The 108,672-nt window shown below is 30.2% G+C and overlaps 12 protein-coding genes across 25 annotated transcripts; 5 read left to right on the top strand and 7 right to left on the bottom strand.

Annotated features, from left to right (window-relative positions):
• The first annotated feature begins 17,002 nt into the window (after positions 1-17,002).
• LOC137827518 (RNA-binding (RRM/RBD/RNP motifs) family protein) lies at positions 17,003-31,018 on the top strand. Of its 10 annotated transcripts, none has more exons than XM_068633686.2 (10): positions 17,003-17,137; positions 19,780-21,479; positions 21,571-21,708; positions 26,767-26,841; positions 27,322-27,363; positions 27,510-27,596; positions 28,636-28,746; positions 28,853-28,942; positions 29,686-29,765; positions 29,869-31,018. In XM_068633686.2, exons 2-10 carry the CDS (start codon positions 19,908-19,910, stop codon positions 30,590-30,592), a joined length of 2,919 nt encoding a protein of 972 aa, XP_068489787.1. In that variant the 5' UTR covers positions 17,003-17,137; positions 19,780-19,907; the 3' UTR covers positions 30,593-31,018. The 10 variants fall into 10 exon arrangements, 9 of the variants coding, with proteins under 9 accessions (XP_068489787.1, XP_090161024.1, XP_090161025.1 ...); XM_090304902.1 differs by having other exon boundaries at positions 17,029-17,137; positions 26,735-26,841; XM_090304903.1 differs by having other exon boundaries at positions 17,032-17,137; positions 26,738-26,841.
• A 1,300-nt stretch (positions 31,019-32,318) lies between these two features.
• LOC137827517 (imidazoleglycerol-phosphate dehydratase, chloroplastic) lies at positions 32,319-35,656 on the bottom strand. The gene is made up of 8 exons (XM_068633685.2): positions 35,351-35,656; positions 35,140-35,264; positions 34,530-34,634; positions 34,108-34,200; positions 33,814-33,888; positions 33,599-33,661; positions 32,910-33,019; positions 32,319-32,451 (listed from the first exon to the last, which is right to left on the bottom strand). Exons 1-8 carry the CDS (start codon positions 35,580-35,582, stop codon positions 32,424-32,426), a joined length of 831 nt encoding a protein of 276 aa, XP_068489786.1. The 5' UTR covers positions 35,583-35,656; the 3' UTR covers positions 32,319-32,423.
• A 789-nt stretch (positions 35,657-36,445) lies between these two features.
• CYN (cyanase) lies at positions 36,446-39,512 on the bottom strand. Its single transcript, XM_068633684.2, has 4 exons — positions 39,058-39,512; positions 37,908-37,979; positions 37,601-37,709; positions 36,446-36,772 (listed from the first exon to the last, which is right to left on the bottom strand). Exons 1-4 carry the CDS (start codon positions 39,324-39,326, stop codon positions 36,725-36,727), a joined length of 498 nt encoding a protein of 165 aa, XP_068489785.1. The 5' UTR covers positions 39,327-39,512; the 3' UTR covers positions 36,446-36,724.
• A 4,097-nt stretch (positions 39,513-43,609) lies between these two features.
• LOC137827515 (protein NRT1/ PTR FAMILY 5.2) lies at positions 43,610-48,735 on the top strand. 2 transcript variants are annotated; one of them, XM_068633682.1, is made up of 4 exons: positions 43,610-43,871; positions 46,078-46,295; positions 46,464-47,029; positions 47,670-48,735. In XM_068633682.1, the coding sequence occupies exons 1-4, from the start codon at positions 43,754-43,756 to the stop codon at positions 48,541-48,543; spliced, it is 1,776 nt and encodes a 591-aa protein (XP_068489783.1). In that variant the 5' UTR covers positions 43,610-43,753; the 3' UTR covers positions 48,544-48,735. The 2 variants fall into 2 exon arrangements, with proteins under 2 accessions (XP_068489783.1, XP_068489784.1); XM_068633683.2 differs by lacking the exon at positions 46,078-46,295 and having other exon boundaries at positions 43,651-43,871.
• Positions 48,736-53,127: 4,392 nt separating this feature from the next.
• On the top strand, positions 53,128-58,352 carry LOC137827512 (protein NRT1/ PTR FAMILY 5.2). 2 transcript variants are annotated; one of them, XM_068633676.2, is made up of 5 exons: positions 53,128-53,432; positions 55,074-55,291; positions 55,840-56,405; positions 57,120-58,023; positions 58,111-58,352. In XM_068633676.2, the coding sequence occupies exons 1-4, from the start codon at positions 53,318-53,320 to the stop codon at positions 58,003-58,005; spliced, it is 1,785 nt and encodes a 594-aa protein (XP_068489777.1). In that variant the 5' UTR covers positions 53,128-53,317; the 3' UTR covers positions 58,006-58,023; positions 58,111-58,352. The 2 variants fall into 2 exon arrangements, with proteins under 2 accessions (XP_068489777.1, XP_068489778.1); XM_068633677.2 differs by lacking the exon at positions 58,111-58,352 and having other exon boundaries at positions 57,120-58,094.
• A 2,212-nt stretch (positions 58,353-60,564) lies between these two features.
• On the bottom strand, positions 60,565-64,232 carry CI51 (51 kDa subunit of complex I). The gene is made up of 3 exons (XM_068633681.2): positions 64,058-64,232; positions 61,858-63,329; positions 60,565-60,928 (listed from the first exon to the last, which is right to left on the bottom strand). The coding sequence occupies exon 2, from the start codon at positions 63,316-63,318 to the stop codon at positions 61,870-61,872; it is 1,449 nt and encodes a 482-aa protein (XP_068489782.1). The 5' UTR covers positions 63,319-63,329; positions 64,058-64,232; the 3' UTR covers positions 60,565-60,928; positions 61,858-61,869.
• A 1,699-nt stretch (positions 64,233-65,931) lies between these two features.
• LOC137827513 (AGC (cAMP-dependent, cGMP-dependent and protein kinase C) kinase family protein) lies at positions 65,932-74,863 on the bottom strand. 2 transcript variants are annotated; one of them, XM_068633678.2, is made up of 14 exons: positions 74,508-74,863; positions 73,124-73,460; positions 72,635-72,809; positions 71,244-71,327; positions 70,936-71,177; positions 70,575-70,794; positions 70,115-70,194; positions 69,917-70,001; positions 69,078-69,209; positions 68,873-68,986; positions 68,729-68,776; positions 67,863-67,947; positions 67,308-67,364; positions 65,932-66,457 (listed from the first exon to the last, which is right to left on the bottom strand). In XM_068633678.2, exons 2-14 carry the CDS (start codon positions 73,336-73,338, stop codon positions 66,357-66,359), a joined length of 1,638 nt encoding a protein of 545 aa, XP_068489779.1. In that variant the 5' UTR covers positions 73,339-73,460; positions 74,508-74,863; the 3' UTR covers positions 65,932-66,356. The 2 variants fall into 2 exon arrangements, with proteins under 2 accessions (XP_068489779.1, XP_068489781.1); XM_068633680.2 differs by having other exon boundaries at positions 74,225-74,525.
• Positions 74,864-78,504: 3,641 nt separating this feature from the next.
• On the top strand, positions 78,505-86,555 carry LOC137827502 (nucleolar-like protein). Its single transcript, XM_068633663.2, has 13 exons — positions 78,505-79,017; positions 79,955-80,093; positions 80,260-80,327; positions 80,554-80,613; positions 80,708-80,911; positions 80,980-81,108; positions 81,507-82,205; positions 83,548-83,740; positions 83,849-84,042; positions 84,318-84,422; positions 85,059-85,198; positions 85,491-85,769; positions 85,881-86,555. Exons 1-13 carry the CDS (start codon positions 78,625-78,627, stop codon positions 86,143-86,145), a joined length of 2,868 nt encoding a protein of 955 aa, XP_068489764.1. The 5' UTR covers positions 78,505-78,624; the 3' UTR covers positions 86,146-86,555.
• Positions 86,556-87,112: 557 nt separating this feature from the next.
• Positions 87,113-89,242, bottom strand: LOC137827511 (uncharacterized). The gene is made up of 3 exons (XM_068633675.1): positions 88,915-89,242; positions 88,453-88,506; positions 87,113-87,712 (listed from the first exon to the last, which is right to left on the bottom strand). The coding sequence occupies exons 1-3, from the start codon at positions 89,004-89,006 to the stop codon at positions 87,355-87,357; spliced, it is 504 nt and encodes a 167-aa protein (XP_068489776.1). The 5' UTR covers positions 89,007-89,242; the 3' UTR covers positions 87,113-87,354.
• A 1,220-nt stretch (positions 89,243-90,462) lies between these two features.
• On the top strand, positions 90,463-97,118 carry LOC137827507 (putative methyltransferase PMT3). 2 transcript variants are annotated; one of them, XM_068633671.1, is made up of 8 exons: positions 90,463-90,816; positions 91,729-92,230; positions 92,763-92,927; positions 93,037-93,219; positions 93,438-94,032; positions 95,224-95,336; positions 95,472-95,692; positions 96,393-97,118. In XM_068633671.1, the coding sequence occupies exons 2-8, from the start codon at positions 91,952-91,954 to the stop codon at positions 96,712-96,714; spliced, it is 1,878 nt and encodes a 625-aa protein (XP_068489772.1). In that variant the 5' UTR covers positions 90,463-90,816; positions 91,729-91,951; the 3' UTR covers positions 96,715-97,118. The 2 variants fall into 2 exon arrangements, with proteins under 2 accessions (XP_068489772.1, XP_068489773.1); XM_068633672.1 differs by having other exon boundaries at positions 90,678-90,906.
• A 1,139-nt stretch (positions 97,119-98,257) lies between these two features.
• Positions 98,258-100,864, bottom strand: LOC137827508 (large ribosomal subunit protein eL8y). The gene is made up of 7 exons (XM_068633673.2): positions 100,736-100,864; positions 100,591-100,641; positions 100,246-100,447; positions 99,693-99,862; positions 98,925-99,053; positions 98,675-98,767; positions 98,258-98,572 (listed from the first exon to the last, which is right to left on the bottom strand). The coding sequence occupies exons 1-7, from the start codon at positions 100,856-100,858 to the stop codon at positions 98,441-98,443; spliced, it is 900 nt and encodes a 299-aa protein (XP_068489774.1). The 5' UTR covers positions 100,859-100,864; the 3' UTR covers positions 98,258-98,440.
• A 4,384-nt stretch (positions 100,865-105,248) lies between these two features.
• On the bottom strand, positions 105,249-107,868 carry LOC137827509 (protein LIGHT-DEPENDENT SHORT HYPOCOTYLS 4). The gene is made up of 3 exons (XM_068633674.2): positions 107,426-107,868; positions 106,513-106,848; positions 105,249-105,564 (listed from the first exon to the last, which is right to left on the bottom strand). The coding sequence occupies exons 1-2, from the start codon at positions 107,722-107,724 to the stop codon at positions 106,533-106,535; spliced, it is 615 nt and encodes a 204-aa protein (XP_068489775.1). The 5' UTR covers positions 107,725-107,868; the 3' UTR covers positions 105,249-105,564; positions 106,513-106,532.
• Positions 107,869-108,672: the final 804 nt, after the last annotated feature.

Here is a 108,672-nt window from a genome sequence, read left to right as displayed (position 1 = left end):
CTAGAAAATGTATTGATATCTAAAGTAATTTCTATTATTAATAAAAATTTTATAAATATATAAATTGGTATTTATAAATCATTACTTACCAAGGTATTAGCTACTTACTACTTTATATTCTAAATTAGTTTCTATTAGTCTTGTAGAGACTAATTTAAAATTTAAAATATTAGTAGCTAAAACCATAGTAGTTAATTTAGATACCAATTTTATAAATTTTTATTAATAATAGAAATAACTTTAAATATCTTTAATATCTAATTTAGTCAATATAGTGACTAATTATTTTTTATCTCCAACCTTAATTGCTATTTAATAATTTTCTTGTAATCGATTAATGTACAAAGCCAAAAAAAACCTCACAAACCAAATATAACCCTTCACAATCCTCTAAACCATGATAGCATGATATTTTCTCCTTCTGTTTTAATATATAGTCTTGCACTTAAAACATCTTCCAAAATTACACCCTTAAAATTCAAAACACTAAATTGAGTAAATACAAAATATCAAAAGCTCCAAATAGAAGACCAATAACCTTTTCAGATACAGTTTTGCCTCGTTAACATATAAATAAACAGATACACTTATGAAAATGGTTTTCTATACTAATTTGATGTAGTTATCGTGTGGTGAAATATTTCTAGTTTGAGATGCAGCTATAAAGTGTTACAAACTATTTGTTTAAAACTAATAGAAAAACGATTTGAAAACAAAATAGGAAAATAAATGTAGCTGTCAAAATCAACAACCTTTTCAACACAAATCATTATCCAAAATACAAAATCAAACAAAAAAAAAACACAAAACTCATGAACCAAAACCTCAACAAAACCAGTCTAATTGTTAATATAATTAACTTGACAAATTTTGTTGAACAAACTAAAAATGTTGAAGAATAAAAACTTTCTCATCTTCTATATTTTTTTTTATCAGCAATAAAAAATAAATAAATGGGAACCACTTCAACCCTTTTACAAGAACACATAGAATCCAACTCCTAACTTGGCACGCAAAAACGTCGGATAAAGAACCAACCAAACCAAGCGCTACCTAGAATCCAACTCCTCATCTTGTATATAAACATTTTGTGAAGAAGATACAAATGTGGAAGTTTTTGTGTAACTTTTTGTGAAGATCCAAGTGCAGACTAAAAAGTTTGTAGCTGGAATCCCTCACCATTTCATACTTGCATTCTTTTCCTTAGTAGTGGAGAGTGAAAAGGGTGTATACTTTTTAATGTGAAGAGGTATCTACTCAGAATATTCCCAATTAAAAAATGAATGAATTGAAGTTAATTGAGGTAGGGAAAAGCTCTTGCATCATAATCTGCAAGATTAGAAGTTGTGGAACTGAATGAAGGACCCCCAATTATTGCTTCTATTCTGCATATGCTACCTCATCTTCCACAATCCATAATTAACACTTCTCCAACTTGTGATCTCCTCCATATTGTAGGGATTCGTAGGTTTACAAAATGCTTTTGATTTCCTATTTCATTGTTGGCGACTTAGATACGTACCTAACATTTAAATGCCAACACACATATATTTACGGTGGTACAAAGAAAAGTTTGGACTGTAAATAAAAAAGATGCAGAGTTCACTTATTTTGATTGGTATTTGGAACCCATGGTATGTATGAAATTTGTTAAATAGTTTTGTTTTCTTTACTTTGGTATGTGATGTTAAATAATTGTTTTAGAAAGGAAGAAGTTGTGTGTTTTGCATATTGGTTGCAAGCAATTTAAGTATCTGGATGGAGTAAATGGATATATTGCAATAGGAGCATTTGCATCTTACATTAGAATAATATGATTCTTTGGAGGAGTAATTATATCGCGCAAAGGTTATGTATTTTTTTGTATTTGTTGTGTTCGTGGTATGTTAAGGTGTTATGGTTTTTGTAAAGAGGATTAAAAACAAGAAAGGTCTTTTACTTCTGGAGGTTAATGTTTGGTGAGTTGATTGTGTTTATATGTATTTTTGGAGTTTGATGTGATGATATATCCTGGATGCTACCAATGGCGAGTCTCTTTGGTTGTTTTTAGGGTAAGGATTTGTAGGTAGTTTTTGTTGGGAATTTGAGATAAATATTGAGGAGAGAGGTCTTATATTATTCTTCTTATTTTTTGAATAAGAGTTGAGTTAGCCCTTAAGTGATTCATATTTATTTATTATTTTTTGTTGATTATATATATATATATATATATACACTTTAAGAAAGATGAAAATAAGGTTTTATATTTATTATTTTGATGATTTTATTGTAGTAATATATATACACACTCCTTCCTTATAACTCTTTGATATGCCTTCTAATGACAAAATCGTTATGAAACTCGAATTCTAAAATGAACAATACTTCAAATGCGTGATTAATCTTAGTGATATTATCTTTTAAATTACAAAGTTACCATTGTATAAATATATTATTTCTTTGAATCATAGATAAGCATCCATCATATATATCTGCCAATTTATTCAAGCTTCTTGAAAAGTGCTTTCAAATTATTGGCTACTTAATGAACAAGAATAACACTTATTTCCTCCCATATTGGCTAGCAAAAGCAAAGGCTCTAGCACAACCCACATCTATATATAATATATAATACCAACGAAAAAGATAAATTTATAATAATAATAATATATCTGTACATATGAATCTGTAAAGTTTGAAATCTGAAGCTAACACAACAGGGATTGGCTTTCATAAAAGAAAAATATATAAATAAACTTTCTCCTCTATACAACAATTATCCTTCCTATTTAGGTCAATAAACTTTTAGTGTTAGTTTTTTATACGTGATTTATCACCACCACTTTATCTTAGCTCTTAGTCATCATTATATTAATTGAGTGTAGATTCAACTTTTAAAAATATCTCAAGCATTTTGAATAATAAATTAGTTAAAATATATTACTTGTGTAAAAATTTACATCATCATCGTCATCAAATTATGAATTATTAATATGAACAAAAATTAATTTTGAAATTAGATGCTTTCAAAAGTCATATTGTTCGAGATTAGCATATATAAGTAGTGGGTAAAATTAGATTGTGTAATACTTTATTAGTATTGTAAATATTTTATCTCTTTGTTCAGATTCTTATCTATTGTGCTGAAGAAGATAGTGAGTAGAGAAATTTTTTGTGGAGATGGAATCTGAAGAGAGGAAAATTGCATGGGTTGCTTGGGATAAGATTTGCTTCTCTTGGACAAGCGGTCTCGGCATTATAAATGTTAGGCAGTTCAGTAAGGCTTTGTTGAGAAAATAGATTTGACATCTGAATTCGAACAAGGATAAGGCTTTGTTGAGAAAATAGATTTGACATCTGAATTCGAACAAGGATGGGTTGTGGAAAGAGATTATTGAATCTAAGGGGATTTGAGAAGTCTAAAAAATTACAGGGTCAAGAATCTGGAGAGATTTAGAAAAGAATTAAAAATCAGATAAATGAATTAGATTACTCCTAAAGTGATCATTATTTATTTATTTTTTTTACTGATAAGAAAAATATAGTATTTATCTATAAATGATAATAAGTATTGATAACCCTAACAACAACAATTAAAGTAGTTTTTACAAAATGTCATCGAAGTTAACTATACCTAAATCTTATAAATCCAAATTAAGACAAAAAAGTGGTCTATTTATAATGTTTGAAGTGGATGGTATGAGTTGTGAGTGAGATTTCCAACACTTGTGTGTGTAAACAATGGTACATTGAAAATTGTTTAACAAATCACTGTCTGGTGACAGAGAAAAGGCACCATTAGTAATGGGGAGGTTTTGTTACCTAAAGCCAAGTGTTGAGATTCCCTTCCACTATAGAATCTACAAACATGACCTACTTGTAAATGCAAATAGAAACTCGATCAATTTAGACCCCAAAGAGGATCTTGCTTGGACTGTTGCATAGTTGTTATGAACAGTGTTTCTGACAAAGAACTTGGTTTTGTTTATGGCACCAAACCCAATGTACACAATAATGCTCTTTTTAGTGTGGAAGATGACGTTGGTTCATGGGGTGCCCATAATTATTATTATTATGTTGCTCCCACTAATACACAACACAATATCCCTTATATAAAATATACATTGCTTTAAAGTTAATGGGATTGCATAGGAATGGCCTTTGGTGAATGCCAAGTTTTGATTAATTGAGTTGAAGAAGACCAAAAATTCCATCCCTAAAAGAAAACTTATGAGTGTTTTTTTTTATCAACAAAGAATAAATAAAATTCCATCCCTAAAAAAAACTTACTTTAGTGAGTGTTTTTTTTTTATCAGCAAAGAATAAATAAAATAAAAAGAGACACTTTAGGTGTGTCTCAATCCTTATACAAAACCCAAATTACAAGATCCTAGAACCCTACCAACTAAGGATCCAACAAACATTGTATTACATATACTTTAGTGAGTGTGAGCACCATTACAAGAAAATCATGAAATAGAAATCAATTTTAAAGACAAAAAGTAACTAATTAGTTGCTATAGTGACTAAATTAGAAATCATTTTAGAGACTAAATTTTTTTGTTTCTAAATTAGTTTTTATTATTGTTAAATGGTTTCTAAATTTGTTTCTAATTAGCAAAATTTTTGCTACCAAATTTAGAAACTAAATAATTGGTAGTTAAAATCTTGGTAGTTAATTAGATATCAATTTATAAACTATTTAACAATAATATAAACTAATTTAGAAACCAATTTTCTTTTTTAGTTTCTAAAATGGTCTCTAATTTAGTTACTATTACAACTAATTATTTTTGTTTCTAAAAATTGGTTTTTACTTAATGATTTTCTTGTAATGGACACTGCAAAATTTAACTCCTTCTATTCTATTATTAGAAATATGATAAATTATAATTAGATTATAATACAAAATTTATGTTATCAAACATAATTTTAAGTTTAGTTAAATTTAAAATTCTTTGATAAGAGCTTTATATTGAGAACATGTTAGAGTGTGTCCTAAGGGTCATCTTCATAAGATAATATTAAGAATATTAAGAACATTTTGAGTGTCCTTTAAGGCTCTCATCTTCATATATAAGATCAATATTAAGAACATTTGAGTGTGTCTTAAGGTTCACTTTGATAAGATCAATTTTTAATGTCTGTTTTATGGATAACTTGATGAGAATGTTATGATGCTGCAGTGTTGGAAATTATATCTGATTTATTAAGGGTGTTTTGATATCAATAACTGGTGTAGATAATTTACTTTTTATTGTTCACAAGCTTAAGTCTGTTCTTCTAATTGATTTTTTTTTTATCTAGAAACATTAAATCTAAAATCTTAATTAAAAAACTAAATCCAATACTAACTATAATTTTTGTGTCATTTTCTATAATTTAATAAAGTATATGAATAGTGGGGAGGAATATTATAATCTTAATTAATTTTTACATAGATATAATTCATTGTTTTTTTATAAATTGAAAAGTAAACTAGGTGTTATATAAAAGTTGATTAAGATAGTCCAGACGTGTGGTGATGATATAATAAATATGATATACAAGGTTCATGAACCATGCTAATAATTTCCTTTTCCATTAAAAATGTTTTTTGGTAGAAAGGAAAAACATGTTTAATATCTCTTTACTTTACACTTAATCCATTTTATCCCTATTATTTATAAATCAAATGTCTATTTTCTTAATCATATGAAAATCTTTCTTCCTTTATGATTAGATTTTTAAAATGAACATGTTGATTAAGAGAAATAAATGTATTAAACAAACTAACCATCATAGACTATAATTATAATTAAAATTGTAGTCTATTAACTATTATAAGCGACCATTATGAATAAAATCGTCTATCTATAGTAGATCACAGATTACTATTTTAATTATAATCATAATCTATTATAATTTCATGTACTTAAACATAAAAAAATCCAAAAAAAGGCATATATGACAATTTTAATTATAACCGTCGCTTATACCATTCTCTAGCTTTTCTATATTTTAATTTCACGTCTTCTATATTTTAATTTCACTTACAATTTATTACAATTGTTGTGAATAATTCAAAACTATAAACACAGTGTTCAGGTTCTAACATCGTCATATAAAGAACTTTAAAAAACATTGTTTAAAAGCACTTTTAGAGTAATAACAAAGTGCATCATCACAGTTTAATATGTAGCAAAATGTATATTAAGTTTTGAAACGCAGTATTATTATAATTGAGTCGGAGTTTTTTTTTATAATATAATATTTTGTCATTATTTTTACTTATACTTGATGTTAAGAGTACTAATTTCTCCCTGTAAGTTTTTGGTAGAGTCTATGAAGAACAATCTGATGATTTTGACACATAGCTGGTGCTCACATATCTTGATGATAAAGCTTTGGAATTTTGAATGTGCTCTTTTTTTTATTAAAAATATATTTTCAATGTTAGGTTAAGTTGTAAGTTAAAATTGTCACTGTTCAAAAATTAACTCAATTATCACATTATAATGTTAACATCATTTGCAATCAGGCAGGAAAACCATTTTATTTATAAAATATAATCAGGTAGCACAAAGGTAAATTTGGAGAGAAGAGGGATTTAGAATGAGAATAATATTTACAACTTATGCAGGTTATCAGAGGAGTCAACAAATCATCTTTTCTTCAGGTGCAAGGTTGTTTGGAGAGTTTGGAACCTATGTTATCACTGGTTATGATTGAATTCAGTTGATCTTATTGTTCCCGGGTCACATTTTGAACATTTCAAGTTGTTGGATGCATCTAATTCAGTTAATTTTATTATGGGTAATATTTTGATAGATTTGGTCAGCGAGATTTGGAAACACAAAAATAATTGTTTGTTTAAATGAGGAGTGGTTGATCATACCGAAGTATTTTCTATGACACAGGTCAAGGTTTGGTCCTGGATCAACTCTAAGATACCATCAGTGAGTGTTTCTCGTTCTCTGAATGGTGTCTAGAACCCTTGGTATGTATGTACTCGATTTAATAATGGTGCAGTATTTTGTCTTTTGTTCAGTTTTAGTATTGGGAAAGGAAGTAGAGGATTAATCTGTGGATTTTAGATAAGAAGGGCAAAAGGAATTTTTATTTGTGTTCTCTGTATGAGGGTTGAATCAACCCTTAAGTGGACCGTTTTATCTTAATTGCTTATTGCCGATAAAAAAAACTAATCAAGTTTATTACCGCTAAATGTATTTTTTTTATCAACAAAAAATAATAAATAAATATAGATCAAACGATGATCAACTCTTATTACAAAAATAAACAGAAAAATTTTACACAAAAAAAAAAACAATCTTCCCAAAAATTATGGACTAACCAAAACCTAATAAATGATTTACTAAAAATAGCATACATTAATTACTATTAATACTTAATTTATGTTTTATACTAACACAGCTTAAGGATAGATTGGCCCAATAATCTTGAGGATGGTACACATGCAGAATCTTAATATCTCATTCACACACTGTATAAATATTACCTAATATTTGTAATATCTTAAAATATCTTGATAAGGAATGTTACTTACTTTCCCTCCTTACACCTTATCACCATTAATGGAAATTCCTAAGTCAATGTTGTAATGAACAATAGGGTTTGGAAATCAAAAAGAGAAGAATCCTTTTGCACAGCTTTTTGGGAAATCTGATTTGTCCTTTTGATCGATCTAAAAAAAGTGCTTTCCGTATGGGAAAAGGATAAGAGGCACTAAGTTCATGAAATAGGTATTTATATTATAAATTTATTTTCGTTTTTAACTTATTTATTTGCTTAATTGGATCTTAATTTGAATCTATTGTGTTTAACCTCTTATCTAATAGGGAAGTGGCAGATGCGGTAGAAGTGTTTGCTTTGACGCAAGTAAAGGTTTGGTCTTGAATTTACGCAAAGTCTAGTTGTGATCATTTTTCGTACTCAAATTGGGTTATGAATCCTTTGGACTGTATAAGGATGATCCGTTAATGTTTTTTTTGGATTCTAGTAGGCAGCTTTAGCTAGGAGAATGGTTATGTTAATTATGTATAAGGGTTGGACCACCCCTGAAATGGTTCCCATTTATTGATTATTTATTGCTGAAAAAAAAATCTAATAGACCAAAAAGGTAGAACAATGCACAAGGATTTTTGTATTACATCTTATCGATGAAGTTATATTGTAGTTCAAGCAGTTTACTACAATATGATATAAATTTGGTTGGTTTGGTGGACGTTAATGATACTAATTTTAAAAAAATATCGTAAAATATTTAATTTTTAATAAAATAAAATATAAATGAAAAAATAGAAGAAAAAAGTTGTAATAGATAATGTAGACGAGTTCGAGTGTTGATGAACAAGATTAATGTTAATAAAGTAGATGAGTGTGAATGAAAAAATTAGAAGAAGATTATTACAGTAAATGAAGATGAATATTCCTTGTCTGATATGATGTTTTAATGTAGCTTACGTAATCGCACGTAATCGTAATGAAGAAAGAGAGGTTTTGATGAACCCTAATTGTAGAGAAAAATAAATATAAAAGAAACTTTTATAGAGAGTAAAATACATGATGTATATATAAGAAAAAGATACCTAGCTGAAACAGAAAAGGAAAGTTGGGCCAAACAAACAAAGCCCAATAGTTTAAAATAGAAAATTAAATATATTAACAAAGATTGTGGATGAAAAAGATGTGTGTAGAGGAAGGAAATATGTGTGGATGAAGAAGATGAGTGTGACGAAGGAGATGATTTTGAATTTTGAATGAAGGAAATGAACGTGGATAGAGGAGATAAGTGTGAGGAAATTTGTGAATGTGAATGAAAAAGATAAGTATGAGGAGATTTAATTATATAGAAATTGAGAGATGAGTGAGGAGAATTATTATCCTTTAGATATTAAAAATAATCTATATGATTCTTATTCGTTATCATGAAAGTATACAAATTCATAAATTTATACTATATAAATTAGCATCAACTAAATTATGCTAATTTAAATATATAAAATTAGTGTATGCTAGATCGATGCCAAGCTTATTTATTTTCAATATTTTTTTTAATTAGCTAGGCTTAGTCGGCACTAATATGACATTATTAGCATCCAACATTCTAACCTTATTTATTTTTAATATTTTTTTAGTTAGCATATGTTTAGTCAACACTAATATGAGACTATTAACGTCTAACATTCTAACCTTATGGATTTTTAATATTTTTTTTTAGCTAACATAGACTTAACCGACTTTAATACCACATTCTTAATGTCAAACATTAAATGAAGTCTATCAATGTTGATTAAGCCAACACTAACACAAATATTTATTTTATTAAAAAAATTACAATATTTAATTCTTTTAAAAAAATAATTTTTTGCGTCACGTTGAGTCGACTTAGTCGATGCTAATAGTATCACAATTTGGTCAACACTAATATTTGAAAGCTAATTTAATATTTTATTACGTTCAGTACTTTAGGTGGATGTTGTTTGAGTAAAAGAGATTATAATTTATCTAGTTGCAATACTTTTTGGTTTACCTAGTTCCAATACTTTTTGTTTACGAATTGAAACACTCCTAAAGTGTTTTATTTTATTTTTTTACAGATAAAAATTATGTTGTATTTAACCCTCACACAAAGATCCTTTTAGTTTGTTTCTACTTTAATTTAGAATATACATGATAACCCTAGTTACTAGAATCAAAAGGACCATTTGACCTTGTTTTATAGCCTCATCTATGATAAGATGGCTCTATCCTTTCACAAGAGTCATGGAAAGACTCTAATGCATGTCTTGCTTAATTTACTATTTTTAAGATAAGATCGATCATGTGTTTGCTTTAAATCCTTAATAGGTATATACATACAATATATATATATATATATATAACTACTAATTTCTTAGTGCTCACTTTCAACAGTGGTGCTATATAGCAGATCACTGTCAATCTGTAAACCAATAACAGGTCCTCTCTATAGGTTACCACATACATAAAATATTGTATAATTAATCAAAACAACATGATGAAATATCCACTAAGCAATTCTTTTCTTCAAAATTCTATTTGCTGTTTCTCTTATATATTCTCTTTTATCATGAAAACTTTACAACTTATAATTTAGAATATATACTCTCTATACACCATTTGATTGGTAGCAAATCTAAATGTTGGCAAGCAATACCATAATTTCCGATTGCACAGCAAAGACACCATAGAAGTGGTTTAGATAAAATAACATACTTATCAATTCATAATATATAATATACTTCTTCTTTTTGGATCATAAAATCACGATAGAAAATTCATATTCAATCTCTGTCTGAGTAAGAAAACTCATCATATCAGTATAATATTACATGTAGAATAGTTTTTGACAATTTTTTTATCAACTATTAATAAATTGTGTGGGTCGAGTTCTATAAAACTCAATACCTAATTTTATCAACCGACATGTTTAATATGTATTAAAGATAGTAGATAATTAATAAGGTTGAGCCGCATAGAGAATTAGACAGTACACTCTTAATCATGATTCATACGTAGGTTAATCTTAGCCCAACAGTATCTCCTTGACTCAAGTTAAGGTTTGGTCTTGAATCTCGTCAAAGGTACCTTCAACGAGTTTCTAATCATTCTCTGATTGGTTGGTGTCTTGAACCCCTGGTATGTATGTACTCAATTAATAGTTGTTAATAAGGTGATAAAGTTGGTTAGTGAATTATAGAAGCACAGGAATAAACATATTTTTCAAGGAGGGGTAATCGACCTTTCGGAAGTGTTCACTTTGACACAATTAAAGGTTTGGTCTTGGATAACATCTAAAATTGTTTCTGCTAGTTTTACTTACTCTGAGTGGTGCATTGATCATGTGACTTGTATGTTTTCAATTAAGTGAGTTTTTATAAGAGTTACTTCTTCGGTTGGATTGTTTGTTGTTCTAAGTTTTAGAATGTTAGGTTGTTTAGAATGGATGATAGGACTTTTTGTACTCTATATAAGGGTTGTACCACCCCTAAAGTGATTCATATTTATTTATTTTTTTCTTGCTGATAAAATAAAAAAGTGATAAAGTTAGTTTTCGTTTTTTAGCTAGTTATGACCGGAGGAAGATGAACCTGTTAAGTGTCCATAACAAAATTTGTAAACCTTGCAGTATGTTGACCTTACAGAAAACTATAACTATCGTGTCTAATTAGTCTTTGACATAGTGAAATAAGAAAAAGTGGTGGTAGGAGAAAAAGAATATTAAAATCAGGTTTTCTGTAAACTTGCACGCATGCAATATATTAATGCAGATAACGTATATTTGTGTGAAACGTTTCTGCTAAAGTTTGAAGAAAGTGTCTTGGAATTAGACACGAATGCAGAAACATATATACATGAGATGAGATGAGATTAGGCTTAATCAGAGTGAAGTTTGACCCGTATTATTTCATTTGCATGCGTGAAAATAGAGCCATCGATGAACCACTTATTCAATCTATATAAAAAAAACTAAGATAATCATACAACACAACATTTTCGAGACAACCACTTAACTAATTCTGTCAAAAACCACAATCGCAAACAAACTAAAGTGAAAAAAAACAAATCAGAGGATCAAGACATCAATCAGAATAAGACTTTATAAGAGAGTTGAACCACTTTTAAAGTGTGTCACATTTCTTATATCTCTTCTTACTCATAAAAAAAAAAAAGATAAGACTTAGTTGTTAAAGTGTGGCTGCTTTATTCTTCTCAAATTCTTCCATTACATTAGAGAGTGTTATACGTAAATGACACAATATCACCTACTTCTTAGTGTAATATGAGTATGATCCCTCTTATTTATATATGAGTATGTTACGCGACTATAATATTATCATCGAGCATATATGAATGTGAACGTACTATAGTACGAAGATGTTTCATTTTAACAAAAAAGTGATTTCAAGTTTTAGATATGAAAGTTATATTAAGTATTCTTAAGAGTTTTTACCACTAAAAATTCTATCCCACTCGATCATATCATCATCACTTTGGATGATTCTTGTAGTTATAAAATAAAATCCAAATCAATTTTTCTAAGAAAAATAGTTAACGCGAGCACAGGCAACATATATTATTTCTTTCATCATTTTTCTATCTGTAAATATTCTTTTATCAACAAAGAATAAATTAAATTAAATAGAGACTTCAAGAGATGGTCGGATTAGGAAATATTTTGTACGTATTACTTTTACTAAATACTGGTTATAAGGGTCCTGATAAGGTAGATGTTGATTTCTTTTGATGTGATTTACCGTTATTTTCATTTGAGAATTGGTTTGGTGATTTGTTGAGTCTAAAGAATGTTTGTAGATCAGGTGTTGAGTAGGTTGATCTTGATTACTTTCTGTATATGAGTTGGAACACCCTGAAATATCTGTATAAAGACTGAAACACCCTAAAATGTCTCATTTTATTTTTTTATTTAATTCTTTGTTGATAAAAAAATATGATCAAATTCATTTAAATAAAAGAGGAGAGACTAGACTCTTCTTATCCAAAAAAAATACATGCTTAAAGGTCATCAACGGCAGAATCCAATTTCAAAAAGGTGGTCCATGAATGGTTGATAAAGTTATGCAGCAAGAACCCATGAAGTATGCTTCTAAACTGAATATAGAGCAGCAACTGGGATGACATGTTGCAATGTGATCATGTTAATATTATTAGTATTAGTATTATTGGTATTATTATTTATTTTATTAATATTATTATTAATATTATTAATTAGTATTACTACTAATATTATGAATATTGTTATTATTAATATTATTTTTAATTTTAATAATATTATTAATATTATTTTTAATTTTAATAATATTATTAATATTATTATTAACATTCTTAACTTATCTATTATATAAGTATATTTTATTTCATGATCTCTATCATCACTTATGTTGTGTTTGGATTGAGGAGTAGAAGTGCGAGGATTTAAGAGAATGAAAGTATGAAGATTTGAGAAGAAAGTGTGAAGGGAATTTGTATGTTTAGATTGAAATATGCTAGAGTGGATGAGTGAAGAAAGTTTATTAAAACGTGTGTGAGTGATGTGATGGTTGTGAGAGTATTTTGAATTATTTTTAATGTTGTAAAATGTAAGATTATAAATTTATCCTTATGTATAAAAAAAATTGAAAATGAAATTTGAGTTATTTTTATGTAGATTTTAGTTAATTAAAATAATAATAATAATAATAATAATAAAATATAACAATAGAATATAATAAAAAATATATATATTCTTATGTTTATAAGAGTTTTCATGCAGATGCAGAGTTATTATTTTCTTTTGGGTTTAAAAGATTGAAACTAAAAATATGGTGCATAAGATGTCTTTTTCTTTGGCTACAGAAGCATAAATATATGTTGTCACTAAAGGCATCATCATTGAGAAGGTTCTCAGGATTCAAAGTGGAATGAATCAAGTTGCAGAATGCATAATTTATTCAAGGGATCTAATTTGAGTGGGAAACTTTGAAATTCATTTTAATGTTTTCCTCACTAATAACCAAATCTCATGCTTATTCTATCTTTTAGTGGAATTTGTATCACATAAAAAAAATAGTGATAGAGACATTACCATTTGGCCAAACCAAAATGGCCAAAAAATGCCATAATAAGTAATAAAATAAAATAAAAGGAGGATGCTAAAAAATAGTAAGAAAATGTACCATAGATCTTTGGACCATTCTTATTTGTTGAATTATTAAAATCTAACCTTTTCTCAACCTAACTCCAACTTCGCTAAATACATAACTAACCATGAAAAATAAATATTTTAATATATATATATATATATTCTTTTTTATTATTGAGGATTTGTTTAGTGGTTTGTAGAAACTAAAAATTATATTTTTTTTATCAGCAAAGAATAAATAAAATAAAATGAGACACTTCAAGGGTGTCTCAACCCTTATACAAAACCCTAAAAACAAGTTTTCTAGTACCCTACCAACTAGGGATCCGACAAACATTGCACTACAGATCAAAGATAAAATTCCAAACAAGATATAGAAACCCAACAAATACAGTTACCTTACCTCACCCAAGAGGTTGCACCCTCAATCAAAGACATAAATAGATCATGTGTTGAGCAGGTTGGTCATAATTATTTTTGTATAAGAATTGAAACAATGTTAAAGTACCTGTATAAAGGTTGAGACACCTGAAATATTTTATTTTATTTATTTATTATTTATATATATATATATATATATATGGTTGAGAGAGATAAAACACCTCAAGTGGAAAGTTCGTCCAATAATTTGATGTGAGATTGGCTTAAGTCATGAAAAACTATGAATATTCTTATGATTTGGTTGACAAATTGATGGAAAGCATGTGATACACTAATTACCACTATGTCAACAATTTATGCCACTGTTTTTGCTTTTTGTGTTATATGCTTAGGATTTCAATCCTTGGAGCTATAATGGCCTTTTTTAGGCACAAACAATTTGTCTACTTTTATAAATGGGTTAGAAAATTTACTAAATATTCAATTTATTTAATTTATATTTTTTTTTATAAAAAAACACTAATTAGTACTAAAAGATTCCCAGTGAGAACATTCAAAATTATGACATCAAATAAAGAGGTGGACAAATAATACATTACAAGAAAATCATGAAATAAAAATCAATTTTTAGAGACCAAAATAATTAGTTGTAATAGTAACTAAATTAGAGACCATTTTAGAAACTAAAATAAATTTTGGTTCTAAAAATTAGTTTCTATTTCATAATTTTCTTGTAATGATATGATTGAAAGATAATTTTATTGTTTTTGCTATAAAGGTTTGGCATTATGCAACTTGACATTTTAGCTAGACTGACACTCCAAGTAATAACAATCATCTGTCATTACATGAAAAAAATATTATTAAAATAAAAGAAAAAATATGGAAGATTAAATCAAAATTCATATGTTAACAAAAACAATACATAGGTAATCTATGTCTATTCATAAAAAATTCTAAGAATATACTAGATAGAAGTTGAAATAAGTGTTTCTGATATTATCGTTTAAAGATGTAAGATATTATATATTAGCTTTATGCATAAAATAATTATATATTAAAAGGTATTAATATTTTGAATAAGTATCACTATTTTGAAAGATTGATATTCTTACAATTTTTTCATAAGATATCCAAGTTAAAAAAATACTAATGTAAAAATATTATTTAATAGCATTGTACAACAATAATTATAAGGAAAGTATAATCATTGGTAACATGTTTTAATTAATGTTAAATAAGTAATGATGATTATATTTTAATTATTATTATGTATATTATAATAATTTTTTAAATCATTACAATGTAATCTTTATATTACACAAAATATAATAGTAGGAAACACTTCGTCTTCATGTTTATTCTTATTTTCACTCTTTTCTCTTTATTATTATTCAGTCGTCATCCATCTTTCTATCTACCACGACGAAAAACTATCATCGTAGACGTCAATTGTTCTTATCATGACTTGATTTGACTTGTATTGTTGTCATCAATGCTTTTATTTTTGCTTTGATAACTTTTAAGTTTAATTTGCTTAGTGAAAAAATATTATATGTTAAAACATATTTTATATAATTTTAAAATATATTTTCTGTTCTTACAAAAGGTTGAAAAAGTATTGGTGCTTCTTTTGTCTTGTTGTGTTCCCACCAATCCTAGTTAGTAAGGGTGCAAGATCTTTAGTCTTCGATTGATAGGGTATAGTATTTGCAAAAGGTACTTCAATGTCTAAGTTAGAGCTCGATATGAGGTAGGTAAGAATAATAAACATGGTTCACGTACATTTATCTTAATTAATGTGTACATTTATAGGGTCATAGACCTTTGATACTGAGCTTAGATTAGGGCACATAATTAGATTAATCTTAAAGTTAATGTAGCATTTTGTATCATGATTATGTTAATAATATTATATTTAAAAAATATTTATTGAATTTATAATGACACTAGAAAAGTATTCCATTAATGATGTGCACAAAAGACTTCTCCATCCCGTATTTATTATATAAATTTTTTATAATTTTTTTTCCTACGACATTATATTACAACACCCTCAATTTGTCACCTAGAACATATTTTGTTCAGTACAGTATTAGTTAATTAAGGTTATATAATATAATGTATAATTTTGAATTTTAAATGAAAATAAAAATAAAGGAATTAAAATAAAAATGTACTAATTTATAACAATTAAATGTGCATATAGTCTAGTCAATTATATAATTGTTTTTTTTTATATTAAGTTACTAAAAGTTTAACAAATGATAAAAGATACAATAATATAACTCTTCATATATTATATATGTATCTATCTATACGAGGAGAGTTTAAATTACTCTTATATAAGTTTCATTAAATATATTTCTCTCAATAATTGTATATAATTATAGTTTTGTCAATTCAATTATTAATTATAGTTTTATATATCATTATTCACATTACATTTTATTAAAATTAAATTATAATAACAAATTGATTAAATTATTTATATTTTAATATACTTTTGAACATGTATATTACATCAATTTTGATCTACAAGAAGTATTAAAAAAAATATAGTTTGTATTAATATAAAACTTCATAAATATAGTTTTATGATAAAAACTTTTAATCAAGATGAATTTTAAAAAAAATATTATATAAAATTTAAAATTTCTTTATGCACTCTATGTCTTTAGGACTCAAACACTTCTATTAAATTATGTGTCTGTATTGGATATTGAATTTCTAATACAATTTAAAAAAAAATTATTAATTTTTTAAAAACTTAAATTTATTATATCAATTTTTAATATAATTATAAAAATAAAAAACAAATTCTTTTAAATCAACATGCAAAATATATTTCTACCTAACATACTCATATTTTCAGTGTTTTATATTTTAAAAATTATACAAATATTTTAAAAATATGATTATTGCCTATGTTACATATATTAGTGTATATTTATTTATTTTTGTTTTACTTTCCAAAATAAAAGGAGAACATGAGACGAAGAAATACTATCGCGTAGATTTCAGATAACCCACTGCTCTTACATTTCGTTTTCACTCTCTTCGCCGCCGCTATTCTCGTCGCAGACCACCGCATCTTCACTCTCCTATATTGAGGTTCTCTTTCTTCTTCCTCTATTTGCGCAATAGCATTTTGCGAAATTTCAATATTAGGTTTTGGTTATACCTATATACGTTGCTGGTGAAGTTTAGCACCTTTGATTTAGGTTAGGTACCGCGTGTTTTAGAGGGAAGCACAAACTCTAGTTTAGGGGATTTAGGAGGAGTTCAATTGCAATTTAGCATATTAAGATCTTAAATTAGGTTATTGAAAGAAAAAACGAGAATGCTTTTGTAAGTTTAACTTCAATTTCCAAGTGGGAAAATAAATTCTAGCAGTTGTGTGATTTCTGAGTATGTATTAAAAAAAAGCTAGGCTATGGGTAATCGGAAGCGTTGCATGTGCAAAGAGATTATTTTCAAGGTGTTGCAGAGGAGGAACTTGAGGTAGCTGAAAATGTGAGAGATTGATTTTAAAAGCTTAAATGAAAGAGAAAGTAGTACTAATGCAATGTCAATCAAACATACATCGATTTTGTTAATTGTTACAGTTCGAAAGAAATGTATTAATTTTTATTTGTTAGAATGCTAAGCTATTTTGTTGAGTCCAATGATGTACATTTCATGTATCGGATCTTTTTTAATAGGATAAGATAAGACTTTTGGGGTTGTTTATTATAATGATAATCACATCCATACTGTATGAATAAAATTTTGAAGGGAAAGAAAGAGAGTGGATGACTATTTTTTTAAAATTAATAGTTATGCAATATTTATAAAAATAAACATAATTTAAGGACATACACTTTATGCTAATCTATTATTTTATTTCTTTCATTTAAAAAGTTATCAAACCCGTGAATATTTATTAAAATAAATAATATCCCCTCCAAAACACATTGTGATTACATGGAAATTGTAAAGGAAACCTGGATATTTTAGCTTGTTGGGCTGTGTGGGTGTTTTGTCGGTCAACCTTTGGTCTTTATCTTTTTACCTTGATTTTGGACATTCTTTACCTACCCAGGAAGCAATCATGCTTTTTACGTATGATATTTTTTCTTGTGGAAGGGTTGAAATAGAGGGAATAAATGTTAAACTAGGGGTATGGAGTGAATCCCTGAGAATGACATTACTTCTGTTTGTGTAGAAATAAAGTAGAGTATATGAAATTCAAGTTCAACAAGAAATGTATATATGTACTAGCAGTTGTTTGGAGGTGAAAATTGGTGATCATCCACTCGTCACACAATTTAGGTATCTTGGATCTTCTATATGAAGTGGAGATATAAGGGTTATATAAATAATAGGTTTCAAGCTGGGTGGATGAAAAGAAGGAATGATTTAGGTGTCATTTCTGAAAGATGTCTTTTAAGCTAAAAGAATTTGCATTGCAATACTAACTACAGTGTATGGAGGATATCTTAATGGTTAGAGATAGAGGAACATCAAGACAATTCTTAGTGACACCATTAAGAGGATTTAAAATGATATCATCTTGTGTGGGGAACAGCTTTGGTCTATGTTGTTGTATCTTCTTTGTGCTTATGTGGGTAGCACTCAAAATTAACTAAGACACACATGGCTTTTTTAAACATAAGAATCTTTGTGATTTTGTTTATTGGTCTCTTTCTTCTTTTATTCTATTCATTTTTTACTTTTTACTGATTGACTTGGGTTTCTTTACTTCTAAAATAAGCCCCACGTTAGCCTTTTTATTTCCGGGCCATGCAAACTTTTGAGTATCATTCTCACTTAAATTTCTATCCTGTCCTCAAACTCTAAACACTTCAAATTCTCCTCCAGTCCAAAAACGACTCTGTTTTTATTCCTGTTTTTACAGGTAACAGTACTTGATTTGTGATTTCTGCTCTCTTTCTCCTTTAATCTTTTCGTCTTTTCCCCTTTCTCATTTCTTTAACCCAACTTCTTCAAAATTTGAATAATTTTTTTTTTCATTTTTATATTTCTCATTCTCGCTTATACAAAAGGAATTTTCCTTCTATGTGGTTTCTGCTATGTGCTCATGTTGCTATCTGCCATATGATACAGTGGATTTAAGCTTTTATGCAGTTCTGTAATGCGCTACGGACATTCAATTTGGGCACACATCCCAATTACATTCAATGGTTCAAAATTAATTTTATTGAAAACAATTCTATTAAACTTTAAATCTAACAGGCTTTTATGCTATTACACAATTAAGTTTTATCCGGCCCAGGACCTTCAAAAGTTTGCACTCAGGTGCAAAGCCCTTTTTTTTATATGGTTTTATTATCAATTTAAGGAATATATATATATATATATATATATATATATATATATAGACTATAGTGACTTGGCTCCTCTAAAATTAGTAAGGGTAAAGTGAGGAGTTTCAGTAGTTGATGAAAAAATCAATGGTTGCTATGACAAGACATGTTTGGTTTATATGTAATGCATGTATGTGTAACATCGTTTTTCTTATCAACAACTGAGATAACCCATTTTGCTCTCAAATGTGACTTGCTCACTTTAGAGGAGCTTGATCTATAATATATTCATTTTGCAGTCAATAATTCCTTCATAATATTATTGGACGAAATTGATGAACATATTAGTGCTTGAAATGGACTTTGTGTTTTTCATCTAGTTGAATGAATTATTACATATAGTTACATGTTTGTAATCTCATTGTCTTTCCTTTTTGGCTTCTTCAGGAACAATATAATCTATCTTTTGATAGTTTTAATTCCAAGTTTTCAATACTCTCTTTCACCGATGCTCTCCTTAATAATTTCCTGGTGAGATTAATTTCTTTTGTAATAATTGGTTTGCATCATACAATATGAGCAAATCTAATCTTTCAAAGGATAAGCATGGAAAAAGTGATTGGCTTTCTGGGGATAAGTGTGATGAAGGAAGTGCAGCCCGTACAAGGCCATTTAGTTTTGAAGAGATCATGCTTAGAAGAAGAAAAAAAGAACTGGTTGAAAATGTTAAAGACCCTGCACTTGGATGTTCTTTGGAGAAAATTGATGATCATTTTGAGTCTGCCAGGATCTATAAACATGACAAAAGCTCAGCCTTTGGCAGTGAGAAACATGCTTCTGAGGAATATGTGAAAGTAAGTTCTAGAAAGAAGGTTCAAAGCACCTATGCAAAGGAAGATGATTTAATTGAAGGGAAAGGTAGGGCTAACGATAATTTGGAAACTAAATCAAGCTCTGGATTAAATAATAAAGGCAGGATAACCAAAGAAAAGACTGAGAAAGAGATGGTTGGTCATAGAAAAAATGAGCAAATTCATTACAGTTCTGAGTATAAAGCTGGAAATAAGCATTCAAGAGGTAGGGATAGTTATGTGGAAGCAAGTAGACCAAAATCTGAAAGGAAAATAAAGAAAAAACACCGTGTTGCAGAGAATGAGAATCCTGATGAGTATGTTACCAAAAAGAGGCATGACAATGATAGAGATAATAGCTGGAGATTGAAAAGGCGGTTAAGCAATAACTCTGAAGAAGTGCCTGAAAAGAAGCATTATAGAGAATCAGATAAGGATAAGCATGCAGGTGGTAGGGAAAAATATGCTAGGGAAACCAAGAGAAAATACCAAAATGGAGATGATGAAACTCAAGACAGGAGTACACCGAGGAAACAAGATGCTCTGAAACATCATAACGTGCACAGTTATGAGAGGAAGGAGAGGCGGCCTAAGCTCAAGTCACATTATGAAGAATTAACAATAAAGAGGAGACGTTCAAGAAGTCGAGAACATGAGGATAGAAGGTCCCCTTCTTTTCCTCGAAGGGAGCAAAAACGTACTTATCAAGATGGAGAGCGTAAAGAGTCATCTATGCATTCCTTGAAAGATAGTTCTAGAAAAAGGCACCCTGATACAGATAAAAGTAGAGTATCAACCAATGGTTCAAGTAGTCACCATCATCGCCATGGTGGTTCTACAAGTGGACTTGGTGGCTATTCTCCGAGGAAGAGGAAAAGTGAAGCTGCTGTTAAGACTCCTTCCCCATCTAAGCACTCTCTTGAGAAGAAACGGGCTGGATGGGATCTTCCCCCTGTAGGGACAAATAATCCTTCTCCTGTTGTTGTTTCTTCTAGTTTTCTATTATCAAATTGTGCTGTGTTGTCCAACATGCATGGAGTGGTGTCAACGAGTTCTCTTGATCTAGCCCTTGTGAAGCGTCGACCAATGTCTTTTCTAAATGAAGTATCAACAGGGAAGAATTCCAACATTGATTCTGTCCAATTGACACAAGCTACCCGGCCTATTAGAAGGCTTTATCTTGAGAATCTCCCTGCTTCTGCCTCTGAGAAAGCTGTGATGGATTGCTTCAATAACCTCATACTCTCGGGTCGGGTAAATCATATCCAGCAAGCTCAACCATGCATCAGCTGCGTTGTGAGTCTGTAGTGCAAAATATGAAAATTTAATTTTCCCTTTTCTTATGAAGAAATAGGTTTGAATTTGTTCTTGTATATCTTTTGTGCAGTTGCATAAAGATAAGGGCCAAGCTCTTGTAGAATTCCTTACTGCTGAGGATGCATCATCTGCTCTTTCTTTTGATGGCAGTACACTATTTGGCTCCATTGTGAAAATTAGACGCCCCAAAGACTATGTTGAAGTTGCAGTAAGATTGAAAACCTTGTCTATTCATTCATTCTTTCATTTGTATAATATAACTAAAGTGTTTGGCATTTTTCTCTTGGATTGAATTTTTTTATTATGCTTCATTTTAGATTGTAGATATTACATTTCAATGTTTACTCTACCAAAATGTTGTTAATTTACTCAAAAAATTATGCAACCATTTATAGGTAACTATTGGATGAAACTGTGGAATTTGTCTTACCACCACTTACTTTGCTTACCTGTACCTGCATTTAATATATTTTTTTTCCTTTGATTTTGGTTTGCTTATTGATGCTGTGATGATAGTGATGTTTCAATTTGAAAAGATTCAATTTATTATGCTTGTGCATTCTTCCATACTTTTGTTTACATCTCTAGGTTTCTTGAATTTTATGACATGACCAATTTACGATGCTTTTGATTAAAATGGACAATTTATCCTTTAATGAATGAACTTGTGGAATTTTATTAAGAAGCTATTGCCAATAGAAGGGAAATGAAATATATGCAGCCCTAACTCTATGCCTTATTTCAAATTAATGTTACATTAATTTGACTTGCTTTTGTAGACAACTGGTTATGCTTGGTAATTTGTCTGTAGGATGTGGATGATGGAAAATTAAAATAAAGGTGTTGGGGTTCCTATTATATGTGCATTTATGAAAGAAATATAAGTTTTTAATTGAGTTTTCTGTAATGTTATGGTAGTTAATTTTGTAAATTTCCAGTAGTTACCAAATTGCATTTTTCACTCAATGAATCTTCAAAGGACCCATATTTGCAGCGTGGATTTCTTGCAAAGGCTCTACCTTTCTATTTCAAACTGTGAAGAATCCACTGTAGAAATTGATATTGATAGGACCTGATTTTTTAATGAGAAACAATGGAGTGTAGCCCCTTACAATAGGGAAAACTGACTTAGTTAGACTAAAGAAAGAAAATATAGAAGCAATACTGATTTTTGAGGGTTTAAGTACCTCCCTACCTAAACTATTACAAAATTTCTTGCCTAACTGCTTCCTGTGTTTGCTCTCATTTATTTCAACCTTCCAAGCCAAATTCTCTCTTCTCTCCTCATTTGTCACTGCTAGATAGACATCATGTTATGCTACAATTGAATATTCACTATTCTGTCTTCCTTTCTCCATATGAGCTGATTCTCTACTTCCCATCCCTTACAAACTGTTTTATATGCCTTAGTGCTGAAGGGTCTATTTGATATTGCTGGTCTTAATCAATGAATCATTGGATTGTGTGTTGTGATACTGACAGAGAACTATGCAGGCTTTAGAATTTGATAGTCAGTTTTCATCATTGGTTACCAAAAGTAGTTTAAAGGACCCAGATCAGTTTGGTTTTCTTAGAAAAGGATTACTTTTGTGATTTGTGATCATGTAAAATTTTCTTGTTTAAAAAAGTTTAGATGTAGCTCCTTTATGAAGATTATGTGCTACGTGTAATATGTAATTGATCTTTTCCACTTTCAACTTAAAATCAATTCCTAGGTAACATCATTTGTATTCCCAGTACTGACCTTCCCATCATAAGTAAATGTAGGGATGATTCAAGTTATTGTGCATCTGCTAAGGCTGTATCCGCTCATTTAATATGCACATAGTTACTGAACTTTTTAATGTTTTGTAATTGCAACGCTGTTAGACTAGACAGACACTCCTGTTTTTATATTCTTGTTTCTATCCACAGAGCAACAGATACCTGGGCTGGGCATGTATAAAATTTCATTGCATCTTATTGTTTATGTGCTCTAAATTTAAGTCGACTGTTTTGTATGAGTATCTTAAAGTAATGAGTTGATCATTTTAGTGTATGTTGTCCCAAGATTCTGTGATGAAAATGCAACTAATTTTAGTTATTAAGTTATTTCTATTTTATTTAGGTTAAAATGTGGACCCAAATAGTTTTTCCTTTCAGCTGTGTGGTTTTGTTTGTCTTGGATATGAAGATCTTTTAAGATACTTTGAAACATGAGAGTTTTACGTTTTAGTTTATCTGCAAAATATGTCAAATTGACTTGCCTTTCTAAAGATGAGTTCTGTTACATTCTTTCTCTGAGCTAAGTCATTCTTCCATATATTCCATCTCAAGCTATATTATTTTTGGAGGTAATGTTTTTTTGTTATAGCTATTCTGTAGTAGAAAAAATAGTCCATGGGGAGAATTAATTGTGACTGAAGAAACTTAGAAATAAACTAGTAAATCTACCCAATCTATCTCTATGCTAGAAAGATTAATTTCCTTGGAATAGCTCTGTTCTGAACACAGATTTCTAATCCAATTCCAAGGCAAGTTTTGAGGAAAAACATTCTCAGTAATTTGAGAATTCTACTCCAACTAAATGCTCCAAATGACTGCATAAACAGCACTCTGGCAGAAAATCTTGACCACCCAAGTTTGCTAATTTTTATAGCAGACCATAAAAATGTGCTCAAAAGTTTAAGGACACATCCAGGGCTTGCCAGGAATTCAAAGAATATTATTCTGATTAGAGGTGGTTGCTTTGCAATGCAAGAAAAGACTGTTTAATATTTCTGAGCTGGTTGCTGCAGAGATGTTTACTGTTACTTAATTTTTTTTTTGAATTTACAACCATTTATTAGTGTTAATCATGTTAAGTGCAAATGTCAAATACATAATTACAGACAATTGAAGCTATTGTAACTGGCCTATGTATACTTAAGTTTGGAATATTGTATCTTTAAATATTTGTTTAGTTCTGGAGTTATTTTTAAAACAAACCTTTCTTTCATGCTTATGTTTTATCCAAAATAAAGATTTCATTACATGTGGTCAATGGTGGCGGCACCGTAAATTAGTTTGTGATAATTTGTGGTCGGAAGAAAAATAACGACCCTAATTGGAAACTAGTGTGTTGTTGAAGTATTATTTGTCATTATGCAGTTTAGTTGACAGGATAACTGTGATCCTTGTGCATATTTAACCCGCTGGATTCTTTACCACTTATGTACAAATAAACGTGAAGGTGGGCAATATTGTACTGGTTGCAAATAAATTTTCTTGTGTGTTAACTTATGTATGAAGAATATAACAAGAGTACTGGATCCTAATTTTGTATCATATATAAAAAAGTTCTAAAAATTATAATCGTAGGAAAAAAACTTCTAGTTTAATTTTGTTATCACTGAAGAATCTTGTGTCAGTAAGTCCTAACTTTTAGAGGCTATCTTGTCCTCAATCTTGAAGGCTTAAATCTCAACTTTGCCTGAGACACAATTCCAGTCCTCTGGTTAGTGCTGGGAGGGTGTACTTTATTAATCTGGAATTTTGTTTCATGACATTTTTAGTGATAGGTTTCTTGGACATTTGGACAATAAATTCATATTGTTCATAACCAAATGCTAGAAACTGCTTCTGTAGCTTCAAGAGCTTTATAATTCACATGGAGTGATCTGCTTGTTCCATTTTATGAGATATCTTCTGACCCTAGTATTGGAATCTTTTAAATAGGATGTTTATATGGGGTATTTCATAATACACATTCTGGATGGTGATGAAGCTGACTCCTAATTAAGAAGACTTCCAGGTGTATTGGCAAGTTTGATGCGTTACCAGGATTTAGCTGGCCAATGTTTCAGGGTTATTGTTCTAGGCTGCTCTGACAATGCTATTTATGATCTCATGCTTTGTTTGTTCTATCGTGTTCAGCATGTAAGTGCTATGGGTTACAAGTTATTTCTGAGTTTCTTATGTCACTCTCGGTTCCAGTGCCTGCTTTGTTCTTGTCCTTGGGATCCTGATTTATCTTCATATTCAATATCCCAAGGCTTGAAAAATTGGGTTATGTTGCTTTCTGAAAACATCATCCTTGATTGATTTAGATGAGGTGCATTTACCTTAAAAAGCTCAAGGTTTATTAACCATTCTTTACTCAGTATCTTTTCCCCTTTCACATAATATTTTATGTGCATTGGTTTTATCACCTGACACAGCACAGACATCCCTTAAAGAAGAATCTTTATTAATCTGGCGTGTCTACATATTAATCTAAATGGTTCTTTTCTCACTGTAGTCAATTTTAATACATTAATGTTATGTATCTATTACTTAAGCTTAAAGGAATGAAGAATGTTCTAAGTTTTAAGCAGTCCTCTGGTATTCCATCCTTTCATGGCATCCTTTGGGAGGTTGAATATACTTGTGTAACTTTATTGCTGATAGTAATTTTATTCATTTTGTTATGATCCCAAAGATCATTTGATTTTATGGCAAATCAAGTATGTTGTTTTGCAGGGTGTTTCCCCATGCCACATAAATGCATGACAAAAATGATAATGTTTTGGTTCTGGTAGATTGAGCCCTCAATTTTGTCTTAATTTCTTTTATAGATGACCCTTTGATACTGTGAAGGTGGTCTTTGCTTCTGAACTGCATTGAAAGGATGAAATATTCATTTGCTTGGAATATGTTTTTTTCTTCTTGCTATGCTTTTTGATGTGACTTTGCATGGTATTAATGATCTGAAATGTGGAAATACCGATTAATTGATATGTCTTAAGGCAGTATTTGTAAGGAAAAAACATATTGATTTTTATTAGCTTTTTTCCCTCAATCACCTGGAAAAAACAAAAGAAATATCTTGTTATTTGACAATTTTTTATCTATGGGGATTCTAACCACTGAAAGAAGAATCATTTTATGTGTTGCATTGGATATTTATTGTATGTATATATGGAACTGCTTCTCTAACGAATAATATAAATTAAAATGTACAATGTTTTGCTTGCTTAGGTTTCCAGTACTAGTTTATTTGGCTCATTTCTGATCTGAGAAGTTCTTGGCAGTATCTTGTATGGGTGGATGATCTTTTATGTTTTTATATTTTTGGTTAAGTTACTTATGTTGCTTGCATTCTTTATCTTAAAAGTACAGTTAATGTCAACTGATCTTAATTTTGTTTTACTCTATCACTCAAGATATTATTACAAGCTAATGCATTTTTGTAAGCTTTACAATTCTAAGGTATATTGTGGTTATCATCCATGTAGCAGGTTTTCAGACAATTGCTATTTTCATGCAGACTGGTGAACCAGAGAGATCAATGGATGATACTGTCACAATAATAAGTGATGTTGTAATTGATTCACCTCACAAGGTATGCATGTAAAACAATAATTTTTACTTTCATGTCTAAATGTCGATCTGGATGCTTAGCACCCTATAAAATCCATCTTGCTTAATCTGACTGTTTTGGTATAAATTAATTTGTTCTTGCATTTTAGTGATAATGAGCTTATTTATCTTTCTTTTCCTTTTTGGTCTAACCTTTTTTGATGTAACTAGTACCGTTATCAAAATTGTAACTGTCATGTGGACAAAATAACTTGGTACTTTTTCTTGAGGGCCTTTGTTTTTTTATTTCAAGGATCTTCTTAGCCTGTTATGTTGTCTGTTCAGTTCTTGTAAGGGCTTGCATTGTCTCATCCATGTTTTTAATTTTTCGACTCTGGTACTATGTGATTCAACTATCTTTGCTAATTATTCATTTATTATATCATGTGTGCTTTCCTTTTTTTTCTAGTTTATAGCTCAATTAATTGTTTGTCTAATGATTGCATCTTTTATGTTGTGGCAGATCTTCATTGGTGGAATTTCAAATCTTCTTTCTTCTGAGATGGTAATAATTAAGAAATGAAATAAAAATCCCTCTTTCAAATTTAACTTTGCGACCTGAGCTTTTTGCTCCATCTAATAACTAAATGTTCTTACTTTGGCTTTCATATGATGACTAAGGCCTATTTATTTCTTATATTTTCTTTTCAGCTTATGGAGATTGCTAGTGCGTTTGGATCTTTGAAGGCCTACCACTTTGAAACCAATGCCAGCGATGCATCATGTGCTTTTCTGGAGGTAATTCTGCGTTTCTCCCTTATTGATCTTTTAATAGTTTTCTTATCTTGTGTAACAATAGAAGTATTATAATTTACACTTACCTACCTGATAATGAGCTAAGCCCAGGTGGCTCAAGGGTCCATTTATAAATACTTATCTGTTAGAAATTAGAATGATGAATTTGTAATAGGCATTTGGGTTTTTCATTTGTAATATTTTCTAAAATTCTATATCTGGTGTGTACTTTCGTCAATGTATTTACAATCTCAACCCAAGTGCAAAGAGAAGAAGAAATACTTTTTTCTCTGCAAGAGTGGGATGTTGACATGGAGAAGAAACTTCAACCATTGAGACAGCCATATTTCTCTCTGCCTTTTGAAGCTTCTTTTGTTTCCCTTAAGTGTCACTAATATATCATTTAAAGATCATTCAGACATTCCTTTTCTGAGCCTATTGAACGGTTTTGAAAACCTCAAATCAATAAGTGCATCTTTCCTAGTAATTCAGACAAATTAAGTCATCAAATTAATCTAATTAAACTGCTCGCTTTGGGTTGGTTTATTATAGGTGCACACAGTTTTATACATACAGCTTCTTTCCCTCATCCTGGAAAGACTACTTACTGAGCCATCTGTTTAGGGCTTTTGGCAGTATAAAAACCCATTATGTGGTTCTAGGGTTTTTACTCCATCAAAGAGGGGTGTGTTATATTGGAAAATGTGCTTAGTTATAACCTTTACTCAGAAAATCAAGTTTGAAGAGTTTAATAATATCTTGGCACCTATTTATTTAAAGTGCATCCTTAGTTTAGAAGAGTCAAATTTAAGTGAAAAATTAAACAACTTGATGGGTTGGTTTTTTTATTTAGTTTTTATGATTTTGGGCATATATGGCTCTTTCTTTTCTGAGTTCTTGCGAAAGGTGTTGTTTTTTTTTCTTCTTTTCCGTATCTTTTTCAATTCTAAGATGAAACAAAATCTGAAGGCTAATGTGTACTGTGTTCTCTTTCCTTTTGTATTTGTTCTATTGAACACTGATTTGAGCAAACTGTGTTCAGTATTCGGATCACTCTGTTTCCATCAAAGCTTGTGCTGGTATGAATGGTTTGAAGCTGGGAGGGGAAGTACTTACAGTTGTTCAGGCAATGCCTGATGCATCATCACCTTCGGTAACTTCATCATCATCTACTGATCCTTATAGTCTTACTCTAATTCTTGGGTACGATTCCTTGGTTTCTTTGAAGTATATCCATAATTTTTTACGTAATACTTCAGGAAAATGCTGGTGAATCGTCTTATGGGATTCCAGAACATGCAAAACCACTGCTTAGAAAGCCTACACAAGTACTAGAGATTAAAAATGTGGTACGAAATCTTTTACTTAGCTTTTATGAGGTTATTATATTTTTCGTTCAATTTCAGTGGGTTTTTTCCCTTCCTTTTTTTTCAAGTGTATCTCTTAGCTGTAAAAGATAAAGTAATTGTCGTCAGAAGGGATTATTTTGAATGATGTGAATTTAATTTTTAAAGCGCTTGTAGTGGTAAAATTTAAACTGCACTATGTAATGTTTTTGTTTAGCCGTCTATCAGAAGGACTATGTTATTGGGCGGGGGAGGAGGTTAAGGATTTATACTAGGGAACAGTTGTTACTGTTGACCAAACTTACAGAATTGACGATTAGTCAGTTGAGAGAATGATAATTGAATACGGGGGAAATAAATAGCAGAAGAGGGGTTTAGGGCCCATTTCGGAATTGTCTTAGAAGATTGGGTAGGAGACAGAAGGCTCTTGGATTTCCCAGATTCAATGCAAACACTGTATAATAAAGCTCTTTTCATATCTGAATCTAAATCATCTTGATTCAAAGCCAAGTTGAGAGAGCAATTCACCAAAAAGATTCCTAATTGTGTCTATAGCATGTGGTCTGTGGCTGATCCAATTTCTACCAATCTTTTTTCATATTCTGGATTTTGTACAAATATTTGTTTGGGTCTGGCTCAACACGTGTTTTGGGTCAAATATATGTTTCTCCTTTTAAATTATATTGCTAGTTACATTACACATCTTGATGATTACTTTTTGGATTCTGTTTGTGTAATATGTATAGTTTGCAGTGGAGTCTATTTCATCACTATCTGACATGACAGTTGAAGAAATTTTGGATGATGTACGATTTGAATGTGCAAGGTTATAAATCAAGCTTGTATTTGCTTTTCATCTGGAATTATTCATATTTTTAAAGTTTATAAATTATAAACACTTATTGTACGAAGTCCCTTTTATCTTGCAGATTTGGGACTATTAAATCAATTAATGTAGTCAGGCATAGCAGTGAAAAGAATTTAGCAACCAAATTAGAAGAATGTGAAGTCATAAATGAAGTGGAATCTGAAGTTTTTCAAGACACCAACTGTATTACTAATAGTATAAAATCTAGTTTTTCAGACAAGGCTACTGACCTCAAATCTGAAGCAACAAATGGGGTTAACTTTCATGATGACAAAGAGTTGGAAGAATATAAAGTTGATGATGGTACCGGTATTAACACTGACAAAAAGGCTGAACTTTTTGACATTAAATCATGTCTAGAACACCCTGTGAATGATACAGCTGTTGAAGATGTGGGTGGTAAGAGCATACCTTGCAGTATCATTCAAGCATCCCCTGTTCAACAGGAAACACCCGATGACGTGCCCACATTGCATGATAAAGTGGTTGCTAACGATATAGATGTGGATATTGAAAATAAGATTGTGGGGGACAACATGGATTCAAAGGGCACGGTTTCTGCATTTCAGGAAGGGTGTTCTGAATTAGTTGATCCCCAAAAGGGTAATGATGCGAAAGATGATAATGGTCATGTATTTGAACCAGGTTCTGTTCTTGTTGAGTATGGAAGAGCCGAAGCATGTTGTTCAGCAGCACATTCTTTGCATGGACGATTGTTTGATGGCAGAATGGTGACGGTGGAGTATGTTTCTCAGAGTCTATACAGGGCAAGATTTACAAAATGATGAAACATAATAAGTTTGCATGATTGTGGAAGAAGGGATTCATCAATCTGGTCGGTTATGGCAGCCTGCTCCCTGCTGTTAAATGTGGAAACAGTTTTTAACTTTTTGGTTTAGCCTGCTGATGCTTAACTGAGCAATGTGGATTTGAGGAAAATGCATTTTAGTATACATCTAGCTGCAGACCATCATCTGACAAAAATTTCTTTTTCAAACGAGACATGAAAAATTATCTTTCGTGCCAAATGTTTTCAATGGTGTTAGCCTTGGAGATGGTGATGTCATGGTATTTCCCAATATTCTGTGTACATGTTTATGTTGCATTACAAACTGATTGTTGTATCGTAGTTATTTTAGATCCTTTTCAGCACATTAACTTTCTGTTACCGTAACAAAAATACAAACTTTTTTTAACTATTTACTTTACAATTACAATCTTGGATGATAAACGATGATACGTATAATTTTTAAAATGTAATATAATAAAACACAGATTTATATATTATGTAATTATGTAATTATGAATTATATAAATTAGCAATAAAAATTTATGTAATATGTTTCAATTTTTTTAGCAGGTTATAATGATTTGTTATTTATTTTTGTAATTATAATAAAAATTTAGATATTAAATTTAAATTTTATTCAACTTTTAAGAAATTAATGTACTTTTATTAAATTATACTAAAATCGTATTAGAATTGTTAAAAATTCAAAAATTTGATACATCCGATACTCATAAGGTATTCGATAGTGTGTCTGACTGAATACATCGAGACACCATATTTAAGAAGAAGTCTCAGACTTGTGTTTGGGAGTAAATAACCGCTTATATTTTAAAAGGATTTTTACGAAGTAGATAAAAATGAGTGATTAATTTTCTTAAAGAGTATAGTGTTTGGGCGTTTATTGGAGAGTTTTATCAATAGAATGGTATGAGATCATATTTTATATCTTTTATTTTCTATACCAACTCTATTATAATAGATACTACTTTATCTTTTTTTGAACTATCTTATCACTTATCAACTATATGAAAATAAAAACATAGGTATGCATTTTATGAGTCCCATTCGTCGATGGCAACAATGGCAAGAAGTTGGAGTTAGGTTCAGAAAAGGATAGGTTTTAATAATTCAACAAATAAGAATTGGGCAAAGATCTGTATGATATTTTTAGTTTCAATTTTTTAAACCCAAAATAAAATAATAACTCTGCATCTGCTTATGTACATAGAAAGGCCAGAATTTGATACATTATGGAACTAGCAATATAGAGATAAATATATTATTTAGGGTAAAAATGTTTATGAAAAATGTAAAGTAAAAACAAAATAAGAGTGTTTCTGGGGTAGAGTAAAACAAAGTTGTTAAAATAACATAGTGACATGACATCTCTTTTAAAACGATATTTTTTTTACATTCTGTTCATTTAAATAATAATTTTCTTAAACAATGAAGAGGGCATCAAATAAAATACATGTATATATATATACAAGAGAAATTGAAAAATATGAGAAAAAGTAATACAAAGAAATCCAGAAGTATGATAAATTATGGTGACTTCAAAACGTCCGAAGAAAAGAAGGATGAAGTTATGAGAAAAAACACTAAATGAATTTTATATTGTTATTCGGTCACATTATCAAAATATATTTCTTTTTTGTATAACAATATTGATTTGTGATTAAAAATTATGTTAAAATGTTATTTAAAAATGTACAACAAAATGCACTTCAAAAATTATTTTCATTACTAAAATATACACACAATATTGTCTTGTATGACAAATATATACCAAAAGAAGCAGCAAGTTCCACCAGCAGAAGACGATATCAGCTACGAGACAGAACTCCTTTTGAACTGCACAAAGAAATCGATGGATACATTCAAGGAAATTCCCTTAGTTTTCATTGACACATTGTAAATGTAAATACAACACTAATAGAAAATCATTAAATAAAAACCAATTTTAAAAATTAAAAATAATTAATTATTATATTAATTAAATTAGATACTATTTTAGAAATTAAAAAATTATTAGTTTCTAAATTATTTTTTATTATTGATAAATAGTTTTTAAATTGGTATCAAGATTTTAACTACCAATTATTTAGATTTTAAATTTAGTTTACAAACACCTTAGTAACTAATTAGATATCAATTTAAAAATTATTTATTAATAATAGAAATTGATTTATAAATTAATAATTTTTTTAGTTTTTAAAATAATATATAATTTAGTCAAAAGTTAAAATTAGTTTTTATTTAATAATTTTCTTGTTGGGAAAAAAAAGTTTCAAAGATAACATAATACATACCTTGGTACGGTTCCATGGCGACGTGGATCATACTCTGTAGCTTGTCGAAGAGCCCTAGCAAATGCTTTAAAGGTTGCCTCGATAATATGATGGGAATTTTTTCCAGCAAGCTGTGTTAGAGGAATGCATATACATGTTCATTCTGTTACAAGGTTTTCACACTTGGAATAAAAAAACATGAACTAGAAAAAAGCATAAGCACCAAGTTGGATTATGTAGTGAATCTGTCATTGCATATAGAAACAATATCTCAGTTTTCTAACCCATCAAAGAGCCCTGCTAAAACATCAACAACATTCAGTATATTTCCTTCATAATGATATATTTGCTTCCAAGTCATGGATTACTTCCAAGTCACACTCTTTTTTTTCTCTTCCAAGTCATGGATTACTTCCAAGTCACACTCTTTTTTTTCTCTTGTTATGATTGGTATCTTGACCCTTTGGTATACAGGATGGTTATTTGATATATTGCTTTGTTAGGAGTTCTCGAGATGTTAGTTGGAGGTATTTTTTGGGGTCCTGTTTTATGGGAGTTCAAGGATTATTTTTTGTATTAAGGGTTGAACCACTTCACCACTCCTGGTTCGTATTTACTTATTCTTTCTTGTTGATAAAAAAAATAATGATATATTTGCTAATTTAATGACGACAATTGATTATAATCTATGTTCTATTATGTATTAATACCTGTTGAATGTGAAGTGTCATACCAGACGTGTTCACCAATGATTGGAAGAAATGCTCCACCAACTATAAATAAGGACACCCAATGGATTCATTAGTATATAATAAGAATAAAAGGGGAAAGAAAAAAAGGAACAAGAAGCATGATAGATGATTCATATAGAAAGCTCACTAGAAAATAATCTACACTTGAATGAAGCTCGAAAAAGATACACTACCTGAGTATCGTATGTTCCAACCCTTTGAGTAGGTATGTCCAAATTATAACCTAGATGTGGTCGACCAGACAAATCCTGGAAAAGTGAACAAGGAATACATGATGGGAGCAGAGAAGAAATGAGAGAAGTTTTATTGGTTGATTAAAGAGTGAACATAAAAAAGAAAGATATCACTATATCGACAACAAATATAGTCAAATTAAAAGTAAGTGCAAACATCACACTTTCCCGCAACACACATGTTAATATTTTCTAAGAATTAATGATTATTTCTAAAAACAGTATCCAAATTACCAGTGAAACATGTATCAGTGCTTCATCAAGTGGAGCAGAGAAGTTGCCAAACCGGTTAATACCCTTTCTATCACCAAGAGCCTGCAGCAAAGCCTGAAGATGTAGTAATAGAAACCACTTAGTTTTAACATGATACATAAATTCATTTTTCTAAAATAAAATAAGACTACTGTAATTACAAATCCCTGTTGCTATAAGATTACAATTTCCATTAGAATTGTTAAAATCATCAGCAATTACTTAGATGCCATTGTGCATAGATAGGAAATGGTGAAATACAAAATTATACAAAGATATAACTTGCACACAAATCTTTAATGCAGAATAGTGAAACACGTTTTAGTTTCTAGGAAAATTTGTAATTTGTATTATAGAAAACCAAAAAGAAATGAAAGAGTCAGCTCATGCAATGGTTTGCATACTGTTCCAATAGCAAGGGCAATGTCTTCATTTGTGTGATGATCATCAATGTGTATGTCCCCTGTGGCCTTTACGTGTACATCAAACAGCCCGTGTGAAGCAAGTTGCTGAAAAATCACAACCAAGTTTAGTTTCCATAACTATTATCTCAATTGAATAATTTTAACATCCTTCTTCAAAGTACAAGACCAGATTCTAACAGTGCAAGTATAAGTTCTTTTCTAAACAAGTTCAAAGTTCATTTCACATACACCAAACCTTTCACCTCTTTCATTCCACATTGTTATGCTCATTCTTCTACTATAGCCACAAATTTGATAGAAAAATATGCATTCTCATTTGGGATGTCTTTGACTATGCTAATATCAAGTATACAGAAGATTATTCACGGATTTTTTTTTTAATTTTTAATTAATTATTTTAGCTCCCACAACATTTATTTTCTGGACCATTCACTGATATATACACCTATATGAACAATGATTGAAATCTAACATTACATTTTAAGGGAGATAGCAATAATGGAATATAAAAGTAAATGAAAAAAAAATGAAAAACAAAACAAAGGCATCAGCAACACAAAGGCACCAAAATTGAGTTGAAATTACTGACATCAAGCATGTGATCGAGGAAGGGAATTCCAGTACTGCTATCAGCAACGCCGGAACCATCCAAGTTTATTTTGACTGATACATTGGTTTCCTTGGTGACCCTTTTCACCTCTCCAACTCTAGCATCTGAAAATGATCCAAAAAGCATTCAAACGCGTTGGAAAATCCAAAATCTCAGAAAATGAAGAACAGAAATTGAGCTTTGTATTGACCAGAGTCGATTGGCAAAGTCGTCGTAGCGGAAGGATTGTCTCCGACCACGGCAGCGGAAGAGACGTTTCTGGGAAGATGGATTGGAGTGAGAATGCGTTGATTGGGTGAAAAGATTGAAGCTGGGAAAGGAGGGCGCGTGGGGTTGGGAATTGCGTGGAAAACCCTAACCCTAGATTTGAGAAAAAGGGATGAAGGAGATGTTGGAAGAGAGGGAGGTGCAGAGAGCTCCATTGGCAGCACCACCAAGATCTTCTCCCAGGGCGATTTTCGTCCACAAAAATACAAAGAAAGTGACAATTGCTTTTTACACCCACGTTTTCTTCCTACACTTTTATAGAGGTGTTCATAGAGTTTAAATACGAAAATGTAAAATTAAATTTTTTTCAGATTTGTTAATTATGTAATCTGAAATAATCTGAAAAATTATATAATTTGAAATATATTTCTTTTCAAATTGTATAATCTATGATGTATGTTTGGATTACACAATTAAAAATTAAAAATGTATTCTAAATTATATAATTCAGGAATCTAAAAACATATTTTGAATGATATAATTTCGAAAAATTCTTAAATTTGAAAATATATTATAAATTTATTGTACAATTCATTATAAGTTTTAAATTTTATAATTTAAAATATATTTTTGAATTTTGAATTCCACAATATTTAATATTTATATTATACAATCTAAAATATTTTTTACCTTGAACTTTTCCCATTGAAGATGGTGTTGAGGTGCTAAAAGAAATTACGAAAGAAAGTGAAACATGAATAAATTTGAAGCTAATTTTGGGGTTACCCAACACATGTTTAGGGGTGGACAATCTTCTTGCACTCCCATAGTTTCTTCTTGCACCCCATATTCTTTGTCCATTGACTAAAGAACTGGGTACTTGAAATTCAATAATTATCACTATTATTTATGCAATGTTATTTAACTGTTTCATAAATATAGACTATTATTCATATTTTAATATTATTCTAAATAATTTATTATATTGAAATTTAAAATAAAACTTGTTTATTTATGATTATTATTACTACTTTTTATTAAACAAATTCAAGAAAATTGTTTATGCACATTTGACCTCAGGGACATGATAAAGATGGATAAAATGAACATTATTATGTTTGTTTCACTTACTCAAACCACACACAATACAAACTTCTACACTCTATGGTCCAAGTGTCATGAAACCTCCTTGCTACAAACCATAGTACAAATGATTTTGGTTTCAAACACTTTTTATTTTTCTATTCCATTGTCTCTCTATTGGCAACACAAAATAGCAGAGACCAAATACAACTTGTGGTTGTTACATATCACACATGTCTTGAAGATTTCCAAGTTGGTCCTCCCATGAAGATACTCATTGTTTCTCAGATGGCCTTGTTCTTGAAACCATGTGCTCAGATTTCTGTTTTTCACATTGGAAAAAAAGTGTTGAAATACACCAGAAGGAATGTTTGAAAGCAATTTTGTTAGCATAACTATTTATTTCATTTGATTAACATTGACAAAAACAACAACTGACTTATAGAGTAGATCAGTGCAGTGTAGATATTTATTATGCTTAATACTCCTGCTTCACAAATATATCTCAATCATTGAATAATGGGTGGATATTTGTGTTTTATACACCTGCTTCACAATTGAATAGTGTGAGTCTTAACTGCAATCTGATACAAAATTGTAACTGATACAATTTCAAACCTAATATGCCAGGACTTCTTATGTGTTTCAAAGCAAATACAAAGGAAAAAGTATAGATAATTGATGTAATTTCTGGAGTAAAATGTCTGTAAATATTTTTTTTATAGTTTAACTTTTTAATTGTATAATATAAAATCATATCATATAATAACTTCTAAAAAAGGTCCAAAAACTAGTTATTGTAAAAGCAGAGTGGATATGGTGACAACTTTTCCTTATCAACAATTCATTAGCAGTGATATACTCTTAATCAACACTGCTGCATAACTGCACCAATTTTCTGCTACCTACTATCATCAAGCTTTTTTTTTATCGGAAATGTTAGTTATTAATATCGTAATTTTTTTGTTAGCAGATGATTCAAACTCAATACCTATCTCACCCTCTCATCTACTCTTGTCACCAAGCCAAACTTAAAGTCATAAAGTGTTAGCATGTTTTTCCTTGGTCACTTTTTCCATTTCCATTCCTTCTATTGATTATTGTTCTGTGCAACAAAATCTTCGGATAAAAGGAATAAGAAGCAACTGACCTGTTCCGAATGAGGCAAATATTTCCCATCAAATGTCACTACCGCACGATCCTTCCCATCTACTCCTTTAATTTTGTCAACTGAGCAGTAGAAATCTATTGCTGACATGCTAAGTATGAAATGAACAAAAAATAATGAGAAAGAAAATTTTCATATTTAACATTCATCAGTGAGCTTTAAAGCAGAATGATCCAGAAAACATGATTCAATCAACAGCATCATCAACTCAAGTGATGTAAAGTAAAACACCAAACAAATACATCTTCAGCATGTGGGAGAAATTTATCATTGTGTAATTGAAACTTACATTCCATCACCAAACTCCTCATTGATTATCTCTTTGATACTCTCCCCAAAATGCATTACAGCTTCATTCAACCTATGAAATAGAACATCAACATAACCCAACAAATTAAGTATATACAGAAAGCTGTTGATATAATACACTATGCATAACATGTTCCCAGCATTAGAATCCTCAAAACACATTACAACAGAACTGCTGTGTACATTCATGTCAATCACTTCAAGACATCCATGACAGTATAAAATGACATTTCACATCTCTCATTGACAAATTCCCATCTAAATAATAATTCATGATGTCCTGTTAACAGGACTAACTCCCACACCCATTTGGCTTTTTCACCACAGACAAGACAACAGATGCATGTTTACATCACACCAGCTTGATCATCAACACAGGCACATATGGTATGAGGGCCAAAACTTACAATTTTCCATCTAAGAATCATTTTTTACTTTCACACTAGCTGCATTCATATAAATTAAACTTTTGTATAGCATGCACTTCCAACACACCATCACCAGTATAAATTTTTTTTCACTATAATTCAATCAATTATGTTTTGACACATTATTAACAACTTGAAATGATTGAGTGAATATTAAAACAAGCCTTAATTACATAATTTAGTCCGTCAAATTTCACAATCATTCGATTTTGATCCACAGGTTCTAATTGCACCATTTTGCTGTCCTTCAAGTCTTATCCAATCAATGCCCTCCATCCTAATTACATCCAATATTTAAGTATTTGGTAGAACAGAACCCAATTGGCGCAATTGGAATATGAGGAACCAAAATTGCATAAAGGCGATAACCTCAGACTTAACATGCAATTAAGCCTAAAAAAAAGAAGTAATCAATGAATTGGTTCATGATTATACTCCAAAAAACTCATTTCACCTCACACAACAGATAAAGTTATCCACTACAAATTCAAGTAAAATTCCAACATTTTACACAAAAAATAGCTACACAGCTCTAGTAATCACACAAATGAGAAGTGGGGTGGGGTCTTGGATTGAGTCATGATTATACTCCAAATAACCCATTCCACCTCACGCAACAGATACACTTTTCCACCGCAAATTCAAGTAAAAATCCAACCTTTTTTACACAGAGAATACCCACATAGAACTATCAAGCAATACCTATAAACAGTGGGGTCTTGGATGAGATTGGGGTCATAAGATCTCAAAGGGGCTCTCATCATCTCACGCACAAGGTCTTCGGGCAGGTCGGGCAGCGCCGCCAGCAGAAGAGGGGCAGTGTCGGGTTTGAGCTGAGCCTGTCTCCGGAGAAGCTGAGCAACATAGACATTGGTGAGGCCTGTCTCCTCCGCTAACTGATTGTAGGACTTCCCACTCTTATGCTTCACATCTTGCAGCCTTGCCACTGTGCTTTCTTTGTTCTGCTCCATCTCCCACACCAATCTTCGATTCAACTATGTTAAGGTCGGTGTAAATTATGTGGTTTTACAAAACCAAATCATCTATATAATATTTAAATTTATTAATGTACAAAATTTATAATATTAACATACAATATTCATACTAGCATATAATTATACAAGAAAATATGTAGTTATTAGTAATAATGTTCCTACAAAGTCACTAATTATGCATAAATCTATTTAAATATCAAACTGAACCCTAAATACATTAGTTTAAGAATTTCAATAAATATACAAGTTAAGTTAACTATGAAAAGAAAGGATTCGTACAATATGAACAATGTGAAGCACAAAAGGAGTTACACTCACTTCAGTGTAAATGTATAATTTGTAGGTTTGTTTAGATCTTGTGTATGTTTCCTCTTTTCTCTCCTTCTTTCTCTTCTACTAATTTTCACCATAAGATTACTTATTGGGTCTCATTATTTGTTCTTATTTTGCTTCTCATATTTCAATATTTTTATCTCTTTAAATCTAATTTTATGTCTTTATGTTTTTATCTCTTTGTACTTAATTTATCTCATATTCTAATCCTCCCATTTATCTTATGTTTTAATCTACTGGGGTCTGATTGTTTATACTATTTAATTAAGTATTTTCCTAATAATATAAACATTTATAATATTTATTAATAATTTATTTTTTATTAATTTTAGTGGGATGTTACATTTTTTCCCTTAATTAAATTTTGTCATCAAAATATAGAAAACATAACTTCTAATAACTCTTAGGTGCCAACCTCTACCAAACAAATTTCATTACATAAATAATCTTATTTTTTAGGATGTGTTTGGATCTAGTTAGGACTTGTGCGATCGGATTGACAGTGACTGGTGTGTTTGGATCAACTAAATCGAAGGTGGGTGTGCAGATGGGGAAGGAACTGGAGTGAAATTTTTATTTTTCTCTCATATGCAGAGATTTAAGGCGTGTCCACGTAGATCAAAATAGTGACACTGGGACATTGAGGAAGATAAGGAAAAAAAACATTACAAAAGCATTAAAGATGAGTGAAATCGATTTGACACATTTATATAGAAAACTAAAATCGATTTTTATTCATGTGTTTGTGTTTGAATTATCATTGACAATATGTATAAGTTTGGACTCAAAATTAAGATTGAATTTTAATTATATTATTTTTTATTTTATTTACATAAGAAGAATTTTAAACATATTTCATTAGTAAAAAGACATGAAAAAAGCGATTTGATAACGATTGAATTGGTCAACTTTTTTTTTATCCTTTAATACTTTAGCATGAGTCACTCTTAAGAAATATAAATGCTCACTTTCCTAAAAAAAATAAAATCTACTTTAATCAATTATTGCAACTTTATCTCTAATATAATTTTGTCAATGTTTCCTAGACCAACTTTGGTCACAAAAGGGTTCATTAGGCTACCCTAATCCAAAATAAAGAGTCCTACCCTTGTAATAAATAAGAACTCATAATATGGCATACCTATCTTAAAGTGAGAAAACTATTAGTCTAAATAGACATATGTTTCTTCTAACTTTCTTTTTTCTTCCTTATTTAGATTCATTTTCTATTTTAATAATTTTAGTATATTCACTAAAGTGTGGATTTTCAAATTGAAACTGAGAATTTATTCACCATGGTTGGAAAGAAGGTTTGTGAGAGGTAGCTATTTACTTTTAGTGGTTCGATTGGTGGTCCATAATTTTAAGAAGGAAAAAGTTGTTGTTTAATTTACTTTTCATATTCTTTCTTTTGTATAATATTTTTAATATATTTCAGTTTACTGTATGCATTAAAATTTGGATAAATTTGACTAGAAAAATTACAATGATATAAAATTATAATTCAACATTTGAATCAATAAAATAAATTATTAATAATTTCATATAAAAGGTATTCTTTTCATCCAACTATTAATTTTATATCTTAACGATTATTTTTATCACATTTTATTCATTTTTTAAAATATATACATTATGTGAATTTTAATTTATATAAACAAAATGATTCTAAATTAATATAAATTTGATATATAATGTATGTAAAAAATAATATAATTTTGAAAAGAAAAAAAAACTATCCAACAAACCTTGGACTTCTTCCTTATTCAATGTGAATGTCTGTGTTCAACTGAAAATTAAGACATTCTGACTTATTTATTTCTGTTATTCAACGGCGTCACCGAAAGTTAGTTAACAAATAAATAGAGAAGGATAGTTAGCAATGAAGAGCAACCAAAAATTTATATTTTTTTTTTCAGAATATTCCTATTAGTTGTGAAATTCTAAAAAATAATTTTATGTTGTAAAATATCATCCTAATCTAAATATAAAATATAAAATGAAATACCAATGTTAGCATTTGAGAAAATATCATATTTATAGGTTTAACATGGAAGTAAAACGCATAACAAAAAGTCGAAAATGTTTATGTTATATGCAAATAAATTTATATAATGAAACTAATAATTATAACATAAATAACATAATGAAATATTATATCTACTAAATGTGAATATATAAGATAAATATTCTAAATAAAACTCACAATATATATATATATATAGGTTGAAAGAGCTAAGACATAAGTGCATGAAACCATATTTTGATGGAGAATAGACATGGAACTGTTTTTTGTACTCTCCACCAGCTGTTGCCTCCAAAAGTCAAAAAACTTTTTGCAACATTTAACATAAATGGATTGCATTGACTTAAATCCATTAAATTAAATGAATTTTTGTGCCTCAAGTTTGTGGTTTCATTGCTTTAGTACACTCTAATCTTTTTAAAAAAAATAATAATTAGAAGCCTTGAAAATCGTACAAATTAAAAGATTTAATTATGCTATGGTTTTTCAAAGGTAGTAGTTGTGCGCTTTAAATATGTTAGGCTTCAATTCTGTGAATTGCAATTTTCGGCTATCACAAATATAAAATTTAATGTATCAATAACATAGCTAAAAATATTCTAAAAATTTAAGTCGTTAAATAAAATAAATAAAACTTTATAGCCATAAAGAATAGCAACTGAACACTTTTCTTAATTAATGTGGAAAAATAAGATTTAAAGTTACTCATATTTTTTGCCGTGAAAGAAATGCATGAATGTGCGAATAAATTAGTTAATTTAAGATTTATTCATAAAAAATCATTTAATTAGTATAATAGGTTTTCATCTCGTCTATTATTTGACGGTCAGTTTAGCTGAAATGTCAAGTTATATAATTATATCTAACATAAAAGTTTTATATAAAAAAAAAATTAGATTTTGCACCTAATTAATTTGACAATACAAATAATGAATTACTAAAATAATGTCAACCTATATTACTAATATAATTTATCTAATCAATAATTACCTTCCAATTTTGTGAGAAAAAATAATTAATAATAATTTTAAGGTGTAAAACAACTTGTTTTGTAAACAAGAAAAAATAACATGCCAAAAACTAAATATTAAAAGTTATTAAAACTGAAAAGTTGTTACGCGGAATTTAATGCAAAAAAACTCAAACAATGTGTAATGGGCCTTATCCTAATTTAATGCCACAATTTAATGATACCACACTCTTTCTTTCTTTTTTTTTTAAAAATAAAAATTTCATTAAATATAATTGTGCATTACCTAAATTAAAATTTGGTTTTGATTAAATAACAATATAATAAAATACTTATATAATTAATATTGTATATAACTTTCATCTCTTAAACTAACCCACTCTGGAAATTTTCAGATTAGATACATATTATTTCGTTTTTTTCCTACATTAACTTTCTTAATTATTTAAAAAATATTACAGGAATATAATTTGATAATATAAAACCATATATACGTGGTACAAATCACTTAAAATTCAAGGTAAATGATAATTTAAATATACACTATTCTCTTAATCTATTTTGAAATTTTTTTTTATAACAAAACAGTAATGAAACTTTAAACTCGGACAATATATCAGATGTGATGATTGATTCTAACGATGTTATCTCAACGGACTTGAGGTCGAAATTCTCTCGCCTCGAAACAAGGTTCCAAAGACAAATCTTTGACTGAAGAGATTTGTTCCAGTACGTCCAATAGTCTCACATCACTTAGGTTCAATTATCGCATCCAAAATATTGTTCATTTTAGAACCGAGAGTCCATTTGAGTATATATATATACTTTTAAATATTATTTTTTATATTTTTGTTAATAAATAAATAATTTTGCCAAAAATGACGGCTAAGGAAGTGGTGATAAATAATGGTCCCATTAGGACAAGAAAATGCATGGAGAAGGTGAGGCACTCTATAAATGAAAGCAACTCTCACTTAGAAAAAAAGCATTGGTTGAATTCTACCTCTTTTCTTTTTCTCCCAAAAGTTTAAGAACACACTTTCTTCCTTCTTCTATTTAATACTAAACTTACCTATGGAAGAGGGAAGAGTGGTGAGTGATGAGTACACACAAGATGGCACTGTGGATCTTAAAGGAAAACTCATTCTCAAATCCAAAAGTGGTGGTTGGAAAGCTTGTTCCTTTCTTGTTGGTATCTCTCTCTATCTATCTTACTTTTTTTTTTTCAATTTCTTCTAAATATCACTTTATATTTTTTAGATTCTCCCATTTGCTCTAAACATACACCAAGTTGATGCTTTGAGTTCTATCAAACTTAATCTCTTTTAGTGAGATTTTTAATTTGAGTGTTGTGTATTAAAAATGTAATTAGGGAAGAAATTTGAGCTAGTTCAAAAGTTAATGTTTAACAAAAAAAAGCTTGTTAATGCTTTATAATATAACATGGTAATCATAAAAAAGAAACAATTTTCATATTTGAAATTCTCCTAATGTTTTAACATAAGCTTTCCCCTTTGAGCATTGTTCTTTGTGTTTTCTCCTTGCCACAACAACATGGGAGAGAATAACCTTGGTCTTGTTTGCTTCTTGTAAATGTAAGATTATAAAATCTCTAATATAAATTTTATATTTTAATATGTAATAATTATTTTAATTTAAGCTTGTTGTTTGACTTCTATTTTGATTATTAATTAAAAAGAAAATTTATTATAATGAATTTTTTGATTTTATTTAGGAGTTAACATTTGAAAATTGATATTGACATTGTTAATGTTTTAGAAATAGAAGGAAGAGGAGTGACATAAGTGAAAAATCAAAGTGTTTTTTTTTTATAAAAAAAATGAAAGAGGAGATAAATTAAAAATTATGAAACCCACTAATTATTTCACTGTATTCTTTATTCCATTTTCTTTACTAATTTATTTATTTTTCTTAAACAAATATTTTATTATTGTTCACTTTTTTTATTCACTGTAATTTTGTACGTATTTCTTTATTTACTACAATAGGACCGTAGTTGAGAAGTAGGTTATATTTCATAATCTAATTTATGACATTATGGGAGAGTTTAATTGATTGTGGCAGAAGGTAGGTGGAGGTGTATATATAATACTTTTACAGATATTTTAAATTAAAATTTTAAAATATTTAATAAAAAAAATCATTCAATTAAAATGATGTGTTCTTTCTCATGTATATATATGTATAGTATAAATAAATATAATTAATAGTATCCTTTTTCAGTTTACATTAGATATTTTAAATTAAAATTTTAAAATATTTAATAAAAAAATCATTCAATTAAAATGATGTGTTCTTTCTCATGTATATGTATAGTATAAATAAATATAATTAATAGTATCCTTTTTCAGTTTACATTAGATATTTTAAATTAAAATTTTAAAATATTTAATAAAAAAAATCATTCAATTAAAATGATGTGTTCTTTCTCATGTATATGTATAGTATAAATAAATATAATTAATAGTATCCTTTTTCAGTTTACATTAGATATTTTAAATTACAATTTTAAAATATTTAATAAAAAAAATCATTCAATTAAAATGATGTGTTCTTTCTCATGTATATGTATAGTATAAATAAATATAATTAATAGTATCCTTTTTCAGTTTACATTAGATATTTTAAATTACAATTTTAAAATATTTAATAAAAAAAATCATTCAATTAAAATGATGTGTTCTTTCTCATGTATATGTATAGTATAAATAAATATAATTAATAGTATCCTTTTTCAGTTTACATTAGATATTTTTAATTACAATTTTAAAATATTTAATAAAAAAAATCATTCAATTAAAATGATGTGTTCTTTCTCATGTATATGTATAGTATAAATAAATATAATTAATAGTATCCTTTTTCAGTTTACATTAGGTATTCATAGCTGGAATAGAGTACCCTTCTTATGGTTGGAGAAGTTTCTATAGTAATAAGTAGGTTTGAGAGAAATAAATAAATAATAATTTTTTTTACTGGTTCAAATAATTTACGTAAAATTTAAAAATATAAACTTAGAGAAGCTCGTTAAGAGAATTTTATAAATTAGTTTAGACATAAAATAATTTTAATTTATAAATAAACTTATTTATTTTTATTCTTTTAATAATATTTATAATTTTTTTGTTCAAATATACTCTAATGCTTAGTTTAATATACATCATTTTAAGTGTACAAAGATAGAAAAAAAAAGACACATTGGTTTAGTGCAAAGGAAAAAGAAATAGAAAGCAGGAATATTGACATTCTTTAACATAATTTTTCTTTCAGACTAAAATGTGAACTTAAACATAATATTATGGAAAGAAAAAAGGTAATTAGAGTTTAATAAGATAAGATAATTATTGATGTGTGTGATTGATTGAAATGGATTGTAGTGTATGAAGTGTTTGAGAGAATGGCATACTATGGAATATCATCAAACTTGATTCTGTATCTGACAAAGAAGCTTCACCAAGGAACTGTCACCTCTTCAAACAATGTTACCAATTGGGTTGGCACTATTTGGATCACTCCCATCTTAGGAGCATATCTTGCTGATGCTCATCTTGGTCGCTATTGGACCTTTCTTCTCTCCTCAATCATCTATTTATTGGTACCACTTTATATTATGAAATGTATCTATATAGGCGATGTTCGATGTATATTATGAAATGTCTTTATCTGTAATCGATAATCGATGTAATAGAAACTAAAATTGTGTTTAGCAAAACATGTAATACTAATATTGAATGATAGATTGGTGTGTATTTTGGAATTGCAGGGAATGGCTTTACTCACACTATCAGTGTCCCTCCCTAGCCTAAAGCCACCAGAGTGCCATGAATTGGATGTGACAAAATGTGAAAAGGCCTCCACACTGCATCTAGCTGTGTTCTATGGTGCACTCTACACTCTAGCACTGGGAACAGGTGGAACCAAGCCCAACATTTCCACCATTGGTGCTGATCAATTTGATGACTTTGACTCCAAAGAGAAGAAGCACAAACTCTCCTTCTTCAATTGGTGGATGTTCAGCATCTTCATTGGAACCCTCTTTGCAAATTCTGTGTTAGTCTATATACAGGATAATGTGGGGTGGACTCTTGGCTATGCTCTTCCCACTCTTGGACTTGCAATTTCCATAGTCATATTTTTGGCAGGCACACCCTTTTATAGACACAAATTGCCCTCTGGGAGTCCATTCACTAAGATGGCTAAGGTCATTATGGCTGCTATTAGGAAATGGAAAAGTCCTATTCCTAGGGACACTCAAGAACTGTATGAGCTTGATTCGGAAGAGTATGCCAAGAAAGGGAAAGTCAGAATTGATCCCACTCCAACCTTGAGGTCTAACTTCTACCTTAATTTCTCATCTACTTCATACTGTTAACTTGTCTTGTGGGTGTGTGTTTAAACACACTGTTGGGGTTTTAAATACATATTATGAAACAACTAAATCTCATCTTATATTTCTCTCTTTATTTTGGCTTTCTGTCTCTTGTTATTGTAAAATTTATTGTACATAATATTATTCAGATATTATAGGTTAGGATAGTTAAGCTTTATGCTGATATCTTGCTTATAATAATACCACACAGATACTGTAATATCTGCATATCTTGCAGCAAGTTATGAATCATGTTTATAGAGAAGCATATACTTAGTTTTTCTCACTTAGGCTATTTAAACTTAACCATGTACTATACTTTCTTAAACACAAGCTATGCAAAACTTACATAAACAGGCATGAGAATACTAGTCTAAAATTAAGATTTTCCAAAACTTTTGGCATAGACAAGAAGAAAACAGGCTTCTTTTCTAAAACAAAGTGTACCAGTTACTCCAAAGTTATTATGCATGTAAAACAGACACAAATCAAGATTTTTTTGTTAAATATTGTTATGTGATTATTGTTATGGATGCTTATTGTATATTTTGGCTATCCTAATAAATATTTTCTGGCTCTATCTCATATATATATATGCAGGTTCCTGAACAAGGCATGTGTCAAGACTGATTCAAGCGCAAGTGGATGGAAACTAAGCCCTGTTACCCATGTAGAAGAGACTAAACAAATGCTGAGAATGATCCCCATCTGGATGGTCACGTTTATTCCTAGTGCAATGATTGCACAAATAGGTACCCTTTTTGTGAAGCAAGGTATTACACTTGATAGAGGCATTGGTAGCTTCACTATCCCCCCAGCAAGTTTAAGCACATTTGTGACTCTATCCATGCTTATTTGTGTGGTGCTCTATGACCAACTCTTTGTCAAGATTATGCAGAGGTTCACCAAGAACCCCAGAGGAATAACCCTTCTGCAGAGAATTGGAATTGGCCTCATAATCCACATAGTGATCATGGTGATTGCATCTCTAACCGAAAGGTATAGACTTAGAGTGGCAAAGGAACATGGGTTGGTGGAAAATGGAGGAGAAGTTCCTTTGAGCATTTTCATCTTGCTTCCTCAGTACATTCTTATGGGAACTGCTGATGCATTTTTAGAAGTTGCCAAAATTGAGTTCTTCTATGACCAAGCACCAGAAAGCATGAAGAGTCTTGGCACTTCCTACTCAATGACTGCATTAGGAATTGGGAATTTCCTAAGCACCTTTATTCTGTCAACTGTTTCACATGTCACAGAGAAACATGGTCACAAAGGGTGGGTTTTGAACAACTTGAATGCTTCTCATCTTGACTACTACTATGCCCTTTTGGCCATACTAAACTTGGTGAACCTCATATTCTTCATGGTTGTGGCAAAGTTGTATGTGTATAGAGCTGAAATTTCAGATTCCATAAAAGTGCTTGGAGAAGAGCTGAAAGAAAAGACATCAAACCAAGTGATTCCAAGAGATTGATTAGATGGTGGACGTATAACATGGGATGGTTGGGATAATTGGAAGCCAATGTAGCAGAAATGGTGTGTATCTCATGGCGGATAATGTTTTTAGTGTGTCATGATTTGGACTTAATTCATGTTCATTATGGAAACAACAATGTGGATGAAAATATTTGAATTTATTTATTGTAGGTTAAATACTTTGTGATAACTAGTTGTGCATATTTAGTGTTTTTAATATATTATTACTACTATAAAATTACTAAATAGAAATCAGTTTTAAATAAAAATAATTAGTCAATATATTAATTAAATTAGATGTTATTTTAAAGATTAAAAAAATTATTGGAATCTAAATTACTTTCTATTATCCATAAAATTTGGAAAAGGAGATTTTAGTTATTAACTTTAGATTCGAAAGTAATTAGTAACTAATTAGATACCAATTTAGAAATTAATTTAGAATTTTTATTAATAATAAAAACTAATTTAGATATCAATAATTTTTGTAGTGTCTAAAATAGTATTTAATTTAGGTAATATAGTGGCAAATTTTTTTATTTTTAAAATTGGGTTCTATTTAGTGATTTAGTGATTTCTTGTAGTATATATATATATATATATATATATATATATATATATATATATATATATATATATATATATATTTTATTTTTATTTTTATTTTTTTTATTTTTTTTTATTTTTTATTTTTTTATAAAAAAGCTTTATTTTGAAACTTGTGAAAGATTTTTTTTTTTTTTCTATTCATTAGCTAATACATCTCTCTTTTTCTCTGTTAAATATTTAGTTGTACAAAATAAATGTAGGAGTATAATATAGAATTATAGTTGTATAATATCTAGGATGAATTGGTTTGTGTTTATTTTTAAAAAGTATTTTTTAATAAAATAAGAAAATTTTGACCAATTTATTTATTTTAAAAATAAACAGTTTTCTATTTTTTTTAATAAACTAATTCTGCATACTTCTTAAATAAATTATTCATTTTAAAAGTTAATTACTTCAAATTTCCTATTTTAAGTTTAATCAAGTTAGTCCGCAATCTCACTTGTTTGAAAATAATCTCATATTAAAAACTAGTTTCGACAAATATAGGATCATGTAACTCCAATAACATGATTTTTATTAATTTATTACATTCTATATAGTTGTAACATCCTTAAAATAAACATGCTAAAAGATATATAAGCATGTAAATTATTGTTTATAATATTTAAAAAATTCTTTATATATATTTTATGTGTGTATTACATTTAAAATAGAAGAAACTTTTTCAAAAATATATGAAGATATAAATATTTGGATATATTTCTCGATGATAGGGATGATAAATAAATTTACAGTTGTGGATATTATCTGAACTCACCTAAATATTGAGACAAAATACTAAGATTCATCACATAGGTATGGATTTACATTTAAAATAAAAAGATTTTTTTTCAGAGAGATAAAATATTCAAAGTAAATTTATTTTTTTATTATTTATATAACCTTTATAACTTTTCAATAATTAAAATTTACTCTCCATTTAACTTAATTAAAAAAGGTCATGTGAATTGAGGTCCGAATTCATACTGCTACATTAATTAATTATGGTCATTTATGGAAAATAAACGGGGACCATTGGGATATTTAGTTTTTTTTTTCTTGTTATTTAAGAAATAAATTCTTAAGCCAACATTGAAAAAGAAATCACTAAGAAATATTTTTTCAATAGAGCCAAACTTCTTTTATTGGTGGTAACATAACAAATTCTGATAAATAAGAAGTTATTGTTCATTAATTAGTAATTTAGAATTTTGTAAACGTATATTGAACTTGAAGTTGTATTAATGAATATTTTATTGAAGAAAGAGAAATTTTGGGTGCATGAATGTTGAAATTAGCATAGTTGTATAGGAAGAGAAAAGAAAGTGATTTGAGTTTATTGTTAGAAAGTGAAAGGAGGTGCATAAAACGCGAAACATGTGTAATTCTTTTGTACATAATTTCACTATTTTGATGTAAATTTATGACCAAACGTGGAAGCTGAACGCAAATCCAAACACATACTTTGCTTCTTCAAAACTGAATAATTTGGCTATGGAAAGTGGAATTGAGTATGCAGAAGATGGAACTGTGGCTTTTAATGGAAATCACGTTCTCAAAGCTAAGAGTGGTGGTTGGAAAGCTTCTTCTTTTCTTGTTGGTAACCTTCTTCTTATTCCTTTTATCATCATTTCACAACTTTAACACTTTTAACATTATATTATTAAATATTTTTACAATTTATCTCAGATCAAATAGCTCTTATCGAATTATTTCTGTTTTTTCTTTAATCCCGATCGATTGTTCTTCTTGGATGTTCGAGAGAATGGAGTACCTGAAAAAATACTTTGACGCTCAAGTTAGATGAGGTCAATTTAGATGATCTAGTTTAGGATTCAAAATAATGTTACCTTTTATCATGAGGGTCTCCTCCTATTTATACTGTTTTAATATGTCTTATTCTATCATAATGATTAAGATATGTTCAGTTTAACTCCCCCTGACCTTTGGTATAACATTAAGCTTTTCTTCTGTAAATCTTTACAATCCATATAGAAAAAAATTATTATCTCATAAACTGATGTTTGCATCTACTTATGTACTATAAGATCTCATTATCTCTGGTTGATGTGAGATCTTCAACACACTTATTACATCAATATCTGTCAACTTGTTAGTGAGAGTATATATTATGAGAGATCTAATAACGACTTGATAGCAGATAATCTGATAAGTCCAACAAAATCTCACTGTGATAGACTTTAAATGACTCTGATATCATTTTAAGAAATGAACTTTAAGTCCAACTCAATCTTATAAAATTGATTCATAAGGTGAGATTTGAACATATTTATATATTATAAAATATTCTTATCTCTAGTTGATGCGAACACAATAACAAAAAAATATGTATGTTAGTTCATTTGTTAAAAAAAATATCAATCTAATAAACATCCATTAACAAAAATTAAAAACCAATGCTTAGTATTGATTTTATGCACCAATTCCATATCAATAATCAAGTTAACGCATGATATAATGTATGTGTATTATATGAAAATATGGTGAGAGAATATATTTATATTTATATTATATTAATAAAATGGTATATGATTAATAAATAATTATATTTGTAATTATGTAGTAAAGGACTTAATTTCTAAGTATTTGTAGATTTTAACCCTTCCATATGAATTTTAAATAAAAAATTGAAGATTTTATTCACTCAATACGTTAATTTTTTTACTCAAACATTAAAGTAATTTTATAGTTGCATAAAAGAAGATTTATAAGTGCATTTTTATTTTAATATATGTTTATTATATCTTTGGAATAACTCCATAAGTTTTCTCCTTCTCGAGACTGATTTTTTGACATCCTTCACAATTTATACTATCCTTCTACAACCATTTTTATTAATATTTTAATTAATAATTTAATTTATATTTTAATTTAATAATTTAATAATAATTTAATTTAATATTTTATTAATGTATAGAGTTGTTGAAAGGAAGTAATAGAAAATGTGGTTGTGAAAAATGAGAATAAAACTACTCTTAGAAATCTTAACGGTCACTATTATAGTTTGTAAGACTTTTAATAACTTATTAATATCAATTATTTATTTATTTATTTGAATTACTTTTCTATTTTTCGTGAAATTTATATTAATTTAAAATTAATATTATATTAACATTTATTTATTTAATATTTACAACTTTAATAATAAATTATTAAATATTTATTAATTAAATAATTAATGAAATTAATATTCTTCCTTAAATTTAATAATTATTTGTCAAAATTAAATAATAACAACTTAATAGTTTATTAATTAAAAATTTAAGCACAAGAAATGTATTACATCAATAAAAGGTAATCTCATGTTATATCACTAAAAAAATTATTAAATATATATAATTTTACCAATAAAAAATAATTAATTATTATATTAACTAGATTATATACTGTTATAGACACTAAAAAAATAATTAATATCTAAAATAATTTTTATTATTAATAAATAATTTTTAAATTAGTATTTAATTAGTTAACAAAATTTTATCACTTCTACTAAAATTTTAGTTACTAATTATATATCAATTTAAAAACTATTTATTAATAATAAAATTTAATTTAAATATCAAATTTTTTTATAGATAAAATAGTATAATGATTAATTATTTTTTATTTTATAAAATGAGTGTATATTTAATAGCATTCATACCGTGACATAGTTAATTGTGATCATTTATGAAAATAAATGGGGACCATTGGGATATTTAGTTTTTTTTCTCTCTTGTTATTTAAGAAATAAATTCTTAAGCCAACATTGAAAAAGAAATCACTAAGAAATATTTTTTTAATAGAGTCAAACTTCTTTTATTGATGGTAACATAAAAAAACTCTGATAAATAAGAAGTTATTGTTCATTAATGAGTAATTTAGAATTTTGTAAACGTTTATTGAAGTTGAACTTGCATTAATGAATATTTTATTGCAGAAAGAGAAATTTTGGGTGCATGAATGTTGAAATTAGCATAGTTCTATAGGAAGAGAAAGAAAGTGATTTGAGCAGATTCTTAGAAAGTGAAAGGACGTGAATAAAACGCGAAACATGTGTAATTCCTTCGTGCATGATTTCACAATTTTGATGTAAATTTATAACCAAACGTGGAAGCTGAACGCGATTTTCCAAACACATAGTTTTTGGTTCTTGAAAACTGAAGAAGAATTTGGCTATGGAAAGAGGAAGAAGAGTGAGTGAGTATGCAGAAGATGGCACTGTGGATCTTAAAGGGAATCGCGTTCTAAAAGCTAAAACTGGTGCTTGGAAAGCTTCTTCTTTTCTTCTTGGTAACTTTCTTCTTCTTCTTCCTTTTTTCATCATTTCACAGCTTTAACACTTTCAGCATTATGTTCTTGAGCTTTTCTTCTGCAAATCCTCACAACCCATATAGAAAAAAAATATTTTTTTATCATAATTGTTTATCTAGAAAACGTTTATGTCTATCTAGAATTTAGATTCGATACAGAAAATTAATTTAACCATCATAAAATATCTATATGATGATTATTTTCTTTATATTTTTTTGCACATTTTTTGTTTGGTTTCGTAAACTAGTTTTGAAGACATGGTTATGTATTTAAAAGATTAATTCCTTGGTAAGAAGAGAGAGAAAAAAATGAAAGTGAAGATGAAGAAGAAGAAGAAGAAATGAGATTGAAAACAGAGGAGAAGAGTGTAAAAAGAGAGAAATGACGTTATTTGTTGGATTTTTTTTTTAAGTTGAACGTGGAATTTAGTTTTTCAACATAACTATGTTATTAATTGGTTCCTTCTGAAATTTAAATTTGCTTAATATATGTATATATATAAAATATATGTATATATGTCGTATTCACGTAGATTGCATACAGTTTGATTATTAATTTTTAAGTTAATTTAATTTTTTATCTTTAAAATTTAAGGGTTTGTTTGGATCGAGGGAATGAAAAAAAAAGGGTAAGAGAGTTTCTAGGTTTGATTGATGTAATAGAATAAATTTAATTTATTTCAATATATTTAGAAAATAAATTTTTAAAAATAATTTAATATAGAAAGATTTTGAAAATGTAAATTAAAGTTAAATGAATTTTAAATTAAAATTAAAATTATTATAAAGCCTTAATAAATAAATATTTTATTTTATTTAACGTAAAATATATATTAAAAAATATTAAATTTATTTTATTAATTATTTTAATATTTTTATTTTATTATAAATTTAATTATTGTGTATATTTTAATTATTTATTATTTTAAACTAATATTTTGTTCCATTTTATTTAACTGTAGTCTATTAAAATTATATCATATTTATTTCCATAAATTTAATATTAAAATATCAATTATATATTTATATATATATATATATTGTGTGTACTAAAATTTAAATTATCCTATCCAAATTAATAATTTAAAATTTTAAGAATTTAAATTGATTTATTCAAATAAATCATTAAAAATATATATAAAAAATGAATACTATTTCATACATTTTAAATTTCTTGAAATTTTAAAATTTTCAATAAAGCATTAGCCTTGCTAATTAAATTAATCTTGTGACACTAATACGTACAATATATTAATCTTGTAACGGATGAAATTGAAATGATATTGAACTCAAAATTTTGTGCAAAAAGATTAGTCCAAAAGATACCAAAACATAGTGTTGGTTAAAACCCTTTTTATACCACTTTCTCTACTTGATGGATAACCTCTTTTAAAGAGATAATCAAACATCTAGGAACTAGGTAGCTGCAATTGAATAGAACTGTTTGTTGTTTTGGTTTATGCACTGATTTTCAACATGTTATTAGCATCAACCAGAGAGTACTGTTATAGGTACATTCGTTCATTCATAAATCAAACATTGTCTTATGTTTCTCATAAGGTTGTGAATATGTAAAACAAAATTGATTTGGTTGAATAAAACAATGAGATGTGTGATGCAGTCTATGAGGTGTTCGAAAGAATGACATACTATGGGATATCATCAAACTTGGTTCTGTATCTGACAAGGAAGCTTCACCAAGGCACTGTCACTGCTTCTGATAATGTCAACAACTGGGTTGGCACTACCTATATAACTCCTATATTAGGTGCCTATGTTGCTGATGCTCACCTTGGCCGCTACTGGACTTTTGTCATTGCCTCTGTTATCTATCTAGTGGTATGTCTTTCTACACATTTTCATTCACTCATAACATTGCTTAGGAATAAGCCAATCCTGCCATGATCTTTGTGAAATGAAGTTGTTGTATGTCCAAATCTTTGTGCATGTTACACCAACATATCTTGTTGTTAGAGATCTCACATCAACTAGAGATTAGAACATTTCATAGTATATAAGTGGATGTAGACATCACCTTATAAGTTAGACTTAAAAGTCTATTTATCAACTTAAAGTCTATTTCTTCATATGGTATGAAAGCCAACTTAAGCCAACTTGTTGAGTGCATGCGATAGCAACTTGGATAAAACAGAGTCATTATTCTATAGTTGGCATCTTTTAGGTTATAAAAGTGTATTTCTTTGTAACATTATCCATCCATCAACAATGAATAAGAAATATCAATGTTAGGTGTATCTTCCTTATAGCTTTTAGTGGTCGTGTTTAGGTATTTTACATTAGCTTAGCTTTTGCTACCTATCAATTGTTATGCCAAATTGTTAAATCTTTTGGCTGGGTTGAAAAATGAATGTGTATTGCATTGGCAGGGTATGTGTCTGCTTACACTATCAGTTTCCCTGCCAAGCTTGAAGCCTCCTGAGTGCCATGAAATGGATGTGACAAAATGCAAGAAGGCCACCACACTACAGTTAGCTGTGTTCTATGGTGCACTATACATCTTAGCAGTGGGAGGTGGTGGAACCAAGCCCAATATTTCCACTATTGGTGCAGACCAATTTGATGATTTTGACCCCAAAGAGAAGGCACATAAGCTCTCATTCTTTAACTGGTGGTTTTCCAGCATCTTCATTGGGACCCTTTTTTCATTCACAGTTCTAGTGTACATACAAGACAATGTGGGGTGGGCTCTTGGTTATGGTATTCCAACTATTGGACTTCTCATAGCATTCATCACATTCTTGGCAGGAACACCCCTCTATAGACACAGATTGGCCTCAGGTAGTTCCTTCACTAGAATTGCAAGGGTTATAGTGGCTGCTTTCAGGAAAAGGAATGTAAATGTTCCTATTGACTCTAGAGAACTACATGAGCTTGATGTGGAAGAGTATATAAATAAAGGGAAATTCAGGATTAATTCCACTCATACATTGAGGTACTAAGATCTGTCTGATTCTCTGCTAATATTTTTTTTGTTTTAAAAACTTTCCTTTCAAATTACTTGAGAATCGATGGAACACTTGTCTTAATTATCGTGGAAAAAACATATTTAGGATTATTTATATTTTTCGTGAAGGGAATGCGTGTGCTGATAAGTTGATTAATTTATGATTTATTCATATAGAATAATTTCATTGATATAATAGGCTTCCATCTAGTCTGTTATTAGAATTCTTTATGAATAGGTATAGTCTATCAATGTATCATTTTTTTTAATATATGAGTTTTGGTCTAGTCCCTCCATATTTTTTATTTATTTTCTTTTTAATAATATTTTTTTCATGTGATGAAAAATGATTATTGTTACTTGATATGTCAGCCTAGCTGAAATGTCAAGTTGCATAGTGATACAATAATTTCACATCCAAAATCTATTAAAATTTGCAAATAGTTTCTAAAACAAGTGTTTTAAAAACCAAAGAACAAGAAGAGTTAGGAGATGTTTTCTCATCCTGTTCTCTTTCAAGGGACAAACTTGAAAACAAAAAATGTGCTTAGAGAACAACAAAACACTTTCAAATGTACTTAGGGTCCAACAGTTTAGAAAACATAAAATTGTTTTTGAAAACTGTAAACAAACAAGGTGTAATTCTAACCTATTTTCTCCTCCATTTGATCTGTGATCTTTTTACTATGAAATGTTATGCAGGTTCCTCAACAAGGCTTGTGTCAGAACTAGTTCAAGTACAAGTGAATGGATGCTATGCACAGTTACTCAAGTAGAGGAAACTAAACAAATCCTTAGGATGATCCCCATCTGGGTTGCTACATTCATTCCAAGCACAATGCTTGCTCAGACAAACACCCTTTTTGTAAAGCAAGGAGTTACTCTTGATAGACACATTGGCAGATTCAACATTCCCCCTGCAAGTTTGATTGCATTCACATCTTTCACCATGCTTGTCTGCGTTGTACTCTATGACCGTGTCTTTGTTAAGATCATGAAGAGATTGACCAAGAACCCCAGAGGGATCACACTTCTTCAAAGAATGGGCATAGGAATCATGATCCACATAGTGACTATGGCAGTAGCATCTTTGACTGAAAGATATAGACTTAAAGTGGCCAAAGAACATGGCTTGGTTCAAAATGGAGGACAAGTTCCTTTGAGCATACTCATTTTGGCTCCTCAATTCGTGCTGATGGGATTAGGTGAAGCCTTCTTAGAGGTTTCAAAGATAGAGTTCTTCTATGACCAAGCCCCAGAAAGCATGAAGAGCCTTGGCACTTCTTTTTCTATTACTACTGTAGGCATTGGGAGTTTCATCAGCACTTTTCTCCTCTCCACAGTTTCACACATCACTCAGAAAAATGGCCACAAAGGATGGGTTTTGAACAACCTGAATGCTTCTCATCTTGATTACTACTATGCATTTTTTGTTGTTCTGAACATTCTGAATTTCATCTTCTTCATGTTTGTTGCAAAGTACTTTGTTTATAGAGCTGAAATTTCAGATTCTATTGATGTGCTTGCACAAGAACTGAAGGAGAAGAAATGGAATGTGTCAAACCAAGCATTCCAAGTGATTAGTTGATATGGACTGCTTAATATTGTAAACACCTATTTAACACTTTCAATATCTCTTTATCTCTATTTTTTTTCTACCATCAGTTACATTTATCACTTATCTCTTTTGTAGATGAGATTTGAAGTGTTCACAGAATATTTCTCCACTTGATTAGAGATTGGAAAGTGGAAGAAAGGGCATAGTAACAGCTCAAGTGTCAGAATAAAGAACTTAGGAATGGTTTAGTATTTGTAAGCTCATTAATGTGTTTTAGCATGTCACCATTTTACTTTTTCCTCTTTTCACAGTTGGAAAGATATCACATTGCATATTTTGACAGAAAACAAGATTGAAGAAAGGAATGTGATTTAATATATCTGAGCAAACACAAGGTAACATGTGTGCTTTTTAAAGGAAATGAAAGATGGATTTGGTAAAAAAGTTTGGAAATGAATTTCTTTATCTTTAACTACTGTGTAAGAGTTTAGTACTCTCCATCTGCTCCATCTAAGAAAAACAAAAAAACAATTAAATCAATGGTGCAAGTTGCTTTAGGACTAAATTATAGTAGGCACTAGATTGTAATAAAATCTGGTTTATATAATGAAACAATTGTGGTTAAGAGAGAATGAGAAAAGTTAACTAGGGAATATTAGAAGATGAAAGGAAAAAACTACAAAGAAAACTTAAAAGTATGAGTAATTACCAATGTTTTGGCGGTTTGTTCCTGCACCTTCAAAGCTTCTATTGCACCTCCATAGGTAAGTCGAAAAGATCATTTTTTTCCTTAAAAAATACATTTTGGATTTTATAATTTAAAAATATTTTTTTCTATTTACACCTCCTGGATTGTAGAATCTAGAAGGTATTTCCAAATCCATAAATATCTTTTGGATTCTATAATTCAAATTTAAAAAAAAAATCATTATGTATTTAGAATCTGAAAGATAATCCCTGATCCAGAAATATATATACAATCCACAACACCTCCTTACTATAATATGTATTTTAAATTGTACAATTTGAAAAGTAAACGCAGATCCAGAATTGTCTTCCAGATTATACAATCCAGATTATAAGTTCAAAATGTATTACGAATTGGACATCTTAGAAGATACTTCAAGATCTGGGTTTACCTTCCAAGCCAAAATACATATTACACTAAGGGTGTTATGGATTGTACAACCCGATATACACAAAAAAAAAAATGAAAAAAAAAACGAATAAAAAACAAACTCTAAAAAGACTGTAAAACTTATTATAACCACAGTTCACCACCAATCACCATCAGCCACCACAACCAACCACCATAAACAACTAAAGCTCACTTGAAAATGAAAAATAAGTCGTCATACTCTCCACCAATATAAAAACCCTACTGAGAATGGTAGAATTTTCCCAATGTTTTTCAGTACTTCTACTTTACTTTCCTATGAATTGTCTAACCATTTAGTATAGCTCCAAGTATGCCTAAACTGGATCTACAAATCACTAAGAAATTCAAAGATCTTTCAAATAAAACTATTATTCTCAATATAATGTTAGAATTTTAAAAATGTTTGAAGAAAAATTTACACTATTAGGGAAGTTAGATCATAACGTTAACCTTTTTCCCCCACAAGTTACCTTCTTTTCTATACTCTTGGATATATGTGATTGGCTGCAAATTCGAGCTTTGCATGGTTTATCAACTTTTAACATAAATGTATATATTAGCATGCACATTAATAGTTCATTTCATTATTTTCACTCACAGTTCTTCCAATTTCTTTTGTCCTCTTTCATTTCTTGTCTCAAGGAACAAAATCAAAGTTAATTCAATATGAATCATTCTTTTAACTGTTTACATCATTTAAATAAAACTTGATATAGTTACAATAAATTTTATTAATTTTTATACTTTACTTATTCTATAAATAAATAAAATGGTCATAACAAGTAAATTATCAATGAAGTGTAAAGATATGAAATTATTTTCCTAATACACAATTTGTTTCATCATAGTTTGTCAAAAGTTGTGCTTGTTTGACAATCTAAACGTTTAAAGTAACGTGGTGCAATTGTTTTGGCTTAATGGCATGTATTGCCAAGACGTACAAAATGACGGCCACAAAGTATAATGGGGAAAAATTTATCAACAGACATGATGAAGAATAGTTAACAATATCTATGAGAACAAAGAACACCAAGTATAGGTAGAATTTTTTTGGCTGCTGTTAGAATAAAGAGTAGCAAAATCAAAACACCGTAAAGTGGAAGAAGTGAAGGCAAATATGCCTCTTGCATGTAAAAGAAATAAGAAAAGATAAGTGATATATTGACAATTGCAACAGTCTACAACCTCATTTCTTTATCTAAAATTTCAATTTTTTACATGAAATGATGAAAATACTTCATGAATCATAGGTTATATACTGGAGCAGGTTGTCAATGTATCATTACTGATAAGAAAATGATGACCTTGGTGCCGAGATTATTATTCTAGCCGAAAATTATCAAAGTATATATGAACATGCTTTAGTCCATGCATATGGATCAACAGACTTCATACAAGCAAGTTGGGAATGGTTGTTGAACAATGACATGTTCTTCAAAAAAAGTTAATCCAAATGAATAATTCAATCAAAGATCAAAGTTATGGTTATCCATTGGACATGATACCTCATGATTCACTGGTAACATGCGTAACCATGAACTGTTTCTCAAAAATAATACAGTATACAGATATTATTATTAACATATTACAGGAAAATGTGTCAAATGACAAACAGGTACCCAGTTTAAACTCTCCCAAATGGTTTCCCAGGTATGGTCCAGCCAATAATTGCTACAGCATAAAAAAAGTAAATAGAAGTAGCCATAAAGCTATAGTAACCTGAGCCACCTATCTTTCCGAAATGACTGGTACTGTCTTATTCTGATTCTTGATATCCACCAGACAGTCATACCCCTACATATAATACAGTTCATATGTAAAGAGTGGTCAAATATCATATCATCAAAATCCTCCCATTGCAAAGCATAGTTAATACTGATATTTAAGTATAAATTTTCTTTTTATATTTTTTATATTAAGAGATTTATCAAAATCTCCCATAAGCCTGCTTACACTAGTAAAATGGATCAAATACCCAACAGATTTATCTCTCAAGGAAGGGGAGTGCAAGTGCAATTTACTCAGAATAAGAAGTTTGGGTCACTACTTTCTACCTGTAAAAAATCTGCTTTTATCAAAATATTTGAACAAAAAAATCTGCTTTTATTAGCCGGACAGACACTAGAACTTTCTCTAAGCTAGTTAATTTAACAAGCAACATCCTTAAAATAGATTTCAACAATACCTAGCATTTATCACTTTGTAGGAATAACATACTACTAAAGTTCAACTCTCGGACACCTTATAATGCATTTAAGTTCATTCTAGCTCTGAATAGTTATGTGAGGCGTCTTTAGGTAGTTGTTTAGGATGTTATGTATCTGAATTATTTGTTGGTGTACTATTTGTCTTTAGGCAGTTATGGATTTGTGTGGTGCTACTATATATATACATGGCATAACAGTTTCTGCATTCAGAAGGTAATTGGTAGGGAGTGTGTTTGAAAGTGAAAAGGCCTGTGTTGGGGGTTAGACCAGTGTATTGTTTATTGAGAGAGGTTATTCTCTGTGAGGGACTTTGTCCTGTGTTCCTCCTTGTTGTCTGAAACATCTAGTTGTTCACTATATAAATTTGAGAGTAAATATAATTTTTCATCTATTTACCCTTATGTTTATCTAGCATTTTCAAGCTTGATCAAACATAAAATATGGAAAAGTCTGATAAGAGATAGTTCTTAAATGATTAAAAGGGTAAAATAAGGGTAAACTACATTAAGAAACAACCTTAGTAATAGCCTATCCAGTGGCCTGCAGCAGCTCCCTTTCAGCATTCTCTCTAATCCTTCTCTCAAGCTCAGGCCTGAAATGCTTGATAAGACCCTGCACTGGCCATGCAGCAGCATCACCCAAGGCACAAATTGTATGACCTTCAATTTGTTTAGTTAACTCCTGAAGCATATCAATTTCTTCTAGCTTTGCATTCCCAACTTTCATTCTTTCCATGATGGTCCAAAGCCAGCCAGTTCCCTCCCTGCATGGTGTGCACTGCCCACAGCTTTCATGCTTGTAGAAGTAAGAAAGCCTTGCAATAGCATCCACGACATCAGTAGATTTATCCATCACAATTACAGCTGCAGTTCCCAACCCAGACTGGACAGCCTTTAATGCATCATAATCCATCAAGACATCATCACATATACTCTTTGGAAGCAGAGGAACAGACGACCCTCCTGGAATCACTGCAAGTAAATTATCCCATCCTCCTCTAACACCTCCACAGTGCCTCTCTATCAACTCCTTCAGCGGCATACTCATTTCCTCTTCAACGGTGCAAGGCTTGTTCACATGCCCTGACACACAATACAGCTTTGTCCCAGCGTTGTTCTTCCTACCAAAACTGGCAAACCATTCAGGCCCACGCCTTAGAATAGTTGGAGAAACAGCCACAGTCTCCACATTTGTAACAGTGGTAGGACAACCATACAACCCAGCATTGGCTGGGAAAGGTGGCTTCAATCTTGGTTTACCTTGCTTCCCTTCAAGACTCTCCAAGAGGGCTGTTTCCTCACCACAAATATAAGCTCCGGCACCATAGTGAATATGAACATCAAAATCATAGCCTGAGCCACAAGCATTCTTACCCAATAAACCAGCTGCATAAGCCTCTAGCCTAGCCGTTTCAAGATTCTTACGTTCATTCACATATTCACCCCTGATATAGATGTAAGCAGCAGTAGCCCTCATTCCCACTCCAGCAATCAAGCAACCTTCTAACAGCTTATGTGGGTCATGCCGCATGATTTCCCTGTCTTTGCAAGTTCCAGGTTCACTTTCATCTGCATTGACAACAAGATAGGAAGGGCGGCCATCAGATACTTTGGGCATGAATGACCATTTCAGGCCTGAAGGGAAACCAGCACCACCACGCCCACGGAGGCCAGACTTCTTCATTTCATTTACAATCCAATCAGTACCCTTGATTACCAGATCTTTCGTTCGATACCAATCACCACGTTTCATTGCACCTTTCAGAAAAGGGTCATGTAGCCCATATAAGTTGGTAAATATCCTGTCCTCATCCTTAAGGCCACCAAAATGGGTTTTTTCTGGCGGTGGAGGTGGTGGTGGCGGCTGTGGTGAAGTAGCAGTAGAAGCACCCTGTGTGCTAAATAGTCTCAAACCAAGACCCAATTTCTCACTACGATGTTGAACCAAGGCTGTCCTTTGAGAAAAAATTCTCTTCATGGTTGTCTTACCTGACATTAATTCCAAGGTTTCGAACAAAAGATTTTGGGTTAATCATATCATCCACAACTAGACATCATAAAATAAAATTGACTATAGACTACGGGACTAGCCAAATAACATGAACATGAACACATGAATTAAAACTCAAGAGCAGGATTTCAAATTGCTAATTACAATTATTCATAATCAAACCCTATACAGCGCAATCAAAATAAATAATACAAACAAGGACAAAACTTAGATGCAGTTTCATAAGTACTTATCAGAATTGGAGTTTTGTCTCGGGAATCTATGCTAACCTTTAACTCAAACCTTAATTACTAACATTTTCAGGATAAAACTATAATTATCTTTTCATTGAAGAGAATAATGCCAAATACACCTAATGAACTGTATCAAAGTGTTTTCCTAAACAAAACAAGTCTTAAAGAAATTAAAAACAACCCAACAAGAAAAATTCAATTTTTCTCTCAACATAAAATCCGCACAATAATTTCACACAAAAAAAAACATCGTTTTTTGGGAAATTGTGGAAACCCAAAAAAGAAAAACTATGCATCTCCAATGTCTGGGAAGAATAAAGAAAAGGGTCAGATTGCATTTCACGCAAATCGTAACAACGAATATGTTTTGAAGGTGAAATCTGACGCAAAGAAAACTAGGGCACAGATTTGAGAAACTTCGACCTTATTGGATTTTGGAAGAAGAGAAATGAGAAACACATGTGAAAACGTACCAGTGGCGATGCAATAGATTGATCACTGGGATCTGATGAGTGTTGAAATTGGAACACTTTCTTCTGCTGCTCTGTGTTGTGATTTGGGATTGATTTTCTGAGCTTTGTTTGTTTGTTCTGTTTTTTTTTTTTTTTTTGTGTGTTGGGTTAGATTTTGGGCTTTTTTTAGCCACGTTGCATTTTTGGAAAAGGGGTTTAATGGTAAAAAAATCTTGGGTTAGATTTTGGGCTTTTATTTAGCCACGTTGCGTTTTTGGAAAAGGGGTTTTATTTAATGGTAAGAAAAATCTTGAAAGAGACGTAAGTTTTATGAGGAAAATGAAATTCTACCAAACTCTTTGATTTTTTTGTTGCTTTTAATTCTTCTTTGTGAGAAAATTAATTTATTAAAACTTAATCACTAAAATTATTTTTTTATTATTTTTTTCATATTACATAGTTGTTAATTTATATTGATCAACATAATGTTAGAAGAGTTAAAAAGACTTCAAAATCAGTTATAAGATAGATGCAGCAACATATTAAATTATAATAAAAAAAGGAACTTAATTAAAATGTATCAATATCAATATAAATCTTTAGATATATGTAAATTGTAACTTTTTATGTTATTTTTTAATCATAATTTAAAAAAAATTAATTAGTTAGATAAATATTATTTTTTAATAAAAAGAATTCTTATTTGATTAAATTATAAAAAATAATTTTTTAACTATATTTGATTCCATCTTTAATTAGACAATTTTATAAAATTCTTCTTATAGGTAAATAATTGAAAATTTTCTCTCTACTAGAAAATAACTGCCTAATTCCTCTACTTAAAAATAATTACTACTTGCGTTTTGTATATATTTTTACAAAATTATATGTACTTTTTAAAATTACATTATTTTAATATTTTTAGTATCGATTTTACAAAATTATATGTTTGTTAAATGATATCATTTAAATAAAATACAAATACACATTTGTATACAATTTCACTAGTTAATATAATAATATAGCAAAAGAAATTTATAATTTCTTAAAAATCTTATTTGAGGAACCATAATTATAAGAAAATTATATAAGATGCTTCCAGAATATAAAAATAAACTAGTTCAAACTAAACTGATTTCAGGTTATACAATTATTAATTTAAAAAGCACTTTTGAACTGTTCAATCTAAACATATTTTCATAATATATTTTTAGGTTATATAATCTTCCATGTTACATAATTCAAGAAGTTTCTTTATGAAAAAATAATTCAGATTGTACAATTTAAAAAAAATCATGTAAAAATGACTTCCAAAATCTAAAAAAAAAAACTCTTAAATATGCAAGTTAAAAAATATTTCTAAATTGTAAAGTTATTTTTTTTATAAACCAAAGGATAAAATTATTTAAAGAAAGAAAAAATATGAAATTCCTTAATTGGTTTCGGTCTATCTGAGATGTCAAGTTGCATTAGTAATACGTTACATGAAAACTTTTTATAAAAAATAAGAAATCCCTTAATTTCATCCACTAAACTATTTCAATGAAATATTATAATTTTTTTTTTAACATTCAAATTGTTTTAATGTGATAACTATTAATAAATCGTACTGTAGTAATGAACTTTACCTAAGAATATCATAAGTCATAACATATTACAAAATTAAATTATAAATGAAAACAAACAAATTTAATATGTTATATTTAAGTTAAGCAACAAATAAACTGTATTAGCAAAAATACTAATCTCTTTGAAAAAATCAAAGACAACAAAAAAACATGTTTTTCATATTAAGAACCTGTTTCCAACCAATTTTCAGTGATCTTACTAATCCATGACCAGTTCAACAAAATTTAGACTCATTCTCTTAACATGTAAACATGGTGCAACAAAAATGATAAACAACATGATTTCAGCAATAAAGTTTGGACCCTAATGTCAGGTAACAGAAGATCTTAACCTACAAACCAATCAATATCTATAAATTGTACAAAAATGTGTGAATTGCACATCTTTGTCAGCACTTCAACTTCAACAGTAACTTAATTACAAGAAAAAGAAACTATGATATTTAACATATTGAAGTTTGATAGAAGGTGAATTGAGGAATATACACCTTAAAACATTTTTCTAAGCATAAAATATCCCAGTCAGCCAAAAAACCAGCCATCCAAAACCAGAGATTTCAGGATCTGCTGGCTTCCAAATCTATCAACTCCAATCTAACAAAAGAATGTGAGAAAATGAACAATCATAGACATCCACATTTGTCTGTCCATGGTCTTCAAGAAGTCCTGTAAAAAATATTGGTATATATAGATCATTGTGATTCACTTTTTTCAGGAACTTCCATTTGAGGAGGTAAGAGGTTTAAGAAGCTCCCTCTCACAGGTTGATTTGCAGCCACAGATGATTCATCATCTGTATCACACAATAAAACCAATTCATTCAAGAATATGTCAACCAAACCAGAACGTATAGAGACAAAAAGTAACAGCAGTATCTCAGATAATCCCATTTAACATGAATATTAAATGTTATACAAGGAAATTTTGCCTAATGCAGACTAATTTACAGCTATTCAAATCTGTTAATTAATGAAACTAAACAGCAAGTAAATCAGCTGTTCAAATCAGTTAAAGTGAATATTGTAGATAATTAGATTAGAGACTTAGATAATCCCATCATTTATCTATCACACACTAGGCCAGACATAGCCTATGAAATGTCCTAATCTCTAGTCGACATCGAATCTTCAACAGACACCAACTAGCTTTTAGGGGAGGGTTCCTAAAGTGATTGAGTGCTCATATAATTTTCTTATCATTTAGAACCTTAGTAATTTGTAATGGGTCTTTCTTTTCTCTAGAAACATCCTAATTACAAACTTTAAAGTAAAGGGGTCTAAGATAGGTACTGTCACAGCAAAAAGAAACTACAAAGGGCCATAATGAGCTTTTTCTATGCATATATCTTAGAAACTGTGGAATTGGGATTTGGGAGAAAAAAGGGAAGAAGAAGTTTTGTTAAAAATCATATGGTTTACCTTCCCCTATTTTTCTTGATCTTTATCTATTTCCTTTTAAGACAACATAAAATATAATCTTGTAATGTGTCAGAAGGAACTGCCTGTGATACAAAGTAGAAGGAAGAAGTATATGCAATTCTAGAATGAAATCATTCAGGATCATCACCTATAGTCTTATTGGATATATATATATATAGAAAGACAAATATCTCAAAAAGAATAGGAAGAATAACATATTCTTACCAAATAGGGCCTTAATAGATGGTCTTTTAGGTTTTGTGTTCTTCTTCTTCAATTCAGCTGATAATGTACACAAAAAAATACTTGTGAAGAGAAATGCAGTGATGAATAAAAAGCAATGGCTATAAAGTGACAAAATTAAAAAAGAAACTTATGGTATACCAAAATTAAAATTACTCAATGCATCAAGATCCAAAATGAGTTATAAATATTTGTTTCTCATATAGGAAACCATAAATAACATGGGAATAAGACAACCTTCAGAAAGAAATCTGCATCATTTTAATTGCATGGCAATAAAACAAAGAGTTAACCAAATCTCAATTAAACGACTTTGGAATCAAATTAAAGTAACAAAAGAATCACATATTCAATTAGATCAAATGGTCAAAAGAATCATTAAATACACAATAAAGAAAATACTAAACAGGAATGTTTTTGTTCTGGAAAGAAAATGATTAAAATGAAATGAAAAAATTACATAATAGAACAATTATAACACAAAAAGACATACATATATATATATATAGAGAGAGAGAGAGAGGGATTTGTAAATACCAATTCCTGGTATTTCATGATCATTTACGATTTCAAAATTCTTGTATGTGTAGCCAACGAAGTTAACATCTTTAGATGGCAGCATCTGCAGCAAAAATGACACAACTAAGTAACATCCTAGGCTTCAACAATGGTTCTTGTAAAGTTAATGGTACATGATTTTCAAATCAGGAGGAAATTGTGCTAGGGGTTACCAATAACAATTTTTGTTAAATTCCAGAGTCATCCAAAGTATATTCATTGGCAAACCAAATGTTTTTTAATGGCAATCTGCTACAAGCATGATAGCAGATTCCAAAGATAATGAATCGACCTTCTGGAAATTACTAAAACCAATTCAAAGCACCTTATTTTCTCAATTACATACAAGTTAAATTGTCAAGATTTTAAGTGTTTCATCAATAAAAAATTATAATACAAGATTTATCGATGGGTAGATACAGAAAATAACTCATTCTAGCAGCTTTACTTGTGATGAATAACCCAAAATAATCTGATTATGTATAATTTGAACTTGGCAGAGTACACTCTTTATAAACCTAGACTCCAATATGTGCACAGTGAATGAAGGAAATTCTGAAATTCGATATAGTATATTAATCAAAGGACTATTTACAACCCAATATCCAGAAACCTAATAAACTATTTCTATTATAAGTTGGAACAAGATATCAAAAACAGCATAAGATCCCATAATCAAAGTAACAATAAATAATCCCAGATGAAAGACACTAGTTGCAGATTAAAAATCCTAAATAAATAACAAATCTAATGGCCAAATCCACATCAATGACACTAACAAATGGTACAATTATAGCAGCTCTTGTACACCAACTATATACAAAATGAAAATAACAAGAACAAACCTTTCTCCAGGGCCCTGCCTTTGAGGAAGCTACAGTTTCCTTGTCTACCTACACATCATTAGTAGAACAAAAAGAGTATGACACTGGTGGCAACAAAAAATAAAGGAACTCTTCTATATCCATGAACATACAGACATAGTATACCTCTTCAAACTTCTCAAAGTTTTGAGTATCTAATTCATCATTGACCTCTGGTATGAAAGCAGCTTTCATTTTGTACAGTTTGTCCCATTCGATGCCTTTGAACCATGGATGGGCCTGGACACGAAATGATAAACCACTTATTTGTTAATGTACAACTGTATCCCAAAGTAAATTGTAAAATTTAGCACAGAGCACACCACAACACCTTTATTTCATCAGCTCCTTTGGTTCCAAGCCTCTGCTCCACATTACATAGGAGTCTACAAATAAGATCTTTTGCCTCTGCTGAAAGTTTAACTTCTTCTGGAAATTTCAAAGTAGTTCTCCAATTTACTATCTGCATGTTGAAGGTGAAGTACGATATCATTATAATACATGAAGACAAACAAAAGTTACAATAAAAGGAAGCCATTAAGCAATCAACTTAACTCATTATAAATAGTGGATAAATGTGAAATGTCATCTTTTACTATAAATAATAAAATGGCATAACTAGTAACAGAAGCATGATACAAATAATTTACTGCAACAAGAAACTATAAAAAGGGAGAAAGTGAATAATATCATGAAAAAGAAACAATTGTCCAAATCAGGAAATCTTTTTTTTTTCTGAAACTTGTTCATACTCAATAATTGCAGCCTCCTGACAAATTCAATATTTCAAAGCTTTTGTGAACTGTATTCCCTCTGTTGGATTACATTTATCTAAAAATGAAGCAGTCACATTTTCCTACTTAACCGAGTTGCATTCTTAGCTACAGGTATTGTTTTTCAAGACTCTTGACATTTCTTGTACAACTTTAACCAGATAATTTTTCAAATAATAGTTAAATTGTATGATTTAAACACTAACGCATTTACAAAGCACAGGTACATACATACATCTATTATATTGAAAAGTATAACATTTGACGCTAATTGCCATAAGAAACAGTTAAACCTTGCAGAACCCAATGGACTCAGAGTCCTACATGGCGTAATTCAGTTCATACAAATACATGATGAATTGGAATGGAATCCATTAAGAGGGGGGCCTTATATTACCTTTCTACAAGTCAACATTGGTTCATCTGAGTAAAAGGGTGGATACCCCACAAGCATTTCATACATTATAGCTCCTAGAGACCACCTGGAAGAATTAACATAACATCAGAATGAACTGAAACAATAAAAGGTTCACAAGAAATGGGGGGCCTTGGGGAGACTTTTGAATGAAAAAGTAGAAGACATATTATGTAATACCAATCACATTCCACGCCATATCCTTTCTTCAGCAGAACTTCTGGAGCAATATAATCAGGTGTTCCAACTGTCGAATAGGCCTGCGTTGTTGCAAAGAAAGAAAAGCTTAAAACCTACGTAAAATCTAGCGTTCAACAATTTATGTGTTAAATTATAGGATTTAAGGTAGGGAAGGAAGAAATGAAACTCCAAATAACAAAAAAGTATATTGATATATGGTGTGAATGATATTTTCCAAAAGGCAGGGCACTAGCCCCTATTTATACTAAGACTTAGATATAGACTTCTAATCCTAATAAAATTTTATAAATGATCCAAACAAATCCACAGTCTCTTCCCAAAAGGTCCATAAAGATATTTTATAGATATTCTAATAGCCCTGACAAGCCATAGCTAACTAAGCCTTAAGCATATTAAAATAATCATAAATGTTTATGGACACTAATATTGGGGGTCTTACAAGCATTCGTCGATTTTTCTGCCAATGCTGTAGTTGTTCTTGTTGAGTTCGTTTGGGAGCCGCTGGTCGTCCATCACTTTGGAGGGCTCCACTTCGGTTATTTCCAACAGAAAAGTCTTTTTCTTGAAGATTTCTGCAGTCTAGCGGTTTACATAATCCAAAATCTGATAATTTCATGTGACCATGTCTATCTAGGAGCAAGTTGTCAGGCTTGATATCTCTGGAATGCATTTAAAATTCAGATTATTAAAAGTATTCATAGATCCAAAAGAAGGCCACTGTAAGTATAGGCAATCAATATCATAAAAGAATACTACAATTTTTCATCATTAGATGTTATTGTTTACTACTTTCAGTTTACCTATGAATATAATTATGTTTATGAATTGACTCTATGGCTAGGACAGTCTCCCCAACATAGAATCTGGCTTCATCTTCTGTCAGTATATCCTTCCGCATCAGCAATGTCATCATATCTCCACCAGGTAGATACTCCATTATGAGATATAAATATTCCTCATCTTGAAAGGAACAATAAAGTTTAACAATGCAATTGCTGTCAACTTCAGCAAGTAGGTTTCTCTCAGCTTTGACATGTTCAACCTGAAAAAAGTATCCAATAAGTTTAAGAAAGCACTATTTATTCAAACAATGTGATAATTTCAATACCTGGCCTCGACGAAGCATCTCTGATTTCTTAAGCTTCTTCATGGCATATACATGACCAGTGCCCTTCTCCCGGCAGACTCTAACCTATGAACAGATGGAATTGCAACATTGTAACAAATCATTAGATAAATATCTACAAAAATCAGAGTTTAAAAAAAATACTCATTACTTGCCAAAGAGGCTATGCAATAACTACTGTCTACAAGCCAAATCCTTCATAAAACTTCACAGGCTACTCAATAGTGGAAACAGCTAATATGCATAACACAAACTGGAGTTTTCTTTGCAACTGGAGTAATTCATATAATTCAGCAATCCAATGGAGAATTTAAACAAGCGCAATGTTAAAATACAAAGGTTCTCTAAATTGTTAAGGTTCTTGATGGTGAAACTTCATCATCACTACTAATTTTGAAATACCAAGATCCCCCTATGAAAGACTACTTTGTCCTAACATACCTAAGTTGTACCCTTGATAATGATGGGTCTATGGGGGTGGGGCGCAAGAAGTGAGGAGTGAGTGGGGCGATTTTTTGTGACTGGGCAGAGAGCATTCTCTGAGTAGATTTTCCTTTTGCAGCTTCTATTTGTTTCTTTCTTATACTAATTTTACTACAATCAAGGCTAGTTCCTTAAATTCCCATCAAATATTAATAGTAAAATTCAGTTCCTATCAATATACCATAGTTAAATAACTAATATGGATGCCATTACTCAATATGATTAGCAATTCCACCTCTAAATATCAGGAACAGACATGGAAATTAGAGAAGAACAATAGTGATCTGAATGTTAAAGACAGCTATAAACTTGTAATCAGAGTTTATGGTTTCAAATTGCAATCAACATCACCAGCCTCCACACATACATATCAGTCAAGTCCTTTTAGTCACTGGAGGTAACAGTAGCCAATGCAATCTACTCATGATTCTACCAAGGATCAGGAAGGGAGAGAAGGATTGTAAGAGTAGTACACTTATAATGAAAAACTATACTGAAATACACATGTATATGCATACAAAATAATATAGATACGGAAAACAACCTCTAAATCACAACATTAAACCATCTTAAATTGGAAAATCATAATACTAAATATTAATAAGTAGTTGATTTATGTGAAAACAATTAACCTTCTTTCCTTTCAGTTGATAAAAACAGCACTTTAAATTTGAAGAGAAAGAAAATAAATAATGACAATTATGATACATTATACATAAATCAGAAAACCAAAATTCATTCAATTATGAAACATAAATAAGAAAACAAACATGCATATGGTATGTAGCCGTGTCAGGCTAACTATTGCCCTTTTCAGTTCATTACAATTTTTTACCCTAAGAAAAAGACCTCTATCCACCATCTTGGATGCATATAAAGATAGTGTATACCTCTCCAAATGCACCCTTCCCAATCATAGTCAGCGGCTCAAAGTCATCGGCCCCCATCTTATGTCTCTGAAGCCGCATGTACTCCCTCTCCTTTTTCTCCAAATACTGAAGCAAGTTGTGTTGTTCTTCCTCAGACACTTCAGCATCTGCCAACTTCTTTTCTAGCATATTACGTCTGCAAAAAAACAATCAATTTAGGTCTTATTAAAGACTTAAACAATTCTCATTTCAATTAGTTATTTGAACATAATAACATGTCACTTCAGAGGTCATTAAAGACGATATCACACAAAACTATATTGCACAATCAGTTGGAAGAGAGCTTACTTGGTAACAAAAAAAGCAGGAGCATTAAGGAAAACACATTTCAATCAGCTCAAAGATGACAATAAGCATACTAGAAAATTACTTCGCATGTACAAAACTCATCAAGAACATTAGATTGAATTGTCATCATGGCCTAAAATATATAAATTGAAGTAAAGATACCTTTCCTTCCTCTCCTGCAGGCTTTGCATCTGCTTCTTGTAATGATTTTCAATATACTGCTTTGCAGCTTCGACCTTCTGTTTGGTTACATTTGAAGGCGCTTCTTCACTCGTTGGGGGCTTTGGCCCTTCTTTGGTCACGCCTGTAGTTTCTTTTGCAGTCTTCAATTTATCATTTCCCTTGAACTTACTAAACCACCGCCTTGTAGTTTCCATTTTTTTGTTTCACTTTTTTGTATTTCTACTTCACTAAACACTAAAGATCAAAAGTTTTGCCAAACAAGGATCTTGTTTTACTAGACATGAAAATCAAGGCACTATTACATTAACAGCTACTTCTGTCCAAAGAAGAAAATAAACATTAACACTCAGCTAACTAACACCACATAGTAATAGCTGATCGGAATTAAAACTTTAACACACATTCATGTAAAGAAGCAGCATTCAATAATCGGAAGCACTGATAAAAGAAAAGAATAACTCAAGGATTTATTTGTAAAGCAAGTAAAGGAAAAATCAGATGAAAAGGTGGAACACTTAAAGTAAAGAAGAAACTTCGGTACTACTGAAAGTAAAAATTAAACCTAAACACAGCATTGTCAAACTCGTGAGTCTAAGTAAATTATGGACTCCAAACATATACTTGGAAACAGTAATAAAGTTGGATAGTAGTATAAAATAAGCTCAAACTGCATAAATGACCAAATCATATATAAATTCATCAAAACATAAGTCCCAAAAGTGAAAATATTTCAAGAGTTAAAATATTCAAATCATTTACCCTATTATTTAAGTTCGTCTAGAAATAGTTTCATTTGCAACTTAACCCATTTTCTCTACTTAGAATCATAAGCTCTTAGAAGAGTCCACAAGTTAAGGACTCAGAATTTGACAAACTAGCCTGAAATGTTTCAAAAGTGGAACCACCAGTCACAAATTTCAGAAAAACTAAAGCATTGCCAACAATTTCCCATTTCACAACAAACCTTCCAAAACCATCTGATTTTCCACACCATCAAAATTCTAGGTTTCTCCAAAAGCGCACATAAAATACACACAAGTATACCAAATGAAAAACCAACGAAATCAAAAGCCATAATACCTATCCAACTCATTATAATCAAACAATTCACCCTGCATGTCAAAATTACTCTTCTGGGCAGCAAGGAACATGGTCAAAACATAATTTTTTCAACAATCACAAAAAAAACGATTTTTTCCCTTTTCCCACATGTTCCACTGACCAGTGACAGAAATAGGATAAGACGTCCACCAAACACACCCACAGGAATAAATAAACAAAAACCAAGAACCAAAGTCAAAAGTGATTAAACAAGACCAGCACAAGTACAGAATTTGATTTAAAGAGGAGGAAAAAAGGGAACCTTGAATCTGGAAGTTGCGAGAGAAAGAAGTGAAGAAAGGGTGGTGGAAGAGCGTAGAGAAGCAGTTTGTGTTGTTGTCGTTGTGGTTGATGATGATGATGACGATGATGGTAGTGACAGTGATGTGAATGCGATTCAATTTGCTGGTTTTAGCTTTTTGTTTTGTTGTGAGTTGAAAGTTCGCAGTTGAAAGTTGGAAGGCACTTTTAGAATAATATTAAAGTTGGATGGATATTGTAACATAGTGGAAACCGAGTTCTCTCTTCTTTCCTTTCCTTCTATTCCACCCAACACAACACATACACATACACAAACACAAGACAACACAAACAAAACACAACACACTACGTTTCTTTGTCTTTTTTTTCCTTTTCTTCTTCCTTTTGTTGTTACCCTAATGACACGGATTCATTAATTCTTTCGATTTTCAAACACCCATCACCAAACACGCTCTAAATTTACTTCTAATCCTCTAAATTTAATTTTATTCTCTTCAAAGTTACTTTCTTTTTTATCACACTCATGCCACAAGTGTAAAGTGTTTAACTTTTGTTAATGGTCATGAGTTTAAGCTTTAAGTGGAATTTTTAAAACTTACAAGCCTTGAACTCATAACATTATTTAAAAAATCTAAACTCAATTGTACTAGAAACAATGTTGGCTTCTTTTAACATGTATTTGGTTAAGATTTGCATTATTTATGAGAAAAATTGCAACATGAAAGTTGAGAAAGAGAAGAAGAGAGAAGCATTTTTCTCCACTTTTTCAGCTGTAGTAAAAAAAAGTAATTACTAAAATATACAAAATTATTATGATTATAAAAAATATATTAAAAAAAGTATTTTTTTTTCATTTTATTGTATTTTTAAAACTTTTTCTCTTAATTTTATTTAAAAAAAAAATTCTCTGACTTGTTTCTAAGAGTTTGAAGGAACTGTTTTCCTCTTTCTTCCTTTGTACTTTCCAAAGATAGTGAGATATAAGCTTAAGACATGTATTAGAACATAATTCATCCATTTGTTCAAATATTTATAACATTGACTTTTCAAAACCAGAAAAACAAAGAATGTCCTTTGACATAAATATGATTCATACCATGCATTTAACCAATCTTTAAATATTATAATTAATATTGAATGTTATAATTAATAATATAATTAATATTTAAACTGGATCTTATAATTGTAATTAATATTTATGATTAACATAAATATTATAATTAATATTTATAAAAAGATATTCACAATTGTATTAATTATAAATATTAATTATAATATTTATTATATTTATAAGATTCAATTTTAATATAAACACAAATATTAATTATAATATATTTCTTAAATATTTTGTATATAAATATTTTTTTATGTAAAAAAATTAAAGTTAGAATTTGATTTAATTCCTGAATTTTCATACCGACTAGAAAATGACTCATCGTGTGAATGTTATAATATTATAATACAGTTCATGTTAAAATTCCGTTTGTCACATTAAAAACAAAATTAATGTTGTGTGATGTCAATTACTCACTCCAATCATTTTCATATTACAAACAAATATAATGAATTACTAAAGTTTGAATTAGGAAAAAAAAAATTGTGCGATAATATGAGAAAGAAAAAAACATATATTTAACCTTGTTTTCTTTGTTTACATTGGATATTAGAGACTAGTGTATATGAAAAAAATTCAATTTCAGTTTGAAAATATTATAATATAATTATTTGTTAGGTATTATCTAATACTTAGCCACATTGATTTATTATCCTCTTTACCTAAAACAACTTAAGATAAAGAAAACCAACTATTTTCAAATTCATAATGTATATTTTATGGGCAAATTTACCAAACTTTGAAAATTGGAGTAGTGCATTTGGTTGTCAGATTCTTACAAATGGACTTATTATATTGATTAAATAGGTGACATATTACAATAAAAAATTCTTAGTAAAAATTGATGTAATTTTAAAAATCTCATTATTAATAGAAATGTCAACTTGTAACTTTGAAATTATTCAATTTCAGTTAAACTGTGTGAGAGTCTATGGAGTGAATTGAACGTAATTTAAGAAACATTGAAATAAATGTATTGGTACGTATATATCATTTTAAGATAAATTAATGAAATTTTGTGCATATGATTTTGTTGAACATGTATAAGAAATTACCATAACTACATGTAAGAATTTGTATAAATCCGAAATTAATCATGAATTAGGTGAATTTAGTCAATAACCGTATAAAAGTTATAGAATCTTAAATGTTTGTATTTAAATGTATGGTACAATACATTTATAATGATGACGTTTTAGAGATTTTGAGTATTTGGTGAGATATGAACTTTATATTTAAGTTTTTGGTGAGATAATGTTTGAAGTTTAGTGTTTTTTTTTTCAAAGTACGTTTAACCTACTTAGTTTAATATTATGGTTTTTTTCCACCCACCCAATATGTTACGTGTGTTTTAAATGTTATGAAAACTATGTTCTGACACATAAAATATGACAAGGATAGTTCAAGACATCAAAGAAGATTTATATATTAGAATATATTTATTTTGTATTTTAAAGTTTTAGTTATTAGTTTTTTTAAAATATTATATATTGTACCGGTCGAACCCCAAACGATCGAAGTTGTGAAATAATAATATAACGTAATAAATACGTGACAAAAAAACAATTACAGCTAACGCATCCGTGATATCAGGAAGCCACTACACACGACCTGGTGACCACTACACACGTCTTAGTGAACTGATTATCTGGTCCACGCGAGAAGAGACCAAAGTCAACTTATAAACGAAACTTCTGAAGGGGAAAAATGTACGTTTTTATATCTTAAGAAAACAAATTAATCACTAGCATTGACTTGAGCATCGGAGTGCAGTCGCGGGTACCCTGCCGATTGACAGAACACACGCGAAGGAGAGGAAAAACTTCGAAGAATTCAGAGGCTACCAACACGACAACAAATTGTGTATCAAGAACGTTACTTAAGCCCGATAAATATCCACACAAGTAAATATACGATAAATAGTGTGAAACCCATATTTTGGGTATTGTATGTTTTGTTTTTAATATATATATATATAATCTTTGATCAATATGTTTACAGTTTTTTTATCTCTTAAAGAAATTTTATTTTATTTTAAAAAACCACAGGAAAAGAAATATTTGAAAAAATATGCCAGATAAAGATTTTAGATTAGTTGGTGTTGTTTGAAACTTACAAATCCCACTATATTTTAATCCACATAACGAGTATTTTTAGCATATACTTTTAGCAAAAATAATTCAATTATTTTATGTACATATAATCTTTCAATCGTATAATATGAAATAAATAATTTAAATTAGCAAGAAGATCAATCCCAAGAAAATTATATAATTATTATCTTCTGAAAGATATTAATAATATTTCTGTTCTCTTTGAAAGATATAATCTCTCAAGGAAATAAATTATAAAATGTAATTTAAAAAATTAATAATATTATTATTTATATTCATACTACTGAAATGTTTTGTTCAGGTACTAGTTGTTTCTAAAGTACAAAAAAATGGGATAAAAACGTAAATTATGAAATAATTTAATATATGAATTTGAGTAAAAGTGGTACATAATTATTAATATACAAGTGATTGTAAAAGTAAATTTTATAATTACAATTTATAATAAGAAACAGAATTTAAGATAGAATGATATATACTTTCAAATTGAGGAATTAATTTTTTTCTTCTAAATTTGAGAATCAAAATCATATTTATTTCAAATTTGACGGACTACAAATAAAATTAAATTAGTAATATTCTACTTTTTTCATATATTTTTGTATTACATTCACTTTTTTTTTATGAGTAAATAATCAATTTAATTTATAAATTATATTTTACTATTTTTTTTAATTTTTGAAATATTTAAGAATTAAAACAAATATAATAGATTTTAGAAAAACAAATAGAATAGGTTTTAGAAAAACAAATGAAACCTTAGAATATTTGAAGACCATATTTATTGAAGTTTTTCTTGGTTTCAGATAGTAACATCAACAAAACGCATAACACAACAAACACAGAAGAAAAACCCTAAACTAAACCCTCTGCAACTGCGTGCAAAATCCATGGCGAAATCATCAAAACGCAGCAGCAATGGCAACAGCACCGATTCGAATAAGAAGAAGAAGAAGAGCAAGAAATCTGGTCCCGAAGGCGTAGCCATGAAAGTAAAGGCCAAAAGCAACAAAAGCAATGGCGGCGGCGGCGGCGGCAGCAATCCCTTCGAGTCGATTTGGTCGCGACGGAAATTCGAGGTGCTGGGCCAGAAGAGGAAGGGCGAGGCCCGGCGCATGGGCCTGGCCCGAACCCTGGCTATCCAGAAGCGGAACAACACGCTCCTGAAGGAGTACCAGCAGAGTGCAAAATCCTCCCTCTTCGTTGACAGGCGAATCGGAGAGAACGACCATGCACTCGACGAGTTCGGGAAAGCCATCTTGCGATCCCAACGCGAACGCCAGGTTCTCGATGATTTTTGTTTGCAAATTTAATTTATGATATTTGTTTAGTTTTAGTTTTTAGTTCTCCTGTTTTTTAAGCAGTTATGGTAAAAGTGAAGAACTTTAGCGTTGGAGGGGTGTTAGCCACACTATGATTAATATTCATTCGAACAAGACTCAATAGAAAAGAAGTTAAAAATTGATTTAGTTTAGTTTTCGCAGTGTAGACTATATCAACCCATTGAAGTTACTGGTTTTTAATGTAGTTATGGTACAAGTCGATAACCTTAGCATTGGAGGAGTGCTGGCTACACATTTTGGTTAAAAGACATTCAAGAGTTTTTAAATGAGGGAGAAACTCAGAAACGACTGTGATTTTCAATGGATTTTGACTGATGAGAGAATGCGTGTTTACGTCAGTGTTGATTGCGAGCATTTTTTTTTCTTTTGCATACATAATTGGATGGTAGTGTAATTTTTTTTTAGGAGTTCTATTAATTTACTCTGGTTTAAATTCATTCAAGTAAGACTTTTTATATAAGAAGTTAGAAACACAAAAGTTTGTTATTTTCAAGAAATTTTTACTAATGACGAAAATATGTTGAAGTGAATACGTTAGAGGTTGTGTTGCAAGCATTTTTCTGTAGCATTCATGACTGGATGACAGTGTAAAAAAGTTTTGGGAAGTTCTAGTAACATACTGTATGTTAGAGTTTGTGTTAGCATTTGTCAAATGTTTTATACTTTTCAGTGTATTTAATTTAATATTTTGTAATTTTTGTTAGAGTAAATAGTGTATGCAGTGTCGATGGATTACAGTGTTTTCCAATCACAAAAAACCTATATGTTGTAGTGTGTTGGGGTTTATGATTAGTTGACAGTGAAAAAAACTATATTTTTATTTTAACTCTTTGTTGCTGATGTGCTGTTACTTATTTCTTTGTTTGGGTGTTTTTAGTTGAACATGAAGCTGAGTAAGAAAAGCAAGTATCACTTGTCCGATGGAGAGGAAGATGATTTTGAGGGAATTGATTCTCTTGGAAGAGATGATTTTGAGGAAGAGATGCTTCCTGACGATGTTGATGCTGAGACTCATGGTATGTTAACTATGTGGTAGTTAGGTGATTTTATGCAATGTTTTTTTCATGACTGCTAAATTGATGGCTTATTTGTGAACATTATGCTTCAATTGTAATGAATGGCTTAGTAAGCTGCTGATTTTTTTTTTGTATCTTGGGTTCATTTTGAGTGCTGGTTTTGCAGAGGAAATAGATTTGGTTCAGCGTAGAATGCAGATACCAGGGGAAAATGTGGTCGATGGGGAGGAACATGTAAGGCCTGTTATGCTATCACTGTTGGCACACTTACCTTTTTTCCTGTTATGATGGCATTGTGCCTACGTGATGTGTTCCATAATTTATGGATTTCCTAATCTGCTAGTGATTTCTCATTTGGTGATTATCAGAAATATTAGCATCCTGTCCTTGCTAAATTTTTGCAATATTTGCTTGATAGTTCAAATACTACGTTGGTTCCTAAATTTGACATTTTCTGCAGAGACACAAAAGCAAGAAGGAAGTGATGGAGGAAATCATCTTAAAAAGCAAATTTTACAAGGTGGGAAATGTTTCTCTTTAATTAGGGTAGAGTGGTTTATTTGTCTTCTCTTCTATATTTGTTGACAATTTTTCTTCTCTCCAATGCTTTCCAGGCTCAAAAGGCTAGAGATAAGGAAGAAAATGAACACTTGGTGGAAGAATTGGACAAGGACTTCACTTCCTTGGTTCACTCTGAGGCCTTGTTATCTTTGACTGAACCCAACAAGATGAAAGCTTTGAAGGCTCTAGTAAACTCAAATGAACAAAGTAACAAGGACCACATACCTACCAGTCGTAAAATGGAAAATTCTGTGCAGGTACCATTTATCCATGAACTTCCTCTTATTATAAGAATATCTACCTTCTAACTTTGTCTTTATGGCAGGAAAAACCTGATGACTATGACAAACTTGTCAAACAAATGGGATTGGAAATGCGTGCTCGCCCTTCAGACAGGACAAAGACACCAGAAGAGATTGCTCAGGAGGAGAAAGAACGTCTAGAGCAATTGGAGGTATGCTTACACGAGTTTTAACCCCAAGTTTGTTATTATACAATTAATAAATCACCCTTTTATGTAAAGCAGCATTTTCCCACATTTTGGTAATAAAGCTTTGATCTTAGCTATATAGCTTAGCTACATTTTAAAGTAGTTTAGACTATTGTTATGGTTGAAGTGGAGGGATGGGAATGAACCCTGGGCTGGTAAACTAAATTCATGAATCATGAGTGATGTTTGTATTAGTGTAATATTTTGTTTTTGGGGATGAGTGAACTTGGCAGCTCAGTAAGGTTGCTGCCTTTGTAATCCTGTGGTTGTGGATTCCAATCATGGGCTATGTGCATAAGGTAAAGTTGTATATATATTTATTTATAGAGTAAACTAATGAATCCTGTTATTCATTATTTAAGGAAGAGCGGCAGAAGAGGATGGTTGCTGCTGAAGATTCTAGTGACGAAGACAATAGTGATTCAGAAAAGGCATCTGAACAGAAACCAAGATCTCTCTCTGGGGATGATCTAGGTGATTCCTTCTCTGTCAATGAACAGATTATGACTAAGAAGGGGTGGGTTGATGAGATTCTCGAAAGAAAAGATGAAGATTCTGCCAGTGAAGATGATGATGGTGAAGATTCTGATGATTTGGAAAGCTCTGAAGATGCTGATGAAGAATCAGACGAGGGACTTGAAAAACACGAGAAGGATCTTTCTTTAAAAGATTGGGAACAAAGTGATGACGACGATGATATTGGTGCAGATTCAGAAGATGGAGACGAAGATGATAGTGATGAGGACAAACAAACAGATTCAGAAGACCTTGATGGGGTAGAAGAAAGACTAGATGCTGCGGTTCATATAAAGGCAAAGAGAGATGATTCTGTTAAAAATGTGAAAAGAGATAAGGATTCTTCAAATGAAAAGAAGATAAATGTTGGAGTAAAACAGTCAAAAGAGTCAGACATTCCTTATATAATTGAAGCTCCCAAGACCTTTGAAGAATTATGTTCACTGGTTGATGAATGTTCGAACTCCAACATTATTTTGATTGTCAATCGGATTCGGAAAAGTAATCCAATCACACTTGCTGCAGAAAATCGAAAGAAAATGCAAGTATGAAACTCATTCCTCTTTTTAATTTTTTGTCTAGAGTCTGATATTCTCTTCACGCTTCTTGTACATATCTACTGAATCCGTAATTGTTTTATTTGAAAAGTGCAATCTCTTTGACATTTTCAACTTGGCAATACTTTTTCCTTTGGTATGAACTTCAAAGTTGCATTGACAATTAATGGATAACCTATATCAATTACTGAAATATTTCCCTCATCTGTGTAAATATATTGGTTTTACAGCTTTCATACTCTTCATAATTTAATGAAACTTAGCTTAGGGAACAAAGTACTGTTGCTGTACTTACTGCCTATAAGATTTGATTACTGTCTATAGTGTAGTGAATGAAAACTTTTCCCAACTCGATTTTATTCAGATGTCATTCTTTATTAAAATAATCCTGCATTGTTGATTTGGTCAAACTAATGGATTAATAATACAAGCTAGATGATGGCTTTTGATATATATATATATATATATATATATATATATATATATTTTGTATGCAAGTGCCTGTGTGTCTATATTCTGTTGTAACTTTTTAATTGTTCCTTCATTTAAATTTAATTATTTTGCTGTTGAAAGCCATTCATGAAGATGTACACTCTTTTATTATCCTCTTTTGGTAAAACATTCTGGAATTAAGCATTGGTAGTCAATTAAGCATTGGTAGTTAAACATGAAGGTCCAGTTTGTATTTCCATTCACGGGGATGAAATGGATAGGTATTATGAATAGCTCATTATGCATTTTGAAATTTGTTTCGAGTCAGGAACTTAGGGTGAAATCTTTAGTACTTAATAGAATTTGAGAGAAGAATTGACGTATAGGTAGCCAACAGAGGGCCAATTTGCTGGTTAACAGTCAAGAAAATAATTTAAGGACATCTGAACAATTCCCTTTTTATAGGTTTGAAATCTCATTTAAAAACAAATCCTAACCTTTCAAATTGATTTGATCCGAGTTTTCTTTATTAACTTGGATAAAATGTAAGTGGAAGGTTAAAATAAAATCAACTTAGAATGTTACAATGGAGTGGACTGTAGGCATGATTATTGTTGAACTGTAACTCCTCCTTATCCTGTCTTTTGGCTGCTACTTGCTACTGCACCACAGGTAGTTAACCAAGTTAGTTTATGTTGCCATCGATGTATATATGGCTAGGTAGTTTACCTGATTGTTGTTTTTGTTCTTTTTGTAGACCAGATTGTCCCAGCACTATTTTTGATGTATCATTTGACACTTTTACATTCTGTTTCTAAATATGTCAGGATATTGTGGTTTGTGATTGTTATATGTCTAACTATATGGGAGGTGTTTATAATATATCTTCTCTTTTCAGGTATTCTATGGAATATTGTTGCAATATTTTGCTGTTTTGGCAAATAAGAAACCACTGAATATTGAGTTACTCAATCTGTTGGTGAAACCATTGATAGAGATGAGTACGGAAATCCCATACTTTGCTGCAATATGTGCTCGCCGCAGAATTGAAAGTACTAGAAAGCAATTCATCGAGAGTATCAAGAAATCTGGTCAGACTTAAATATAGTTGAATAGTTGCATTCACTATGTTAACTTTTGTTGAGAACTATTTGTTAGATGTTTTGGTAACACTGTCTGTAATTATTCTCTTGCCACAGAAAGTAGCTCTTGGCCTTCTTCAAAAACATTGTGCCTCTTGCGTTTGTGGTCCATGATATTTCCATGCTCTGACTTTAGGCATCCAGTTATGACCCCTGTGATATTGTTGATGTGTGAATATCTGATGCGTTGCCCAATTGTATCTGGTCGGGATATTGCCATTGGCTCTTTCTTATGCTCTATGCTTCTCTCAGTAAGTACTTCTTGCAACATACTTCATTGAGCTTATTCTGTCTAACTTGTACGCTTTTCATCTGGTATCACCAATAATGAACTCTGAAGGACTATCATTGAATGATGGCTATTTATGCAGTCGAAATGGAAAATTTCATTAGTAGTGTATGTTTCCACAAATGAGTTTTGTTTTTGATGATTACTTACTAAGATATTAATTACATTGCAGAACTTAAATTTTCACATTTCTTGTTAAATTTTCTGCTTGCTTATGTACTGAGTATAAAATGGCAGGTATTTAGACATTCTAGAAAATTCTGTCCCGAAGCAATAATGTTTCTTCAAACTTCACTGTTGGCAACGACTGAAAGTAAACATATTTCAGATGAAGATTCCCAGGTATGGCTTTTTTCATTGATCATCTGTTGTTTGAGTCATATTATGTGATGGGTGTGTATGTATATATTTTTGTTATATGCGGACCATTTACCTCATCACGTGTTATTGGCCTCCTCCTTTATTCTTTGCACAAGAAAACAATTGTAGATATTTTAGTCCTTTGGTAGAAAACTGCAGTCCTCACAAGTATTGTGAATATTGCTGTCTACTCTTTTCATTTAAACCGTACCCTCCTTTACTTGTAAACAGTTTCTTTTGCTACTGCAAATTTAATTGAGAAAACGACCATCCGGACAGTTGCTGTACATTTTTTTGGCTTTTGATCTGATGCCCTATACCATAACATTGTCTTTTTCCATGTTTACAATTCCAAATTACTCTTGACAATAAGTAATAAATATGGGAAAGGGCCATTTTACCCTTTCTTTATTAGTTAATTACTGTATGTTTAATGTAATAGAGAGTAGAAGAACATTTGATGGAGGATTAGTATGATATCCTAGCACTTGGGTAAATCCATAATCTTGTTAGACCCTGCATTTGGGTACAATATCGAGATGTAGTGCTGTTCATCTTGGTTGTACTACAGCTTCATGTTTGGACACTGAAATGACCATATAATTTGTTTTATCCCAGTTATATCATCTTATGGAACTGAAAGCTCTCAAGCCTATCTTGCGCATACATGAGACAGTGAATGCGATTAGCCCTCTGAATTTCTTCAAGATTATAGACTTGCCAGAAGACTCCTCTTTCTTCACTGAAGTTGGTTTCAGGTAACCAATAATTTGTTAGAACCATTTATCTTATTATGTTGACTGTCTTTGTTTTAAATGGGGTCTCAATGCATTTTAAATCAAAAAATGTTGGGATGAATACTGTATAATAATATGTGCTTGAGTTGCATTATCAAGAACTGGTCATTTAGATTGTGTTATAGCTATAGTCTTGATAATTAATACTGGATGCTGCTAATATTGAAGATTGTTCAGGGTATTGATTGTTGATTTCTTTTTGAAGGCTTATGGTTTTCATTTATCTTGGCTAATTATGATTCATTCATTACAGGGCTAGTGTGTTAGTTACAGTTGTTGAAACTTTACAAGGATATGTTGACGTCTATAAAGGCCTAAGTTCATTTCCTGAAATATTCTTACCAATTTTAAGAATATTAAATGAGATAGAAGAACAGAAAAATATGCCAAATTCATTACGAGATAAAATTAAAGATGTGGCTGAGATTATTAAGTTGAAAGTGGATGAACTTCACACTTTGAGACGACCACTTCAAATGCGGAAACAAAAGCCAGTACCGATCAAAATGCTGAATCCTAAATTTGAGGAAAAGTAAGTCTCTCCTTTCCCTTGCTTGCATTTGATAACATGTTTCCCGAGTCACGTGAATCAGAAAATTAACATAAATCAAGCACTTAAATGTCATATTCGTTTGTTCTGCAGCTATGTCAAGGGTAGAGATTATGATCCTGACCGGGAACGGGCTGAGTTGAAAAAATTGAAGAAGCAGTTGAAGCGTGAAGCTAAGGGGGCTGCACGAGAATTGCGTAAAGACAACTACTTTTTGCTTGATGTGAAGGACAAAGAGAAGTCTTTACTGGAAAAAGATAGAGCAGAGAAGTATGGAAGAGCTAAAGCTTTCCTTCAAGACCAAGAACATGCCTTCAAATCTGGACAACTTGGAAAAGGGAAGAAAAGAAGAAGATAAAAGCTTCGTATTTTTCCACATTCAGTGTTAAAACACAGTACCTTCATATTAATCAGCTCAAGGAGTGGTTTTCTGCTGCCTAGCTTACAGAGTGGATAAATCATGAACAGCTTGGAAGAAGAATATTTATGGTGTGGTTAGAGAATAAGGTAGGCCTTATTTTCCCCACTCAATATTAAAAGTTGAAACAAATGGTAGTGATTAGAGAGGGTATGAAGAGCTGAGATCTTTAATCTGAGAATACCCTTGCCTTCCCAACTTCATCTTCTGGGAAGGAAAGTTTTGGGATTAGGAGATGCAACTTCATCTAATTTTGTACTCTATTTTTTTTTCTACAATCACTCATGATGTAAGGATTTTTGTTAGTAAGCAATTTTTAAGGACTTCCACAAGTGTGGAGTTTTGAGGCATGTCTTGATCATGATCAACTTTGTAACCTGTCTAAACTTTTGAATGTGACAAACAGAAAATTGCTTCAAAAATGTTCTTTCCCAGTATTTTTTTCTTGAAAAATACTTTTGGTAATGTAACATTTCTTAGTTTATTTTTAAACGTATTTAAGGTAGTAATATAAATTAAGATTTATAGTTAGTATTTTTATTCATAATAGGAAAAGGCTAATTATCATCCTTGAAGCATTAGTTGCCAAAATAAAAATAACATTAAAAATCAATAATTACTTATATTTGCTTTTTTAAACATTGGAATGTATTAATTATATTCTTTAGTTTATATTTCTATTTTAATTTCAGTGTAGATTTTTTTGTGAGTAAGTTCACCTTTATTCATTTTTTTTTGCAAGAGATATATTCTCATAGAGCATAATTAATTTAAGAAAAAGCACATGAAAATCAGAAAAAGAGTTTATTTTTTTTAATTTAAACTACTTTAGTCCTTTATACATTTATTTCCCTGGAATTTAATTTAATAAAATGTTCTGTAAAACATTAAAACAATACAATAAATGTTTAGCCAACAGAAACTTCAAATATCATCAAATTTATAATCAAAATCAACATGTTTGTAACAAATCAACACAAATTACAACATGTTTGTAACAACATCAAATCACATCTTCTACCCAAATCATGCCAAGAAACACCATCCAAACACAAACAAAGCCTTGATACAATAACCAACACCACTTAATAAGTTCTTTATTTTTCACGTCAAAGAAGTAAAAAACTACTAATTTACTCATTCAAAATTTCAAACCAAACAACCATTTCGTTGATCACTACGCAGATTACGAAAATAAGCTGTAGGATTGCGTTCAAAGCTGTTTCTTGAAATGCGACAGTTCCTCCCTGGAGCCTTCATTGTCCTCCCTACTCCTCTGCAACAACAACAACAACATCCGAATACCACCTGAATCATCTTCCAAAGAAACCAAACAAGAACAATGGCTGCCAAAGCCACCCCTACAGCACCAGCAACATGCAACAACATTTCTCCATCAATTCCAACTTCATCACAAGAGTTATCCTTAACGTTAAATGTCTGTCCTGTGAATTTTTCAAGTGTTGGATTAATCGTTGCCCCCAAACAACTTATCAGGGACACCAACCTAAAACATAGAATTTCTGTTTGTTTCAGTCAACCATATAAAATTGGATTAATGGATCACATATATAAGGAATTCTATTCTATGTAGCATGGACACAAATACAGATACGATACAGATACAAACTCAAAAAGTACGTATAATCTCTAAAATGTAAGACACATATCTATATATTATATAATTATGAATTATATAAATTGACAATAAAGATTTATGTGCACGAGCAGGTTACAGTTTTTTTTAGTAGATGTTTCTCATCACTAATTCAAAAGAAGTTGTTCCTTATTTCTATGATCATAATAAGAATTTATTCATTAAGTTTGAATTTTTAGAAAATAAACGTATTTCTCATTTTTAAAATTGTGTTACAACTATACTAAAATGATTAGAAATTTAACAAATATTTTTTAAATTAGACACTTCATCGTGTCGATGTCCGATACGTCATTTAAGAGACATGTTCGAACCCATAGATTCTATTTATAAATAGATAGTATTACAAGAAAGAATGTATCACTTAATTTTCCAATCAATGATGAACTCTCTTTTTCTCTGAAAAACATAGCAGTATATAAAATCTTAGATTGCATAATAGTCTCAATAAACTTCACTGATACATTCTTAACAACTCTTATACCATCTTATTCAAATTAATCTCACAAAACCAATCATATATATATGTAAATAGATAGATAAATAAAAGAAATACATTATCTAAAATCAGCAAGGGTATAATCTCTCACCAGTTGATGACACAATCCATGGTAGTTTGAAGACTGTGGAGAAAGCTGGAACCCCTGAATAGGAAGAAAACAAGTTCTCAATAGTTTGAAAAAACCTCAAATGAATATTACTTTTATGAACATAATTAGCTGCGTTTAAAATTGGGATGAATTTCTCTTTGTCCTTCAAATTAAAAAGAAAATGTTCTAATTTCTCTAATTTGAAAAAAGATCTGTTTTAGTGCCAACAGAGATAATCACATGGTGTGTTTTTAAGGATTAAAAACGAAATTGTTCTAAAAAGTAACTAATGTTCTTGAACTTAAGAGAGAGAGAGAGAGAAAAAAATAAAGACCTAAAACATGATTAAACTGAAAATAAAAATCTGCATAGTGCATGGAAAATTAACTCAAAAAACCAAGTAAATAATGAAAAAAAAAATATGTATATTATCTGGAATCATCAACAATGGCATAATCTAACCAATTGGTGAAACTGTCCATGGTGGACTGAGACTCCAAAAGTGTAGAGGCCCTCAGAAGAAAGTGTGAACCCCTATTGATGAGACGATCCATGGTGAAGAAAGGATGAACCTTTGAAGAAGAAGAAGAAGAATTTGGATGGATAGTGTTGAGTAGACTAAGGGTCAATTTGTTTATTTATTGATTTGAAAATGAAGGGAAAAGAGAAGGGCACAAAGATTGGTGGAGATAAAGTGAAAGAAAGTAAAATGGGTGAATAGTTTTTAGTAGCTTGGTGGAGAAGTAGTAAAATGATGAGCACTACTAGGCTAAGCAATAATTGTGGATTCAAAAGTATGCTACCACAAAGTACCTTAATAAATAAGACATGACAAAACAATCTTATAAAATTATTAAGATGTTTTAAAGGTACAAAATTTGATATAGTAACAAACCTAAAAGATATGAGTTTTAGTTTGAACTTTTATTTGTATGTGATGATTTTACCTCTTGATGAAATTTAAGTTCTTGAAAACAAAAATTCACACATTTTCATAACAACTTTTATAATGGAATAGTAATGGATGATTTGATGCAAGTATGATATTTGGGATATATATATATATATATATATATATATATAAAGAATTTAGTAACCCTAGATCCTAAATATTTAGGATTTCACAGTATGTAATATATGAATGATATGAATGGAAAGCAAACTTTATCTTATATAAATGAATTTGATAAAATTGAATTGAATTTGAAGTTATTTTTTAATATTTTTTTATTGAAATTGTACTTTAATTATATTTTGTATTTTTATTCATTTTTTATTTATTTTGTAATTATTTATTTGATTACGAAATAAAAAACACATCAACCACCTCGTTCTTTTAGTTATTGATGTCAACTAGTTTCTCTTGAGTTTCTTCATTATGATTGGAGGTTTTTGTTGAAAATCTTTTCTTAATTTAATGAGGACCATAACCAATAAATCTTAATAATTAACCCATTCAATGATGATCATTCCAAAGTTTTTGAAATTATATCTTTTTTGAAGATTATGAAGTCCAACTGAAGATAATAATTTCTAGGTATCTTAAAAATATGATAAGAATTAATTATTTCTTTATGAAGAAGTCATTCTCTCATTCTCTATATAAAGAAAATTTGTGAGGAGGAGAAATACAAGCAAGGAAAAAACATAGAGATAATAAATATTCATTATAGTGTGACATTAGAAATTTTAGTTAGAGGTGGTTAGAGAGACATTGTAATCACACTAGTAGAGACATTTTCTGGGACGTGAATTTTTATTTCTCAACTCACATTAAGAAGGTTTTCCCATCTTAAAAAATTATCGGTTGCATGGATTGAATTAGTAATAAAACATAAATATTTATTTAATTACAAAATTAAAAAACATGTTAAGAACTAGAGTTAAAAAAGTTAAAATAAATTTTAAAATATGCTAACGAACATTATAAATTTAAAAAATACAAAAATAAATTATAAAATGTGTTAAAGAAACAAGACTTAAAAAAATTTAAAATATTCAAGCAAGCACAATGTAGAACTTCAAATATGCTAAAACTTTTTTTTTTTACAATCACAATATATTTTCTTCCAATACTTCAAATAAGATAATTTATTTTTATTATCCAACTGAAATTGCACTTGAAAACCCAACATATATAATTATATATTTATTTAAAAATTTGACAATTTATGTAATTTTGAAGAAAAATTGCAGAAATGTGACACATATTCCCTGATTCCTCTGTGACACTTCCCTAAATAGAAAATCTAAAGCAAACACTCAAATCTGATACCTCTCTCATCCATATCACATACCTTCTCTCTAAATCTGAGTTCTTAACTTCCTCTTATCACACCCCAACACACATTTGATCCCAACCCAGTAAGCTTTTTCTTCTTTTTCTTCACTTTCCCTGCTGATTTTGTCACAAGTTTGCATTTTTTGCTGGATCTGGATCGTTTTTCCTTCTGGGTTCGTTTGATTTCGCCGTTCCAGTGCTCATGGAAATGTTTTTTGTAGCTTTATATATATAATGCACACCAGATTGCAGGTTTTTTTGATATTTTTTTGTTGTTGCATTGAATGGTGGTTGAATTATCAACTAGTTCTACTCTAGTTGATGTTGATGTTGTTTCCCATTGTGCCAGATCTGGGAGTTCCATTGAATTCTATGACTGATAATTGATTTAGATCCAATGATGTTTCAGAATCGGGTTTTCATTTATTCATGATGCATTCAATTATCAGAGTCATGGGATCTTTATGGATCCATCATTTTCATTGGTTAGGTATCAATGGATTTGAGGTCATCATCGCTTTCTTTCACCTCATTCTTTTAATGTTTTATTATTTTTTGCTAGTGCACACTATATGCTGAAAAAAACTAGGAGTGAATATTATAGAATGAGTTTTAACTTTCTGGTGGATTTAATTAAAATAGCTTAAGTTATACTCATTTATTGCATGTTAGAACTTTAGTTAGATAAGGCCAAACATCTTTGATTCCTATTGATGTTAATTATCCTTGGCCATTTAGTAGGATTACTTTAGTTGACAGGGTATACCAGTACTTTTTATCATGTTACCAGATATTGCTATCATCATCTCCTATTTCTTTCTGCTTACCCGTTTACATCTCATCAAACTCCGATTACACTAAAAAAGAAATAAGTTTTAAATTGGATTTTGTATTTGGACCTTTTATTTGTTTTAATTATTTTAGCTCTATGATTTAGTTAAAAAGACGAATTAGTAATGTAATTTGCTGACTGCAGTCCCTTTCCTTGTTTGCAGGCTAATCTTTTGAATCAGTTATCAGTGTGTCAATTTCTGACAAACTTTATGAGGAAGCTGGATCATGCTATCTAGTTTGGACTATTGGGGTTGCTAGTTTAAGTGTTATTTTGGGTGGTAAATTTGGTGCTTCATGTCTGGTGAAACAAGATCTGTGCTGTGATCAGTTTCAGTCCATAATTTAGCATTGAAAAATATATTTGTATTTGCATTACTTTCATAAATGTCGAGGGGAAGATCTGATGGACCGCCAAAGCAGCGTGTAGTTGCGTACATATGTGGCGTGGCAATCTTTCTCGGTTTTCTATATGTGTACCGAGGATCCATCTTTGGTTCTCAGAATGGTAGTTCATCTGCACTTGAATATGGCAGCAAGTCATTGAAAAGACTTGGGGCATCATATTTGGGTGCAGATGATGATTCTGATAACAAGCAAGTTGATTCTTCATCAAGGATTGGGCAGGGAGATGGTGAGGATGATATTGTACCAAAGAGTTTCCCTGTAAGTTTTTTTGCTAGCTTATACTCATGGCATATTTCACTATGTTTCTTCATTTTTAGGTTCTAAGCTTGCACTCTGCTATTATATATCATGAAGAGTTATTTTGGGTCTATACTAGTTGCTTTCGGTTTATAAAACAATATTAATAGTTCATAAATATGTATGTAACTAAACATTTTATCAATTGATATGAGAAAACTTGAACAAAACTAATAGCATATTTATAATTAATAGCAAACTAAAGCAGCAAGGGTCATAATTGCATAAATAAATAAAATTTTGTAGTTTCATAATATAATCAAGATTGCACAGCCTCACCATCACGAAAGAGGAAAAGCTAAGCATGATAATTAAATTTTTCATTGTTATCCTCGCCATATTCAGGTTCTATTTCTAGGTCTCTAATGAGGTACATTCGCCTCCTGTACTGTAAAGGTTATCTAAGTCATATACTTTTAACCTCCATTTAGTTCAAGGTTGTGCATATCATGTCATCAAGATAGTGGAATTCATAACATTTCTGTTTTTGAAGGTTTGTGATGATAGTCATTCAGAGTTGATTCCCTGCTTAGACAGACATCTTATCTATCAAATGAGGTTGAAGCTGGATCTTTCTTTGATGGAGCATTACGAGAGACACTGTCCTCCTCCAGAAAGGAGATTCAATTGTTTGATTCCTCCTCCCGCAGGATACAAGGTAAAGAACATGCCGAGACTAGATGTGATTTGCAACTTCAACATTTCCATGCCGATACATGTATCATGTTTGTCAGTGCCAAACAATTGTTGTTTCTGTGGTGTTGCAGGTCCCTATAAAGTGGCCACAGAGCAGAGATGAGGTATGGAAAGTAAACATACCTCACACCCACCTTGCACATGAGAAGTCTGACCAGAACTGGATGATTGTAAAAGGTGAAAAGATTGTGTTTCCTGGAGGAGGGACACATTTTCACTATGGAGCTGACAAGTACATTGCATCAATTGCAAATGTAAGGCTTACTGGTGTATATGTATTATTTTCTTCAATTGCTAGTATCATTGGCCTTTATGCATGTTTTTCCGTTTGCATTCATTTTATTGACAGAAATGTGATGTATAATATCAGCTAACGGGATTTTCAGTACCATGTTTGACAGTGTTGATTGTTTGGTGCCTTCTGATTATTAAAATTCACTTTATGGATCTGACAGTGAGTTTGTATTGACAGATGCTCAATTTTTCACAACACAATCTTAATAATGAAGGAAGACTGCGGACAGTTCTTGATGTTGGGTGTGGTGTTGCGAGTTTTGGAGCTTATCTTCTTTCATCTGATATCATTGCAATGTCCTTGGCACCCAATGATGTGCATCAAAATCAAATTCAATTTGCTCTGGAGAGAGGAATTCCTGCATATCTTGGTGTCTTGGGAACTAAGAGACTCCCTTACCCTAGCAGATCTTTTGAACTTGCACACTGTTCTCGTTGCCGGATCGATTGGCTTCAAAGGGATGGAATACTACTCCTTGAGCTAGACCGGTTGCTTAGGCCGGGAGGTTACTTTGCATACTCATCTCCAGAAGCATATGCTCAGGATGAAGAGGATAGAAGGATATGGAGAGAAATGAGTGCCCTTGTGGGACGTATGTGTTGGAGAATTGCTGCAAAGAAAGACCAAACTGTCATCTGGCAAAAACCTCTTACAAATGAATGTTATATGGAGAGAGAACCCGGCACTCGCCCTCCTCTTTGCCAGTCTGATGAAGACCCAGATGCAGTTTGGGGAGTGAATATGGAAGCTTGCATCACACCTTACTCTGACCGTGAGTACCTTCTTATCTTATATTTCGAATATATGATGTTTTTTGCACTTTATATCTATGCCTTGTATACAAATTATAGTCATTTGTATTTTACTAGAAATATATTATAAGTTTGCTTTCTTTTGGTGTATCAACAAATTGTATATTTATTTCTATGGTACAATGACTCATGAGCCTTATCACATGTGTTTGCTTTCTTTTATTCTAGTTTATCTCCTAAATGAATGTAATGCCCCGGATAATGAGCTTCCACTTGGTTAGGTAATATTAAATTAAGGAAACTTATAATAAATTGTAGACACTTGATGACCATTTTGATTAGTTGCGTCATCTTCATCTCCTCTAATTAGATTGAGGAGTATTTTGTGTTCAAGATCCAAAAGGTGATTTGATTGGCATGCGATTGTTATGAAATCAGAGGGAAGGAAACATGATAAGTGTTCATCGTCAAAATAATACACATTTTCTTTTCTCCAATGTCAAATATAAAGAAAGAAATTATAATGGTATAAATATAAGAAGAGAGTATCAAATAATAATTGGATAAAGGTCAAATAATTATAGAAAAAGTAAAAATGATCAAATGTATGACAAAAAAATAAGTTATGAAACTAAGGATAAAAAACTCATACCTGTACCCATTCAATGCAGGGATTCTTTGTCAAAATCGGGATGGGTTCAAACAATACTTGCAAGTATGGGTTCATTTGTCATCCCTAGGGAAGAGTGAAAACGTTGAATTACAGGACTGATTATTGTTAGAGAATGACCAAATAAGAAACTATGATATTATGGCAGTGTAATAGATATTTACTGAATTAAAGTAAATTAGACTAAGCAGTGCCAGTTCCCCCTTCTGAATTGAAAAGGAATATGTTTACTCAGGCCAACATATTCATCTTGGCTTCACTCTCACAGTACTCATTACTAGTCAATCTTGTTATTTTGTATTGTCCGTGAACTGCTTGTTTTGAGCTGATACTGAATGTTCCTAGCTAAAGCGTTATTGCCATTATTTGAAATACTTTAGTTTTTACCATCATCTTAGCTGCTGTTACTGAACTTGTGCAGTTGCTTTGAGTGCATGCAACCTATGATAAATTATGATAACAATTTTTGTTGAGGTTTAACCATTTACAAGAGATGAGGTAGAAAGACTTCATCTGATGAAACTTTTGTTGATTTTATCAGATGACAACAGAGTCAAGGGTAGCGGATTAGCTCCATGGCCTATGAGACTGACCACTCCTCCTCCTAGATTAGCTGACTTTGGCTATTCAAATGAAATATTTGAAAAGGATACGGTAATTGGAATTTGCAATTTTTCTCTGGCTTGTTATAATTTGGTTCTTGTTCTTGTAAACAGCTCATAAACTTTTGAACTAACAAGATACAATTAGATAAATGGGCTACAGGCTTAACTTTTTGTTGTGGTACAGGAACTATGGCAAGGAAGAGTTGAGAATTACTGGAATCTGGTGGGTCCTAAAATGTCGCCAAACGCGGTGAGGAATGTGATGGACATGAAAGCAAACATGGGTTCGTTTGCAGCAGCTCTTAGAGGCAAGGATGTTTGGGTGATGAATGTTGTACCTCGTGATGGACCAAACACACTAAAGCTTGTATATGACAGGGGCCTCATAGGGTCTATCCATGACTGGTATTACAACTGTTTCTACTGAAGCATAATTTATTATTGCATCTTTGATATCTTTCAATGACTGTCTTCCCCTTTTAAGTCTTATTTGAGGATATTTGATTTCAAGACCCTTCTAAACTTATTTGACTTATTAGCTGATTGTGACAGAACTTTTTACTTGACTAATTTAGCCAATGATGATTATTTGTTACTTCATTGCTTTAACCTGTTGTGTACTATGCAGCTTGGACACTCTTCTTAAATGGTGTGTCTGTGTCGAGACACATATTGGACACTGACACTCGTAGAACACATCAGTGGAGTGTCCAATTCAAAAAATATTAGTTGATTTCTATAATACAGTTCTAACACAATTTTAAAAAAGAAAAATACATTAATTTTCTAAAAATTAAAACTTATTGTATAATTTTTTATTATGATTATAAAGTTAAGGAATAAATTCTTTTGAACCAGTCATGAAAAACATTTTTCTGCTCCAAAAAAAATCTAAAACATAATTGTGCACATCTTTATTGTCAATTTATATAATTCATAATTATATAATATATAGATTCATGTCCATGTATTCTACATTTTAAAAGTGATACGTATCTCTGTGTCAGTGTTTGTGCTACATAGGTTGTGTATCCTTGATTCAATCTGAGTATGAATGTGATTGACAAAAGTGATATACTGAAGAGTGATGAATATCTTATGACAGGTGCGAAGCATATTCAACATACCCCCGGACTTATGATTTACTCCATGCATGGAGTGTGATTTCTGACATTGAAAAGAGAGGGTGCAGTCCAGTGGATCTACTGATTGAGATGGACCGTCTGTTGAGGCCTACTGGTTTCATCTTCATAAGGGATAAGCAACATGTGATTGATTTGGTGAAGAAGTACCTAACAGCATTGCACTGGGAAGCAGTTGCAACTGCAGATGCAGGTTCTGACTCTGACCAAGATGCCAATGAAGTAGTTTTTGTTGTCCAGAAGAAATTGTGGCTCACCACTGAAAGTTTTAGGAATACAGAATAGGACAACACAACCACAACAACAATATATGGCTTTTTCATTTCCACTTTCTTATATATTATTCTCTGCTGCTACAAGGAATCCAAAGCATGCATGCCCTCAGTGTTGGAAGCAGTGAACTACAACTGCATTTTGTAGCATTATTACATAATATTTATCAATTTCCTTATTTAACTCATTTTTGTGATAATGATGCAAGTTATTATTAAGCCATAGGCATTGTTATGCTTCTATAGGCTATTCATTATTTTGCCCTTCATTAGGGTATAATGTAAGCTACTTAATAATCAACACATAGTAAACTTTGTCTTGGTGATGGAAGGTTAGGACTTGTCACACTATTGTGTAATATTTATACAGACCTTTTTCTGCTTGGAATGGAATATTATATAAGTTTCTTGCTTTCACTTTACTACCACTTATTTCAATGTATATCATTCAAAGATTACAAAAGTTAACAAATTAAATTAACACTAATTATAGCCTCTAATATTTAATCTATCTTTAAATATTCTAGCCAATAATATACATTAGTAAAAAAATGCGCATATAATTTAATAAGAACATTTAATTTGGTTTATGGTGTGAATCATAGCAAGAGTGTGATGTAACACTTTTTAATGTATAATGAATTTTATATTAGAATGTTTGGTATTAGCAGAGATATATAATGAATCACTTCTGATGAACACATGTATTATGTATATGGATAATATAAATTCATCTTAGGTGTCAAAATGTTATTCTTGCATCAGTTACTATATATTTTTTACTAATATATGTTTTATATCATTAAACTTGTTCTTGTGTTAGAATTTAATTTAGTAGATCTCCAATAGTCTTGGGTCAAGATTCCTTGAACAAAAATTTGCAGAATAATCACAAATTCCGTAGATTCTAAAGTAACAAAATAACCATTCTATCATCCAATTATACTTATTCTAAGCATTCAACTAAGTAAAAGAAGTATTAATTCACACATACAAAGCATAGATTTCATACAATAGCTAGTACTACTTAAATTGGACATAACAACCTTAATTCAAGTGAAAAGTCGACAATATCTCAAAGCACAATTCAATCGAAGTATTCGGCCATTAAAATTTTAACTATTCCAGTCCCAACAATTACACAATTAAATAGGATCAACAATTTAATAAAATTATTGTTGTATTTAAATATTAATATTTTCGCTCAATAATTCGAAAGTTCAAAAGCCTAAAACAATTATTGAATAACATAATTACTAATCGTTGGATCAAAATAAAAGTTTTTAATGATTTTTACTTGAATGGTGAAAGGCTAGCATAGTTATAAAAATCAGAAACTGAGACTACAAAGAATCAGATTCCCAAGTTACAAAAAACAACTCAAAGATCATATTCCCGCCACAGACGAATCATCTTCCGTAATTTTTAATCTCTTATTTTGTTTTAGAAATACTTTTAAAATCATAATCATAATTATTTAACAATTATAAGAAAACAAACCATTTAGAACCACTAAATTGCTGCAAAATCTTAATGGTAATAGTAACTCCCGAACAGAAAAAAGATGACGTTTCATTAAGTCTAGAATAACTACTGAAAATCAAATATCAACGATCAAAATCGGGTCTTACTGGATTACGAGCTACCAAAATGAAGTTAAACCTCACATATTAACTTGCATATGCTCCCATATAATAACATATAGAAAAATGAACTCAAACTTATAAAAACAAGTAAATCTAGGACATTCTTTGGGCTGCTTCTTTGGCAAGGAGTCTCTCCTTTGCCCTCGTCTTGGCTTGGGATTTGGAACCCATGATTCCACCACCCCATTTCTTTCTGTACTCATCATACTTGTCATTGAAGTTAGCCTGAAAAGAGAAATAAAGAACAGAAACAAAGTAAACTCAGTCAACTTCATCAATTAAAAACAGTACTTAACTACAAACAAATAAAACTCAAAACTATATGACCTTAATAGCTTCTAGGATTCTACTGAACTCCATTTTATCTTCATTCTTAACAGTAGTCAAGCACAAAACTGAAGCAGTTTTCTTGTGGACAACCTGAAAAAAGAGCACATCAACTGAATAAGTAATAAATCATAGATTCATACAAATAAACGTTCTAAAAGCATCAGCGGCAATGTTTCAAAAAAACAAACACCATCATCCAGTGTTCAGGTTTGATGAAAACATTGTCTTGGTCAATAAATATAATTACCGTTCCCAAGCGTGCTTTGCCCTTGACAATGCAGTATGGAATTTCCATCTTCCTGCAAAGTGCTGGAAGCCAGACGACAAGCTCAATTGGGTCCACATCATGAGCAATCACAACAAGTTGCGCTTTATTCTGATAAAAATAAACAAAAGAAACTGTTACTCCAACATCACCTGGAAATAATTATGCATGTTAAATATTTCGCTTGAATATTAACAACAATAACAGAACATCATGATATTGGGTTCAGTTGTTTGAATTGTCTAAAACAAGATGAAATTGAAAGGAACAGGAAGAAAAACAAAATGCATCATTTCTACTCCACCAAAGCGTATGCTACTGTAAACCACTTTCTTTTCAATTCCATCAAACAAATATCTAAACTACCTCATTTTATATCAAATATACAAACATAGGAAACTTCACAATTACAGCAACAATGACACCCCTAATCACCAAAGCATTGGAGCCCATTTAAAACTAAATTCTCGAAAGTATAATTCACGAAGGCTAGGAAGTCAACAATTCGTAAGACTATTTCGTATAATAGAGAAACTTCAAAAACACAAACACAAATTGCATTATTCACTTTTTTTCAAATAAGATGATCTACAACACTATCTTTGGCAGTTCTTCTCCACAACCACAACTTCAGTCAAACATCGGCAATTTCACACAATGTGGAGGATTGTGGTTCCAACTATAAAATCTAGGCACTACAATTAATAACAATGACAATAAAAACGACAACAATAGAGATAAAAAAAATACCTGCTCAATAAGGTAGGTAACGTGATTGAGACCGTATTTGACAACAATAGGCTTCTTGGCTTCAACACTTTTCCCATCAGCCTCAGCCTGAGCCCTCTTCAACAAACGCTCCTTCTTCTCAGCTTTGTCTTCTGGCCTGTACTTCAGCAACATCTTGAATAGGTTCGTTGCTGCTTCCACAAAACCAGATAGTTAATATTAATAACTGTTTTCACTTTTGGTTGAGTTTGATTAAAGATGATTTCGCTATAATTAATTTCCATTAAGGAGCAACGATTTTGCTGAAAAGCTATTGGGAACAAGACAATTGGCTACAAATTACCACATTCATAAAATTACTTATTACTTATTTTTATCAAAACAAAACTTCTTTACAAATTACACAAAGGTCCAAGCATACGGCTTTTAATCCCAACAAAATCTGAAAAAAAATATCCTTATCCCCAAGCATGCCCTGATGTTTTAGGTCAAACTCCGACAATATTCGAAAAAATCTCAATTCAATTCATTTATCTTTTTAAATCTGCAGTGTCTATGGAGAAGCTTATTGTACCGAGATTTTTGTCAAGGGTTTTGGTGAACTGATTGAGTGCTGGAGGGACCTTGAGTCTCTGCTTGAGGATACGTTTCTTGCGTTGGATTTGAACGGTCTTCGGCCACTTCACGAACCGAGTCAGGTCCCGCTTCGGAGGCAACGCCCCTCCGATCCCGAACTGCTTCGGACGCTTCTCAAACAACGGGTTCGTCACTTTCTCCTACACCGATCAACAAAAGCAAAAACAAAACAAAATCACGTTTATATCACTCACTCATTGATTCCCCCCAAAACCCTGAAATAAACCCTAATTTTCCTCATTGTTATTACTAATGCTATTGAATTTGAAAAGGTGGTACTCACGGGCTTCTTCTTCGCAGCTACTGCTGCAGCTTTCACACCTCTTTTCGGAGCCTGCGAGGTCAAATAAAATTGAGTACAAAAAATCAAAATTGAATGTAGATGATGATGATGATAATGAATGAAGAAGGCGCGAAATGAGACTCACCATTGCTTTGCGCTTCGCGTCGCGACGGAGAACGAAGGAAGTGGGTGCAGTGGCGACGGAGAAAGAACGATGGAACCCTAATGAAGAAGTTTTGGAATTTAAAACATTGGGTTGCAGGGTCATGTTTGGGCCAAGCCCATCTTTTATGAAACCGGACCGGAATCTTCTAAGCTCCACAATTGCTAAATACACGTATGCTTTTTACTTGTATACCTTCTTTCTAACTTTTATTTTATTTTATTTTCCTAAAATACCCATCTTCTTTTTATTCGAGAAACTACACTGCTACGTTGGGGGTATTACAATAACCTAAATATAGATTAATAATATATTTAAATAAAAAAAAATTAATAGGATAATTCATTTCTAGATTGAATTTGAAATGTGTAATGGTAGATTATATTGTTTTAATAAGAAATCTAAAAAAAAAATGAAATTCTAAAACTTTACAACACCAATTAAATTATTTAAAATTAAAAAAAATTTCAAATTCTACCTAATAAAATAAAATATTTAAATTTTTGAATGTATATCTCTTATCTTCATATTTTTCATCTAAAAATAATAATTTGAAATTTTGTATATTCTTAAATTTATGTTTCTTCTCTACCATATTTTTTTTTCTTCAACTCAATTTGTTAATGTCACTGATTGTCTGGACTAATAACTAGGTTTTATGACGTTGATATATTATAATTGTGACGTAGGAGAAGATGTTACGCAAACACTGACATGTAGTATAATGGACTACTCTTTTGTTTCAACTACATGAAATTAGAAGGGTAAATATTTTGATAAGCATGATCATTTTATACCAAGTGTTAATTTTATACCATAAATCTTAAACAATGTCGAAAGTAGATATATTGAGAGGCTAAGAGATCAAAAAGAAGATAAAAAGGTACACAATTATCCGTGTTAGCAAAGAATATCCATAAAATAAAAATAAAATTAATTAAGTACACAAATTAATTAATAAAAAAAAACAGATGGATTAAAGCGATGTGATAAACCCAATACGCCAATTAATAAGTAATATAAATAGATAGAATATTTAGTTCAATTTTTGAACTTTTTATGTGAGTTAATTAACACAGATGATGATTTAATATCAGAGTTCTTCTCCGAGTACCACTTCACATACCGAAAAACCAAAAAAGTAATTCCAAAACACGAGTGATAAAAAAAAATGGATGAACGAATAAAAAAAAATATCAGAAAAATGAAGTAAAGAGAGATTCTAAAAACACTATCTCTCACATAATTAGTAAAAATACATATTGTAATATAAATATGCTTTAGATTACATAGGAATTTGGTTATTCATAGTCAAAGAGTTTACAGAGTATCTACCTATTTTGTATATAGTATTTCAATACAAAATTATACTTAAAGAAATTGGAAACACGTGCTTGTAATATATTATAATTAGAAAAAAACAATTACTTTTTAGAAATAAAATAAAATTTGCATAAATTCATCTACTTTTTTAAATTTTATTTTTACGATAAGTTAATTTTAGTTTAGAAATTTCTATTCAATTTTTTAAAATATTTTTATAAAAACTTGTTAAAACATATAATACCTTTCTATAATAAAAATTCCGACAATACCAAAATAGAATGAAATTAATTATACTGTCCAAGAGTTTTAGATGAGACAATTTTGATAAAATAGGACCTTCTCTCAATTTTTCTTTTTACTTAATTGAGGAACTAAAAATTAGTTTGTTTAACTGTTTTTATTTGCTCAAATTCAATGTTCATATTTTACTAAATTTGAAGGATTAAAACGAACTTTTCTCTTACTTTATAAGAACCATTTGTCACAAATTTCAGAAATTAAAAACATAATTAAACCTTAGTTTTTTTTCTCTTATTTCGTCATCTAAAATATATGCATGGATCTAAGGTAGCACACACATATATAGAGATAACAATTAACTACATAAATTATTAATAAAATAATTTTATTGGACTGAAATATCCTAAATAAGTTGTAAATTAAATAAATGCTTAGGTGAAACACTAACTATATATATTTTGAATTATAATTTTAAAATAGCAATTATTTTAAAATAAATTAAAATTCTTAAAGGACAGATAATTTGAAACTAGTAGAACATTAATTCCTCCAATACTTAATATATACATATATTAATGAAAGTATATTAATTAAATTATTTTAAACAAATATTAATGTATCAAATCAATCTTCGTTACTGATAACTTTTAAAAGTTTATTTTCTCTATTCTTCAATAGAAATACAAAACTTACCAATAAAGATAAAATATATATAAAAATTATAAAAATTACAAACAATTTCTATAAAAATATATGAGAAGTAAAATTACTTGATATTGAGTTTTACCGATCAAACTTACTCAATTGTAACAAAAAATATTTCTTATATATCTTTGAATATAAAAATTTAAATATATTTTTCTTTCTTAATCAAAACTATGACAAATCTCAAACATTCTAAAATAAACCATATTTTATTATGATGATTGATTAATCTATCAAATTTAAAATCGATATATATATATATACATATTAATTAATGTAGAATGATAGTATATTTGAGAAGTAAGCAATGTGTATGATTTGTGACATAAACCCACTAGAAAGCAAACTTAATTAAAGACAATATTGCTTTAATAAATTCTTACATACTTTTTCTTTTTCTTAATCAAACATCAAACAACTCGACAATTTAACATTGGGAATCTGTACGAAAAGATTTGTATTTAGTGCTCATTCCAAATCCCAATTCAAATCAATCTCTTAAATTATCTCTCATCTTTAAGGTATCTCCCTTAATCATTTTCAATCTTCATTTTTATCCTTATCTTCTAAAAAGTAATGTGAACATATATTATTAAAGATTCATTAAAAATTATAATGGTTTTTTTTTTGGAATATTGTATTTAATAACAATGATTGACTTTAATATAAAAAAAATGTCTAGCACGAGTTATTATTAATTTTTGAAACATTTCTCTTTTATTTCCACTCCATAAAGGCTAATTTGACAAATTAAAGTAGAAGGATATAAACTTAAAAGGAATATATGATCCAAAATTATTAGTGATTTCTTGTAATTTGAACCCTAGAGAATATAACTATGTTTACAATTTTAATGAATGAATAATATGGTGAGAAAAAGTATGGAAGAGTATATTGAAGACATTTTTCTTCATTAAAATTTAATATATTAACACCGTAAAAAGTATACACATACTTCACACTCTAATATATTAATATTTTATTTTATTTTTTAATTTAAATTATTATTATAAATAGTGTTAAATGTATGTATTTTCCATGGTGTAAAAGAAATTTTTTGTTTAGTAAAAATACTAGAAGGGTGATACTGTCCTTTACTGCATGCATGTGAATTATGTATTTTGCTTTAGCTTCCTATCTTTCACATCTTCTGCTCTGCTGAGAAAACATTTAATTTTTTTTCTTTGTTTATTAAAAAAATATTAAAAATGCTAAGCTTTAACACCTTTGCAAGTATAGATAATAAGAAAATTCGACCAAAATACAAAATGAGATTTTAAAAAACTGAATTTCTGTTTCCTTTTTCTCATTCTTTTGCATCACATTATATAATTTTTTTTGCTCTCTTTTTTCTATTTATCCCTTTCCAGAGATGGTTATGATTAGTTCATTGCTCTAACTCAAAGTTTAAGAACATGTTTCAAGCACTGTTTGGCCTTCAAAAAGTACATTATATGAGTAAAGTACATAGATTAAGAATATTGTACTAATTTTATAAAATCAGTTTATAAAAGATTAGATTTATACTCTATACTATAAAATACTATAATCTCTAACCTTAACATATAAATTTGAAATACTAATTGGGGTGGATATATAAATACCCTAATGAGAGAAGACTCTTCACTGGTTTATTATTCACTCCCACTGAAGTAGGAGAAGTGATCAGAAACCCCAGAAAGAAAGAGAGAGTGAAAGAGGTTCATTAGATGCACAAACTCCAAAGAACCAAACACTGCATGTCCAATTTTATGAGTTCTTTCAAAAGTAAAAGGTTTCAAATTTTATAATTTTATCATACACATATGTTTCTAAATTTTTTAAACAAGAGGGTTGAGACTCATGAGTTTAAGGTCTGAGATTGGAGTTGCAGTCATAACTCACATTCAAAATTTGCATTTTAATATGAATTTCTTATCATCTTAGGAATCAACTGAGATGATAACACATTGATGACATTAACATAGTGTTTGCATCATATTCAGAGGAAAAGTGTCTCTAGAGGGGGCCCTAGCATCAGAAAACTCAAAAGCACGAAAACATAGGAAAAATAGAAATAAATGTACATTCATAGGTACATAATACTATGTAGTAAATAGTATAATGCAAGAAATTAACCAGTGGATGGTGAAGTGTGTGTGTGATACTATAGCAAAAGAGTCACTATTAATTCATATGGAAGGGTAAAAAGAAAACAGAAGCAATAGCATTTTACCACATCCAATAAAGAAGACATGGAACATGATCTGCAAATCCATTACTCCTCATAAATGATCCACCTTCAAGTACATAAACATATTTATTACAAATTTGACAGTGAATAGCTCACACAATAACCCCTCTCACTTCTTCACAGCTTCCCCTTCTACCAGTAACACTGCAGTTTCCATCTCACAGATTCTTTCTCTCTTTTTTTTTTCTAAGTCCATTCCAGTTTCCCAGGGCAAGTCTTACATTGCAGGTTTTATATCAAGCATCACAGCTGCATCACTTATTATTGCAATATCAAAGTTCTGAACACTTCCCCACGTAAATTATACCTGCCAGTATTTTTTTTCCCAGTTGAAAACTTTCAATAATCCCATATCAAATCACAACTTCTATATCTTTTAAGGCAAAGAAAAACAAATGGAAACAACAAGTATGCATATATTATTTAGGGCAGGCAATGCAATTTTTTTATCAGTAAAAAACGGATGAATAAATAAGATGTATTTCTGGAATTCTTCAACCTTTATATAAAATATTTATCTGAGACTCTTCCCTCTACCTCCTTGCAATGCAATGCATAACAAGATAAATCAAGCATTGAACTATATGACAGTGAAACTCAAATACAAAGGGGATCCTTATAACTATATGTTATAAGCACAGATTTAACTTGCCTTATAGGTTTTGAATTTCTTTGCAATTTCTGATATTTTAAGAAACAGACAAATACAATCATGGTTAATGCAGTTACATAGACCAAACTCTGCCAAGATTAACAAAAATCTAAAACTTTGCAGATACAATTGCAAATTGCACACAGTTATAACCTCAATCATATAAACAACAATAATATAACATGTGTCTTAATTCATCTGTCTACGTAAAAAATGTAAAAATATACATGATATATCATGGACTTTGTGAAGAAATTTGTTAAATGGTTTAAGACTATCACTACAAGAAATATTTGCTGATGTTAGCCTCCCAAAATACTCACACCACACTAAACTCACTCTAATTATCATTTAGTGTTTTTTTTTAGTAATTGTAGTGATTAGAGTTTTCATCAATCTATAACATAAAGTAAGGTTTTATTAATTATTTGTAGATAGATGGTAGAACACATCCATTTTTGTTAACTGTTTTCAATATTCAACCTCGTATGCAGAAATTAGCTGGGACCATGAACATGTGATGTACCTGAAATTGTAGACTATAATATATAACAATAATGATATGATAATAATTTGTGGAGTTTGTTATGGTTGAGTCCTTACTATATATATGCATATATACACTACTGAGTGGTGGCATTTGATGAAGGTGGTTGAGGAGGACGCTTGCGCTTCTTTTTCTCATAGCTGATGCCTCTTGCTTTGGCCTGAGAGTCACGAACTTCACGAAGGTAGAGCCTCACAGCACGAGCACCAAAAGGGTTGGCCTCCGGCTTTCCACCGTTCTCTTCAAACGCAGCTCTCAGACGCCCTATGAGGGCGTCAAGGCTCCCCCACGCTTGCCGGAGAGGACAGGGACAAGGTGCAGGAGGGTTTGGATGCCCGAAGAAGGGACACAGGTGAGTGTGAACCTTGGTTTTTCCGAACTGGTCCAGATACCTGATATGGAAAATCATACTTTAATAACTCTTTAAGTTGTATACAATTTTTCAACTCGTCGAGATGCTATATACTGAGAAGGAAAATCATACTTTAATAACTGTTGAAGTTGTATACAATTTTTGAACTGGTCAAGATACTATATACCGAGAAGGAAAATCATACTTTAATAACTGTTGAAGTTGTATAGAATTTTTGATGAGATAGATTTAGAAGTAGAAGGAAAATCATACTTTGATAACTGTGGAAGTTGTATATAAATTTTTGATGTAATAGATTTAAAAATAAATACATCAGAATAATACATTGATAACATTTTCCATTATATAACCTCTTTTGATTCATGATATTAAAAATAAAGGATATTTTTGTCATGTAAAAAAATAGAAATTTTAGATGAAAAAAATGAAATTATAGACTAATACAAGTTATTAATATATCACTTCTCATAAAAAATATATATATATATATATAATAAATGGTAAATTTGTAATTAAATTATATAAAAATAGGAAAATAATAATATTAAAAGTTGTAAAGAATAAAAAATGTGGATTTTGAGTGTATCATCACCCACCTGAGAAACTCAAGAACATGGGCACCACTGCAGCGAGAGAGGGAAAGTGGGGGCCTGTGGTTTCTGAGGTACTGTCCGAAAGTGTTCCAGTCTCTTCGCTTTTGGTTCTCGTAGCGGCTTGGAGTGGAAGGTGGTGATGAAGATGTTGTTGTTGTTGCTGGTGCTGATATTGTTGTGGATGCTGATGAGGATGCTGAGGAGAAGTTTAAGGAGGGGGTTAGGTTTGTGATAGAGTTGTTGAGGCCTGTGTTAATCATGTCTTTACTTGGAGAGGATTCAAAGTCCTGAAATGAGCTCATGGTTGGTTTATGAATTCTGATCTAGATTAGACCATTTTCACTGGCTGACATGGTCGAAGAGAAGAGAAAGAAAAAAGATGAAAAATGAAAACCTGATGAGATCAAAGTTGAAGAAGAAGAAGAGGGTAGTGTGTGAGAAAGAAGGGAAGGGTTGGAATAATGTTATAGGTGAGAGAATGAGTAGAAGAGAGGGTAAAAGAATAGTGATTAGACTATAACATGTTTTGGTATGAGGCTAGGTTGAATTTCCTTTGGTTTTTGTGACTTCCTATAATACTTTTGTAATGTCTTAACTTTATTAGCTTCTCACTTTCTTGAAAAAAAAAAGTATTTCACAGCAAAAGTTTTCATAATATATATAATCTTATTCTATATATTATTAGAATATCAAGTTCATGTTAACATACTCAAAAAATACATACTCTAGTGAGTGTGTGTGGGTTGAAACTGCATGATGCTAGGTTTTTGAGAAAAAAATTGTGGAAAACTAAGATTTTTTTTTCTGTAAAAAGGGAAGGAAGGGGTTGCTGATGGAAATCCCACGTTGACTAGAGATGAGGACAATTCATTGTATATAAGTGGGTGCAATCTTCAATCCCATGACAATATAGTTTGACTAACTTAGAGTTTAGAATTATATAATGTAATAAGTTTAAAAATAAATATATATAATTAAGAGTTGTAATGTGATTGTTTAAAAGATTTATGTGGTCAATATTACAAGGTGCAATGATAGATTGACAACTTCAATCTTTTATACAATCACATTACAACTTCCAATATCATTATTTTAATATCTTTTCGTATCATTTAATTATAAATTTATCTTTTATTATATATATTTATTTTTGAATTTATGACATGAAATATTCTATAGCATGAAGAATTGTGAAAATATTATTTTTGTAATGGGTAAGTGAGGCAAATGGAGAAAAGGGAGGGTGTAAA

This window comes from Phaseolus vulgaris, chromosome 7, assembly GCF_051622355.1.
Source record: "Phaseolus vulgaris cultivar YP4 chromosome 7, ASM5162235v1, whole genome shotgun sequence".
NCBI lineage: Eukaryota > Viridiplantae > Streptophyta > Magnoliopsida > Fabales > Fabaceae > Phaseolus > Phaseolus vulgaris.
This window is presented reverse-complemented; position numbering and strand designations above follow the sequence as displayed.

Coding starts and splice junctions, on each gene's coding strand:
- LOC137827515 (XM_068633682.1), top strand. CDS start 43,754: ATGGAAGAGGGAAGAGTGGTGAGTGATGAGTACACACAAGATGGCACT. Junction 46,296..46,463: donor CCTCAATCATCTATTTATTG/GTACCACTTTAT, acceptor TTGGAATTGCAG/GGAATGGCTTTACTCACACT. Junction 47,030..47,669: donor GATCCCACTCCAACCTTGAG/GTCTAACTTCTA, acceptor ATATATATGCAG/GTTCCTGAACAAGGCATGTG.
- CI51 (XM_068633681.2), bottom strand. CDS start 63,318: ATGAAGAGAATTTTTTCTCAAAGGACAGCCTTGGTTCAACATCGTAGT.
- LOC137827511 (XM_068633675.1), bottom strand. CDS start 89,006: ATGGATCGTCTCATCAATAGGGGTTCACACTTTCTTCTGAGGGCCTCT. Junction 88,507..88,914: donor ATGGACAGTTTCACCAATTG/GTTAGATTATGC, acceptor CTTCCTATTCAG/GGGTTCCAGCTTTCTCCACA. Junction 87,713..88,452: donor ATGGATTGTGTCATCAACTG/GTGAGAGATTAT, acceptor TCTATGTTTTAG/GTTGGTGTCCCTGATAAGTT.
- LOC137827507 (XM_068633671.1), top strand. CDS start 91,952: ATGTCGAGGGGAAGATCTGATGGACCGCCAAAGCAGCGTGTAGTTGCG. Junction 92,231..92,762: donor TTGTACCAAAGAGTTTCCCT/GTAAGTTTTTTT, acceptor CTGTTTTTGAAG/GTTTGTGATGATAGTCATTC. Junction 95,693..96,392: donor ATAGGGTCTATCCATGACTG/GTATTACAACTG, acceptor ATCTTATGACAG/GTGCGAAGCATATTCAACAT.
- CYN (XM_068633684.2), bottom strand. CDS start 39,326: ATGGAGCAGAACAAAGAAAGCACAGTGGCAAGGCTGCAAGATGTGAAG. Junction 37,980..39,057: donor CAAGACCCCACTGTTTATAG/GTATTGCTTGAT, acceptor TCTATTTCATAG/GTTGAATGAAGCTGTAATGC. Junction 37,710..37,907: donor GAGGAGTTTGGTGATGGAAT/GTAAGTTTCAAT, acceptor TTTCATACTTAG/CATGTCAGCAATAGATTTCT.
- LOC137827518 (XM_068633686.2), top strand. CDS start 19,908: ATGAGCAAATCTAATCTTTCAAAGGATAAGCATGGAAAAAGTGATTGG. Junction 27,597..28,635: donor CATCATGTGCTTTTCTGGAG/GTAATTCTGCGT, acceptor AACTGTGTTCAG/TATTCGGATCACTCTGTTTC. Junction 28,943..29,685: donor TACTAGAGATTAAAAATGTG/GTACGAAATCTT, acceptor TAATATGTATAG/TTTGCAGTGGAGTCTATTTC.
- LOC137827513 (XM_068633678.2), bottom strand. CDS start 73,338: ATGGAAACTACAAGGCGGTGGTTTAGTAAGTTCAAGGGAAATGATAAA. Junction 71,328..72,634: donor GGAAGGGTGCATTTGGAGAG/GTATACACTATC, acceptor ATCTGTTCATAG/GTTAGAGTCTGCCGGGAGAA. Junction 70,795..70,935: donor AAACATAATTATATTCATAG/GTAAACTGAAAG, acceptor AATGCATTCCAG/AGATATCAAGCCTGACAACT.
- LOC137827508 (XM_068633673.2), bottom strand. CDS start 100,858: ATGACCCTGCAACCCAATGTTTTAAATTCCAAAACTTCTTCATTAGGG. Junction 100,642..100,735: donor ACGCGAAGCGCAAAGCAATG/GTGAGTCTCATT, acceptor TTGACCTCGCAG/GCTCCGAAAAGAGGTGTGAA. Junction 99,863..100,245: donor AACCCTTGACAAAAATCTCG/GTACAATAAGCT, acceptor TTGTGGAAGCAG/CAACGAACCTATTCAAGATG.
- LOC137827502 (XM_068633663.2), top strand. CDS start 78,625: ATGGCGAAATCATCAAAACGCAGCAGCAATGGCAACAGCACCGATTCG. Junction 80,094..80,259: donor TGTTGATGCTGAGACTCATG/GTATGTTAACTA, acceptor CTGGTTTTGCAG/AGGAAATAGATTTGGTTCAG. Junction 84,043..84,317: donor TATGCTCTATGCTTCTCTCA/GTAAGTACTTCT, acceptor ATAAAATGGCAG/GTATTTAGACATTCTAGAAA.
- LOC137827512 (XM_068633676.2), top strand. CDS start 53,318: ATGGAAAGAGGAAGAAGAGTGAGTGAGTATGCAGAAGATGGCACTGTG. Junction 53,433..55,073: donor AGCTTCTTCTTTTCTTCTTG/GTAACTTTCTTC, acceptor TGTGTGATGCAG/TCTATGAGGTGTTCGAAAGA. Junction 56,406..57,119: donor AATTCCACTCATACATTGAG/GTACTAAGATCT, acceptor AATGTTATGCAG/GTTCCTCAACAAGGCTTGTG.
- LOC137827509 (XM_068633674.2), bottom strand. CDS start 107,724: ATGAGCTCATTTCAGGACTTTGAATCCTCTCCAAGTAAAGACATGATT. Junction 106,849..107,425: donor CATGTTCTTGAGTTTCTCAG/GTGGGTGATGAT, acceptor TTTCCATATCAG/GTATCTGGACCAGTTCGGAA.
- LOC137827517 (XM_068633685.2), bottom strand. CDS start 35,582: ATGGAGCTCTCTGCACCTCCCTCTCTTCCAACATCTCCTTCATCCCTT. Junction 34,201..34,529: donor TTGCCCTTGCTATTGGAACA/GTATGCAAACCA, acceptor CTACATCTTCAG/GCTTTGCTGCAGGCTCTTGG. Junction 33,889..34,107: donor CACTGATACATGTTTCACTG/GTAATTTGGATA, acceptor TCACTTTTCCAG/GATTTGTCTGGTCGACCACA.